Source organism: Micropterus salmoides, unplaced genomic scaffold, assembly GCF_014851395.1.
Source record: "Micropterus salmoides isolate LMB-PRFRI ecotype aquatic unplaced genomic scaffold, ASM1485139v1 Ms_hic_scaffold_9, whole genome shotgun sequence".
Taxonomy (NCBI): Eukaryota; Metazoa; Chordata; class Actinopteri; order Centrarchiformes; family Centrarchidae; genus Micropterus; species Micropterus salmoides.
Window position 1 is genome coordinate 6,480,413 of NW_024044681.1, and position 129,678 is coordinate 6,610,090.

Genomic DNA, 129,678 nt, shown 5'->3' on the forward strand with positions numbered 1-129,678 from the left:
ACTGCCCAGTTCTTCTTTCAGTAATCTGATGTCTGAAGTCACTCTACTGCGTATTTCTACTGCACTCTGTTGTGTTTCTTTACATATCTAACAATTAGGTGAATAGAAGTATCGGATCAGCAGATATTCCAAATCAAAGGACATCTATGAACACTATACTGTAGTTAAACACAGAAATAAACACATGTGTGTGTATATATATATATATATAGTGTGTGTGTATGTGTGGAGCCTCTAGATACGTGACAAGATCATTTAAAAAGGGTATTACTAATTAAAAGAATATGCTGAGAGGGCTCGCCGACAACGCCACCTAGGGAATGAGCCCTAGGACTCACAGACACAGGTTCTTAAAACAATTGGGGTTGGAGCAGAACAAACCACAGGAGCTAAAATAAAGGTTAACAATTTATTACAATTAAAAATGTTTATAGTTTAAAACAGCCTTGCTAAAACCCACGTGATAAAAAACAAAAGCTAAATGAAAGGGGAATATTCCGTGAGTTGGCAGCTCTCAGCACGGCAAACAGTCCCTCTAAGGATTCCTCCGTCCCACGGCCCAGCTTCTCCACGGGTCGCTCCGCCTGCTCTTCAGTCCGCGGCTGGCGTTGGTTCCTTATAAGTACTGGCGAGTAGTGCTCACGTCAGTCAACCCGCACCCTACGTCTCCGACCCCGACTCTGCAGCCCTCCCCTGCCTGGTCCCCTGTGCCGCCTAGTTGAAAATACGTAAAACTTTACTCACGGTTTCCCCGGGCGACAGTCGTACTGTTCACCCAGGCCTGAGTAAAAGCGCGTTGGCGGACACTGGCTGCTGCGTCGTCTCGGCTGCTGCGCCGGTTCCGTCCAAACAATTAGTTCCCCATAGGTCTCTCATAGCTGCCGTCCTCCTGCTCAGCGCCCAACGAGCTGGCCGACCTTCCCTACTGCTCTCTCTGCTCTTTCCTCTATCTCCTCCGGCCTCCCCGCCGTCACGCTCCTTACCGGCCTACATGCTTGTCCTCTCTCCGTCTCTCTTTTTTCTCCCGCCCTCTCTAATGGCGTTGATTCACTTAAAAAAGAGTCCTGTCCAATCTGTCGCTGGCATTCACACCTGTTGCTCATTATCACATTTGGTTGCCACAGACAGTCTTGCCAATTTCTAAAACTTAAAATCTCGTGTGGCCTTCGGATTAGCTCAAGAACAGGGCGTAGAGAGCTTCGCGGAACGGGTTTCCACGGCCGAGCAGCTGCATCCAAGCCGTACATCACCACGTGTAATGCAAAGCGTCGGATGCAGCGATGTAAAGCACGCCGGACACTAGAGCGGTGGAGACGTGTTCTCTGGAGTGACCAATCACGCTTCTCTGTCTGGCAATCCGATGGACGAGTCTGGGTTTGGCGGTTTCCAGGAGACGCTACTTGCCTGACTGCATTGTGCCAAGTGTAAAGTTTGGTGGAGGTGGGGTTATGGTGTGGTCTTGGCCCCTTAGGCCCCATCCACACTACTGCGTTTTATTTTGTCCGATCTCCGTCCACAGCAGCGTTTTAGCTGCGTATCAGAGTTGATCTCCGTCTGTACTTAAAAGACTGAAAACGCTCATCTAGTGGCCGTTCACGTACGCTGGGCGTGTGCGTGCCGGCGTAAACATGAAGCAGATGGTTCGTTCAGTAGTTACAGAAGATTTGGTGAAAGAACAAAGTACTGCAGACGAAGAACCAGATAGATAGAAAAGTAAATACGGCGACATGCACAGTACAAGTGAAGGCTGTAAGTGTTGTTTGCACGGTACAAAGTCTTTCAATAGAAATACCAAAAGTCCAAAACTCTGTCAGCAGCATCGTGTTTCTGCTTTGCAGCCAATCAGAGCGTCTGCGTCATCGTTTCTAAAGTCCTCCGTTTTTGTCCGTCCGCACTAAAACACCCTCCGGAGATTTCAAATGAAAAAACAAGATCAGCAGCGTTTTCAAACTTCTTCGTTTTAGGTCTTCGTTTTCGCCGTTTTTGTTTGGACGGGAGGAGCAAACGCAGGAAAAGGTCTCGGTTTTAAAACCAAAACGTAGCAGTAATGTAAATTTAAATGTAATGTAGTGTGGATGGGGCCTTAGTTCCAGTGAAAGGAACATTTCATTTCGACAATTTCATGCTCCCAATGTTGTGGAAACAGTTTGGGGACGGCCCCTTCCTGTTCCAACATGACTGCCAGAGTCCTGATCCCAACCCGATAGGACACTTTTGGGATGAATTAGAGCGGAGACTGTGAGCCAGGGCTTCTCGCCCAACATCTGTGCCTGACCTCACAGAAGAGTTGAAGCTGTTACAGCAGCAAAGGGTGGATCAACTCCATATTAAACCCTTACGGATTAAGAATGTGATGTCATTAACTGTCATGTGCATGTAAAGGCAGGTGACCAAAACTATGGCATTATAGTGTATCTCCTTGATGTAACATCAGTTCAAATGCTCGGAAAGACAAAAGAGTCACGTACAACAGACTTCCTGTGTATCCTGATTTCTTGCGTGCATGTTAACGCTCACACTGAACAGCTCACTACTGAAGAGGACGTTCTATTGAAAACTAATGACTAATCCTTACAAACAAAATTAAGATTGAGATGAAGAGATTAAGATGACTCTTTATTGAAACTGGCACAGCAGCACAGGTGAACGTGGTGTACCCTCTGTGACACATGGAGCAACGCTGTTTTGCAAATTCTAAAGAAAAAAAACAATGAAAATAACACGGAAGGGTGATATTTCTGACAGTAATTAGATTTTCTTCTTACCGTCGCTCGCTTTCATACCTAGTTGATTGGATTACTGAAACTCCTTGCTCTCTGGCATCAGTAAAATTATTCTTCTCTCGTCTCCAGCTCATCCAAAACTCAGGATTTTGACTCAGGCTAGGAAACGTGATCACATCCCGTCGATCCTGGCTTCCCTACATTAGCTGCCCGTTGCTTGTAGGATTGATTTTATTATTATATTATTTATAACTTGCAGAATCCTGAGAGGCAACTCTTCTGATAATCGTTTAAGTCACTTTTCTGTTTATGGTCCACAATCAAAATTCTATTTGAAAAGCAAAAGCAGACATGATTCACTCTGAAAGGACCGGAGCACCTCATGGTGTGACTGGAAGATCTGGTCTTGCTGGGATTCCTGAAGAGGTTTTCTACTGAGGGTTTGTCTCCATCTTGTGACGACTGAGGTGTGCTGGATGAACAGAAAACTGAGCGGTCTTCAATAAATGTAGCAATACTTAGAATACTCTAAATATACCCTGAAAGACTCTCTTAAATAAAAGACCTGCGTTCAAAACTGTACTAAACCCAAAGGTGATGGAAAGTATACACGGTGAAGATCACAGTGACGTTATACATTTATCAGAACGGTTGAGGAAACATAAGAAAGTTACAAACTTATCTCCATTGTGGTCCTCGTACATTTACTCTAGTACTGGACACAGTACTTGTAGTACTTTCTACTTCTACTCCACTACATCTTAGAAGGAAATGTTGTACTTTGTACTCTACATTTATCTGACAGCTTTAGTGCTGCTAGTTCTGCACTGGGTACTTTTACTTTTAACTTTAAGTACATTTTCCTGATTATACTTTTACTTCAGTAACATTTTTAATGCAGGACGTTTACTTGTATTACTGATAATGTTTAGTATTTTCCTAAAGGTCATTTGTTTTATTAGCAGTCATTTCTTAAATTACGTCCCCATAGTTCCTGTAGTACTCTCCGGTCCTTTAAGGGTTCCAGGGGGTCCCCAGCAAAAGGGGGAATCATTTATTTTCACTTTTATTCAGTCCATAAGTAACACAACGACAGAATGTGTGAATATTTTAGTCGTGGGTTTCATTCTTATCAGATGTGGGGGTCTAATAGTCTAATTTGAGCCGCTTTAGGGGTCCTTGACGTGAAAACGTTTGAGAGCTGCTGGTTTAAAGAAGCTGTTTCCCCTCTTCCTCTTCTTTGTCTCCCTTTTCCCACTTTGCTCTGGGCAGCGTTTCAGAAACCTCAGGAAACTGTCATTGTGTGGAAAATCCAGACCACATGTGAGCACCACACACACATACACACACAAACACACAAACACACACACACACACACACACACACACACACAGACCTTAGACATAAAGCTGAAAATCAGTTTCATAACTCCTGTGCAGCTACTGAACTGATTTCCTGATTTAAAGCCTCTGCTCTGCTTTACAGCTTTATTCTGTTTTGTATTCAGTGAACTCTGACGCATGTGAGCAGCTGTTATTTTGTGTGCTCTGCGTTCATACTCAGTAAAGGAAGTATGGAAAATCATTTTGGCGTCAGTGCAACACACATTGTTCTAAAATATTCTCCTGCAGAAAGGGTTTTAGGGAAGAGTCATGTGACCAGAGTTTCCCATGTGAAGAACTGATCAGAAACTGAGCGGCGCAGCTGCTCCTGCGTCTCCACAGTAAAGTCTGACAGAGTAATATCTCAGTAACCTGGATCAAGTGTAAGGTTGTGTTTACAGAAAACACACTACAGCTTAGTGTGTTTTCTGAAGGCTTCTTTAAAAACACACCAGCAGGATAGAAATAAGTTCTGTCTGCAGGACATAAAATGAATAAACATGCATAAAAACTAACTTTAAAATACTTTTTATTATTAAGCAAAGTGCCCTGCACATTAATCCATTTGTTACCTGCCCCCACTCCCTAAAACTACACTACAATGTAATATCAGAATAAGAAAACTTAAGAAATCTATTTTTTTGCATTCAAGCTATGCTTTAAATATTTTTTCTTCATAAAATGTTTGGACTATTTGAGTTAAAATACACATTTTAGTTGTGTCCCCGGGTCTTCACTCAGTCCTGTTACCCTAATTCCCCCACTAAAAAAACTAGAACTTTCCACAAGTCCCATGTTTAAAAGAAAGTTGCATCTTCTGAAGCTCATGGGAAGACCAAAAGTAAGTTCTCTAATTTTCTTTTCCTTATATTTAATGATATTGTAACTGTGACGGAGCAGGTCAGTTACAATATTCATTCCTTCCATCCATCGTCAGCCGCTTGTCCTGCGTACAGGATCGCGGCGGGCTGGAGCCAATCCAACGTGTTTTAAGCACAATAAACACAGCCTGCGGATACTACAGCTGTATGAACCCAAAATATAAACCCTTGGCTGTGATTTAATAGCAATAAACGGATCAAACTGATGCCGAAATAACGACAATATGATGCCGTTTTGTTAAACATATGAATTTGTCAGCAAGACGACAACTTTTAAAAATGTGTGTTTTCTGAGTGGAGTTCGGATTGATCAGGGCTATGCTGTGCTATGCTATGCTAGCCTGTTCACAGTAAAGTACGACAGCTGGAATAAAGTTACAGACACTCATGTTCTAAACGCACCAGGTAGTTCAACCTCCTCACTTTCTATTCTCCAAGTAATGTCCAGTTGTGTCCGGTTTTTATATAAAAATGAAGTCGTAGTCCGACAGAACTCCGCTTTGTTCTTTTCAAAAACAAGTTACAAAGTGCTTTAACAAGTGTAAAGACAAAATAAAACATAGGATAAAAGCAAGAAAACATTGAAAAGACTAAAAATACAGATTAATATAAAATTAGTAAAATAGAATAAAATAAAAGGGATAAAATAAAGTCAAATAAGATCGGGAAAGGCTCTCCTATAAAAGTCTGTTTTAAGAAGGGACTTAAAAGAGTTCACTGACTCAGCCGACCTGATTTCCTCAGGCAGGCTGTTCCAGAGCCTCGGGGCCCTGACAGCAAACGCTCTGTCCCCTTTAGTTTTCAGTCGAGACTCTGGAACAGACAACAGACCTCTGCCCGAGGATCTCAAGGTACGTGCTGGTGCGTATGGGACTAAAAGTTCAGAAATATAACAAGGCGAGAGGCCATGAAGGGCTTTAAAAGTGATCAATAGAATTTTAAAGTCAATTCTAAAACACACTGGGAGCCAGTGTAATGAAGCTAAAATAGGAGTAATGTGATCATATTTCTTTGTTCTGGTTAAAAGCCTGGCAGCTGAGTTCTGGACAGTCTGGAGTCGATCAATAGATTTTTGGGTTAAACAGGTGAAAAGGCTGTTGCAATAATCCAGACGTGATGAGATGAAGGCGTGTAAAATGGTCTCGGTGTCCTTAAAAGTTAACATAGATCGAATTTTAGCTATATTTCTAAGTTGAGCTGAGCACATACCTAAAGGGATCTAAACCAGGTTTCTTTAAAAGTGGGTTCACGCAAGCCGTTTTAAAATAATCAGGGACACAACCAGTAGATGTCACACTCTGCCGGACAGCCATTCTTTGTGTTGCACTTGTTAGTTAGTATCTTCCTTATAGTATGTTGGGTTTTGGGGGTCTGTCTTGTCTGTCGTCTAGTGTTTGGTAACCCTTGTCATGTCTGTTACCCCAGTGATCCCTCTGCATCTCTGTCTCTGTTTTCCCCTGCTCTCTCTCCCTGCCTGTGCCTCATTAGTCTCATGTCCCTCACCTGTGTTGCTCCCGCCCTGCTCGTTAGTCCCTGTGTCTATATATACCTGGTGTTTCTGTCTTGTCTTTGTTGGGTCATTGTATGTTGTCACCCTGTGTAGCAGCGTGTCTCTTGTCTCCAGCCTTACTCACCATGTCTCCCTGTAAACCTGCTCAGTTTTTGGATTCTGGTTTTCACCCTTTTGGATTTCTGTTGGACAGCCTTTGTTTTGGGACTCTGTCATCAGCCACTCAGTTTGTAAGTGTGCTCGCCTTTTGTTTGCTTATTAAAACCACTGAACCATACCTGCTCCGCTCTGTGTCCTGCGTTTGGGTCCTCCAACCTGCTCCACCCTGCCCTCACCACAAATTCCTGACAGTAGATAGGGAGCTGTTGAAAACAGAGATCAAATGGGGCCCAACAGAATCCATTACTTTCAGTAGAAACTTTGTAGGTATTACATCAAGCAGGCTGGAGGACAAATATATATATAAATATATATATCACAAATGAGAATTTGTGATACTGTTTTTAAAAGCTCAGACAAGTCGGTGGGATAAAACTGGTTAAAACTCTGTTGTTGCTGGTGAGGGACCTCTGAGTAAGAGGCCACGGGGGTAATAGAGGCTCTGATTGACACCACCTTATTGGTAAAATAAGATTAAAAACAATTCACAGTCCTCATTACTTCCAGCTGAGTCACAAGGAGGGGTTGGGTTTACCAGCTGATCCACAGTCTTAAACAGAAACCTGGGATTGTGTTTATGTGTAGTAATGAGTTCAGAAAAATAGTGTGTTCTCGCATCCTTAACCATGTTATTGTAGTTAATTAATAAATCCTTCAGACTGAGGTAATGGACTTGGAGACTGGATTTTTTCCATGCATTCCCTTTTGAGGCTGCGAATGCTGTCATTTATTCAGGGTTGCTTACTAGCTTTAGACGGAGGCCTAACCTAGAGGAGCAGTAATATTTAGTGACGACAAGCAGATATGATTGAAGTGATCGACCAGATTGTTGGTGTTGGAATCAGACAGGTGTTGGCTTTGGCTCTGAAACAATGCGCAAAACTTTGAAACACTTTGTTCATTAAAGATGCAAGAACACACGGAGCTTAGTGAGGCGGCATGAGTAACAGGAGAATCGCAGCTAAAAACAATACATCTGTGGTCAGATATGGTCATGTCCACTAATTCCACAGAGGAAAAGCTGACACCCAGGGTAAAAACCAAGTCCAGTGTATGACCACGGTTATGTGTTTGTCCTTTGACATGTTGTTTGAAGTTAAAAGAAGTGGCCATATTTAAAAAGTCAGTTGCATTAACATTGGTGGGGTCATCAACATGAATATTAAAATCACCACAAAGAACAGTTCAATTCAATTTTATTTATATAGCACCAAATCACAACAACAGTTATCTCACAGCGCTTTTCATAAAAGAGCAGGTCTAGACCGTACTCTATGATGATATTTACAGAAGCCCAACAGTTCCCACCAAGAGCAGCACTAGGAGACAGAGGCAAGGAAAAACTTCCTTTAAGAGGCAGAAACCTCGAGCAGAACCATGGCAACAGTTCTGTCCGTCTGTCTTAAAAAGAGACATTCTTTGCCAGAAAATATTAAAATTATCCACATAACACCCACGGTGAGCCCTGCAGGCGGACTAGAGCCAGTCGTGGAGGCCAAGTCTACTGAAGCATAGCGGTTGGAGAGGCCGATGTGCAGAGGAGAGGCAGCCCCGTCCGAGCCTCTCTTGCAGCCACGGACCACCACTTCAGCCCAGGTTGACTGATGCTTCGGAGTCGAGCAGCAGGAAAGCCTTGTGTGCTAGCAGCCCCTGCTGGCCAGAGTTCATTTCACTATAAAGGTGTGCAGTTATCTGTTGGCCAGAAGCACCCTGACCCCACAGAAGATTGATCTTTACACAACATGATTCTGCAAAAAAAAAAAGCTGCTCCCCCATCATTTCTACATCAACATTTATTTTTCACTCTGAAATGAGAGGTGAAGCTGAAACCCAGCCACCACCCTGACCTTTGCATCCTTCACACCCTTCACATTTAGGTGACACTATGTTTGGCATTTGCACAAAACTGTGACACTGAGCCCGAGTCGTGTCCTGCTGAATCATCCAGTATGAAGGTTCTTCCAAGGGACTCTTGGCTGGACAGAATTAAAATGAAACTAAAAATGTAAAGTTTGTTCAGAGGATGTCAAAATGAAAAGTGCATCCTGTGGAGCGCAGGAATAACCACAAGTCATGATTTAATGACATAGAATAAAAAGTAGAAGTTAAAAGTCAGTTACGTTTTGAACCAACTGAGATCACTGTGAAAAACCTGCAAGATCTGACGACACAACGAGGTAGACGTGTTTTGTTTCATTGTCGTGTTTATTTCGTTTTATACAAATGACAATATTTATTTACCAATCCCTCGGTGAGCTCAGAGTTTTGTCTGTGTGTTTGAGTTTCCTGTCAGATTAACATGTTTCAACGTGAAAAGTACAAAATCATGTGAAATCAAACATCCTCGCAAATATCTGCCTCCACAAACGCAGAGCAAACACCTGAAATCCCTCCTAGGACCTGCTAAGAGTGTGTGTGTGCGTGTTATATCGTCAGGGTCTTCGGGTTGACCACCCTGCCGATGAAGAGCAGCGCCCCCGACGCTTCGTCCCGGATCAGGTAGAGGAAGGGCCGGTCCACTCGGTAGGACAGGTGGGATGGCGTTGAAGTGGCGCTGGGGTACTGGTTCCCCTCAGGTGCCGTCTCCATGACGACCTTGTGATTGACGCTGCTGAGCTTGGAGGGCTGAACCGAGATCTTCTCCAGGTCTGGGTCCGCTAGCCAATCAGAGAGACCTGCAGGGAGGGAAGAGGAGGAAGATGCAGCAAGATGAGATGATCAAAGATCAATAATCATTCATAGACCATCAATAACATCACTTCCTGCCATAACAAGCCATTCCAGTGAACACGTGTTGCATCATATATAATCTTCTCTGTTTGACATAACTCTAAATGGAACATCTTTAGGTATCGGTTTGGTCGGACAAAAAGAAGACATTTGAACTTTGGTGTTATTCTATATTTTTCTTATTGTTAGCAAATATTCAGATTCAAACCAACAACCTGTCGGTCCTGTCTGACTTCCTGTCTGTGACTCTCAGCTCCAAGCCTATTGGTTCCTCCTGAAGATGTAAATCACCTCACAAATATATAGTTTCATGTTGTAAGAAACTGAGTAATTTCCTTAAACAGCTGCTCGCTGTGGTTTCTGTAGTGCTTTTGTTGGGGACTATTTTCAGCGGCGGATGAATCAGGATGTGATCTAATGAGTATTTGGCGCAGCAGGTGCATGTGGGACTACAGTGTGTGTGTGTGTGCTTGGTGAACACGTGACCCAGTGCAGCAGAGAGGCTCACTGATGGTTTAGTAGTTTCTTTGGTTCAGAGGACGAGGAGACATCAGGCTGTGAGACACAGGACTTGCTGGTAGATTTGTTCACTGCTGGTTTGAGGCTTTTTATGGGATTTCTTTAAACTAAGGACACCAGATGTATCCTTTAAAGTTGAAGTTTAAAGTTTATAATCAACCAAGCAGGTACGGTATCTCACAAAAATCTATCTTACGACTCTTACTTGGAATCTAAACAGATATCAATACAAACAACATATTTGTGCAATGTTGGTCCTTTATTTGAATCGGTACTTGTTGGAAATCCACGTTAAAGGCAGACGGCCTTTGCTTGTCAGACTTGGACTCACCCAGATCACTGAGCAGCGGCAGCAGGTCTGTGGAGTAGCTGAGCCTCAGCGTTGGCAGAGTGAGGGACACCTGAGCAGGAAGGAGCGTCATGGAGAGGTCCTGGACGAACTCGGCAGTCAGACTCTCCTCCAGCAGCGTCATGTTGGAGGTCACCTCATCGGGCAGGAAGATGAACATGCTGACGTCGTCCTGCATCTGGATCTGAGCGATCTGGAGGATGGGGACAAATGTACGTTTAGGACAAATCTTACATAAGAACTTTACTCAAGCATCACAGCCTGGGTAGTGGTGTCACCACACAGGGATTATGGGTAATGAAATTTTGGTGTCAGCCCTGTGACTGACTAGCGATCTGTCCATAGTGTCCATAGTGTCCATCGCCTCTCGCTCCATAGCAGATGGACGGATGAATGGATGGATGGGTGGATGGATGGGTGGATGGGTGGATGGATGGATGGATGGATGGGTGGATGAATGGACGGATGGGTGGATGGGTGGATGAATGGATGGGTGGATGGATGGATGGATGGAGTGAGGGATGGGTGGGTAGGTGGGTGAATGGATGTACTGTGCACTGTAGTACATTCAGTTGTAGTTTAAAGGGCACGTGTTGATGTTTCAGAGTAGAACAAACTCACCGTGCAGCTCAAATCGGAGTCGGCACCCATCTTCAGGGGGTAGTTATCCTGTTGCATCATGGGAATGAGAACAGGTGCCCCACCGTCCACTTGGAAGTTCTCCATTGCTCCACTCTGACCAAACCGTGTCACCCACTTCCCTGTTGACAACATGAGAATAAATCTGCATTAATCCAAGAAGCAGCGTTCAAACCAACCCAACAGGAGTGTTCGACAGTCAGAAGATTCTGCGGCGTTTGACTTACCTTTAAAGTAGGCAGCACTCACAGTGTTCACTCCAGAGTTTCGGGGGAGAGCTTTGGAAAGGAAACGCTGTACCTTCCCGCCCGTCTCCTGAGCCACCCAGTCGTTGATTTCGGTAAGATCTTTGGTTCCTCCCAGTAGTGGTTTGGGCCGAACTCCGTACTGCTGCTCCACCAGCGGAAAGAAGTCCTGCTTGAGACGAAGTCCTGAGAACAGACGGGTCAATCAGTCAGCTTAAAGGTCAGAACACAAGTGAACATTATAATCAATGATACAAACCTTTCTGTTGCCAAATCACTCTCTTAAGGCCGCAGTGTGCTTCTCAGCTCGCCCAGCAGCAGCTGAAACTTCCTTCGCCAACGCCTTTCCGGCGCCGGAATCAGGACGGTTGCAACTGACAATTTTTGTGTCTTTCCAACACAGAACATCTGACAACAATGCCCATGTCTCTGCTCGCCAACAGGAGCTCTGGAGGAAAGCCGAGGGTGGCGCCGGAGCTTTGGAAATTCTGCTCTGATAACTGAGCCGTTTAACGGCGGGAGGAGCTCAGAGGTAACTGCTTTTATTAAGTCAGAACTAAAGAAGTCCTTTGGATGAGGGACGAAACATCTTCTAGTATTAGTAGTCCAGTTGCCCTTGACTTTAACCTTCTCAGGATGCTTTTATTAAATTAACTTTTTACTTAAGTTTCTGGGATTAAAACTTTGATTCATTTTCACTCGCGCTTCTCAGCATCAAGCCATCGTGTTTCTGACCCCCGCTGTTGTTGGAAACCTCATATTTATACAGACCGGACAAACCAGAGATTGCTTGGAGAAAAGTGAGGAAGCTGAATTACTGGGTAAGTTCTGAAAAGATGTGTCTGTTACTTGATTCCTGTTATCTGTGTACTTTACCATAAAAGATGTTTGCATGGCGTACCCCTGATCGATCTGAACTCCATTTGGAAAAAACGTATTTTAAAAGTTGTTTGCTTGTCATCTTGCTGACAGACAAAACATGACTTAATATTTTTAACAAATCAGCATCATGATGTTGTTATTTCAGCATCAGTTTACTGCAACTACATCACTGCAAAATGTTTATTTTGGGTTCATAGAGCTGTAGTAATGGTCGGTTGTGTTTATTCACGTTATCGTGTGTGTACTCTCGGGCCAGTAGTCCAGTGGTTAAACTCACACGATAAACACAACACAACTTTAAAATTGAAACCAGGACCTCTTGACCTGTACGACATTTTCTCATTTTGCCAGACACATTGCGGCTAATATCTTCAGTGCTCCTGTTGACTGTGTGATTCATACAGTTTGTTGCACTTCTAAAAGTATTTCTTTGCAGAGAATTGAGCTTGCTCCTGTAGGTAAGCCATGTTTAGTTGTTGTCGTAGTTCAAAAGAGATAATTACACATGTTCACCTCCAGCTGCCCACCCCCCCCTACATGAACTCACGTCTTGCCAGGTAGATGCGTGCGGCAGTGCTCAGGCCCTTCCCGGGCGCCCTGACCGAGGCCAGCAGGGCTTTCAGGGTGTCGTGAAGCTGCGGGTCCTGCAGGGTGTGGTACCTCAGAGCCCTGAACAGCTGACTTTGAGCACGCTCAGACCCTCCTGGGGGACAGGAGGGATCATGTTAAGTGAGTTAAATGTTTCCTTCTTCCTGACTCAGGCATACTGAGGCACAGGGTCTAAACTGGAAATATCAGAGGCAAGTCACAAGTCAAGACGGACAAGTACCAAATGTACTGCCATTTTAGCAACCAAATAACAATATGTTCAATTAACGCGAATAAAGAATGATTTTTTTAAATTTGTATTTATTTGTTAAACATGTGAGACTGAACTTAATGGGTTTAGGGGAAGGAATACAGTATTTTAAAGTCAAAAGGCTCAAGTCCAAGTGAAGTTTCGAGTCGTTGGTGTTAAAGTCCAAGTCGAGCTGCATGTCTTGTCTTTGTTTTTGTTGAGTCTAAAGAATTTGTGACTGACTTTAGGATATTAAATGTTACTATTAAAGCTGCAGTTCTATTTTTGGCCACTTAAAGGTCGAGTGGAGAAACACAAACCTGTGTTACAGCTAACATGTTAGATGAACTGCTGCACATCCAGAAGACACAGAGCAACTCATCCCATTGACTTTTGTTACTTTAGGCCATGTGAAGACGTACGACTCTAACCTACAGTGTGTGTATATGAGACAGAGCTAAGAAAGTTAAAATATGGCCTCGAGTTGAACATTTTGCTAGCCATCAGGGCCAGATTAAGATCAGACAGAAATGATTAGCTTGTGCAGCAGTAAACGTTGTCTGTCTATAATCTGTGCACTTTCTCAGCTTAGACTGAGCAGATGAAAATAAGTCACATATGGACAAAGAAAAGAGAATTAACTCAACGCATGTGAGAAATAAATCTAATCATGTGTCACTGCCGACCAGCAGACGACGTTGTTTTTAGGGAGCAGCACATAAAAACTGAAATTACTTTACACCAGTTTGGCCAGCAGGCCCGTACACACCATGGCGGTCAAAACCAAAGCACCAGTTTGGATTGAGTTTGTGTGTTTGTGTCTTCACCCATGGAGAGCTGCGTGAGCGCCGCAGACACAGTGATTGGGGCCAGGAAGACGTTGCCTGCAGCTTCGCGGCTCGCCAGAGCGCGGAACAGGTTGTAGCCGAAGTCCGAGGTGGCGGCACCCATCTTAGTCGTCGGTGTGGTGAAGAGCTCCACATGTTCCTCCTCCCCACCCGCCTCCTCGCCTCCCGTCTCCGACTGGAACGGATCAATTAAGACAAGAGTCAGGAGATGGGAAACAGAAAGTGCCGTTGAGAGATGGACTAACGTCGTGTTGGTTGGGGTCAACACGTGAGATTTGGTGACAATAAGAAAAAGATAGAACAACAACAGACTTTAACTCTAACTCTGAAGTTAAACGGAATCAGGCGATGTGTGGATACCTGAGCCTGACAGAAGCTCAGCACGACTCCAAACACCAGCAGGAAAGTTGTTCGCTTCATCCTGGAAGACAAACACAAGAACAAGATGTACCTCCAAGACCTGTGAAGACTCAGGAATAGCTTATTCTAATGTTCAGTGAGGAGCTGACTATCACTGATACGACACCTGAGTTTCTGTTCCAAAAACAAAATATGCTAAATGCTCAGTGCCTAGCCATGTTTCCATCCAATTGTCATGCAAATTTTAAGCGTACTTTTGAAATGCCGCAAAAAAGAAAAAAAATAGAAACATGTTTCCATCAGCTGGTTTGGAGCGAATAAACCAGGCTACGGTGAGCGTCATTACGTCAGTAGTGACGTTACACATGGCTGTAATAAAGGAGACGTCTGGGTTCCAAACCAGAAACAAAACCAGTCGCATGAACCTGAGGACCACTGATCTTAGAAAAATGGAGCCAGCCATGTCTCCGCACGTTATGGGAATATCCGGTGTTGTGCAGAGTTCTGCACGCACCTCCAGATAATGCTTTTAAACGCTCTATTATCCTCTGTGGGGTTCATCAGCGGTGATAAATGATTCCATCTCCCATTTAGCACATTTACTCGTTGTTTTTATGCGCATTTTGAAGTAGACTATCACATTACAAAAGGTTGATGGAAGCAGCAAAATTCTAGAAAAAGAGTTTGTCGAAAAAGAGTAAATGTGCTAAACAGGAGACGGAAACACTTTTTCCAAATAAGTTCTAACGTAGCGAACTTCTAGTGTCGGCATCTTGCCGGATATTCCCGTAACGTGCAGAGAAACGGCTGGTAGCAACTTGGCCGCTTGAAACACATTCTTGAGGACCTCTCTACATTTTTTTAAGATCAGTGGTCCTCAGGTTCATGGGACTGGTTTTGTTTCTGGTTTGGAACCCAGACGTCTACTTTGTTTTTCTTTTTTGCAACATTTCAAAAGTACGCTTAAAATTCGCATGACAATTAGATGGAAACATGGCTACTGTTAAACCCGCAACAGCAGAAACAAACATATCGTCACATTTTAAGTTGACATGTTGAACTTCTGATGAAGGTGAGTCCGGTTCTCTCTCTGTTAGCTCTGTGTATGGTCTCCACCAGCTCCTGAGGGAAACACCTGCCTCTTTAATGCTCCACTGACTGAGTCTGTCTGCTGTTTGCAACGTATACAGCGGCTTTTTACAGTGTCTTCTCTGGAAACAACGCTCTGACAGCAAACCAGAACAGAAAAGCTGCAGCTTGGTATCACTACCAGAGACATCTTTCACCTCAGGAAGTAAGAAAGGTCATCTGATTCTCATCAGATAATCTGACCAGATGTTTGGATTGATTGAAAGTGTTTTTGTTACAGACACATTTCAGTCAGTACCAAATAAGTACTGGGGTTCAATACCCAGCGCTAGTAGTAATAAATTATTAAATATATAATAATAACTCACCTGCTGCAACAACCATTAAGTATATATTTCTCTTTAGGAGGCAAAGACAAACTAAATCAAATCTGACATGTGGGACAGAGTGCAAGATAAACTTTGGAGGAACAAAGGGAGAAAAAAGTTGATAAAAACAGAGGAAGAACAGAGAGATTCTCCAAAAGTCTTCCTCTGTTTTTCAGGCTCAGAGACAATGATGACGGTCAGAGCCACATCATTTCACAGCAGTGTTTTGTATAATTGCAGGGGAACGCCCCAAAATTATACAACCAGCTGAAACTTATATAGGACCACGACAAAGATCATCTCTGCAGCCCGAGCACACAAACATCCAGAACTTCATAGAGTGAATCCCCAAATCAACATTCCTCTTACAAACAGCTTCCCTTGTAATCATGTGAGAAAATGAACCTCTGTTCTCACTCAACTCCACGTCGTCAGTGTTGCTGCTTGTTGAAGTTAAAGGTAGCTGCTCACGCTGCTCCGGGGTTTAAACAAACAGTGTGTCTAAAAGGGTCAAACACACACACAATGTCTCTTTTGTTCTGCTACACACATCTGGACCTGGTTGTCGTGGTTTCACATAAACAAACAACACATCTGTCATCTGAACCACAGGCCAGCCACACACACACACACCATGCCTGATGGGAAATCCAGATGCTGTCGTCCAAAAAGCTCAGAGGCTGCAGTTTCTTCCTCCTGACTTTCACTGAGATGCTGATCTTTTCTTTCCACCACCTTCTTAGAAAATCTCAAGTCATTAAAAAAAGACATTTTAAAAGACAGTTAATGAAGACAGCGAGCTGAGAACACTGATTTAGGAGTGGAAGATAGAGATTAGTGTGTATTTTTATTTTCAAGGATCGATATATGTTGTAAAATTGTACGTTTTCTGAAAACTAGATTTGAGATAAACTGAGGAAGTAAAATAACTGGACAGAAGCGTGTGTTTTCGGTTAATCCAGTTAACACCTGTCATTTTAAATTACTTTTGTTTTAAAGTCAGTTATTTATATGAACAATAACAAATGTTGTTGATCATTGTTACTTGTATTGCCCTATGAATGTGTGTTGAACTGCACCTCTGAAATTGAACTACTTGCCTGTGAGGTTGTCCTGTGTGTGGACAGGGTAAACTGCAAACAGATCGAGATCAATAAAGTCTGATCTGAATCAAATCCACGAATTATATAAAAATAAAAGATTCCCCACAATGGTCTCATATAACAAGAGACATTAAAAGGAAAAACAATCATGAAATGTTGACTGCCTCCCTTCATCTTTGATGTGTGAACAGGTCTGGTGGAGACCTGCAGAGTCCTGCAGAGTCCTGCAGCAGGCAGGAGCCAAACAGCTGTCACAGCAGACGCCTCCTGCAGGGACTGCTCTCTGATCCTCGGAGGAATGTTTTCTCACTGGCTGCTCTTCAACTCTTTGCTATCACATCAGAGGTCACAGCAACGACATTATTCCACAGAATTGCGGAAATATTCTTGGCACCAAAGTCTTTACAGCCCCAAGTAACCTCAGAGCCGCAAACCCACATTCTGTTCTTTAAATGATTCTTCTTCGTTAAAAACAGTGTCAATAAGAAACGTTACATCTTTAATATATTTCAGACACAACCGCATCTAATGATTAAAGTTTGTTTAACTTGCGTAAATCCGTGTTGAGACAGAGGACTGACCTGCTGTGAAATCAGAACTATTATATAAACTGTTCTGTGGAAAAGTTCCAGCTGTGTTTTTGGCACAGCGACGCAGAGCAGAGATGGAAAACCTGAACTGAACTGGAGAAAGTTCGTTTGTTCACTGTCTGGAAACCCAATCAGCAGGCCAGACAAAACGTTTCTGCGAGTTCAAATCATTATAAAACAGATTTAACAGCTTTAATCGATCTTAGAGGAAAGTTCACCAAACACTATTTCACAGAAATTCTCTTTCGGTAAAAGTTCATCATGCCGCACTAAATTAGCAGCAAATAAATGTCCACTATTTGGAGAAAAGAGAGCAAACTGCTCCACTGAGGTTAAAAAGAAAAAGTCAAATGTGCGTAAAAGCGAAAAATGAGCAACAAGGCGCGGAACAGCGCACTCACCTCTCCTCTGCTCCCGGACGGTTCAAGTCGCTCAGTCTCTCTCGCTGCAGATGAGAAGAGTCTGCGTCCAGCTGACGCCTCCCGGCTCTGCGCGCCCCCGCTGCTGCCAACGGGGACGCGCAGGACAAACCGAAGCAGCTGGATTAAGGTGAAGGAGACTTACAGCCAAAGACAGAAGACAAGAAACCAAGGGGGCAGAGGAAAACTAAACATGGTTTGAGATGTAACCTGTAGGCCACTTGTTCTGCACCCACCAGTGCTTCCATGCCCCTCCTTTAAGCCCAGAACTTTTAAGCAAACACATGAACCAAGTTATGGCACCCAAAATGACCTCTCAAACCTCCTACATGATTCTCTTAGAATCCTGGAAACAACCTCCAGAACCCCTGAAACCCCTTAAAATCTTGAGTGATTTTAGGAGGTATCAGGGGTTCTGGGGTTCTTCACTAGGATCAACTTAAATATCACTGGAACCACAACAGAGGTCCCTGCAGATCTCTGCTGAAACCTTTGCTGGACCTCTGAAACCTCCAAAAGACAGCTGGGACCATCCTAAGTACCCCTATGTCAGTCTGCAAAAGAGCTGCGATTCTGGGAAAAGCCTCCAGGTGAATCTGGTCTGCATGTTGCTTTGTTTGTCCGTGTGTCTGCCTGTTCCTGTTTTATTTTGGTAACTGTCTGTGTCAGTGCGCGTCTCGTGCTTGTTTCCTGTCTGCCTGATTACCCTAATGTGATCTCCCCGTCTGCTTGGATGTTTGTCTGTCAGTACATATTGTTCAGGTGTTTCCTTCATTTTTGCTGGTCCGTTGTCATTTCTCTGTCCTGTCTGCTGTTTGTTGTATAGTCGTGTTTTTTCTGTCTCAGATCCCTGGCTGTATGATCATTGTGCACTACTGTGAAATTGCTTCTCTCCTGCATGTTCAACAGAAGATTACTTCTTTTGTTTGTGGATTTTGTATTTTGTTGCTGTTTTGGAATTACCTGGTTTTGTTGGACAGGATCGTGTGGGATTTGTTTGGACACTACCAGTAAGCAGCACCCAGAGTTTTGTTAAGAAATTCTTCTCATGAAGCCTACCTCGCTTGAGTGTCTTCCTGCCAGAGCACAGCACCTATTTTTACAGAATCCCTTCCTCCAAACAAACCCGAAAGTAAAAAAAAACTCCTTTCCCCATTGTAACGAAAATACACTTTTTGTGGCAATATTTTATTTTCTGAATATCAAATTAAAATCAACTCATTGTAGATAAAAAAATCTGCAAAGAAAAAACTGACTTTTGGACAGAATATTCTTTCTTGTATGAAACCGTTTCATCTCAGGGAAAGCTCTCATCAGCTGGAAATCTGTCTTGAAATGCATTGCCAGGTCTAATAAGTGTACACATTGCACGCTTGTCATTTTTGTCCCTGACAAGTTTGATAAAACTTAATGAGTCTGGTAAACTTGTGAAGTGAGATTACAAACGCATTAATCGGCTGTTGACTGCTCGTAAAACTCAGTGCTGATCACTATGATTGCAGTGCAAAAGCATATTTTTCCATGCTGAATCCCAAAGCCTTTTGAGCAGCACAAGACCAACGTGTTTGTCCTCTGCTGCATCTGAATCTAGTATGAAGGAACAGTTTGACAATTTGGAAAATATACTTATTTGCTTTCTTGCAGAGAATTATATGCGAAGATCGATACCACTGTCATGTCTGTCTCCAGGTAGCTGCTGCGCCCGACAAAAAATAGTCCCCCACATAAAAACACACTTTGGTTTTTATACGTTTAACAACCCAGATACATAGTGTTAATTTTTTAGACGTGCTGGAAGGCAGAGCCAGGCTAGCTGTTTTCCAGTTTCCAGTCTTTATGCTACGCTAAGCTAAGTTTCTGGCTGCAGCTTCATATTTACCTGACACACATGAGAGTGGTATCAATGTTCTGATCTAACTCTGGGCAAGAAAGCCATGAAGCATGTTTACAAAAGAGTTGAAACTCCAGGCAGGTACAGAGTTGTCTGGGTTGGAGCAGACAACATCTCGTTGTTATTTCTTCTTCCTGTCGCTGCCCTCCAGTTCATTCACATGCTGCAGCTGCCCCCTCCCACCAGCGGGGGCGCTACAGGACCGTATGCTGCTGCCCTCTGCTGGCTCTGTCTCGCTGCATGACCTGTTGCTGTGTTTTATATTCATGTCTCTTTTCCTGACATCCTCCGTCACAGGTTGGTCACCCATGGTGCTGTTGCTGTGGGGATCATCATTAAGCATGGGGTCGTTGGGGGCGGGGTTTGTGACGATGCCCATGAAGAGGGGGGCCAGGGAGGCATCGTCAACAAGGGCGAAGAGGAAGGGGGAGTTGACGGAGAAGAGGGAGACGGAGCGCATGGAGGTAACAGCAGTGGTGGCGGACGCCTCCGCGCCTTCCTCGTTAAGTTCAATGGTGCTGGCGTGGCGGACACCCGTCACCCTCAAAGGGTGGTCGGAAATGCCAGAAAGGTCAGGACCTGAAAACAGAGAGCCGAGGCCTGATAGAGAGAATCAGAGAGAGAGAGAGAGAGAGCAGAGTTAAAGACTAAGAGCCAGATATAATGCATTTCCCAGTGCATTGATGCACTGAAGTTTTATCACGTTCACGATGCTGACTGGCACATTAACACTTCTTATGCCTGTATCATCTGTCCAGGGTCATCTGACACTACACAGAATGACCAGTGTGTGTTGCTCTTTAGCTGTCTGGAAGTGAAATCACCACCCCAGTATCTATAGTGTTAGACATCCCTTATGTCTTGGTGAAGCTAGTTTTCTCACCCATGCTGGTCAGTGCTTCCTGGAGCTCCTGGCGGTACTGCAGCTTCACCTTGGGTAAGTTGACCTGCATTGTTTTCTCCTGAGGTAGACGTCTGTAAAGGTCGGAGATGTTCAGTTTGGGAAGCACCGATGACACGTTTCCTCTTCCCAGGAGGGGCATGACGATTAAGAAGCTGGTGTTTCTCTTGAAGGGAAAACTGGCAACCTGGACCAGAGAGAGGGATTTATTACAACGCTAAACATGTAGACTATAGGAACACATGGTAAAAGCTTCCCTTGAGGCATAATTTAGACACACAAGTTATTTAAAGCATGGTCACAGAAGACACTTGTTTATGATTGGCTGCATGGTCAAAGTTGTAAAACAAGACATAGTTCTGGTCAACAGTTTCATCACTGGCAGCAGGATGCTAAACACGGTAGGCCAAACATCCATCTCCCAAGCCACGACCTCCAGCTCTTTCTGGGAAATCCCAAGATGGGATCTAAAGTCAGGCTGAGGGAGGGAGATGAAACCAGTGCCCTGGTCTCTTCCATTTTAGAGTTGACAAGAAAACCACAAGAGCAAGGTGTCTAGGAGGAATCCGAATCAGATCCCACCTCCTCAAAAACTCCTTTCAATACATGGGAGCAAATGTTTAGCTCTGAATTCCTTTCATGTCTTTAGCTCCTTACCCTGTGAGACCAGCTACGCTAAAAACAAAACTAATTTCGGCTGATTGCATCATTCTTTTAGTGAATATCCAAAGCCTACAACCCCAGCTGACGGCAGGAACATCTGAAAGACAACTGAGAACCCTGCCACATCAGTTATTTTCATACATCAGGACACTTGGTTGTGTTTTAATTTTCAAAATCTCACAAAATCTTAAACAGTCTTCAGCCCAATTACTGCAATAGCAGCACTGTAAAGAGGTGTCCTGTTAGGGCACCAGGCTGAATGTCCAGACCATCCGGAACTCCATTGCTGATATACCCATGAAGGTACTGGTGTTACCTGTGCTTCCAGTTCTGGATCGTCCAGCAGGCGGAGAGGGTACTGGGCAGACTTCATCATGTCCACCGACACGGAGTTCTGGTTGTCCAGGTAGAAAACTCCTTTGGAAGTCACTAATGGGTCGAATCGTGTCTGCCATTCACCTGACAAAGACAGAGAAGGAATCTTTAGTAACTTAAGGAAAAATCTGTTTTTTGACAACCTGAATTCATGAACCACCTGGTCCTGAACCACGTCCTGATAAGCACTGGACTCTGCTAAAGGTGAGCCGTATCACCTGTTTGTAATGTTCAAGGACTGGATATTAAGAAGCTGCCCTGGTCTGAAAAGCGTCTGGTCTGGTTATATTGGGGTGGCATGTGTAGTGTTTGCAGATGATGGTCTCCTTTTGGCCCTGACCGTGATCTCCACCGTGCAATGAAGCAATTTGCAGCCACTATGAAGAGAAGTGTTGGGGCACTGCAATAATGTAATGGTTAAGGTGCATACCACATAACCCCAACAGTTTGTTTTCTGGCCAAGGACCCCTGTTGCATATTCCTTTTTCTTTCTTTCCATGTTTCTCATGTCTATCTACACTGTTATGTCAAAAAAAGATATAATGCCAAAACATTATCTTATTTTTAAGATTAAAAAGAGCCTCCAGCAGCTCCCCCGGGTGCCGGACTTCAGCAGACTTTGGGTCTCATTTGTGAGTGATGACCAAAAGCATTATAAGACTCACTGCTACCGTTGCAGTAATAGAGGCTTTGGAGACTGGTTTGGTTTTGGAGAGTGCTATGCTATAAAATAAGACCTCTAATTCGGCATTCTGTTTGTCTTCCAACCCTCAGATGTGGTCGTGAGTTTTTGCTATTGACAGATGGCGTGAAACATGGATCAAAGCAATTGACGTTAGGTTACTCTGTAGGTAAGCTGGGTTCACTGTACAAGAGACAAATGGGAGGTCAGTGCTTCAAAAAGACTTTGTTATTGAGCAGCTGCTCTACAACTAGAGTGGTGAAGGGGTTCAGACAACTGGTGAAGATACTCCTATGGTGCCTTCCTTTGGAGGCTCTGGATACACTGCACAGATTTCATATCCCAACTAGCCAGACAGCACATAGGGATCGCCTATGAAGAGCTGTTTTTGTGGGACATCTCGCTCCACTCTGATCTGATTAGGTTGTGGCAGGAAAGGAGCACTAATGTCAGCAGGCAAGTCAAGTACTCTAACGTTATTGTATTCTCAGAAGTAGAGATAAAGCTAGCTAATTGATTAAGAAGGTAGGCAGATTCCATTCAAATCCATCCCCCGTTTGAATTCTGGGCACTCACATTACTGAAGAGATTTCTGATTTGTTCTAAGCACTTGCAGAAGTACAGAAGTACATTTCTGTTTTGTTCCTGTCTTATCTATAACTATAGAAATGACCATACTGAGTGGTCTTTGGTGGAAGGGTTCACCTTTGAAGTACACAGCGTTCATGAGCATAAGCACCACGTCATGTGGTATACTTTCCAGGAAGTTGGGGATGTGACCATTGGTGGCATCCTCCACCCATTGGTTGACCCCCTCCACAGAGACCAGAGGGATGGGCTGTGACTGGTACCTGAAGAGGAAACAAATCGTTTTACTTCTGCAGCAAACATGGCGCATATCCATTTTAGACAACAAAACTGAAAGATCTATTAGTAGGTATCGATCACTGCAACTGTAAACTCCCATCACCTTAAAAATATGTTCTCCAATGTCTTACAGTGTGATAGGTTCTGGGCACAGAACAGTTGTAGTAGGCTGTTCAGGTTTGTAGGCCTTTTCCATGCATACCACTTGTCCTGTCTTTTCAGACCATGTAATTCTCCACATGACCAGCAGCTGTCACTAAGGAGCTTTCCCACATGAGCCATCACCTAACCACTGTCTTCCCACAGCTGTTCGCCATTTACCCATTAGCTCCCCAGTATGTGTAGCCCTCATTCAAAGCACGCCTCTTTGCTTATCAGTCTTCAAATTTCTCTGCCAGTTGACCAGTTTGCCAACTTTTGCTTCCCACCTGACTCAGTAAAGACGTTTTTAGAAATCCATCTCTGTCTCACTCTGAAGTCAGATGTGTTCAAAATGTGTGAGTCTTTTAGACTGCAACTAATGTAGGGAGCTCCCTGTTTTACATCTGTTTTAATCTATTTTCCAAACTCTGTCAACTGTTTTCAGGCAGGAGATCAATCCTCACCTTTGATTGCCATATTCAGCGTCCTAGGAGAGGATAGTCCTTTTAGAGGAACAAGATACACGATTCATAATGTTATTAGTAAGCAGCCTCCCAGTTATATTTCATGGTTAGGAGTTGTCATATAGAGAAACTCAGGTTTATACTTTGTGGTTCTGCTGATTAATGTGAGAAAATGTGAGAAAACGTGGCGCACCTTCCTGGACTATGCTGTACCTAAGCTTTAAATCCTTGCTTTCAGTCATTATTTTTGGACACGTTGCATCTCCGTCAATGATGTATTTATTATTTGGTGTGTGTGACCTTATTGTAGTTGATACCTGGCCAGAGACTCTTCAACAAAAGACAACTTCACTTCAAATCCTGAGAGATGAAAGAATAGAGAGAACATGGGAAAGGTGGATGAGACGAGTCTTAACAAGCTTCTAAAAAAACCATCACGAGTTCAACACTCATCCCCACACACCTGGCCTAAGGTACATGCGTGTTGCCACCTCCAGCGATGTGTTTCTGAAGTGAGGTAGCAGGCCTCCCAGTATATGGTGGTAACACGGCAGACTGTGGGCGTGAAGGCTCTTCAGCAGCAGTTTCTCTGTCTCGTGGCGAGCACCTGAGGGAAAACAATTTACAGTCTGAACAAATAGTTTCAAAAGAATGTACAGGATCAGTTGGTAGATCACATATGTAACAAACTGTGACATGTCAGCATGTGGCTTTGCATGTACAAAAATGTCTTGAGGCAAAGGGTGATACCCGAAAAATTGTCATGACATTAAAAAACACCTCTAAGCCCAAACCTCTACCATTCACGTCCTGTGCTCCCCTTTCTCCATCACCTTACAACTCACTTGTCTTCATTACACTATTTGTTCATTCTTATTGCTTCCACTAGGTATCTATCCCATTGATGAAGTAGGAGTTATCAGCAGTTTTGTTGCTCTAGTATCTATTGTTACTCGTAGATCTATTACTCTACTGATGCTTGTATGTTGTTTCTCAAAGGTAAGTCACTTTGGATAAAAGCAACTGCCATGTGAGTGAACGTAAATCAGAAGGTATTTTGACAACGTGATATCATGGAATGACGTATAAATAGTACGCCACTTTTAAGGACATTTCGGCAAGCCATGTCAGCGCATTTTAAGCTTAAGTAAGAGATCTAAAAGTGTCATTTCACGCCACTGTAGGGTTAACCGGTCGCCATGCATATATAATTCACGATTGTTAAGGTTAGCAGTAAAGTAGCCTACATTGGGGTGGGTCAAGGCTAGCATTGTTAGCTAGCTAGCTAGCTACATCTACTTTAACGTAGCTAACGTAACGTTAGCAATGATGTAGAATGGTAACTTCCATCCATCCATCGTCAACCGCTTGTCCTGCATACAGGGTCGCAGTTAGAATGGTAACTTACGTAATGTAAATAAAAAACAAAAACTAATCTTGTTATTATTGTTTCACTAGGGAACCGAACGCCAGTCTCCTGGGTCAGGGACCAACTTACTATCCACACGACCACCACCTTCGTGTCGGACTTTCATGGCTATTTAAATCCCACACATGCTGATTTTACCTGTAACAGTTCATTGCTGCACACAGCTGGCTAAATATTGAACTCTTGGTTCGCGTGAAAAAGCAAAATTAAACTCTGACTGACCTAAGGTCAGCTGAGCGAGGGCAAAGGCCAAGCTGAGAGGTGACAGCACAATGTTCGGCTGCTGCGGTCCAATAGGAAGCTCTTCCAGGAGCTGTAAACCCAGTCGCTCTATGGCACCACCTATTGCCCTGTGTTCCTCAGGACTGAACACCCGCCTTCCTCCACAGCTGTGGACTCCCTTCGTCTCGTCTTCATCTACAGGATCGGAGACATCAGGAGCTCCTGGCGTGGGCTCCTCCTGAAGACAGGAGGACAGACAGGGTTCACTTTCTGAAGAGTACAGCTACATACAGGATAAACGGTAAATTCTATTCAGTACTTAAAAAGGTAGTTAGCTGGTTGGGTTCTTACAGTCAGTCCCAGACAGCAGAGACAGAGCAAGAGAAGAAGAAGACACAGCTTCATTTCCAAACAACCAGCCTGAAAAACACAGAGGGACATCGTCAACCATGGGGAAGAAAGCTTTATAGCAGTGAGGCTGTGTGCAGTATCAGCCAAAAGACTTAACATGTAATACATTAACATGGATTATTACCTAAACACAGGGTGTTATCTAACGATGAGATCTATAAAATTAATCTCTTTTGTCCACTACATGGCATGTTATGGAAGTTGTCTTTGCAAACCAGGAACCAAAGAGAATATAATTAAGACTAGTGAATACCTACAGCAACAGACAATAATCATTGTCTGTAACGGTGTGCGATGAATATGTTCAGAGTGGAAGCAAGAAAAAAATAGAGTTTAATCAGGCTTGTAATATTTACATCCTTCTAAGTCTGAACACCCCTTTGAAAATGACATGGCTCAGTTCTTTCCCAGTGACTGGTGACCACCTGACGGTTAAGTCCTCCAACAAAGGCCAAATTTCTGCTTAAGCAACACTACCATACGTGCGCTTGAGAACATCCTAGCATGTTAGCATGTTAACATTAGCATGTTAGCATGTATGGTTGCATTTTTCTCAAAGTCCATATGAAGCTGATATGGAAAGGTATTTAGAGGTATCCCGTCATGTGAGATGAGATCGCTCTAGCAGTTTGTCCTGTCGTCAGTGCTGCTAGAGGAAATGTCAGGGATCACTTTTATTTATAGGATTCATCCTGCAGGGACCGAGAGTGTTTACGGCAAATTTCATGTCAAGTAATCCAATCGTTAAGATATTTTAGTCTGAACTCAAAGTGTTTGATCGACGGACCAACATTGCCATCCGTAAAGCTACGCTGCTGTGGGCCAAAGCTGTTGTTGTAAGGGTATCTATGAGTTTATCTGTCTGTCTGTCTGTCTGTGTGGTAGGTTTAGAGTCAGTTGAGGCTTCAGATATGGCGGCTGTGTTTACCAGAGGACTAAAGGTTACTGTCTCAGACCCTTTTTTGGCTGAGCTGCCATACACTGAATTCACGGAACACAAAATACAAAGAAGTACATGGACTATAGGAATCACCACTCTATACAAGATCTAAGGCTCTTATTCATGCCCATACACACAATCTGCATCTCTGCATCTATGGAGCTGCATCTTCTCTGTCTGAGAGCAATGCAAAGCACTCTTTAGTACTCACTGTGTCTTTGTAAACTATAGATTATTTTAGCAGCACTGAAACGGATTGGCAGAAACACAGCTAAAGAAGGTTTGGATGAAATCAGAGATGTTCCGAACTCACCTGGCCTGTATATGATGTGAGGCAGATGATGAGAAACCAAAGGGGTTAAAAGATTAGATGAATAAAATAAGAGTAAAAACAGATACGGCCAACCTTCTCAAGGCTGGACTGCTTAGTGGCTGGACTGCCGCCCCCCTGTTGGCTGGTTAATAATCAACCCTGGACTGATCATGGCTGGATCTGTGGTCACTTTACAATGTAAAAATAAAGAGACAGACTGCTGTAAAACTCTTTGTAGAGTTAACAAAGTCCTATACTAATAAATAACTTAGACAGAAACCCTTTGTATGTGATCATTACAAGCTAGAAAATCACAATTAACTTTCATAATGAGGCATCAATCTAGACTATAGTTATAACTGTGATACAGTATGGTAACGAGAGTGAGTGTTTTAATGAAGTGCCTCATACGCCTGATCGAGGTCATAATTATGACATAATAACTTAAAATGATTCATAGAAACCAAAATATTCATGCTCATTCCTCATTTTTCATCAGTGTTTTCCCAGTAGACATGGGCTCTCACAAAGTCTAAACTAAACTGCATTAAACTGAACCAAACAACAACGCTGTGCTAAAGTAAACGAAGCGAAACTGAACCTAAACTAAACCAAAGTAGCTTCAGTTTCACAGTGGACTCAGAGTGAGTGAGTGTCATTGTTTGCGATTGCTCTGTGTGCTGAATCGTCCTTCAGCTTTGGGCCTTCATGGCACACATACATTCAGAGTGGGCGGCCATTAGTCTCGTTCCAGCTTAACGCCCCCACAATGCAGCTCTGTAAGCAGCAGGGTCCTTCCTTCGCCTCTGTTCACCTGGAGTCTCCTGGTTTCACCGCAGAACCTGAACCTGAATCTGGCAAAGGCAGAGAGGTTTGTTTAATACCTCAGTCTCCATATTAAGAGGTAAATAAAATTCAAGATGATGTCCTTGTTCAAATGAACACAATGACACACATTCAGACATTTGGAATATCTGTATTTTCCATTCTTCAAGCCAAATTTCCACGGCAGGACAGTAGCTTTAAAGTTTTAGACTGCTGGACTAAACACTGCTCAACTTCTGGTTGGAAAGCTTTTCACACCCGATGATGAGATATTCATATTTGAGACACTACTGTTCTTCCAAGCTTGTGGCAACAGTTTGAGGAAAGTCTCTTCTTCAGGTCCAACATCTGGTGGAAAGTTTGAAACCAGACGAGTGGAGTGAGAGCAGCACATCGATGATCACGCTGTCACAAATGACTGGAATGTTCACCTTTGGTATTGTGGTGTACAGTGTTTCAGCGCTATGGGTTAGCTCAGGTTAAAGTCGGAGTTAAAGTAAGGCGGGGGCTTCTCAGACAGAAAGAACCACCACCCAGCTCCTCCCACACTCTTTGCTGCCGGACTTCCAGTAATATCAGATACATTTGCCAGCTGCGCACACACTTTCATGCACATACCCTCTTGAACCTGTAACCCAGTAGGCAAATTATGTTCAGCCACCAGTTGTCAGATGCAGCAAATGTCTGAAAGATTCGAATAAAGGCCTGATCACACCAGCATTTAAAAGAGCAAAATGTTGCTACTAACTCGTCATCGCCTCAGTTAGTGCATTCACTCATAGGGTCAAAGAGGATCTGGGATTTTCAATGATCGCCGTTGCTGATTACATTACATTTACTCTTTTAATTGATGCTTTAATCCAAATGGACTTAAATTGCTATATATGTCAGAGGTCGCACACCTCTGGAGCAACAAGGAGTTAAATACATTGGTGGATGTTTCACAGTGGGAATTGAGCCCAGGTCTCTCACACCAAAGGCATGTGTCTTATCCACTGTCCCATCGCCACCCCTGTAGCAAACCGTCTTGACTGTGCGGAACTTTGAGGGGACAGAGAGCCAGAGTCCAAAATAGAGGAAGTTAGCGTAGCTCATTAGCTGTGTTGAGCTTGACCCTTAACCCAAGCCGCTCTAGTGGAGCTGCTCAGAGGCCAGCAAGTCAGACTGTGCTTGTACTGGGCAGATTCTCCACTCATAGATTCTCTGCTTTTGACTGTATATAGTGTGTTTGTATTTTACTTAATTCCATTGTTTACTGATTCTAATTTATTGTTTTTGTTGATTACTGAATTTACTTTTGTTGTATTTTGTTGTTTGTTTTTGTTTTGCTGTTGTGAAAATAACATTTTGTCTTCTGGCAGTTTAGAGGTCGAATAAGCAGACTAACCTGGAGAAAAACCTGGTTTGAAGAAGAGCCGATGGCACACAAGTTGGTATCATCAGCATAAAAACAGACGGTGCTCAGTTGAAAACATTTCATCCAGCAGCTGGATTGACAGCTTGGATCACTGCCCGCCAGTTATCGGAGGACTTGATTGGAGCCGTCATTTTGAGTAATGTGTTTTATAGCGTCTGTTTCACCTGAAGTGGACTACTTATTGCAGTAGTCAGAGGAACAGCACCGAGCCACAGGGACAGGTATGTGGATGACACATGGGTCAAAATTAAAAGCCAGGAAGTGCAAGCCTTCACAGAACACATCAACTCTGTGGACATTAACATCAAGTTCACACGAGAAGATGTCCACAACAACAGTTTGGCCTTCCTTTGCTGTGCTGTTCACATTGAAGAGGATAGGAGCCTGCAGATTGGGGTTTACAGGAAACCCACACAGACGTAACAATACCTACTTTTTGACTCCCACCACCCACTGGAGCACAAGCCAGGGGTCATCAGAACCCTGCACCACAGAGCAGACCACATACCAAAAAGTGCAAAAGGCAGAGAGAAGAAACAGAACCACCTGAAGGGGGCACTTACAGCCTGGGGATACCCTAAATGGACCTTTGTGAATGACAGATGCTGGTAAACCCCAAAGACCGCACACCCAAACACAAGAAAAGCAATCTAGTGTTTGCGAGGTGCAGTGAGGAATGCACAGACCTGTACTTTGCGGAAACTAAAGCTCTACAGGAACACTCAACACAGAAGGGCTAACTACATCTGAAGAACAAAGGACACTCGTTTGAGGACCACCAGGTGCACATTTTAGACAGAGGGGGGCGTTTGAAAGAGGTGTTCACAGTCACTTAACAAGGAGAGGAGGTCTGCGGCGAACTAAACCAACGTTCACTGTAACGACTGTGGTTATACCATCCAGGAGCATGAACGAGCCAGCGGTATCAAACAACTCCACAGAGGTTAAATAGCTGAGTTTCCCTCCCAGTCAGTCAGAACTGAAGAAGTCTTGCCACTTACAGGCAAAAACTAAAGCTCTGTAAACCTGTAGTGAGGACATCAAAGAAGTGGACTAGTGAAGCTGTTGAGGACCTCCAGGCATGTTTGGACTGCATTGACTGGGATGTTTTCAAGAAGGCTACCAACAATCTGGATGAGTTTACAGAGGCTGTGACGTCCTACATCAGCTTCTGTGAGGACACATGTATACCAACACGCACCAGGGTGAGTTATAACAATGACAAACCCTGGTTCACAGTTCAGCTTAGACAGCTGAGGTTGGCAAAGGAGGAGGCGTTTAGGAGTGGTGACAGGTCCGGGTGAAGGGCGTTAAAGTACAGGTTTAGCAGGGAGGTGCGAGAATCTTAACGACTGTACTCAGAGAGACTAAAGAACGAGTTCTCTGCAAACGACGTCACTTCTGTCTGGAGGGGGTTCAGACAGATCACAAACCATAAACCCAAAGTCCCAAACAATTCTCGCCTGGCAAATGAGCTGAACCAGTTCTACTGCCACTTTGAGAGTCATTCGGACACCATCCCCCGTGACTCCTCCGCTCAGCTTCAGCCTTGGTCCACCACTTCTTCCCCTCCCTCCTCAGAGCTGGCCAGCTCCACCCCCTCCCCTCCTCTCTCCATCACAGAGAGGGAAGTCAACGGTCTTTTCAGGAGGCAGAAACCCCGCAAAGCAGCTGGGCCGGACTCTGTCTCCCCATCCACCCTGAAGCACTGTACTGATCAGCTGTCTCCGGTGTTCACAGACATTTTTAACACCTCACTGGAGACATGCCATGTGCCAGCCTGCTTCAAAGCCTCCACCATCATCCCTGTCCCCAAGAAACCAAGGACCACTAGACTAAACGACTACAGACCCGTCGCCCTGACCTCTGTGGTTATGAAGTCCTTTGAACGCCTTGTGTTGTCCCACCTTAAATCCATTACAGACCATCTCCTGGACCCCCTGCAGTTTGCCTACAGGCTCAAGGCTGCGTTCTTTCCCCCCTTCTCTTCTCCCTGTACACCAAAACCTGCACCTCTAGTCACCAGTCTGTCAAGCTCCTGAAGTTTGCACATGACACCACCCTCATTGGGCTCATCTCAGGTGGGGGCGAGTCCGCCTACAGGTGGGAGATCGACCATCTGGGGACCTGGTGCAGCCAGAACAGTCTGGAGCTCAACGCTCTGAAGACAGTGGAGATGGTCGTGGACTTCAGGAAGAGCCCAGCCCCACCCTCCCCCATCATCCTGTGTGACTCCCCAGTCACCACTGTGGACTCCTTCCGCTTCCTGGGCACCATCATCTCCCAGGACCTCAGGTGGGAGCTGAACATCACCCCCCTCACCAAGAAGGCCCAGCAGAGGATGAACTTCCTGCAGCAGCTGAAGACGTTCAGCCTGCCAAAGACAATGATGGTGCACTTCTACACCACCATCATTGACTCCATCCTCACCTCCTCCATCACCATCTGGTACGCTGCTGCCACTGCCAGGGACAAGGGCAGGCTGCAGCGCATCATTCGCTCTGCAGAGAAGCTGATTGGCTGCAATCTTCCTTCTCTTCTGGACCTGTACCCCTCCAGGACTCTGAGGCGAGCAGGAAAGATTGCAGCTGACTCCTCCCACCCCGGACACAAACTGTTTCAGACTCTCCCCTCTGGCAGGAGGCTGCGGTTCATCAGGACCAAAACCTCTCGCCACAAAAACAGTTTCTTCCCGTCTGCAAGTAGCCTCATCAACAAGGCCCGGGTCTCCTACTGACTCTCTCCCCTTGCAAATGATACAAATGTCTCTGCACATGTAAATACTGTTTCATCTCGTGTCGGGCTCAGACCTGGCACGTCGCACATATTTGTTGTTGATTGTTGATCTTTGTTGTTGTATATTTATGTTGTCAGTTTATATATATTTATATGTACACAATATTCTCTTCCGTTGCGTTACTTCTGCACGGCACAGACCCACAATAATGCACATGTATATATCTGTAACGTTGTTCTTCCATTCCATATTTATTATATTTCTACATTTATTTATGTTGACTGTATGTTTGTCTACGTGTAGCACCTTATCACCACAGCAAATTCCTCGTATGTGTAAAACACTACTTGGCAATAAAGCTCCTTCTGATTCTGATTCTGAAGAGAAAAATGTCTTCTAGTATCTTCAACCAAGTCCATTTGCCCCGATTTTAACCGTCTATGACCTGCATGACTGAGAACCTTCACAGACAATATAACGCAGTATCCATGGGGCGGTACTGTGGGACACCATTGTGTCCCTGAGCAAGACACTTAACCCCTTGTTGCCCCAGAGGCGTGCGACCTCTGACATGTATAGCAATTGTAAGTCGCTTTGGATAAAAGCGTTGCTTAAAGGAAATGAAATATAATCCACCTATCAGCCACCATGATAGAGGCCTTGTTTTGTCACAAAGTGTGTCTGCCGGGTTTTGTCCCAAAAATGGTGGTGAAATAAGAACAGTCAGACGTGTGAACGCTGCAGATACTCCTGTAAGGAGAGATGAAGTGGGCGGCGCGGTGGTACAGTGGTTAGCGCCGTCATGGCTACATGAATGTTGTTGTATCACTGTTTTGATTCTTCCTGATGCTTTGTACTGGTTTGCTGACGCCATACTGCGTTTGAATTTCATAAGCTGTCACACGTGGCCAGGTGACTGCACGTGAAAATCATGTGCTGTCCTTTAAATGAAACGCACTTCCATCTGTGTCCACTGGGCGACAGCAGAGGATAAACTGAGGTCTCACTCATTTCATGTTCGCTCCAGTCTGTTTTTTCATGTGAAGAAGGTATGTCTATGTTGTAAAGCGCTTTGAGCTGCGCTTCTTTGTATGCAAATAAAGTTTAGTGTTATTATAAGAAGAAGACATGTCACAGAGATATGACACAGATTAGTTTCCTGTCTCTCTCTCTGTCTATTCATTTCAGTTCATTGAAGCTTTATCTGCATGAAGTTTTGATCAGAAAACATGCTGTCAAGGCAGAGCATGAGCATATTCCAACTGTTTTATCCCTTTTCCTCATACTTGATATGTCTTTCCTTGTCATTTGTACCATTGTAACCACGTAAAGTATATTTATACCCTGTATTAATTTAACTATATACAGTATACCATGCATCTGTTGCACAAAAATGTCCTTTGAGAAGAATAAAGTGAAAAAGTTTTTTCTTATGGCTTCTTATTTTATCCGTTATAGTTAATAATATTGATAATAATGATAGTTAAGTGTTGAATGTTTTGTGCTTCTTCAGTAGTTATACTGGTAAACATCTGTTAATAGCCTGGCCTTTATTTGCTTTGCTGAACTCTCGCAGCCATGTATTTGGGACAGGCGTCTCTATCAACCCATTCTCATCTTAACTCCAATATGGACGCTTGGTCAGACCCCTTGGCGTTGCTTTTCAACGCCCTGGGTAGTCGTTATTGCATATGTAGGGCTCCGCTGTCAAGTTAGCAAGAATCAATGTGCAACATCTAGTTACACTTTCAAAATACAACTAGTGTTAGTTAATCTTATAAAAGCTTGCAGTTTGGTTTGGCTCAAAATAACTTGCGTGACTTAATTGAAAACTATCACTGTTGACTTTTTCTTTCACACAGGAAACAAACACCAGTCTCCTGGATGGAAATCTGGTTTCTGACCCACCCCTCCACCAAAACCACCTCCTTACTCACTCTTTTCTGTTCTTTATAATAGGTCTACCTTCAGCGTTGAGCAGTGACGCTAAACGGCGCCATGTGTATTGGTACCAGACGCCGAAAGACGTGACAAAGCGTAGGTCGATGACCTTCTGGGAATGAGAACGGATAGCATATCAATTACAAATCATTCATTTGATTTAGCTCGGAGAGACAGCCCATCCAGGCCAATGCCGAGCTCATAAAATGAACCGAAAGATTGAATTGTGGAGAATCTAACTGATCCAACAATACGAAGCATGTCCATACTGACAAGTTTGAACGTATAAATTTAGATGTGCAGTTTAAGCAGCTTAGAACTACCTAACCGCCAGCAGGGGGCGACTCCAGCGGCTGCAGAAAGAAGTGTGATTGTATAGAAGTCTCTGAGAAAATGTTTCTACTTGTCAGCTGATTTATTCCCTCAGTAAACACTTTCCTGATGAGTTTCTGGTCTCAGTCGCTAGTTTCAAGTCTTCTTCAACACAGCGTGATGTTCATTTAGTAAATTATGGTCCCATTTAGAGGAACAGAGACCAGGAAGCAGGGAAGGCTTTAGTTATTATGTTAGCCTCCTGTCCAAACATGGTCACGTCTGGTTCCAAAAAAACAAGAAGGATGACAGTCAAAATGCCAAATTTGAGATTTCAAAACTATAGTCCACAAACCAACGGGGGACGCCACAGCGGCTACGTCCACTTCTTTTATGTAGGAATGTGTAGCCGCACCAGACCAGTTAAAGGGACAGGCGTCTAATTGGGACTAACGTTTAAGTTTTACGGTATGTTCTTTTTCCGCAGAAGCAGTCGCAGCCTTGTGAAAATGTCCTGAAACACTGATTATTAGATCAAGGTGAGCGTTTTCAGCCATGAAGTCTACAGTAAATTACATCTTACGTCATCCTGTCTAAACACAGCAGGAAGACGACGGATCAAACATTCAGAACGGACAGAGAGACGGTGGATGGAGAAGAGAGTGAGCACAGGAAAGAGAGGAAGGGAAATATAATCAAGAGAGAAAATATGTACAAAGATGAAAAGAAAGGAGGAAGCAAAGGGGCTGTTAAACTTTCACTTCCAGCCTCTCGTTTCCTATCTAAGAGGAAAAAGACTAAAAGAAGCGTTGTTTTCTGCAGTGTGCAGCTTAGAGTTTATTATAAATACAGAATATATTGTGTGTACAGAGCTGGCAGAGAGTAAATCAGTCATTCACACAGGTGTGTGTTGTTCATTCATTACGGTCACTGTTGTTAAAGGCAAATGTTACGTTTGCTGAAAAGAACATTATGACTTCTACAGCGACGCAACCTTTTGATCCAAAAAGGAAAATAAAACTGTCAGTGTCCAGTCAGTGTTTTTAGAACACAAACATTCAGCCGAAAGAGAGAAACACAAACCAAAAGGCGGAACTGTAGTCTAACTAAGTATAATAATCTGAAATTTCGAGAATTAAGTCAAAAGATTATTAAAAACTTGTAATATTTGGAGAATAATGTCGCAGTAGAACAGGCTGCTGGGAGTCATATGTGCTTGTTTTAGTGTTATTTAGACTTGTAGAAAGTTTGGACTGCACTTTGCTGAAGTTCACATTTATTTGGTCTGTCAGACGGTCTGAAGGAGAAACTGCCTGGCTGCTGCACAGCAGAGTACCGGGCAGATGGACTTTTTATTTGAAATATTCTGACTCTTTTCTGCACCTGTCAGAGAACACAGATCTGTGGGAGAGAACATGAGCAGAAAAGCTGCTGAAACTCTATTAGAGTCCAGGAGTTTGTAACTGAATTCAAATGAAAAGGAGCCCTTTAGAAGAGGTTTCTTCCCCAAACAGAGACACAAAGAGGAGGGAAGACTGAATCATGACGCAGCAGGGTTGATGAGAAACAGATCTGAGAGCAGCGCTGACTTACATTCTGTTAGAGGGTTTGAATTAACCTGCCACTGACTTCAGCTACATGAATAAAAACATTTCCACAATAAAGTGGTTCAGAAAAATCCAGAGCAGTGTTTAAGGCTCCCGGAGCCCCGCCCTCTTTGTGGCCTGTTTAGGACTCGAAAATCAGGGGATTCAGGTTCACAGCTGCCGGTTGGTATTCATGACTGTCATCTCGCAGCTGCCTCGGGATTAACTGTGACCTGATTGGCTGAATTTGTGCAGAAAGCTGAAAGGTGAGTTCAGTCTGAGGGAAAACAGGAGATCTGGTTTCCTCTCCGGTGTTTGCTCTGCTGAGAGTTTAGATAAAGTCTGCAGGGACAGTGTGTGCGCGTGTGTGTAGTAACTCACATAAAGTTAATATTTATTTTGTCGACCGTGAAATGCATCACAAATGTGTTGGAGGTGGGGGGGGGCAGAGAGAGAGAGCGAGAGAGAGAGAGAGAGAGAAAAGGCCGGCAGACAGAGTGTGAGCAGTGAAGAGACAGGAGGCTCCTAGATGTTCTCTGATAGTCATTTAAACTTACTCATCATCACCTTCTTCATCATCATCCTCCATGGCGGTTCTTCCTCTGCGGGTGAAAATGCTGCGGCAGCTCTGGAGGTTGAAGGGCGCCGTCGTCCTGGTCTGCAGCCCGTTCATCCTGCTGCCGCTGGCTGTCAGCACCACGGTGAGACCAGTTCAGCTTTCATTTCCCAGTCTTACCAGTCTAAATAACCAGTCAGCTGAAACCTCACCAGTTTGTATATATGTTTATTATAACACTTTACAGTCTACTAACCAGTTTAAATGACCAGTTTACTGAACACTGACCAGTTAAACGTACCAATATTACAAATAGCTGATATTGTAAATGAAAACTATATACTGGAAGACTTTAAAATTAAAGGTTTGCTGAACAACAACCTGTTAAAGTTACCAGTTTATGGAGCACTAACACTGACCAGTTCATGTTACCAGTGCAGACCAGTTTAAATGTACCGACTGATATCATAAATTAACCAGTTACACAAACTTTCCTGCCATCTGTCCAGTCTGCTAAAGTCTAACCACTCAAATAAACCAGTTACTTATAAATACTCCAGGTAACAAAACCAGTTTATTGAAAACCAACCAGTGAAACTAACAGGCCTCAACCAGTGAACCAGTTCACCACTAACTGAGCACCAGCAGAGGGGACGGAGGACGAAGAAGGACTCTGAGTTACAAGTGAAAGTCCTGCGTTCAAAATCTAGGATACTTAAAGATAAATGCGTAATGAGTATAAGTACTTATAATAATAATAATAATAATAATATATGTTTCATTACTGTCTGATAATTATTGACGCATTCATGTGTTCATCACTTTAATGTTGCCGCTGACGAAGATGGAGCTGATTTTAATGAACTGCTGTCTGATTTCCATAATGATTTATGGTAATTTATTAGTTTGTATTAATATTCTGAATACGTATAAATTAGCTTAAAATGGAAAGACTTAGTTACATGGCTGACCAGTTAAATGAACCAGTTTACTGATGATTAAACTGGTTTAGAGCCTCTGGTTGCTGCTGGTTTGTTTGGGCGTTACGAGCACAGCTTCCCGTCACTGATTGACTAACAGAGTCTGGACGGGTTAAAAGTTCAGTTCATAAGTTACTCAGAAGAGAAATCTTCACAGAAAAACAACACGTCAGAGTTCAGAGCAACGTTCACCTCCTCCCCCCCCACATTACTGGATACATAAGTATCCTACAGACGGAGGAGGAGGAGGCGGAGGAGGAGGAGGAGGAGGCGGAGGAGGAGGAGGCGGAGGAGGAGGAGGAGGAGGAGGAGGAGGAGGAGGAGGAGGAGGAGGAGGAGGAGGAGGAGGAGGAGGAGGAGGAGGCGGAGGAGGAGGAGGAGGAGGCACTCTGACCGTCAGTCTTTCTCTATTTCCAGCACCAACATTTCTTCTGGCTGCCGCTCATCTCACTGAACTAAAAATTTCCTCTGTTTCATCACAATTCTTTTAAATTATTTGATAAACATTTAAAATAAGCTGTAATCTTTTTTTCAGTTTATATATATATATATATCTGTATATTTACATTAAAGGGAGCCTGAAGATAAGTTTGTTTATAGTTTTTGGTTAAAGTAGTAAAATGCTAGATTAGTATGTTTATGCCCTTTAGTTTTGCTCTATATAAGTTAGATGTTGGTTAGACTCTATCAGAAGCTCACATATGCTCACATGCATCTCACCCCATGTGGAAAATGACTTTTCCCTAAAAATACATTTGATTAAATACAAATTAATTTGTCAGCTGTAGCTGTATAATATGTTGCCCTGAGCATGGCCTTCTTAAAGAAACAAAAAATCAATAAAACTTTCTTTAATGTGTCAGAAAATAGACATTTAGCTGGGGGGGGGCGTTTTACCCCACTCTACCCAGAACGGCCCATTTCCAGCTTTTCCCGATTGCTAACACACAAAATGCAGAATTTGGCCGGTTGTGTCAAATCTGTACACCCAAGCCAAACACAACAACAGCAGGAGAGAAACGTCTGACCTCTGTGTCAGAATGAGCTCCTGCGATCAAAACCTCACGCTTGTTTTTCAGAAGGATCAATAAAAACACGTTTGCAGGATCGTTCAGTGAATCTACTCACATTTCAATAAACGCGCCAAGATTTAAATACCGTGTGGCGTGTCGCGTCCAGCCGTGGACCCCACCTGAGGGTCTGTGGTTGGCGGTGAAATGCCGTCCAACGCCACGCTGAAAAGCTCAATCAGACTGAGAAATGGGGAGTAAAGGGGCAGCTCACCTGAGGTGTGTGTGCGGCGCTACAGCTCTGACTGGTCGCTGTCTTACTGTTTTCTCCGTGTGCTCCCTCCTCACTGAACCATTACGTTAAGTCTATTCACACTTTACCCTTTCTGCCACATTTCTCTGGTCACACTTCTTTAAGTCTAAACACTTCAGTATTTGCGTGACTGTCACGTCGTATCAAACTCATGGAACACATCTGAAATTCTGGCCGATGTCGTAGTCATTGGTTCATGAAAACCTTTTTATAAAATTCCTCCCTGCAGGATTCAGAAGGTTGATAGTATTTGATGGTTTTTGTGTGTAATTGAAATGCAAACTTTGGTTTCTATGGTTTACTTTTGGGTCAGAAGTCAAGGGTTTAGAGAAAAAACAATTTGTGTTAGCAGTTTCAAGTGTCTTAATTTCAGTTCTTGAACAGAGTGTGTAATGTGCAAAGCTGATAATGTGTGTGTTCTTTCGGTGTGTGTGTGGAAGGCACGGCTGCTGTTTTCATGCTAAGCTGTGAGTGTGTTCGCCATCTGGAACAAAACCTGCATGTTGCAGCAACACATCATCATTTCTTATATAAAGTAGCAGAAAATGGAAAGTAAAAAGGTGTGTGTGTGTGTGTGTGTGTGAGACTCTGCGCAGGTTTCTTTGTCTTCACATAAATGAAAGTGTAAACAGAGTCAGAGTCCTCCCAGGAGCCTCTGGGGCCCTGCCAGGCGAGCTGCAGGGAGAAGAATCTCTTTCACAGGTCATTTCACCTCATTGTTATGCTCTCCCTGATCCTCGCTGCGTTCTCACGCTCACCCCGTGCAGCTCCACGTGTGTTCTCCTAAAAATCTGCCTTTAAGGACAAAAACATGGCTGTGGAGAAACGTGTAAATGCTTCATGGCTCCAGTCCGGGACGCCGCAGAGAAGTCGTCCATCTCCTCCCAGCAGTGGAAGAAGTACTCAGATCCTTTACTGAAGCAAAAGTATGTAGGTAGTTTTAGTTAAATGTACTTACAGCGAAGTAAAATAGTTTCACTATTATATCTTCGGAGGCAAGTTTGCGTTTGCAGAAATATTCAGTTAAAAAGTGTTTAAAAGAAATAAATCATGAGCTGAGCGGCGTTACGCTGCAGATTATAGATGGAGGCTGTGTTGCCTTCAAATGAGAGACTTTCTACAGTCCAGCTGTTTTTCACAGAGTGGATGTACAGTACGAGTTCATGCCTTTCATTTTTTCATCAAGCAACATTAAAATAACAACCGAAAACAAAGAACTTACTACTTTTACTTCACATAGTGGTGGTGTCGTCTCAAATCAAACACCTTCTCGCTGCACAGCGTCGTTTAATGGTGATTTATAACCAGCCGGGTCATTATCAGAAACATCTGACTGCGATCGCTGCCCGCCAAAGTATCTGCTGGCTTATTTGCTCCATCCATCTTATCCTGCGTACAGGGTCGCGGGGGGCTGGAGCCAATCCCAGCTGACATCGGGCGAAAGGCGGGGTACAACCTGGACAGGTCGCCAGTCCATCGCAGGGATTGTTTGCTCACTTGACTTTAATAAAATTTAATTTAAAATTAATAAAAATGAACGATCTTTTACTTTTTTACTCTTTCACAGGTTTTAAAACACGTCGGTGGCCCCTCCCCTTCCGCTACGTAGCCAAGATGGCGACCGTTGAGGGTGAGAACCTTTTTGACCGTTATCACCCTCCGAGTACCCATAATGCATTGCTGCCATACTAGTCAGTGTGAACGCACTGAAAATAGCAGGTGAGAGTTTGAACCGGCTCTGATGCTTCATGTGAAGTCTCTTGACACTGAAGTCACACACAGGGTCGCACATTCCTTCATTTTCCTTCCTAGGAAACGTCTGTAGTTTTGTCCATCGCTCGTGTTGGTCACGGGAACTTTCGCTCCCCGTCTTCACAGCAGATGACTGATCACCTCGAGACTGAAGCTCGGGGTTCTCAGCACGAGTCTGGATCAACACGTCTCTACTTCCCACAAAAACAGCTTTTTGTTTTTGCAGTTGAATGTGGTTTGAATGCAGAGACAGCGAGAGGAACCTGCTCCGTTTGTTTCAGACTGAATCAGATTATTAAATCAGCACTCTGAGAGCCCGACAAATTTAGGGAAACTTCTGGTCTTTATTTCTGAGATTGAAAAGAGTGTGTGGATATTATGGGATGGTTCCTGTCATCTGAGGTGTGAAAGGTGTTAACACCAAAACCCAGAAACGGATTTGATAAATACTGTAAAACTTCAGTGAAAGGCCCCCACCCTGCCTACATTAGGGAAACTCTTGCTCAGCAAAGATGGGAAATAGACTGCTGTCAAAATGTTTATTAACTGTTTATCGCTAACGTATCCATTATAAATCATTAATTTGATCTAGGCCGACCTCGTACAGAGAGAGAGAGAGAGAGAGACCCTAACGCTAAATCTGAATCGTTCCCATAAAATGAACTGAGCGACGTGTAGCAGGTCCACACTGACAAAACTTTCAGTCTTTAGGTTTGTATGTGTGGTCTAAGCAGCTCATGTGGGCGACCCGCTGGGTTTCAAGAACTTCTATAAAAACCAGATCAGGCGTCTAATTGAGACCTGTGCAGCTACACCAGGTCAGAATTAGGGGACAGGCATCTAAATGGGGCGCTGCTTTACGGTAAACGCTGCCGAACATGAAGCTTTACATTTTTACATTTTTCTGACACTTTTTTATCCAAAGCAACTTACAGATATCAGAGGTCACACGCCTCAGGAGCAACGAGGGGTTAAGTGTCTTGCTCAGGGACACAATGGTGGACGGGTCACAGTGGGGGATTGAACCCGGGTCTCTCACACCAAAGACAGGCGTCTTACCTCCAAGTGAAGACCTGGTGTGTGTGTGGAGTGAAGAGGAGGCTGTAACCTTCCTCACATCAACACAGGAAACTAAGTGATACGTCTGTCGTTGTCCAAGAATCTGCATCAACCTGAAATGTTAAGTGTGTGAGTGTGTAGGAAGCGGCCTGTGCTTATGTCATAGCCCTCATGGCGGTGTACTGGTGCACTGAGGTGTTGCCGCTGGCGGTGACGGCGCTGCTGCCGACCATCCTGTTTCCCGTCCTCGGCATCATGGAGTCCAAAGACGTAAGACTGGACACACACACACACACACACACTATACTACACTCTGTACTACAGCCAGTACTACAACTACTGCAGTATGATACAGTCTTAGTAACATTGCAGACACATTGTAGATATACATGTTATACTTCATTTATCCTCCTTTCTATTCAGTCACAAGTCCTTTTAGGCAAGTCATGCCACTCGGCCGCCATCTTGGCAACGCCTCCGGGCAGCTATTTCGACTAACAATACCAGGCTCCTGTCTGAATGAATGGGGAGAGCGCCAGAACCGCACTACATAAACAGAATCAGCATTAAAATCTGATAAAAATCGCTGAAAAAGTTTGACAACTTTGCCCCAAAATAAGGTTTAAAAAGCGTTTTTTCCCGATCAGTTCTACTTCTACTACGCATGCGTCACCACTTCCATGCGCAGTAGAAGTAAAACAGACCCTTACGTCAGTGGAGCCACATGATTGCCTGAAATGTTTCCCACTTTGGAAGTTTAAAGCAGACGATTGGCTTTCTAGCGGGAGGGGCGGGATAATCCCCCCGCGACGTGTTGCACTATCGGGGTTTGATCCATCCGGTCAGTAACATTTGGAAAGTCTAGAAAAGCCACACAATTGTTATTTCACCCCCATTCAAGTTAGTAGAGGGTTAAACAGGAAGTTAGCCGGCTCCACGGCAGAATACCCCCCCGCCAACCAGCGTTTTGGCGGTCTAACCGCAGAGCAACACGGATGCACACGTTCGCTGGCGACGCCATAGGTATCTGTGTCGAGCCCCTGCAGGAGTATAAATCCAGCGCCGCTTCTCTGCTTTTGATTCTACGAGTTAGTTTGGGGGCCGGTGAATAAAATTGTTCTGCGAAATCTTAGCTCCACCAGTGTCCCCGAAAACATTTAGTCACACTCGACAAATTGGTGTCACTCTGGAGCCCTGTGGACGTGGTGGCTGTCATGGTTCCTGGCAGGGACGCTGCTGTTTTATGCTTTTGGGTCTTGACATAAAAAAGATTTACTAAAATCTAAAGCTGCGTGCACGCTGCAGGCCTCGCCGCTCACTTCAGATCTAGTATGACGTCAGAGTCGCACTCCGATCTGTCCGTCCTGACTGAGGTCGCATTTCGAACAATCAGACCGGTATCTGATCTAAACGGATCAGACTTCAGAGCCGCGTTTCCACCAAAAGTACCCGGGACTTTTAAGCCCTCGGATCTGTTTCCGAGGAACTAAAAGGTTCCTTCAGGCCTCTGTTGTGCGTTTCCACCGCGGTCTAAAGACCTGCGAAGTTCAGGCAGATTAACCAGCTGGCGTAGGCTGTAGGCCTGCACGCCGTCACAGCGACGCACAGGCATCATTACTTGTAACCACGATCCATGAGCAACATTTACAAACGAACATCGGATTTGACTGAATATAATGAAAAACTACAGGCTGTGTTTGACCATTAAAGCAGCTTTTTGTGGGAGTAAAATGAAGAGACGCACGATAAAGTTTGAGCGTCGGAGGAACGAGCTTTATTACCTGCTGTAATCCGGAGAGGAGGAGACCGCCTTCAGCTCTGTGTAGAAACTTCAAACAACCACTCAGGACCCAGTATTTAGCTTCACTCCATCAGCTGTTCGCTGTAAACACACCGCTGCACGCCGGCTGCTGTTTCCCAGCAACACATTTAATACCGACGTTCGATCTCAGGCGACGTCGGCGAGACTCGTGCGGCTCTCTGACTGCTGGTTGTGATTTATTGGTTTGCAAACAACGGCGGAAAAGAAGAGCAGTCGTAGAAAAACAGCCGCCATCCTCCAGTTAAAGCCAGTAGCCTCTACTCGCACATTCAGAAGTTCACTGCAAGGCAAGCCCCGCCCCCCCCAAAGTACCAGTACTTTGGGAAAGTACTACCCCCCGAGCAGGGACTCTTTGGGGTCTTTATTGCACCCCCCAGAGCTAAATGTAGACCCTGGTCCCTCCGGTGGAAACGCAGCGCATGTGACCTGTTCACACTGCTCTGCAGTCTGAACGCAGCCTGTTGTCATGATTTGGCTCCGCCCTTGTAAACTGTTTCTGTTGTTGTTCAGGTGTGTATGCAGTACCTGAAGGACACCAACATGCTGTTCGTGGGGGGGCTGATGGTGGCCGTGGCCGTGGAGCACTGGAACCTGCACAAACGCATCGCGCTCAGAGTGCTGCTGCTGGTGGGGGTCCGACCCGCCCTGTGAGTCACCTGATCTCCTGCACAAGTACCCACACAGACTCTGAACAAAACTGTGTTTATTAACACAGAGGTGCGGTGGCGTTATTTAGAAAGCTCACCTGAAAATGACAAATTGTAACCAAATCTCAGGTCTCACAATGAGGTTTTCTTCGTTTGAGGGTGGCGCCGGAGAAAAGGTCACATTGTTACAAAAGCGTTAATTTCCTCTTCAGACTCTGAGTTTGTCAGGATCAGACCTGACTCAACTTTCCACCTGTCAAAAAATTAGGTTTGTACTAGAGTTGTAGTACTCGAGACCGGTCTTAAGACCACTTTCTGATGGTCTTGTCTCGGACATTGAGGACTCTGGATTTTATTTCAAGACTAGAACTCTTGGAATATCAATAATTTGCTTTTGCATCGTCTGATTTATTTGTTAACATCCGAACTTTGATTGGATGTAAAACTTATTGCTTCAAATGCAACCAGTAACCCTAAAACATGTGTTCTCCAAGGTTCAGCTGAAGTTAATATGAGGCTCAAAGATGGTCTTCCTGGCACTAGGCCCCCCCCCCCCCGATCCTGTTTCTGGTTCTCCGGTCTCTTTCGTTGACGAACATCGTGTAACATCATCACCTCTTCCTTTGTCTCCCAGGTTGATGCTGGGGTTCATGGGAGTTACAGCTTTCCTTTCCATGTGGATCAGCAACACGGCCACCACCGCCATGATGGTCCCCATCGTCCAGGCCATCCTGGACCAGCTCAACGGCAACGCAGACCCTGAACCCTCCTCCAAGACCCAGAAAAGCAATGTCGACCTACACCAGGAACATCGGGAGAAAAGCAGCAGCGTCGTGCAAACTGCTGCTCCGAACGTCCTGGAGAACGGTACAATTAAAGCACCAGACCCTCCTAGGTCAGACGTCCTGCTTTAGAAAACCATCCACCAGTGTCTCAAAATTACATCAACATTGGACAAATCTGTAGAGCACAAGTTATTCAGGACCAATGCAGAAAGTAGTAAGTCCTTGGAGGTGGAGGTAGGGGTGGCATGATCCAGGGCAGATCAGAGTTTTTGATCTAATAATGTTCACCTTTTTTAAAAAACTCACAATATCTCCCTAATCTTACCCGAGAGTCCCCCAAACCAGGGGCGGAGTGGCCATTAAGGCCGGTCCATTTCAGGCGGAACCGGCCGGGGGTCAGGAGTTTTAATATATGATCCACGGCAGCTGGCCGGTCAGCTGCAGCGAACGTTGTCTGTCAGTCTGGGCCAATCCGGCCCCTCCCAACTTGGACTGATCCTCGTTTTTGCTGAAATCTGATTGGCTCAACGGCGCCGATCAAAAGAGTTTAGGCCTACTTTCCATCTGGGGCGAGTTTAATCTCCAAGTTTTGTGGCGAAAAGAGAGAAAGGGGATAAAGAAAGTTGTGGTACCGAAAAAATAAGAATTAAGGAGAAATAAATGTAAGAGGCAGCTGAATGCGCCTAATCAACCAACTTCTTGGCAGAGAGGTTTCTGCAGCAGGTGAGGCAGGAACCTGCACAGGCAGAGACGGGTGCTGATTAGGAGGCTAATGCATTTATTATACACTGAAATGATTTATATATGCATTTATGTACAGACATATACATTAGGCTGTATATAAGCGAGGAAGCTCGGGATGTTTATATGTGTATTAGCTGTTAAGGTCAGTGCAGGTGATGCATATTATATTCATGTTTATTACTGATGTTCTTCTTGTGCATGAGTGTGCTGAGCCACGGAGAGGCCTACTCAGACCAGAACCTGAGGGATTAGATTTTTCTGCACACACACACGCACACTGCTGTATTTTATGGGAATGCATTGTAGTTTTTAATTATATTTAAGTATTTTAGCCCTCTGATGAGGAGGCAGCTGTCATCCTTAGCTGTATACAACAAAAACACAAATGTGTATTAAAATAACTACAAAAAAATATTGCGCCCCCAAAGGGAGCTCAGATAAAAGGCCTCTCCAGCTCAAAGCCCCGGGCTGAATTTCAGTCCCAGTACACCCCTGATCCAAACCTCCCTTTCCTGAGCCACGTCTACCAGCTCTGACTGGGGCATCCTGAGGTGTGGAGACATAACCTCTCCACCTAGTCCCGGGTCAATCAGTAATCGTGTTAAATTATCAATAACAATATTGACCAAAATATAATAATAATATAATAATGATTTCAGCCCAACTAGAAGATGAAGTGAAAAGCCTGCAGTCAAAGAAAGAGAGAGAGAGCAGAGATTAAATATGCACTTGAGAATCAGGAACAACTCTTTAGGACAGTCGTTCCTTCACTCAGCTGATAGGAATGTCATCAGTTTACCAAAAACAAGTATCGGACAAAACTTTGACCTGGAAAAGTCGGAGGATCACCAAAGTCTGTGTTCTCTGCAATCCATTTAGATTCATTCATTCAATCTGTAACAGTCCTCAGTGACTTTAAACACTGTGGATTTAGGATGCACTGAGAGTCTGACACTGAACTTCTGAACGTTTCCTTCCAGGTCTGCATGAGAAAACCAGCACCCTACAAGACAACGTGTCCCCTGAGGAGAAGGTTCAGATGGAGAGACAGGAGATGATCAAACCAACACCACAGGACAAGCCTCCATCAGACTACCGCGGGCCTGGTGAGTCCTCTGACTGGTCCTCTTCCATCAGCGCAGCCATCGGTTTCTGTTCAGTTCTGTCAAATATGAAGAGCAGCTTGTCCAGGGACTCCAGGCTACAGTAGAATAACACACCCACAGGCAGGTTCTTTCACCAGAAAGAAGTGTGGAAAAGCTGCATTGAGTTTCTTTGTGAGTTTGGTGGAGTATTCCTTTAAATTCAGATTGTGGTGGTGGATCTCCGTTTGTGCAGGAGACTAGAGTTCATGTTCCATCACAGAACTGCCATTTGCCTTTTTATTCACCATAACCACGATCTTTCCCCAACCTTAACCAAGTGTTATAGATTCCTATCTGTAACCTTACATTAACTATAGTTTATTTGCCCATCTTTCCTCAGCGATGACTGTGTGGTAGTTGTCGTGTGCAGTCACTGCAGGACTGTTCAGAGCTGGGAACTTTTCGCCTCTGGAAACTTTTGTTGGTGCCTTCATGGGTGCTTTGACACCTAACCTTTAGCAATGTGATAAGAGTGCCACAATTTGGTTCAAAAATCAAACTCCTTGAAGAAAAAAGACTTCAGAACGTATGCTTAATGTTTTTCTTCAGTGTCAAAGTAATGCAGTCATATTTATCTGTACATCAGTGGGAAAACTGCAAACAGGAACTGTTATTAGCTGAGTCAGCAGACTTTTTAATGCTGACAATTTGCCAAAATGTGAACAAATAAGGGTTAAAAAAGAGCACATGGTTTTCTAATGGAAGACACAGAATGATTCTGGGCGTTCGCTGTAATGAGATCACAGCCTGCAGGGCTCTAACTTCAGATAATGATGATGAAGGAGAGTCGTGGATGACTCGCACAGTCAGAACTGCGTTTTTTAAAAGTTCACAAAGTTTACAGAAATGAACAGAAATCAAAGGCGGCCTGGAAGAATTCTAAAAGCTGCTGCATGATTTGGAAAAAGTAAAATGACAACAGACTGTGTGGCAGTGGTCGTGTCCGTGGAGAGCGCCTGCTGCCAGATGGAGGTGGAGGAGCTGAGCGACGTGGAGGAGGAGAGGAGGAGGTTCAGTAAAGGGCTGCTGCTGTGTGTGTGCTACGCTGCCAGCATCGGGGGCATCGCTACTCTGACCGGAACCGGACCCAACCTGGTTCTGATCGGACAGATGAGCCAGTAAGAGCCAGTACACAAACACATGAACCGCTGCACAGACAAACTACCGCACCAAGTCACTGAACTTCAAAGTCCAGTACCTGAGTACTTAGTTACTTTCCAGCACTGGTCATCACGGGCTTCCGTGGTGGAAAGTACTGCACTTAGGTTCTGAGGTACAACTGCTTCTACTCCACTACATTAGAGATGAAATTTGCACTTTCTGACCTGCACGTTACTTTACATTTTACAAAACCCAACACATCGTTAAAGATTAAACCAGTGGCTCTCAACCTTTTTGGATTGTGACAAATAAAGTGTCTAGTTGTGATCATGTTTCAGATGTATTGTGTGAGTTGTTAGCAGTTCCACCCAAGAGACAGTTTCCTTCCAAACTCAAGGCCAGAGTCGTACAATGAAATGTGACCTGCAGCCCCCAACCGAAAACTACTTTTTATGGTGAAGCGCAGAGGATGATCCAACCTGAGAGAGTTCCAGGTGCACGGTGGTGCGTGACGACGAAAGAGAACGAAAAACGTGGCTGACTGTGACAAAGTGTGCGCACAGTTGCAGCCTCTGCTCTGCTCTTGGTGTTCATAAAACTTAGGGCTGTTTTTAATAAAAACAAATGTCAAAAGTCCCTAAATGTTGTAGAAGGCTAAACTTGCTAATGTTTTTGGCATTTTTTCCATTTTACTGAATAACGTTTGTGCAGAGAAGATGACTTAGAGATCGTTTACTGTAACCTAGCAACATATTTCTACATCAGTTTACATGCAGAACAGGTTTTACTATGTGATAGTGTGTATTTATTTAATATAAATGCGTGTAAAAAAAGACTTGGTTGCCTTTTTAGTTTACCATTTACAACGGGCGCTGCCATGGTTGTGCGACGTCATTCAGCCGCTACTCATGAAGCAGAGGTACATATAGTTCACAAGTAGGAAATCTGACTTCACGTGGCGTTCCATGATACTCTCTCTAGTTGGAGGTTGGAAATTTCCGAGTTGTCTGGAACGCAGCATTACAGCCTGAGGGAAGCAGCTGCTCTGGTTCAACACTTGGTTTGACACCGAGTCTTGTTTTCTGTTGGTGCAGAAAACCTTCAGCATGTCAGGAGCAAAAGCTTGATGTTGTGCAGCCAGGTTTCAAAAAAACAATGTAGGAACTGGATATCGCAGGAAAGGAGGCTGGGTAGTCGTATAGCTCTAGCTCTTATCCCGGTCTCTTCCCCTTCGCCCAGGGACGGTCGCACCGCTTGCTGGGACACTTGGTCTAAATGGATGTGGGCAGCGACAGCGCAAATATTTTCATTTACATAACTGTTCTAGGGAACGTCTAACACCACTGACCTTAAAATCCAGGTTTTCACGCATTTAGAAAGAATCAGTCCTTAAATTCTTGCATCAGATCGTCACTGTATTTGGAGTAAATTATAATCTTACGCTGATATTTAAGATTAAATTATATGATCTATGATGATGATTTTGCTGAAGAAATGGCTGTACAGCAATCGGGACCTTCAATGAGCAAAATCTCACTACTTAAACTTCTGTTGTGACTTCCTGTCGGGCTCTTCCTCGCAGACTCTTCCCTCAGAACGGAGACGTGATCAACTTTGCATCATGGTTTGTGTTCGCCTTCCCCATCATGGCGCTGATGCTGACGCTGGCCTGGTTCTGGCTGCAGTTCCTCTACGTCGGCTGCAAGTGAGTCTCTTCACCAAAACCCCCAAACACAACCCTTGATTCCATTTGACCTTCCAGTGTGGAAAAGTTACACATCTTCTCATGTTACTGCTTCATTGCACATTTACGATGACAATAAAGTTTCTATTCTGGATGCCTGCGTCCCGCAGACATGCTGCAGAATATCAGCCCGTGTTTTAATGAGCAGATCACTAAATTTACTTTGGCTTTCATTCGTTGCAGCCTGCGGAAGACGTGGGGTTGCGGCGCGGTCCAGTCGGAGAAGGAGCGAGCAGCGTACGAAGTTATCAGAGATGAGAATCGGCGTCTGGGGCCGATGAGTTACGGAGAGGTCAGCGTCCTGGGGCTCTTCATCCTCATGGTGGTGCTGTGGTTCACGCGAGACCCGGGCTTCATGGACGGCTGGGCCACCCACGTCTTCAACGCCAAAGCCGAGTGAGTACCATAAACATAGTATATGTTGCTGTTGTTGCTCAGCCCACACGGACCTGTGAGACACAGATAACTATATACATCCCGATAAAGGTCAATTTATATCCAAGTAACGAGATACCGATAAAGAATCATTTGAAATACTATTATCAATGAAATATTACGGGTTACCGTTGTAGTAACTCGTGATATTTCTCTGCATCATAAAGGTGGGGTAACTTTTGCAATTGTGGAGAAATACAACACCAGAACAAACGCCATGATGTAAAGTGAACAACGAAGCCGCAAGTAACCTAATGTAGCTAACGTTAGCTTGGTTGGGGGTTAGCAAACTGTGGCTAACTTACTTGCTGCTGCAAAGCTAACATGAGAGGACGAGACTGTCCCAGAGCAGCGATACAACTCTCCTGCTGCCATAGCCAACATCACAACCACAGCATGTCTGGTAAGCAGAAAGTCCGTGGGCGAGTTATTAAACGTTCCCTGACACACACATCATGGCTGGAACGGCTGACTCCTCTCTTTGGTATGAGCTCCTCGTTTTTGCTCGCGTGGTCTGAGTCCTCCTCTTCAGAATTATCCAGTTTTAGGTAAACTTCACCGCGGTGCAAACGGTGCAAATAAACGTTAGAGCAGAATTGTAAACGACAGACGTGTTTCTATCGTCAAACGACAGATATCGTCATATCGCACAGCCCTAGACCGTGCGCCGTAATCTCCCATGTTTCCAACCTTTTTGTTTTGCTAACTTTATATTCGTCTGTGACTCTGAGGAATAACTCCACTTCGCTGACAGTCCACACATTTCATTTCCCCCCTGGTCTCCCCTCCCTCGATGTGCCGGCAGCCTACCAGAAACTGGCCTCTGAAATAAATAAAGACAGAAGCTAAAGCCTACCGATCACAGAGTAAAAGTGAACCACCTATTACAGTATTATTGACTATTGAGACTAAAGACAACGACATTAAGGATCAGCAGTGTTCCTGTACAGCTGGTCGGCCTCTGTTCATTATTACAGTCATTAAAAAGCAGAACAGCAGGAAGTTAGCTAGCGTTAGCTAACTAACATCACATTAGGAACGATCCACAGCCGACATGTTTCTGGATTTATTTAGGTTTTGGAAAGAGAATAAATCGTCCTTCTCCTTTCAGCCTCTCTGGGTAGTGACTGTAATTATTACTCCAGGAACAGCGTTTGACCAGATCTTAGAAAAATCCAGCCAGAAAAAGCTCGAAAACGACTCTTTCTGCATTCGAGTCACTGGAGCGCAGCCATGAAAGTGTCGGACCTCAGTTAGAGCGAGTCCTATACTGCGCTGTGATTGGTTAGCTGTGTATTTGGGGCGTGGCTTAGCGAAGGGTCAGTTGGCCCTAAATAAACTGCATTACCCAGGGGGCACAGCAAGATGCTCACCTGTTCCTGCTCTCACCTGATCAGAAGATCGGCTGCCTCTTGTTTAGACATTATTACATGTTTATAAAGTTGCTCGTCAGTGTCAGTTTTGAACCCACCAATCACAGCCTGGAAGGGGCGGGACATTAAAAAAAGCTCAATACGCTAAAGCAAACTCAACGTTGACCTCATTGTTCTGCATGAAAGGTTGTGATTATTGACGAGTTAGCACTTAACAAATTAGAGACTGATCACCGTGCAGACCGTGAAACTGCTGTAACTGGAATAAATATTCTACTAGTGTTCAGCCGTACAGTAAGAAAAAATAATGAATACACTAACTGTAGCAGCCAGTACACACGCCATCACGTGAACTGGGAGTACTGGCACTGGACATCAATAACGCTTGTCGTGGATTAAGATTGTAATGGACTCTGGTAATCAGACCGCAGTTCATTCACTCGTGAATCAGTGCAGAAAAGTTTCCTTCTGATTGGACCTGAAAACATGTTTCCTCTGTGGATCTGGATCTGCACGGTCTGGGCTGTAGTTTGTAGTCACAGGGTGAATCATCCTGTAAACTGCAGTCTGGAGTTCTTTAATGCTGCCTTGTATAAATGTGTGATTTCTGTGTGTGTGTTCAGCGCTGGTCCTGCATTAATGTAAAGTTCAGTTCAGAGGAATGAATGAACCCAAACTGCTGTTTAACTGAGATCTTGCCTCGGGGCCAAAATCCATGAACACACAGGAATCAGAGGTGAAGAACAAACAGAGGAAACGGGGACAAACGGCGTCACATCACCAGCTGAGGGTCTGACCTTTGTAACTGCACGCTTCACCGGGCCGCAGGTCACCGAGGCTTTCCACTAGTGTGCCCCCTTTAAACATCAGCTCATTCTTTACACAAGTTATCTCTGAATTTTGACTGAAAATCAAGTGTTTGCATCACTGCAAAAAAACATGCACTGATTATTGGATCAGAAGTAGAAAGAAGTTTATTGCCATGTAGTATTTTATACATTTACTGTGGTGATTAGGTGACAGACACGAACATACAGCTGATACAAATAAATAAAAAAATATCCAAAGATAGAATAAACATATCTGCAAGTTATAAAAGAATTATAGGACTATGTGTAAAAGAAAAACAAAACAATGTGGCAGGGAGAGGATGTGCATGCGTCATTCCTGACCCTTTCAAACAGCGTGACTTAAGTGCAATTTATACTTCTGCGTCGAATCGACGGCGTAGCCTCTGCGTAGCCCCCTACCCTACGCCGTCGCCTGACGTGCACCTCCTCAAAAATTTAACTACACGTCGAGTCGACGCGGACCGTAAGCTCTGTGATTGGTCGGATGGGTAGCCTCGCAATGTCTCCGAGCTGACAGGAAGTGCCCGTGCTTTGTAGTAACATTTACTAGCGGCCAAAACGGTGGCTGTATGGATCGATATTTTGACCGTCGCAACCAGAGCGAAATGACTCGTTTATCTATCAGAATGTGATCCACTCGGTCAGTAACATTTGAAAAGGCTGCACCAGCCGCACGTTTACAATTTTACCCACATTCACGTTAGCGGAGCGCTAAACCGGAAGTTAGCCTGCTCAGCCAGCAAAAGTCACCACAGTGGACGCTGTAGCGCTGCTGCTGACTAGTGTTTGGGGATGTAATTGCAGAATGGCACGCACGCACCATAGCATAAATGCATGGCTACGTGCATCAGAAGATCAGAAGGAGCTTTATTGCCAAGTAGTGTTTTACACATACGAGGAATTTGCTGTGGTGATAAGGTGCTACATGTAGACAAACATGCAGTCAACATAAATAAATGTAGAAATATATAAATATGGAATGGAAGAACAACATTGCAGATATATACATGTGCAGTATTCTGGGTCTGTGCCGTGCAGAAGTAACGCAACAGAATATTGTGTACAAATATATAAACTGACAACATAAAAATATACAACAACAAAGATCAACAACAAATATGTGTTACGTGCCTGACACGATTTACAATTTACATGTGCAGAGACGACTGTATTATTTGAAAGGGGGAGTGTCAGTGGGGGCCCGGGCCTTGTTGATGATAGATCCTGCCCTCATAGACCCTACGCAGGAGTATAAATGGGCCATTAGGCTTAGGCACTCATAGAGGCGCACCTTCAGCTGAAGGGTACCTTGGGCGTCAAATAACTACGTTTTGTCACTTTTTCTGAAAGCGTTGGTATTGGACGCCCTGAGATGAGAACTAAAATAAATATTAGGGGTGGGAATCACCAGGGGCCCTCACGATACGATATATTACACTCTTAAACATATTGCCATGTTTTGCAAATGACCCACTTACGGTACACTAGATGGGGCTGTTGAGTTTTCTAGTGGACTGAAAAAGCAATAGATTTTATTATTCTAGTACCAAAAAGTTCAATTCTGATGTGCAATTTATATAATAGACTTCATGTGTATCGATACACTATTGCCACAGAAAACATAGCGATACTATGTGGTATCGATTAATTTCACCCCACCGCTAACAAATATATATATATAAAATTGATAAAATGTGAGACTATAAAAGAGGAACAGCCGCTGCAACACACAGAGAGCTAGTTCTAGTTAACGTCAAACATAACTTTGGTTCTGGTATCTCTGGTGGATGTCAGGTCACATGACCTCCTCCCACAGGTTCCCATCTTTGACAAACGTACAGCGGGCCGTGTGAACCAGCCAGGGCCGAGACTTTTTAGCTGCATTTCCTGTAGCGCCACCTGCACGCAAAAAGACAGAACAGGAAATGGCTGCATGAGGTCAGTAAATGAAACCAATAGAAATATGTTGATTTAAAAGTCATTTCTGAAGACGCCGCCCCCATACTGACACTGAAAAACTCGTCAGTAAGCGCGTCACCAGCGATCCGGAGACCTGGACGCAGACCTGTACAAGCTGGCGTGAGGTGAGGAAAGTTTACACTCTCCGGTCCTTATTTCACCTGGCTGGCTCCGCCCCCTCACCCATCACCTGCTTTCTTATCAATACGTGCTCATTCATAAAGTGCCAGCTGGGTCACGGGACCAGCGGAGGACACCGTCCATCGATCCGTTTGTCCTGACGGATGTTCTTGCCCTGTTGGCTGTCACGTTTTTTTCTTAAAAGCGAGAGGAAAACACATCGGCTCAACAGCAATCTGAGAACAAACACAGCCTGTTTCTCTGAAGAGAGCAAAATCAGTAAACAGTTTCTACATTCAAGCATTTCCTGTTTTTAAGTTCAGACAAAAGGTTGCAAAGGTGTCAACCTGAAGGTTTCTTTCAGTCAGAATCACTTTTATAATCCTGTCGTGTGTTCGTTGTTCTTAGATTTAGCCCTGAGATCAGAAGTCATGTCAGTCTTTCATCATGTTTAGTCAAATTAATTATTTTTTTATCATTTCTTAGTCGACAGAATCTCTGAACATTTTTTTTTGTTTTGTCTAAGTCACCAATAAATTAGTTTACATAAACATTTAGTTGAATTTTAGCCAGTTTTGTTGCTGCTTCCACCTGACGGAACACAGACAGTTTGATCTGCTGTAAAATTCAGACATGCACCTTGTTAGATAAATGTTCAGAAATTTTAACAGGATGGCAGCGGGACCAGGTCGGACTGTTACAGTGACACCACACAAAGACATCATGTTGGTCTCATCAGAGTGTTGTAGAACACTTCTCACTGCAGTATTATTCCCTCAGAGCAAAGAAAACACTGTGAATGAACCCGGAAGACAAGACTGATGGCAGCTCTGTGATGCTCTGAGCAAAGTGTTAAAACCAGCATGCTAACATTACAGCTGAGGCTGACGGGAACGTCTGTAGTTCTGCAGATTTGGTCGTGAACCACATTTCCATCCAGCAGCTGCTGAACCACGGCCTCGTACTTAAACGACAAAATAGGCCGATCGTCGAGTCTCAGAAACAACATATTAGACCGTTTTCCTAAAACGTTGGCTAGGACCTTTCCAGCAACAGGTGAGCAAAGTCACCACAACAGGTGGTAAAGGTTGTAAAAAAGGTGGTGGTTTGGGTTAAAATAAGTACATTAAGTCATCATTCGCCTCCCAGCAAGAAGGTTGGAAGCCGGTCGTCCTGGACCTTTCTGTGTTGCACGTTCCTCCGTGTCTGCGCGGTTTCTCTCTGGGTGCTTCGGCTTCCCTCCACAGTACGGTGAAAAGACTGTATACATGGAGTTATTTTTCATTAAAGAAATAAACACCGTTTTCTGCTGTCGTGAGCATCTGTGGACCTGCAACGGGGCTCACGGGTCAGTTCCCTTCTTTACTGATTCTGCAGCGCAGCTGAGTGGGATGCTTCGAACTTCTAAAGAAACAAGGGGTTAAAGGCGGCGGGCCCGGGCAGCAGCCTTGGACGAGCAAACAGAGGATTTCAACATGTTTCCTGATTACACAGGCTGATAGTGGAGCTCAAACAGCCGAACAACTGACTGAACCCCAACCCAAGCTGATGTCACTCATTGATGAAAAACAATGACGGGACATTTACAGGACTGTTTTAGGAGGGAGGGGGTGCTGTAAAGTAAGGATGCTTTCAAAAATAGATTATATGTATTAACAAAATGCAAAGTGAGTGAACAGAAGAAACATTTAAATCAACATCTGGTGTGACCACCTTTTGCCTTCAGTTTCTGAAGGACCTCTGCAGGTGGGTCGGCCCAAACCTCTTGGAGAACTCCCCACAGTGCTTCTCTCTCTAAAAATATTTTATTCCAAATATAGACTCATCAGTCCAGAGCACCTGCTGCCATTCTTTGTGCACCCCAGTTCCTGTGTTTCCATGTGTGAAAAGAGTGGAGTCGTGCGGCCCTGTTTGCAGACCTGACTCTCCTGACCAGTACAGTGTTTCCTGCAGGAAGCATCATGTGCTGCCATAAGTTTCTGTGTCGACGGTCCTCAGCGTTGCCCGTTTCTTTGTGCTTCTTCAAAAGAGCTTGGACAGCACATCTGGAAACCCCTGGCTGCCATCAAATCTCTGCCTGGGAGAGACCTTGCTGATGCAGAGTAACTGTCTTCTTGCTGTGCTCAGTCTGGTGAATGACTCTGACAGTAAACTGTCTTCGGCGACCTTTGCTGTGAAGTTTGTAATGATTGTGTTTCAACCTACGTATTGAATTTATGATCATTGGCGCCTGTTTGCTTCATACACCAGAAGACGTGCTTACAAAATCCCTGACTTTGTGCAAGTGTACCTAGAAGAAATGTTTTTTCTTCTGTATACTCATTTTGTTAATTGATAAATACAATTAATCAATTATCAAACTAACTATGACTATAAACTATGTCTATTTATAAAGATTCTTGCATTTTTCCACACGTGCCTAAACCCTTTGCACAGCACCGTACCTGCAACTGAACCACGGATAAATAAGGACATAAACCCGCCCTTCACAACGTGACAGCGTGTCCATGTCTCTGGTAGCGAATCATCAGCTGAACCTGCAGCTTCTCGGCTTTAAGCGGCTTTATAGTGACTCTCGGCTGGTTGTTCATCTGTCTGGCTGCAGCTTCCTGAAGAAGCTTTAAAGAGCGACCGTACAGCAAACACAGAGCTAACGGACAGAGAACACGGGACTGGATCATGTTGCTTCATTGATCCCAGAGGGGAAACTTCTTGTCACAGTTGCTCATGTTTCACAAAATATAAAGGAATAGGATAATAACTGAATGTTGGTAAATAAAATATAAAGAAAGATAATGGACAGTATTTACTTCAGGCTATATGGTAGAAGTGTAATATGAATAACAATAAATATTGGTAATAATAATGTGTACAGATAGTGTTCCTATCCTTAAAGACTTAAAGAGAATATAGCACCTTGTTTTTTTTGTTGCAGGTTAAAAAGAGAAAACAGAGGAAATCGCCTCTGAAAACTTCGTCTGGACTTTACTGGAGCTGCAGCTGATAATTATTCCACTTATCAGTAAATGGTTCACTCTACAAACTGTCAGACGTGATGTAATATTCTTGGTGTAGTTGTCAGAGTGAAGTCTAATGTGAGCCTCTAACTGTGTTTGTTCAGACGACAGCAGGGGAAATAAAATCCCTCCTGGACTGTTTTTGTTTTAATGAAAGTGCTGAAAAGGTTAAAAAACAAACAAACAAAAAAAAACCACACACACACAAAAAGCACAAGATTTGGAAATCTCTCCGTGCTTTTGGATGCTGGGTGTTTGCAACTCTTGGTGTTGAAATCCCCGTCTGTGAGCTGAGCGTCCGGTGTTGCACCGCGTGAAAACGATCAATAATGGCTGAATACTTACTGACAGCGCTCCCCTCTCCGCCCAGCGCTCTCCCCTATATTATTAGAGTAAAGAATTTTAAAATGATCGTAAGGTCAATGTGACGTGACGTGACAGGGCGAACCTCTACAGTCCCGCTCCGTCTGTCGGAGTAAGCAGACCTCCACATGAACAAACAAGATTCATTAAACGGTATTAGTGGACATAAAGTCAGCTGTGCTGGCTGATGATCCAGCATCTCTACTGACAAACTCAAGCAATAAATAACTAAACTAATTTTACTTTCATCAGCTGCATCGGACCCGTTCAGACCGTTTATACTCTGGCTTGGCTGAATATTTAATGGTTAGTATTAACTGAGAGGTGTGCATCCATATTACCCAGCATGCTCAGCTAGTCAACATTTTAAATTCAATATGTAATCGGTAGTAAAAGCCGGTGCTGTGCTTTCCATCTTGCATTAGTCCAGAGGTGTAACCTTGACTGTCAGGACCGGTCTGATGAGCACATGCAGTTTATAAACACAGCTAGCCGTCGGTGTTGAAATGTAAAAAAAAATCTAAATCTGTCAGAGAACGCGACGCTGTGCGACCAAGAGAGGCGCTGCCCAGCTAACGTTAGCAACACAGAGTAGAAATGCACTGCAAGCTAGCTCGTCAGCTGAGCTTCCGGAGGGAGTTGACGCCGGACAGAGGACGGAACAAAAGCGTGGCGCGACTCGTGGATTTTTTTTGGTTCTGATGCTGGAGACGCTCTGGATCCACTGACCCGATCCTGGACATTCAGCAGCAGTTTAAAGCGTGACCGGACACACAGTTAGAAATGACGTGTGCTGTCACTTTCCTGAGGGGTAGTGAGGTCACTGGTTTCAGAGAGGAGGCTTCAGGTCGTTTCGCTCTGCTGCTTCCTGCTGATTAAAGAACGTTTCTCTCTCCGCAGGTTCGTCACAGACGCCACCGTCTCTCTGTTTGTTGCTGTGTTGTTGTTTGTTCTTCCCTCCGAGCCGCCGCCCTTCCTCTGCTGCTGGAGGCGGAGCTCTGACACAGGTAACACACACACACGGGGACACGAACGAACACACGGGAACACAAACACATGTTTCTGTGCTACTAAATATTTTTTATCCAGAGTCCCAGGTGTCGCGAGGCCCCGCCCCTTCTCTGCTCACCTGGAAGGTGACTCAGAAGAAGATGCCCTGGAACATCGTCCTGCTGCTGGGAGGAGGCTTCGCTCTGGCCAAAGGCAGCGAGGTGTGTGTGTGTGTGTGTGTGTGTTTTATTACACTTGTGGGGTCTGACAGGTTTGTGAGGACCAAAATGTTGGACCCCAAAAGTTTAAAGAGCCGTCTGAGGGTTAAGACCTGGTTTAGGGTTCAGATTAGACATGTTGATGGTTAAGGGTTGAGTTAGGGAATGAATCATGTCTGTGAGGGTCACAGAAATGGTAACACAAGGCTGTGTGTGTGTGTGTGTGTGTGTGTGTGTGTGTGTGTGTTGCCAGGAGTCCGGTCTGTCCCGCTGGCTCGGCAGTCAGATGACGCCGCTCCACTCCGTCCCTCCCTGGGCCATCGCCGTCATCCTCTGCCTCCTCATCGCCACCTTCACAGAGTGTGCCAGCAACGTTGCCACGGCAACGCTCTTCCTGCCCATCCTGGCCTCCATGGTACCCAAAACACACGTTTCCACACATACATCCAGGATGTCGGAGTGAGGGAGGGCGGGGTCAGCTACTGCACTTCCTGTAGATGTTTCACATTAAAAGCCCAGCTTGAGTGTTTTGAAGCCAAGCTAGCTGGCTGCTAGAGAGGACGCAGGTTTAAGTCGCCCCCTGCTGGCTGCTAGAGAGGACGCAGGTTTAAGTCGCCCCCTGCTGGCTGCTAGAGAGGACGCAGGTTTAAGTCGCCCCCTGCTGGCTGCTAGAGAGGACGCAGGCTTAAGTCGCCCCCTGCTGGCTGCTAGAGAGGACGCAGGTTTAAGTCGCCCCCTGCTGGCTGCTAGAGAGGACGCAGGTTTAAGTCGCCCCCTGCTGGCTGCTAGAGAGGACGCAGGTTTAAGTCGCCCCCTGCTGGCTGCTAGAGAGGACGCAGGTTTAAGTTGCCCCCTGCTGGCTGCTAGAGAGGACGCAGGTTTAAGTTGCCCCCTGCTGGCTGCTAGAGAGGACGCAGGTTTAAGTTGCCCCCTGCTGGCTGCTAGAGAGGACGCAGGTTTAAGTCGCCCCCTGCTGGCTGCTAGAGAGGACGCAGGCTTAAGTTGCCCCCTGCTGGCTGCTGGAGAGGACGCAGGCTTAAGTCGCCCCCTGCCGGCCGCTGGAGAGGACGCAGGCTTAAGTCGCCCCCTGCCGGCCGCTGGAGAGGACGCAGGCTTAAGTCGCCCCCTGCCGGCCGCTGGAGAGGACGCAGGCTTAAGTCGCCCCCTGCCGGCCGCTGGAGAGGACGCAGGCTTAAGTCGCCCCCTGCCGGCCGCTGGAGAGGACGCAGGCTTAAGTCGCCCCCTGCCGGCCGCTGGAGAGGACGCAGGCTTAAGTTGCCCCCTGCTGGCTGCTAGAGAGGACGCAGGTTTAAGTTGCCCCCTGCTGGATGCTAGAGAGGACGCAGGTTTAAGTTGCCCCCTGCTGGCTGCTAGAGAGGACGCAGGTTTAAGTCGCCCCCTGCTGGCTGCTAGAGAGGACGCAGGCTTAAGTTGCCCCCTGCTGGCTGCTAGAGAGGACGCAGGCTTAAGTCGCCCCCTGCCGGCCGCTGGAGAGGACGCAGGCTTAAGTCGCCCCCTGCCGGCCGCTGGAGAGGACGCAGGCTTAAGTCGCCCCCTGCCGGCCGCTGGAGAGGACGCAGGCTTAAGTCGCCCCCTGCCGGCCGCTGGAGAGGACGCAGGCTTAAGTCGCCCCCTGCCGGCCGCTGGAGAGGACGCAGGCTTAAGTCGCCCCCTGCCGGATGCTGGAGAGGACGCAGGCTTAAGTTGCCCCCTGCCGGCTGCTAGAGAGGACGCAGGCTTAAGTCGCCCCCTGCCGGCCGCTGGAGAGGACGCAGGCTTAAGTCGCCCCCTGCCGGCCGCTGGAGAGGACGCAGGCTTAAGTCGCCCCCTGCCGGCCGCTGGAGAGGACGCAGGCTTAAGTCGCCCCCTGCCGGCCGCTGGAGAGGACGCAGGCTTAAGTCGCCCCCTGCCGGCCGCTGGAGAGGACGCAGGCTTAAGTCGCCCCCTGCCGGCCGCTGGAGAGGACGCAGGCTTAAGTCGCCCCCTGCCGGCCGCTGGAGAGGACGCAGGCTTAAGTCGCCCCCTGCCGGATGCTGGAGAGGACGCAGGTTTAAGTCGCCCCCTGCTGGCCGCTAGAGAGGACGCAGGTTTAAGTCGCCCCCTGCCGGCCGCTGGAGAGGACGCAGGTTTAAGTCGCCCCCTGCCGGCCGCTGGAGAGGACGCAGGTTTAAGTCGCCCCCTGCCGGCCGCTGGAGAGGACGCAGGTTTAAGTCGCCCCCTGCCGGCCGCTGGAGAGGACGCAGGTTTAAGTCGCCCCCTGCCGGCCGCTGGAGAGGACGCAGGTTTAAGTCGCCCCCTGCCGGCCGCTGGAGAGGACGCAGGTTTAAGTCGCCCCCTGCCGGCCGCTGGAGAGGACGCAGGTTTAAGTCGCCCCCTGCCGGCCGCTGGAGAGGACGCAGGTTTAAGTCGCCCCCTGCCGGCCGCTGGAGAGGACGTAGGTTTAAGTCGCCCCCTGCCGGCCGCTGGAGAGGACGCAGGTTTAAGTCGCCCCCTGCCGGCCGCTGGAGAGGACGCAGGTTTAAGTCGCCCCCTGCTGGCCGCTAGAGAGGACGCAGGTTTTGCCTCCTTGAGCTACTGGCAGACCTTTAATGTGAAACATTTTAGCAGGAAGTTGCATTTTATTGACTTTAACAGCTACAGAATAACATAAAAGACGAGGAAACTCAAGTGAATGAGGTTTTTAAGAAAAGTTAACTTTTGATTTCTTCTGTGAGTTTTTAGTTTGTCTGTATCTTATCTACCTTTACTGAAGGCTGTTTTCTGTGTCCTGACTCAGTCCCAGTCTATAAGCTTGAACCCTCTGTACGTGATGATCCCCTGCACCCTCAGCGCCTCCTTCGCCTTCATGCTGCCGGTAGCCACGCCCCCCAACGCCATCGTCTTCTCCTATGGTTACCTCAAAGTGTCCGACATGGTGAGTCCTGTTAGGACGTGTCTGTGGCGGGGCGGGGGGGTATTCAAACCTACCCATGAATTCAGAATAACCTCTTCCCACCTTTGCGCCCCTGCAGGCTAAAGCCGGGATGGTGATGAACATCATCGGGATCGGCTGCATCAGCCTCGCCATCAACAGTTGGGGTCGCCTCATGTTCGACCTGGACTCGTTCCCTTCGTGGGCCAACGCCACGGCACCTGTGTAGGAGAAACAACCTGCTGCCTCATCCTTATTCACCGTTTTCAGGCTTCGTCACTCAACGTCTGGGTGGATTTTTTTGTATTCATACCGCAGCTTGTGACTGCTGGTTCTGAACCACCAGAGACAACGTCTTGATGTTTGGACCATCTCACTACTCATGTAGAACATGTTTCCCAAAGGTTTTGTTGTCAAGCTCCGGCTGTACGTCTGGCCCCGCCGCTAATTGGTGGTATTGTAAATCTCCAGAGCTGCAGTCAGAGGCGTACAGTCACATCTTACATTAAATTTGGTATTCAGATAATACTGATACCATAATAATGGCCACCATGAACAAGTGAAGGTCTGTAAAATAGGCCAGTTAAAGTTAGGGTTGGGTGTCAAGAACCGGTTCCAAGTCGGAACTGGTATCAAATTTCCCGTGCGTTTGGATTCTGCTTCTCGGTTCCTAACTTCCTGCATATCTCAGCTCCTGACTGAACTACAGTGAGCATTTTACCGTCCATTAAAGAGTCTCTGATCTGCCAGCAGCCGCTACGCCGACCTAACGTCACCTTATGTGTTCCGTCAACAAAGCCTGAAGAAGAGAGTCCTTCTGGTTCCGGTCCTGGACCGTGGCGGACCGCAGCAAACGCTCCAAAGTTTGACTCAACTTCACTAACAAACTGCACCAGCTGCAGTCAGGAGGTTCGGTGCGAGGGAGGAAGCAGCTCCGACGTGACGAAGCGTTTCCTTCAACACGGCGTGAATTTGAAGGAACGCTTCACCGTGTTCAACGTGTCGCGCTCTCCCAGATCCAGCTAACGCTAACAGTAGCAACATCTCAGGTACAAAACACAGATGAGCTGACGTTCACTTTTTATACTTAAGGGAAACCGACGATGGCTACAGCTGAGACGAGTCCCAGAGACGCCGCTCTAGGACAGAGACTCCTTTCACTTTAGAGACATTAAGGGGAGGAGGAGCGAGGAGGAAGATCAACGAGCGTGACAAGGGCTGGGTTTGAAACGGGCTAAACTGCTGTCTCAGCAGGTGTCTGAAAGGACAGCGAGGCATCGAGTGTTAGCTAATGCTAAAGCTTGGTTTATACTCCTGCGTAGGGTCTGCAGCCATGCATTTATACTTGTGCGTCGGTGTCTTCGTCATTCTGCCATTACACCCCCAAACGCTAGTCGGCGGTAGCGCTACAGCGTCCACTGTGGTGACCTTTACTGGCCGAGCAGGCTAACTTGTGGTTTAGCGCTCCGCTGATGTAAATAGGGGGTAAATTGTAAATGTGCGGCTGGTGTAGCCTTTTCAAATGTTACCGACCGAATGGATCACATTCTGATGGTGAGGTGAGTCATTTCGCTCGGGTTGCGACGGTCAAATATATTGATCCACCTTATTACAGCTGCCATTTTGGCCGCTAGTAAAAGTTAATTCAAAGCACGGGCACTTCCTGTTGGCTCGGTCCGCGGCGACTTGACGTGTAGTTACATTTTTGAGGAGGTGCACGTCAGGCGACGGCGTAGCCTCTGCGTAGCCCCGTAGCCTACGCCGTCGATTCGACGCAAAAGAATAAATTACACTTAAGGCTAAATGGCTGTTTATTAAGTTAGCGAGGCAACTGCCTTCCGTTTCAAACACAGGCTCGATATGTGGTGAACCAGAACCGAGATTCAATAAGAACCAGGTTCTATAAGTAGAATCATAATCGGAATCAATCACATTTAAACGACACCCAACCCCCAGTAACGTCCAGGTGAAGGTAAAATGTCTTCCACTGTAAACTCAGTCCATTTTCACATCACAAATTCCATCAGTGTCAAACACTGATACTGTTTGTTTCCACTAATTGATTCCAGTCCCCTCGACTTTGCTTTTTTTTTTTTTCGTCAACACTTCCCACGCAAATGTTTCACATTAAAAGAAAACATAAAGTCAAAGTGGTTGAGATGTTCAAAATATACCAGCTGCCTTTGTTTGCTCTGTTTTCTATCATGAGTCACAGATTTTTCAGTGACTGGAAATGGACATTAAGCTGAATTTATCAGGGAAACATGGAGGAACTCCAGGTTAGTTTGCATCAACAGCAGATCAGAAAACAGGCTAACAGGCGAAGATATGATCAAATATAAATCAGTGAAAGTTATAAAGAAAGCCCCGTCTGCTGATTCAAAGAAATACTCTGAGAATTTGCCTTTAGTTCCTCCTTAAAACTGGAACCTTTCATCCCAAACATTCAGTTAAAACCTTATATAAATATATATAAGATATAAAATCAGAACCATAGTCAAACCACTGATTGTGTTTTTCTTTCATCGTTATTTGGTCTTTGCTGGAGACTTTACTCACACACGACGACTCTTATCTCTGTGAATTTGAATTGTTTAAAGTAGTTCTAGAAAATATACGGTACGTTTTGTATTGTTTTCTATTTAAACAGTTTTTATTTAGTAAGTAAGTGAGCAAATGCGACCTGTACATACGTAAAGTTTTGTACCATCTTGTTGTTAACAGTTTTATTTGATGTTAATAAAAGTTGAATCTTTAAAGAAACGTGTGACATTAAACCTTTTGATTGTAAAATGACTGTAAAGCAGTAAAACTGCAAGTTGCACACAGCTTTGTATATATGTGTAACGGTCTTATTTCTATAATATTAATTTAATTATGAAGGTTAAAGTCTCATTAATTGACCTCTGACTTGTGTCTTACTTAAACCACTTATTTCCACGTCCTGCAGTGATTAATAGTAATTGACCTTATTTATTGCATTGATTTGGGTTCAACTCCTGTGAGGCTTAACGATGTTTTCTTGGCTAATGTACATAAAAGTCACAGCTACTGTAGCCGCACACATGGAGGCACATCAATTAAGGGTCAGAAAGTTGATCTTATCCTACAATCTTGCAAATATCTCGGGACGATTAGGGCCTCAAAACTTAACTTTGAAGCAAACCAGAGTTTTTTTCTGTTTGAGGAAACTGTATTTCCACTTCGATATTCCTGGTTAGCGTGCTGCTGGACCCTGCATGCCACGTGCGCACACAGAATAAACGTGTAAGTAAGTACAAATATATTTAGTGAACAAAAAACAAAATATCAGGTCGGGAGATCTGATGCCCTCCCTCCGCTTCTCTGCATCAGACCAGCAGACAGCAGCCTCTCCGAGCGCCTCCAGTTTACAGATAATTGGCCAAAAGACAAAAAATACTCGTCTTGTGTCTTGCTAACATGCTTAACTCGTGAGCTGCCATCTAATGAAATTTTAGCTAAGGCAATATGTCATGGCCATACAGGCTAATGTACTGTACACACAGGGGAATCCAGTAAAATTTGTGTCTAATAACGTCATCACAATCGCCAAATTAATATGCAAATTAGGCTTTAAATTATTAGACTTAAAACGTGCCAATTTGCATACATATGACACTGCAGGTAAATAGGATAAACCAAATAACTAAAGCACATCACCACAGAACTTCCTCAGTAAATGATTTACAGCACGAGTCTTTCCCTGAAATGTTGTGTTTAAATATGCAGATTAGCTTTTTTTGGTTAATATAAAAGACAAACAGACGGAGGGCAGTACAGGCTTAAAACAAACTCCATCTAAATCTGTATTTAGGAAGTTTTCTTTCCATCAGAGTAATAGAACCAAAATCACAAAATTGACCACTTCATGAAATAAAGTGTCCTTCCTTAAACGGTAACTTTAAATTTTCACATCGTAGGCTCCTCATCTAATAACTATCCATTCTGTAAGTTTGTTTTATGCTGATCTGTACGTGAAACAGACAGCCGTCCCTCAAATGTGAAACTGAGTATGAAACAATTGTGTGAGTGTGAGGAAATTAAAATAAACTGGTAAGGAAGTCGGAGTTGTGTTAATATATTTTGTTTAAAAAACATTTTTAATGAATAATTATGAGAAGTGCCCTTTTTTTGTATTTGAGCTCCTGACCTCTAAAATGTCCGTGCACATCCCTGCAGCAGGATGAACCACATTATTCACTTGCACTCAGCCAGAGACTGTGATCAGGCTAATTTTTGTTTTAAAAATAAAATTTATTTGAAGTATTTCACATTCACAACGCTTAACAGAAAAACCACATGTGAAACGTAATGTGTGAAAACGTGTTAAAATTACACATATGTTAAATATGTACTTTGCACATAGGAAACATGAGGTTTTGGAATATTTTCATGTTTTAATGTGGGATTACATGCTGCAACATGTTTCTTTCTCGTGATCACGTGTGGAAAAACATGGGAAATTCATGTGTTTTTTTCTGTTAGGGAATTAAAGCTCTTACAGCATTTTGTTACAGCAAAACACAAAGTACAGAATACTCCGAACTAGATGGAGAGATTATATCGGGATCCCCCAGTCAGATCTGGTTTATGTGGCTCGGGAGGTTTGGGGTCCCCTGCCGGAGCTGCTGCCACATGACTTAATACATCTTTTAAATACATTTAATTGAAATACTGACCGCTCTGAATACATTTTGATTAGACATGGAGGATGCAATTTATTTATGATATTTTATTTAATATGTTAACATGTTTTAATACACACTTAATTATATGTTATATATTAATGATCTAAGTTTGTAGAGGTTAAGTTCTGAGTGTGTAAATGTCTCCCTCCAGCGCTCAGAATTGGTTTTAAAATAAATTCTTTATTGTAAATCTAAACATAGTAAAAACACAGACCCGGGGTTGATATATAAACAAAATAAAATTAAAGTAAAATAATAAAAAAATAAAATAATCAGCAGTTTGGGGTTTGAAGGGTGCTGAACGGTTTCCGTAAATCAGCGTAAACGGCCGGAAAGAGAGTTGATTTCCGGCAAACATGGCTTCGCACTTTTGACGGCGGTGATTAAAAAGCAACAAAGACGAAACGCTCTCAGGTTTATTTGTGCGTGTTTCAGTTAAACAGCCAACATTATCATCTAAACAGCGTCAGTCTGCTCTTCTCAGGCCGCATCTGTCCCACAGCAGGCGCCATGGAAACAGGTTTGTGGCCGATGTTGTAGCTACCGGCTAATATTAGCTTGTGTGTGGAGAGGGAGAAACTCCATCAATAAAGAAGCGTCATTTAAGTTAAAATATCACCATATGAGCAGTAAATACCTGTTTAGAGAGGGCTGAAGACATTTTCTGTGTAGATTAGACTGACTTTTGAATTCGGCTAACATGACACCCAGACTGGCGTTACAACAGTATATAAATTATTCAATTCAATTGGTGTAACGTTAAGTTAACATGAAGTCACTGCAGACATCTTGCATCATCTGAAGGTGAACATTTAACTTTTCCGTCTCACTGAAGTGAAGTGCAGCTTGGTGAATCACCCGGCTGTTCAGCTGAGTGCCCACTTGTAATTAAGTGTTGAACAAAAGCAGCGTTAAATTGTTGGTTATTTGCATAGAGTCTGGTGCGTTCCATGTCGCAGTGTTTGTTTGTTCCATGCATTAACTTACACATTGTAAGTGTTTATGTACTCGTACGATTCAGCATGTTGATGGAGACATTGTTACACTGATATTTAGGTATTGTAATGGACTGGTTAGGTATTTGCCTCTTAGCGTGTACAGAGTGCCTGTTTCGAACTACATCGGAAATTGTGCATTGACGAACAGCCTTATTTATCAACAAAAATATGTGCGTTTGAACATGAGCTAAGACACTTTCTGAATAGCCGAGACTGATTCTTTAATTCGGCATACATTACATTTAATTAGTTGTTTAACTTCCAGTAGTCAGCTGATAAACAATAAAGCGCTAAAATGGCTATATATTTGAATAGAGTCTGGTGTGGTAACTTTATTTAAAAGACAGTTTCTCAGGGCTTATAAATGGAAAACTAGCAGTGCAGTGTTTCCATTCTAATGCATTTATTACATTAAACCTTTCAGTTGTTTATTCTGTATAAATACATAATGCAACTAATATTTATTCTAAGCGGTTTAAGACGACATGTCCACATTAAGAAGGTGAAAATGCAAACAAACATTTCACATCTGGAATGGAACCAGAGTGTTTTGTAAAAATCTGCATCACCGAAAATGTTGTCCGTTCTCTCCACAGCATCACGTTTATCGTCCTGTTGTTGCTGAATATTATTTTTACTGTTTGTGTTTTCTGGTGCAGAGGAGCAGGCCAGGAACCGTTTCCAGTCGGAGCTGGAGTTCGTCCAGTGTTTGGCCAACCCAAACTACCTGAACTGTGAGTGACAGCAGTCAACTGTTATATGTGTGTGTTTGCGCAGTGTGACTGTTAACAACTGTTGTCCACATACTTTTGGCCGTGTAGTGTATAGTTTCATAAGGTGTCCATGCAGCGCAGCTTTACCTGAATACTCAGAAATCCTGACTTCCTGTTTCTCTAGTTTTGGCTCAGAGAGGCGTCCTGAGGGAGCGACCCTTCATCAACTACCTGAAGTACCTGCTGTACTGGAAGGAGCCAGAGTACGCCAAGTTCCTCAAGTAAGACACCCTGCTGCGTATAGAACTGTTTGTGTCCAGAAACTATTAAAACCCGTCAGTGACTCTCTGCTGCGCTGGGTCACATGTTCCTTCATCACCATGAGAGCACACACTGTAGTTTATTCTGACTCAGTGCCACATGCACCGTCCTGCTGCCCCAAATACTCTCTACAGCGCCACATGTGGATTCATCCGCTGCTGAAAATAGTCCCCAAGAAATGCACTACTTCCTCCTGCTTGCTTGTTTGTTTGTTTGTCTGAGAGAAACCACTTTTAAAAACATGAACCAATGGGCTAAGAGCCACAGACAGGAAGTCAGACTCACATGATGTTGGTTTGAGTTTGAACAGCAGGCTGAGCCTTTAAGCTGCGGTCACTCTGTGCTGAAGTTTGACACAGACCTTCCAGATCAAACACCTTGATCGCTGCTGTGCTTTGTGATGGTCTTTCTTCATTCCCAGATATGACTCCCCCCGTTCAGCGTCTGTAGAAACCCGCCTCCTGTCTCTCCTCCCCCCTGCAGGTATCCTCACTGCCTGCACATGCTGGAGCTGCTGCAGTACGAACACTTCAGGAAGGAGCTGGTCAACGCTCAGTGCGCCAAGTTCATCGACGAGCAGCAGCTGCTGCACTGGCAGCACTACTCCAGGAAACGCACCCGGCTGCAGCAGGCGCTGGCCGAGCAGCAGCAGCCGCAGCAGCAGGCGCCGCCGCACGGCAACGCCACCGCCAAGTGATGTGGTCACTGGAGGTGGGAGGAGGACTGTCCATAGCTCGACTGACGCCAATATCGACGTTTGAGAGTTTAAAAACACGTCAGACAATATTTTCTTTTTGTTTCACAAACATTTTTGAGGAGGATCCCTGACATGTGGTGTGTAGAAGAAGAGCTGTGGTCAGGATGTTACTGAGTGGAACATTTACAGTGTCAAAATAAACAGGTCTGTGCTCTGTGGTGGACAAACCTGAAACAGAGCGACACTGATCCATCAGTGTCTACGCCGATGCTGATAAACCTCCAGCTTTTGGATCCAGTTAATGACAGAACAGGTGCTGATTGTGAGAAACCTGCACGTTTTGAACATCCTGTTGGGAATTAGAGAATGTTTTTTTGTTGTTGTTGTTGTTTTTTTTCCTGAAACAGAGTGACACTGGCGAGGAAAAGCGTCTGGTTGTCTTCAGTCACAGGTCGGCTCATGAAATTAGATACGGGGAAGAAAGCTGAGAATACAAACCCAGTAACGTAACCTCAAACATATCGATACAGAAAAGTCTCTTTTATGTAAGTCGATATAAAGTATGTGCACCGTGACCGTTTTATTTCTTATCTGTTGTTTTACAGCTGACAGACGTTGCTTTTTCCAAGCGGTTAGGATTTCTTGCCCTCTAGTGAGTTCTTATATTCCACGTTCTTCTTTCAAGTGTGTGGATCTGATAAAGGATTAAAGGTCTATTAAAACAACAAGAACATTATTCATTTTTATTCACATTTCTTCCTCTTGACCAATTCTACTACTGTCCCATTCTCTTTAACAAAAGATTTGACATTTGAAGCTTTAATATCTCCTTTGATTTTCACTGATGTGATGACAAAATTAATATTCGCTGCAAGTTAAACTCCTCATGGTCGGTGTAAACAGTTGTTGTTCACGAAAGTACAGACTAATAATGATTCATTCTAATTTTCTTTACACAATATGCAAGGGGACACGCATCTGTGACGGAGAATCGGGCCACTTTTTGTTTTGAGAATAGTCAGATGTGATGAGAAAACTCGATCCCTGGTCAACCGCTTATCCTGCGTACAGGATCGTGGGGTGCTGGAGCCAATCCCAGCTGACATCAGGCGACAGGCGGGGTACACCCTGGACAGGTCGCCAGTCCATCGCAGGGCATGAGAAAACTCTGTAGTTTGTATTTACACAGAATGCAGAAATAAATAATAAACATTTATTATGTTTATACACTTCATTATGCATTTACTTTTATTATGCATGTATTTATTTCAGCCTTATGTATTTTAATTATTTTTTTCAGCATTTTTGTTTATTTACGAATAATTTCTTGTCCCCTGCAGATTTTATTTTGAAAAAACAAATCGTACAAAACGCCTGTTTTAGTAGAAATAACAACACAAAGTGTAGTTTTTCTCTTTAACCACCACATCAAGTTAAATATTAGTGTACGGATAAAGTACAGGCCAACAGAGGTGCTCTGACGAAGTTTATATTTTACTTATTGAAAGTTTTGAAGCGAAATCGCTTTTATCCTGAAGGGCTCATGTCGGAAGTTACTTTTGCTGCATTTACCGGAAGAATCTGGACCAGGTACTATTCTGCTCAATACACCTGTGCCGCTGTGTGTAAGTGTAGCGGTGTTGTAACGTGAATCGTCCCCCCACCTAGCAGAAGAATGGCCGCACTGCGCCTCCCAGCGATGTTTCATTGAATCCCGCAGCGAACCAACGGTCGGTTCGTTACACCGGGACGCAGAACGTCGGCGGGTCTTAACTACGGTAACACTTCACTTATTGCTGTCGCTGTTTAATTCCAGTATTTTGTATAAAAGTGTCTCTTTTTCATCGGGCCGCGTAGAAAGCTACATAGCTAACTTGGCTAGAGTTTGTAGTCACACTCTGCGGACATGCGCAGTTTGACCTCAGGGCACGAATCCCAACTGTCACCGCAGCAGTGATGATTAGTGAGTTTTAATCAGACCGTAGTTAGCGTGTTAGTTAGCCGATTAACGAGATCAATAAAACAGTTTCGTTTTGTCCTTGGACGCTCAGAGCAAACCCGTTCGTTACTTAGCTTTAGTGTTTGTTGATTTTAATTTGTCGATTGATTGTTCTCCTTTTAAACAACACAGAAACGTTTACTTAATTTTTAAATGATCCTCTTTGTAAATGAGGTTTCGCCATCAGTCTCCTGCTGGCTCAAAGTCCAGACTGAAACTTGTAGGTAAAGTTATTTAACTGCTGGGTTGCACCAGCTTCTCCTCATTTAAAGGGTGTGAAGTCCACAGGAGAACTACCAGCTAGTTTGTAAGCTACTAAACTGGTTGGCACAATTACAATTAACTAACTGTGGTGCAAAAACAAATTAAGTTAATGTAAAATGTTACAGTTTCACCCTTACTGTGTTTAGTTCTGTGACATTTTCTAATTCACGGCTACCCTGGGGCATGTGTAACTACCTTGTTTAATTTTAGAATGGAAATATGGTAATATTTTACTTTTATAACTAGGCCGTGTTTTGAAGTTGCACACAGGCTGCTGCTGGTGTTAAGTTCAGGGTACAAAAGGTAGATTTATTTATCAGTTTACAACACAGGGTTGAAGTTAAAGAAGTCTTCCGGTGTCGTCCCCGAACTATACAATATAGTTCTCTACAGCTGTCCCTGAAGAAATCTAAAGTATTTGATACACTGCTGATTTTGCAGGTGTTCCTACTTACAAAGCACGTCTGTAATTTTTATCATAGGAACACTTCAACTGTGAGAGACGGAATCTAAAACAAAAAAAACAGAAAATCACGTATGATTTTTAAATAATTAATTTACATCAGAAAAGCAGAATTAATATTTGGTACAGAAACCTTTGTTTGCGATTACAGAGATCAGACGTTTCCTGTAGTTCTTGACGAGGTTTGCACACACTGCAGCAGGGATTTTGGCCCACACCTCCATACAGACCTTCTCCAGATCCTTCAGGTTTCGGGGCTGTCGCTGGGCAATACGGACTTTCAGCTCCCTCCAAAGATTTTCTATTGGGTTCAGGTCTGGAGACTGGTAAGGCCACTCCAGGACCTTGAGATGCTTCTTACGGAGCCACTCCTTAGTTGCCCTGACTGTGTGTTTCCTGACTGATCGTTGTCATGCTGGAAGACCCAGCCACGACCCATCTTCAATGCTCTTATTGAGGGAAGGAGGTTGTTGGCCTTGGATCGTCCAAGCCCCTTTGCAGAAAAGCATCCCCAAAGAATGATGTTTCCACCTCCATGCTTCACGGTTGGGATGGTGTTCTTGGGGTTGTACTCATCCTTCTTCTTCCTCCAAACACGGCGAGTGGAGTTTAGACCATAAAGCTCTATTTTGGTCTCATCAGACCACATGACCTTCTCCCATTCCTCCTCTGGATCATCCAGATGGTCACTGGCAAACTTCAGACCTGGAGATGCGCTGGCTTGAGCAGGGGGACCTTTTAATCCATGACGGCGTAGTGTGCTACTAATGGTTTTCTTTGAGACTGTGGTCCCAGCTCTCTTCAGGTCATTGACCAGGTCCTGCCGTGTAGTTCTGGGCTGATTCCTCACCTTCCTCATGATCATTGATGCCCCATGAGGTGAGATCTTGCATGGAGCCCCAGACCGAGGGAGATTGACCATCATATTGAACTTCTTCCATTTTCTAATAATTGCACCAACAGTTGTTGCCTTCTCACCGAGCTGCTTGCCTATTGTCCTGTAGCCCATCCCAGCCTTGTGCAGGTCTACAATTCTATCCCTGAAGTCCTTACACAGCTCTCTGGTCTTGGCCATTGTGGAGAGGTTGGAGTTAATACAGGTAATGAGTGGAGAACAGGAAGGCTTCTTAAAGAAGAACTAACAGGTCTGTGAGAGACGGAATTCTTACTGGTTGGTATGTTATCAAATACTTATGCAATAAAATGCAAATTAATTATTTAAAAATCATACAATGTGATTTTCTGTTTTTTTGTTTTAGATTCCGTCTCTCACAGTTGAAGTGTTCCTATGATAAAAATTACAGACCTCTACATGCTTTGTAAGTAGGAAAACCTGCGAAATCAGCAGTGTATCAAATACTTCTCCCCACTGTAGATGCATGACATTTGGCATGTGTTGCACATGTGAACATCACATCCTGTTTTCAGAGAGGTTTTGAGAAACCTGAATCTGCTACCTTTCTGACATAAACACCTGATCCTGGTTTGTGAACGTCCTTTGCTGGTTCAGAACTTGGTGGTGAATCAAGACACAGCTGACACAGATGATCAGGATACTGCTGGACTGATGTGTACAGGGACAGGACTTTTGGTTTCTGAGTAAGATGAAAACCTGGATACAAACAGCAGCTCGCTCTCTCTCTGTCAGTATCTGGATGATGTCGCAGCGTGTGGCGGTGGTCGGCGCCGGGGCCGCGGGACTCTGTGCAGCCAGACACATCCTGTCCCGCCCGAACAGCTTCACCCCCCCGGTGGTGTTCGAGCTCACGGACAACGTCGGCGGCACCTGGTGCTACGATGAACGCGTCGGGTCGTACGACAACGGACGGCCGATTCACAGCAGCATGTACAAAAACCTGAGGTATGTAAGTACATTTACTCAAGTACTGTACTTGTACAAATTTGAAGTACTTTTACTTTACTTGAGTCTTTTCTTTTCATGACACGTTCTACTTCTACTGCACCACATCAGATTACTACACAAATCTTATAAAATATAAATTTTTTGTTATAAATTAAACTTTCAACAGTTTATACAGTTAAAGATCAACGTTAAGTCTATTAATCACTTTTGGTCATTTCTCCTGTAAATCAGCAGATGTTTCAGATTTGCTGCTCTTCCTCTGAACGATTGTAATAACTGTGATGTTTGTTAATAACGTTGAGCTTTGGGCTCAAATAATCAGCAGGTTGATCCAGTATGAAAATAATCATTAGCTGCAGTCCAATATTAAACAGTTTAGGATGAACTCCAGCCACAGACTGTATAAAAGAAGTGGACCTAGCCGCCATGACGTCCCCCGTTGGTTTGTGGACTATCGTTTTGAAGCCTCAAGTTTGGCATTTCGCCACCATCTTGTTTTTTTGGCACCAGATCGAGCTAGCTAGCTTGGTGCATCTGTAATTCACGCTAACTGTGATATTAGCTGGGATGCTAATTTTGGCTAGTGACAAACAGGGTTAAAGGTCCACTTGTAATAATTCTGAGGATCTATTGACAGAAATGCAATATAAAATCCATAACTATGTTTTCAGTGGTGTACAAAGACCTTATATAATGAACCGTAATGTTTTTATTACCTTATAATGAGTCTTTTCTATCTACATGTATCGCAGGTCCTCTTACATGGAAGGACTCATGTTGCGGCGCCATGTTTCTACAGTAGCCCGAATGGACAAACTGCTCTACAGAGCGAGTTTTGTCAACTGGGTTAAATACGTAGAAGTAGGAGAAGTCGTCTGGTTTGTTAAAAGTAAGAAGAGAAGTGAACAGAGAAGTGAACAGAGTGTGTCGGCCACCTTAGCTTCTCCCATGTGCTTGGAAAGGGAGTGGTGAGTGAGACGTTGGTTGCAATTCACAACGCTCACCACTAGTTGTCACCAAAAATTTGACACTGAACCTTTAAAACTCAAAATGTACTTACTAGGAAAAAAAACAGCCGACTCCTGAGTGGGTCTTTTAGTACGGCCGAACGCTGAACAAGACATTTTTAGGACAAAATGTTGAAATGAAGTGAAAACACTGTGAAAGGATCAAAGCTCTGAGACGAAAACACTAACAGCACCAGGGCTGTGCCCATAAATCAGTACACCTATATATACATTTTTCCATGAAACTGTATCGATACTCCAGTCCATCGAATCAATACATAAAATTAATAAAAAATAACGCTTCAACAGTTAGCTCAATGCTAACATATAATGGGAATCACCATTAATGTGCTAACGGACATTAGCATTGTGATTGCGACAATATAAACTACACATTTTGCTTCACACGCTGAACATCCTGAGTGACACACTGTGCAAATACTTAAAGTCCACATATTTCCTGAGCTCTGTGTGAAATAAAAAAAAGCTGCTAACGTCGCTGGCTTGATCTGCTGCTTCTGCGCTCCACACTGACCAGCTACAGCAACCCCAAAGGGTCAGAACTCAAACCCAATATTCCCAGTGGCCTGAAAATACAGCCATCAGCAGGAAGAAAAAGAGCAGCACAACACTGTGTCACTGAACAGTTATTAACATAATGTGATGTACAGATTAGACTCAGGTGGTGAACAGCAATTTTTGTTAGCAGAAAAAAAATGAGTGAATTTGCCATTTTATAAACAAGTGTTTTGATACTACATTTTCGTAGTTGCTCTGTAGTTTTATTTATAGACTGACTGTGCAGCAGAATCATGTTGTTTTCCAACAGTTTGGATTTTCAGCAAATAAATAGAGAGAACTTTTTTACATTTTGTATTCATAGTTACAACAAGCACACTTCTTTTTGCAGCCAGTGGAGTCGCCCCCTGCTGGCTGTTGGAGAGGACGCAGGTTTGAGGCGTTTCACTTTTCAGACCCGGAGGTTCCTGCTTGGCTCCAGCTCAACAACTACAGCAGCAATATCACTGATGAGGAATAATAACCGGATGAGAGGAGATATAATAGTACAACAGACACAGGGACATCAGTTAGATATTTCTACCTTTCAGGTGATAAGTGTGTTTTCTGGGCCTCGTGTAAGAACCACTTGTAAAAACAGATCGTATTTGTAGATACGAACGAGTGCCTCAAACGAGTCCTGTACACAGTTTGACCTCAGCGTTAAAATGCCTTCATCTGAGTGAGTTTGATTCCCTGACCTTGTCCCGACAGGACCAACCTGCCCAAGGAGGTGATGATGTTCCCTGATTTCCCCTTCGACCCCCAGCTGAACAGCTTCCTGCCCCATCAGGAAGTTCAGAGGTACCTGGAGGGATACTGCCAGAGTCATGACATCCGGCCCCACATCAGGGTGAGGCTAATGACCGATTTACATTCAGCAGGTTGGAAATATGTTTTTATCTCAACAACCTGATCAACTCTATGTGAAGGAGACGTGTTGCACTGCGTGAGGCAAATGGTGGTCACACCAGATACTGGCTGGTTGCCCCCCCCCCCCCCCCCCCCCCCCCCCGATACAGTGAAACTGCACATTTTAGAGTGGCCTTTTATTGTGGCCAGCCTAGGGCCTTTTATTGTGGCCAGCCTAAGGTCTTTTATTGTGGCCAGCCCAGGGCCTTTTATTGTGGCCAGCCTAAGGTCTTTTATTGTGGCCAGCCTAGGGTCTTTTGTTGTGGCCAGCCTAAGGTCTTTTATTGTGGCCAGCCTAGGGTCTTTTATTGTGGCCAGCCTAAGGCACACCTGTGCAATCCCCATGCTGTCTGATCAGCATCTTGATATGCCACACCTGTGAGGTGGATGGATGATCTCGGCAAAGAAGAAGTGCTCACTGACACAGATTTTGACTGATTTGTGAACAATGTTTGAGAGAAATAAGCCTTTTGTGTACATAGAGAAAGTCTTAGATCTTTGAGCTCATGATGAATGGGGGCAAAAACAAACTGTTGCGTTTAAAATTTTGTTTGTAGTATATTTTGTATTTGTGTCTATAGGACCTGAAATCAGGTGCTACATCTTCCAATAAATTCAAAAACTATGCATGCAGATTTTTTGAATCGATTAATAAGTTGTCAAGCAAAGATACCAAACCCTCAAATCTGGTCCCAGTATCTCAGTATTTCCACCTCGTGCCGTAACGGGCTGGACAATTAATCAGTAATGAAAGTAATGCTTATCTTCAGCCCTGTTTCCTCACTGTGACTCTTCTTCTGTCTCAGTTCAGCACGCCGGTGGATAGCGTGAAGCCCGTTGTCGTGACATCGGAGGGCGAGGAGTCAAGGACAACGTGGGAAGTAACGTCATCTGATTCATCGGGTTGTCAGAAAACTGAGACCTTCGACGCGGTGTTCGTCTGCTCGGGGTAAGACGTGACGGTTTTGTAAAATATGCCTCAAACTAAATGTGTTAAGTCACAAAAATGCTGCATTTGCCGTTTTTTGTTTGGATGTTCTGACGTTAGCTTGTTGTCTTTAAGGCACTTCTCTGACCCGCACATCCCAGACATCCCGGGGATACAGAACTTTAAAGGTAAATATGTATGTTTTAATTGGCATTCGACATCCTCACAGACGGTATAAAAGAAGTGGACGTAGCTGCCATGATGTCACCCGTTGTGAAGCCTCGAGTTTGGCAATTTGGCCGTCACCATCTTGTTTTTTTGGCGAACCAGACGTGACCATATTTGGATGAGAGGGTGAATCAAGCTAGCTTGGTTAGCAAGGTGCATCTTAAATTTACGTTAACTGTGATATTAGCTGGGATGCTAATTTTGGCTAGCGACAAACAGTCAGAGCAGCGGATACAGGTCACCTTTATCCTGATTAACAGATCGTGACTTGTCAATCAGCTTGTAGCCCCGCCCTAAAGCCTCCCCTGCTTCCTGGTCTCTGTTCCTCTAAATGGGACCATAATTTACTAAATGAACATCATGCAGTGTTGAAGAAGACTTGAAACTAGCGACTGAGACCAGAAACTCATCAGGAAAGTGTTTACTGAGGGAATAAATCAGCTGACAAGTAGAAACATTTTCTCACAGACTTCTATACAATCACACTTCTTTCTGCAGCCGCTGGAGTCGCCCCCTGCTGGCTGCTAGAGAGGAAGCAGGTTTAAGTCGCCCCCTGCTGGCTGCTAGAGAGGACGCAGATTTAAGTCGCCCCCTGCTGGCTGCTAGAGAGGACGCAGGTTTAAGTCGCCCCCTGCTGGCTGCTGGAGAGGACGCAGGTTTAAGTCGCCCCCTGCTGGCTGCTGGAGAGGACGCAGGTTTAAGTCGCCCCCTGCTGGCTGCTGGAGAGGACGCAGGTTTAAGTCGCCCCCTGCTGGCTGCTAGAGAGGACGCAGGTTTAAGTCGCCCCCTGCTGGCTGTTAGAGAGGACGCAGGTTTAAGTCGCCCCCCTGCTGGCTGCTGGAGAGGACGCAGGTTTAAGTCGCCCCCTGCTGGCTGCTAGAGAGGACGCAGGTTTAAGTCGCCCCCTGCTGGCTGCTAGAGAGGACGCAGGTTTAAGGCGCCCCCTGCTGGCTGCTAGAGAGGACGCAGGTTTAAGGCGCCCCCTGCTGGCTGCTAGAGAGGACGCAGGTTTAAGGCGCCCCCTGCTGGCTGCTAGAGAGGACGCAGGTTTAAGGCGCCCCCTGCTGGCTGCTGGAGAGGACGCAGGTTTAAGTCGCCCCCTGCTGGCTGTTAGAGAGGACGCAGGTTTAAGTCGCCCCCTGCTGGCTGCTGGAGAGGACGCAGGTTTAAGGCGCCCCCTGCTGGCCGCTAGAGAGGACGCAGGTTTAAGTCGCCCCCTGCTGGCTGCTAGAGAGGACGCAGGTTTAAGTCGCCCCCTGCTGGCTGCTAGAGAGGACGCAGGTTTAAGTCGCCCCCTGCTGGCTGCTAGAGAGGACGCAGGTTTAAGTCGCCCCCTGCTGGCTGCTAGAGAGGACGCAGGTTTAAGTCGCCCCCTGCTGGCTGCTAGAGAGGACGCAGGTTTAAGTCGCCCCCTGCTGGCCGCTAGAGAGGACGCAGGTTTAAGTCGCCCCCTGCTGGCTGCTAGAGAGGACGCAGGTTTAAGGCGCCCCCTGCTGGCTGTTAGAGAGGACGCAGGTTTAAGTCGCCCCCTGCTGGCTGCTAGAGAGGACGCAGGTTTAAGTCGCCCCCTGCTGGCTGCTAGAGAGGACGCAGGTTTAAGTCGCCCCCTGCTGGCTGCTGGAGAGGACGCAGGTTTAAGTCGCCCCCTGCTGGCTGCTAGAGAGGACGCAGGTTTAAGTCGCCCCCTGCTGGCTGCTAGAGAGGACGCAGGTTTAAATTGCCCCCTGCTGGCTGCTAGAGAGGACGCAGGTTTAAGTCGCCCCCTGCTGGCTGCTAGAGAGGACGCAGGTTTAAGTCGCCCCCTGCTGGCTGCTAGAGAGGACGCAGGTTTAAGGCGCCCCCTGCTGGCTGCTAGAGAGGACGCAGGTTTAAGTCGCCCCCTGCTGGCTGCTAGAGAGGACGCAGGTTTAAGTCGCCCCCTGCTGGCTGCTAGAGAGGACGCAGGTTTAAGTCGCCCCCTGCTGGCTGCTAGAGAGGACGCAGCTTTAAGGCTTCACTTTTCAGACCCAGAGGTTCCTGCTTGTATAGACCATGAACTCAAACAGAAAATATAGAATTAATAACAAATAGCTGGCAAGTTATTTAATGTTAGAGGATCAGTTTACATCATTTGAAAATGCAGGAAACAGCACACTGTCAACCACCTGTATTCACTTTGTTTCAACAAAAACACCTTCATCAGGTGTCGCCGAGCTTAGCAAACCTTTTTTTCTACACGTTAATTAAAAATACTGTTTTTGTTTGTTGTTTTTTTTGATGGAGCTAGGCTAGCAGATTCCCCCTGCTTCCTGTCTTTGTGCTAAGCTAGGCTTGCCACCTCCTGGACTTGTCTCTGTACTCGAGGTGAAACTGACGTCCATCCTCTCTCTGTTCGCAGGAAAAGTTCTCCACAGTCATGCGTACAGGTATGCAGAACCGTTCTCTGGTCAGTCAGTGGTGATTCTGGGAGCCAAAGCTTCAGGACTGGATATTTCCATTGAACTGGCCAAAGCTGGAGCTCAAGTAACAAACCACACACTCTGCTCTGCCTGATGATACAATGCTTTACAGCTGCGTTTTATGCTTTTAAACAACAACACCATCAAATCAAAGCTATCAGTGTTTATGCAGAAAACAAGGCTCACTACAGTGGTGGCGTTTCTTTTGACACCCCTAAGTGAAATTGTCCAAATTGGCCCACAGTGTCAATATTTTGTGTTCCACTCCTCCATGACGACATCACGGAGCTGGTGGATGTTAGAGACCTTGCGCTCCTCCACCTTCTGTTTGAGGAGCCCCACAGATGCTCAGTAGGGTTCAGGTCTGGAGACATGCTCGGCCAGTCCGTCACCTTTACCCTCAGCGTCTTTAGCGAGGCAGCGGTTGTCATGGAGGCGTGTTTGGGTATCATGTTGGAATACTGTCCTGCAGCCCAGTCTCTGAAGGGAGGGGCTCTGCTTCAGTATGTCACAGTACATGTTGGCATTCATGGTTCCCTCAGTGAGCCGGAGCTCCAACCCGCCAACCTGCTCTCATGCAGCCCCAGACCAGGACACTCCCACCACCATGCTGGACTGTAGGCAAGACGCACTTGTCTTTGTGCTCCTCACCTGGTTGCCGCCACACACGCTTGACACCATCTGAACAAAATAAGTTTATCTTGGTCTCATCAGACCACAGGACATGGTTCCAGTAATCCATGTCCTTAGTCTGCTTGTCTTCAGCAAACTGTTTGTGCATCATGTTTAGAAGAGGCTTCCTTCTGGGACGACAGCCACGCAGACCAGTTTGATGCAGTGTGCGGCGTATAGGCTGAGCCCTGACAGGCTGACCCCCCACCCCTTCAACCTCTGCAGCAATGCTGGCAGCACTCATATGTCTATTTCCCAAAGACAAGCTCTGGATATGACGCTGAGCACGTGCACTCAACTTCTTTGTCGACCATGACGAGGCCTGTTGTGAGTGGAACCTGTCCTGGTGAACCGCTGTGTGGTCTTGGCCGCCGTGCTGCAGCTCAGTTTCAGGGTCTTACGGCCTCGGCCATCTTTATGTAGAGCAACCGTTCTTTTTTTCAGATCCTCAGAGTTCTTTGCCATGAGGTGCCATGTTGAACTTCCAGTGAGCAGTATGAGGGAGTGTGAGAGCGATAACACCAAATTTAACACACCTGCTCCCCATTCACACCTGAGACCTTGTAACACTAACGAGTCACATGACAGCGGGGAGGGAAAATGGCTAATTGGGCCCAGTTTGGACATTTTCACTTAGGGGTGTCCTCACTTTTGTTGCCAGCGGTTTAGACATTAATGGCTGTGTGATGTGTTATTTTGAGGGGACAGCAGATTTACACTGTTATACAAGCTGCACACTCACAACTTTACACTGGAGAAAAGTGTCATTTCTTCAGTGTCGTCACATGAAAAGTTATAATCAAATATTTACAAAAATGTGAGGGGTGTCCTTACTTTAGTGAAATACTGTACATGTATCATTGCTGTAGCGCCACCTGCATGAGAGCCACCATCACACTTCTTTTTTCTCAGTGTTTTTAAGAATTTATGTCAGTCTGGAAATCTCTCTCTCTCTCGCTCTCTCTCTCTCGCTCTCGCTCTCTCGCTCTCGCTCTCGCTCTCGCTCTCGCTCTCTCTCTCTCTCTCCCCCTCCCTCCCCAGGTGACTCTGAGTCACGGTCGTCCGCGGTTCACCTTTCCTCTGCCGCCTGAGATTCGGCAGGCCAGTCCGGTGGCGGCGGTCGAGGAGGACGGCAGCATTCGCTTCCAGGTTACTGAAGTCTACCTGTTGTGTGTTCGCACTCACAGATGTCAGGGTGCACACTGATTTCTCTTGCTCTGACTATCTCTCTGACTAAGCATAACTTATTATAAATATGTAGTTATTTACATACACCACCTGTTCCAGGACGGCTCAGTGGGCGGGGCCAACGCCCTGATGTTCTGCACCGGGTACAACTTCAGGTATCCGTTCCTGGACGCGGCTCAGCTGGGTCTGGAGATCCAGGACCACGTGGTGTCTCCGCTGTACCGCTTCCTGATGCCCCCGGCCTTCCCCTCGCTCTTCTTCATCGGCATCTGCAAGATGATCTGCCCCTTCCCCAACTTCAACTGCCAGGTGAGCTGAAGCGTCAGCAGGTGGGCGGAGTTAAAATAAAACAGGGTTGAACAATAGGACAATTTAAATGAGATGAAAGTGAAATTTTTGTGAAAAGTTTTGTAAGATTCAGTAAAAGCTAAACTCCAGGACTGAAAAGCGAGATTAGGAAGGCGTTTCCGGCAGCGGCGTGGTGGACGTGTACGGACAGATGATCTCAGAGGAACTGAAGGTTAAACCCAGTCGTGTCTCCGTAGGTCCAGTTTGCTCTGGCCGTGTTGGAGGGATCCGTCACTTTACCGTCTCCGGCCCAGATGGACGATGAAGTCCGGGGAGAGCTGCAGGGCAAGATGGAGCGCGGCGTCCAGCGGCGCCACCTGCTAATGATGGACCGCGAGCAGTGGGAGTACTGCCAGATGCTGGCTCACACCGCCGGCTTCCCGCCGCTGCCGCCGGTCGTACGCAGCCTGTACGAGGAGGTGTGGCGACAGCGACAAGTTCACCCCGAAAACTACCGGAGGCTCAACTACCGGCTGATCAGCGACACCCAGTGGGAGCTGATCGACTGATTGATGAAACAGTTGGTGTTAAACAGAAGGTGTACGAATCAAAATCATCATGGGACACAATCAAGTGTTTAAACTGTTTCCAGCGAATAGGAGCTTTATGAAGCGCATCACGAGGTGCTCGTTTTATAAACTAAACCTTTATTGATTGTTGATGATGCCTCGCCAGCAGCTGCGCTCCAGAGAAACTGACGCCGAGCTCCGTTAACATGAATGAAGAAGCGGGCATCAGATGGAGTCGTGTTTTTTAGCTCGGTCGGTCCAGACTCAAACATCTCTGCAGCTGTTGGATGGATGGTGATGACATGTGCTTCAGACCTTCGTGTTCAGGATGAACTGTAATAACTTTTCATCCAGCGCCACCATCAGGTCAACATTTCACTTTGGTTTGGGACCAAATACCTTCAGAGCTAAAGACATTCCCATCAGCCTCAGCTGTACGCTGTGTTTATTACCGTGGCGCCTTAAACAGCAGAATGTTTATTCTTTTTCACTGTTGCTAGCATGCTGACGTTAATGTGCCTAAATACAGCTCAGGGGCGCCACGTGCTCCTCCACAAAAATGTGAGTACATGTTGAGGCTACGGCGGCTACGTGGGGGGCAGCGGTGACTGTGATTGGTCGGCCTTGTGTTTCTGATGGTGGTGGTGGTTGTTGTTGAGTGAAGACCACATGAAGAATAAAGACACAATAATAGTGTGTCTCAATCCGGATACGTCCTTTACTGCACTTAACTGCAGTACACTGCGTACACTATGTACTGACTCGCTTAGTGCGTCAGTTTCGACAGGGTAGTGTCGTCGTATCATTACAGTTACTAATCCAAGTAACGGTGCGCTACTGAACGCACCATCCCTGACGTGAATGCACGACCGCGCTGCAGCTCAGCGGCACCGGATCTTATGTTGTTAAAGTCAGCTGTTAGCCAGGAAGCTAAAGGACACCTGGAGAACAGGGAGAGAGAGGTATTTTCAACAGCTGTAAGTAACGTTATTGCCATTACTGTGTCACAGTCAAAGATGCAAAGAACATTGTCGTCCGTTGTAAACTTTGTGCGACCAGCAAAAAGTTTACAACCGCGAACAGTTCTACATTTATACTGAAGCATCAGCTAAAGCAACACAGCAACGTGAAACTCGTGAACTGGTGAAACTAATAGGCCATCACCCAGTAGTAGAGTATTATTTCTGAGTAACTTGCCCAACACTGAGTTGACAATAAGGATCAGAAAAATTGGGAATGTTTTGATTATTGCTTGTTAGAGGCTTTGTCTAATGTTTACTTTGACTTTGTTGTCTTTTGATCACTCATGTAGCCTAAATATACACTTGTGCTGTTTGAACGGTTGCTTTTTAAGTCATCCTTATGTTAAAGGTTTTGGCACGTTATTAATTAATTTCTTGTGAATGGTTGTGACAGGGTTTAGGCCGTATAAGGCCTTTTCACACGGGTCGCTCTGCGCTCCTCATCAACAGACAGGCAAACAAACAAGCGCTCCGCGAGGTAACCATGGCAAAAACTGTCGCGGTCGTTCTCGTCTCACGCACACGCTGCCAGAGCTGAAATGTCAAACTTTTTCCTACAGTTTCCAACAGATAGAGACTGATCAGCTGTTTGAGTTTCCTGAAGTGTTTCTTTAGCAGTCAGGCCACCAGGTCTTAAACAGGCTGCGACCTTTGCTGCTGTTTCTTATTCATTAAAAATCATCTATTAACTTCTACTGAACTAATTTGAAAGTTATTAGTTACATTATTTAGTTATAGACTCAATTATTTCATGTTGCACATTTAGCTGTTGAAGTTTGGTAAAAATGAACACAAATTAATAATTATTATAGAGAGGTTGCGATGGCGCAGTGGATTAGACCCTTGTCTTTGATTCCCACTGCAACACATCCATTAAATAACTTATTGTCATGGGTTCTGCTTTACCTTCCACGTTAGAGCCGCCGCCAGTTTAATCGGGGTGTCGGGTGGTCTCAGTATATTTTGATATACATTGATCTGATTGATCAACATCGGTAGGTGTGTTTTTTCTATCAGCGCAGTGCATGATGGTATACAGTGGGTACGGAAAGTATTCAGACCCCTTTAAATTTTTCACTCTTTGTTTCATTGCAGCCATTTTCCAAAAATCAAAAAAGTTCATTTTATTTCTCAGTAATGTACACTCAGCACCCCATCTTGACAGAAAAAAACAGAAATGTAGAAATTTTTGCAAATGTATTAAAAAAGAAAAACTGAAATATCACATGGTCATAAGTATTCAGACCCTTTGCCGTGACACTCATATTTAACTCAGGTGCTGTCTATTTCTTCTGATCATCCTTGAGATGGTTCTACACCTTCATTTGAGTCCAGCTGTGTTTGATTATACTGATTGGACTTGATTAGGAAAGCCACACATCTGTCTATATAAGACCTTACAGCTCAGAGCAAATGAGAATCATGAGGTCAAAGGAACTGCCTGAAGAGCTCAGAGACAGAATTGTGGCAAGGCACAGATCTGGCCAAGGTTACAAAAACATTTCTGCTGCACTTAAGGTTCCTAAGAGCACAGTGGCCTCCATAATCCTCAAATGGAAGACGTTTGGGACGACCAGAACCCTTCCTAGAGCTGGCCATCCGGCCAAACTGAGCTATCGGGGGAGAAGAGCCTTGGTGAGAGAGGTAAAGTAGAACCCAAAGGTCACTGTGGCTGAGCTCCAGAGATGCAGTCGGGAGATGGGAGAAAGTTGTAGTAAGTCAACCATCACTGCAGCAATCCACCAGTTGGGGCTTTATGGCAGAGTGGCCCGACGGAAGCCTCTCCTCAGTGCAAGACACATGAAAGCCCGCATGGAGTTTGCTAAAAAACACCTGAAGGACTCCAAGATGGTGATAAATAAGATCCTCTGGTCTGATGAGACCAAGATAGAACTTTTTGGCCTTAATTCTAAGCGGTATGTGTGGAGAAAACCAGGCACTGCTCATCACCTGTCCAATACAGTCTCAACAGTGAAGCATGGTGGTGGCAGCATCATGCTGTGGGGGTGTTTTTCAGCTGCAGGGACAGGACGACTGGTTGCAATCGAGGGAAAGATGAATGCGGCCAAGTACAGGGATATCCTGGACGAAAACCTTTTCCAGAGTGCTCTGGACCTCAGACTGGGCCGAAGGTTTACCTTCCAACAAGACAATGAGCCTAAGCGCACCGCTAAAATAACGAAGGAGTGGCTTCACAACAACTCCGTGGCTGTTCTTGAATGGCCCAGCCAGAGCCCTGACTTAAACCCAATTGAGCATCTCTGGAGAGACCTGAAAATGGCTGTCCACCAACGTTTACCATCCAACCTGACAGAACTGGAGAGGATCTGCAAGGAGGAATGGCAGAGGATACCCAAATCCAGATGTGAAAAACTTGTTGCATCTTTCCCAAAACGACTCATGGCTGTATTAGATCAAAAGGGTGCTTCTACTAAATACTGAGCAAAGGGTCTGAATACTTATGACCATGTGATATTTCAGTTTTTCTTTTTTAATAAATTTGCAAAAATTTCTACATTTCTGTTTTTTTCTGTCAAGATGGGGTGCTGAGTGTACTTTACTGAGAAATAAAATGAAATTTTTTGATTTTTGGAAAATGGCTGCAATGAAACAAAGAGTGAAAAATTTAAAGGGGTCTGAATACTTTCCGTACCCACTGTATATGGCTTGGTTAGTGACCATCGGTTGTCCACTACTTTTTTTAGGATGCATCCCGTAGAGTCTCAAATTAACGTTGTACATTCTGAAACTTCATCACTTCACAAATCCTTTTCTGACCAGTTGTGCAGCGTTATGTTCTCATCACCGTCGATCGCCTGTAGTTACATTTAGTGTCATGGAGGACGACATGAAAGGACTGAAGTAAGACCAGTTTTTGAAAAGATATTCCTTCTCACAAAGTCTCCACTGGGGACGCTGAGGCTTTGTCACGATCGTTGGTTCAGACGTTCATGTTCCCCTCAGCACGAACTGTAACAACTTCTCCTGTAGCGCCACCATCAGGTCAACATGTGAACGTGTCCAACACTTTGGAAAACCTGGTCCCATCAGCCTCAGCTGTGTTTACTGCTCATTATCATAGGTGTCATTTACACAGGGGACGCTGCCGGCACGCCAGAACCAGAATGTCTCTTTAAAAGCATTTGTTAAAAATGCTCTGAAAAATAGCAACAAGAGATGTTGGATAACAAATGAAAATACTTTAGGGAGGGTTGAGAAAGGTTTATTTGCACAATAAGAAAACGTGCAATTTAAATTTAGAAGAAACAAATGTGCTTTATCCAAAAAACAAGCTGCATTATATTCTTACCTTCCCTTTATATAAATAAGGACATTTCCAAATTTCCTAAAGTGGTGCGTTCAGCAGAATGCAGGAAATTAAGTACTGGGTTAACTTTATGACTGCGGTCAAAGTCTTTTTTGCTTTGGATTCTAACTGAGTGAAGTATTTAACCTCTTGGTCAAAACCATGAAAAACATCTAAAATAACGATAACTCAAAATGAATCAGTAATATCTCCTCAACCATTTGGCCTAGATGCAAAATTCTGGTCTCCTTTGAAAGGTCAGAAGCTAAATTAACATATTTATTTTACCGTTACAGACTAAATGGAGAAAAATATATCTTTTTCAGCCTCCCCTGGTTAACAAGCTATATTTTAATGCAATAAACCATCAAAAGATAGTTTATGATGCAACTGAATATCTTCTAATACACCTGGAACACAACTGTAACTGTAGATTTGATTCAATTTTATTTATATAGCGCCAAATCACAACAACAGTTATCTCACAGTGCTTTTCATAAAGAGCAGGTCTAGAACGTACTCTGTGATGATATTTACAGAAGCCCAACAGTTCCCACCAAGAGCAGCACTAGGAGACAGAGGCAAGGAAAAACTTCCTTGAAAATAAACTAAAATACAACAGTTATTACACAATGTTTTTTAAAAATATACCAGGCGAATGTCCATCCATCGTCAACCCCTTATCCTGCGTTCAGTCCCAGCTGACGGGGTACACCCTGGACAGGTCGCCAGTCCATCGCAGGGTGTTTTGGCCATATTTACTGTTTAAATTTTGACTTTTATTGGGAGTTATCTTTTAAACACTGTTTATGTCCAAACAACCACGTTACAAATAACACAAAGCTCCCAAAACATTGAAATATTGATAAAAACAGTGAATACTGAGATATATATATATATATATTCCTGTGACCAAAAGCACTCCGAGGCTTGCCAGGCGTATAACTTGAGAATGAGAATATGGAAGTTCTAGTTAACAGTATCGTCGTCATAACAAAATACCAAACACAAAAATGAATTCTCTCTATTTAACAAATGTATAAAATAACAGGAAACTCACTGACGATTCAACATAATTTATTCTAGCCCCTGAATCAATTCCTTATTTTAATGTAACTATTATTTTAATGGCTCAACTTTCTATCCTTGTTTATTGCCCCCCCCCAATCATATTATTAATTTTAACATTTCAATGCCATTTGTTGTGCTTTTATTTTGAAGAACCATGTGTTTTGTTTTTATTTTCCTGCAGTGATTGATGGTTAAAAATTCCCTGTGCATACATTAAAAACACCTTTCTGTTACTCTTATGAATTAACTTTCAGATCTGTCCTTGACCTTGTGACGTTTTCTAAACGTCTGCATGGCAGCAGACACTCAGTGACACATTTGACTAGTTTTAGATGAAGTACAAATGGAGGTATTTCCCAGACATGTATTCTTGGCAGTGTGCGTGAGGCCAACAGAGGCCTTGTGACAGTGAATAGAATCTAACTGAACACTAACATCAACAGTGAGACCGAGGACAAATGTTACTGGGTAGAAGAATGAATTAGATCCGTATGAGATAAAAATGTGTGGTTTCTTTTAGTGGTTTGGTTCAGCGGGCTGCTCATTAAAGTTTCCTCAGCGGATCCACATGAACGAGGCCGGGGACGCAGACGGCTGATGTCAACAACGGGCTTTAATCCAGACGTCAAAATACACGAGTCAACAAAAAGGAGGTCTGACATCACAGGTAGACCTGAGCTCAGAAACAGCAACATCACATGAAGCAGACTTTTAAAGGGGAGTGTCGCCTTCCAGCATTGATTCAGTGAAGGTTCGTCTTTACTGCCATCAGAACAACGACGTCAGCAGCAGGGTCAAAGGTCAGAAGTGAGCATTCATTTTCAGCAGTTTACAGAGTCTGTAATGTGGAAATTTAACAAGTGACCCTGAAAATAATCATTTGTGCCCTCAAAAACATGTAATTTTCCTCCTGCTGTCTTCTAGAGGGTAGCAAGGGAGCCGTAAAAAAAGTAGTACTGAAAGGATTAGGCAATTAATTAGCAAGTTAACAGGCTAATCATTTAAATTATCCTCTAAATTTACTGCTTTTATATTTTATATCCCTGTAAACTGAATCTCTTTTGGTTTTGGACTGTCGGTCGGACAAAACAAGACATCTGAGCTTATTCATCACTCACTCGTTTATTTCATTTTAGATTAAGAATATAATTAAAATGTTGATTAATTTAAGCCTTAATATGGAACACAACAAATGTTTACTTTTTAACAGTTAGTATACCGAAACCTTTTGCAGCCAATTAAACTTCACAGAGACAGGAAAAACTTTCTTTAGATTTAATATTAACTTTTTTCCAAGATATCTAAGATTCTGTTTCCAGCAGTGAGCAGCTCCTCTATTTCTTTCGCACTGCATAGTTCACATCAAAAGGACGTGTGAACATACTCAAAACCTGCTTGTTTGTGTGTACATATCCACAAACCTCAATCCAAAAATCTAAATAAAGCCACGTTGAGTCCTTTCTGGGAGTGTTGAGGGAACAAATGAATTAATTCAAGAGCACAGTCTGGATATTTTGAGGACATGAAGTGAGTAATTCAAGGTACAAATTATTACGATAAGATAACAAAGAACATAATTTGAGGGCAGTAGATTTTAAATAAACATCGTCACCGTCAGGCTGCACAGTTGTGATTCAGGACCTGGGTAATATTCACAGCAGGAGATATCAGCACGTCTGTGGTACAGAGTAGTTTCTTATTGATAGTTAATAAGAGACGGTCAAATGTCAGTAGTGCTGAGTATTAAACACTTTTGAGGATCGAAATGCGGCATCAAATGTTCAGATTCAAAAAGTTCTTGCTTATTTGTTTGATCAAATAGTTCCTGATGTAAAGTTTTGCCGAATTAAAAATTATTTTATTTTGTTAAAGTTGTAAAGACATTTATCGAGTGTCAGATCTGGTGTTTTTTTATTTTCACTGGTCTCTTTAGTGGAAACTTCATTGGACGCCATCAGGTGCGCGCAGCGATGAGGAGGATTCAACCTTCCTCACTTTAACCGAAACGTCTTGTAATGACGTCACCGCGTTGTGTCTTCTTCTATTGCGACAACACACTCACTCCCAACTCGTCACATACGGTCGCTTGGTCAAGACCCCTTGGCGTCTCTTTTTTAACGCCTGCTGTGTACCCTTTTGTGTCGTTTTTGGACGTTAGCAACAATAAATACGCAACGTGCGGAAAATAAAATAATCAAAATAAAACTGCTAGTTAATGTTGTGAAACTGAACGTTGTTTACGTTCCAAAACATTTTGTTCAGGTTTAGAAAAACATCATGGTTTAACATTACTTAACATTACTTACGTCACTTAACTTACATAAGTTAAGTAACGTTACTTGCACAACCTACATAACGAATAAAAACACTGTTGACTTTTTCTTTCACACGGGAAACTAACACCGGGCTCCTGGTTGAAAGTCCGGTTCCTGGCCCACCCCAACACCCCAACTCCGTCCTTTTCTGTTACATATTATACACAGTTAGCGTTAAAAAATGACACTACAGGGCTTCTCCCAGCCGGACGGACTTGACCATGCTCCATACGTGACGGTTAGGGAGTGAGAACGGGTTGTCGACAGGAGAAGTAGCATCCACTATAAATATGCTCAGAACAGTAGTGGGTGGAAATCTGCATTAATTTTCTTTGCAGATTCTGGAAATTCGTTTAAAATTTGCTCTAAATTTTGAATGAAACTTGAACAGCATCCCAGAGCGCTAATATGGACTTCAGTTTCAAACGATACCCAGCGCTACTGAGCAGTTTCTGTTCAAGTGCTGGTCTAGAAGATGACCCTTGAAGACTTGGACTCATTTTCGATGTGCACCTCCCTTTCAACCTTCTCGGTGGCCTCCTGGTCTTCTTCTCCCACTCCCTCTTTCTTCAGGATCTTCAGCGGCCACCAGATGGAGCCGCTCCGGTGGTCTCGGCGGACAGCGTGTTCTGCCGGCCAGCAGCAGGGGGGGCCCTTATCCCCTGTCAGGAAGTAGAGGAGGGCGTTGAGCCAGGCGTTGCAGGACGCCAGCGGCCGGGTGACCTTGTAGCAGATGGAGACGGTCTTCATGACGTTGCAGCCGCCGAGCTTCCCCCACCGCAGGAGCATGAACAGCGTCCGGGTCACGTGGAAGGGCAGGAAGCAGAGCGCAAACAGCAGGGTGATGGTTAGGATGGTTTTAATGGATTTCCGTCGCCGCCGGATGTAGTGCGAATACTGCGATCCGGAGATGGAGATGGACGTTCTCTCCCGCTCTCTGACTCCTTCTGTCCCCCCGTCTGCCACCGGACCGTCCTCCCCTCCCTCTATCGAACTGGGAGGGGAGCGCAGGGTCTGAAATATCGTCCTGACCACATGCGAGTAGCACCAGGCGATGATGACGAAGGGCACAAAGAAGCCCAGCAGGTGGAGGACGATGCCGTACGGGACGTAGTCGGGAAACTCCTGATCGATGGCGTCGTCCCAGCAGTTCAAGTATCCCTCCTTGTCCTCCACCTGAGATCCAGTACTGTTCCCGCCTTCCCACCCCCCTCCAGGCTTCATAACCCCACCCCCTCCTCGCTGGACGTATCCTGTCTGGGCGAACCTGAAGATGGGGCAGGTGAGGATGAAGACCACCACCCACACCAACGCACAGATCCCCTTCACCACCCGCTTGCTCTCCAGAGTGATGGTCTTCATCGGATGGCAGATCCCCAGGTACCTGCGGACAGACAACCAGGGGTGAGTTCGAATCCATCACTTTATTCTTGTTTTAGCTTTAAAAAGTCTGTTTAATAATTAGTTCTAGCTCAACACACGGACTAATGTCTAAACTACGATCAGAGGTTTTTCATTCTTTAAACAACAAACTGAATTTTCTTCACCTTTTTGGAGATCGTCTCTGTAAAGTGCAAAGGACCAAAGAGTCTCCTAAAATATTAATGGCTGCACTCCTAAAACCGTGCAGGTGCACGAATGTTTGATGAGGTTGAACTCAAAATTAATTTTTAAAGACACCAAAAGACACTTTTTCTTGTCAAGACTTTCTGACTCTAGATTTTCACTATTTTTCACTGCGGATGGTTTTCCAGCTTTTATCACAAGCCGTGTTTCCATCAACGTTTTTTTAATGCGCATTTTGAAGTATCGCGTTAGAAAAGGTCGATGGAAACGGCAAAATTCGCAAAAACGTTTTTGCGCTCGCTTGAGGTGTTTTTTATCGAAAAAGATAAAAAGGCACTAAACGGGAGATGGAAACACTTTTTCCGAGTAAGCTCTGACGTAGCGAACTTGTAACTCACGTCTGATCAGCTGTTTCTGCTGTCGGCGTCTCGCCCCAGTTGTGCAGAGTTCTGCACGCCAGTCAAGAATTTCCTGCAGCTCGCGGCCGGTGACGCTCATTTGTGCAGAGAAAAGAGGTGGATGCAGATCTGGGCAGGAAGCCTTCATCATCTGTTCTGCTGAATGATGCATTCACCTCTTAAAGGTCCTTCTCAGACACTTTGCTCTGCACGCTGATCAAACAGGTTCTCACCGCATGTTGAATCTCAATGAATAAAATATTAACGACTCTAAACGTTCATAAAATAAATACTTTGGATCATTTATCACCGCTGATGAACCCCACAGAGGATATTAGAGCGTTTAAAAGCGTTATCTGGAGGTGCGTGCAGAACTCCGCACAACACCGGATATTCCCATAACGTGGCTGGCTCCATTTTTCTAAGATCAGTGGTTCTCAGGTTCATGCGACTGGTTTTGTTTCTGGTTTGGAACCCAGACGTCTTCTGTATTACAGCCATGTGTAACGTCACTACTGACGTAACGACGCTCGCCGTAGCCTGGTTTATTCGCTCCAAACCAGCTGATGGAAACATTTTTCTATTTTGTTTCTTTTTTGCAACATTTCAAAAGTGCGCTTAAAATTCGCCTAACAATTGGATGGAAACACGGCTAGAGATTCAGTATCTTCAAGAGTTTATTTTTAAAACCTGTGTAATACGTTTGCATTGGAAACAACAGCTCATAACGGTGTCTTTAAAAAACTGAACTGAGTGGACCGACAGTGAGGTCACACAACGGACGCTGCTTCTGCGAACGCCAGCTGGCTGCTTCTGCGAACGCCAGCTGGCTTTTGTCACTCGAGCGTTCCTATTGGCAACCTGTGTATCCCCCTCATTTCACATTGCCTAGCGTGAATGTGTCTGTTCACACCTACATGTCTTTCCCTGGACTTTTTATGCAACTGTGCCGCCTGTAAAAGGTTTTTCAGATGAATGAAAACCCTGATGGAGCAAACCAAAGTCCTTATAGGCAGGTCCCGCCACTCGGCAGCCATCTTGGTAACGCCTTAGGCCGGTTAGGTCGGATCAGGCCCTTCTCTAAATGAATGGGGAGGAAGCCATAACTGCACTTTGACTGCTCACATAAAACCTGCATGTATAGAAAAAAACCCTGGAAAGGTTTGATGACTTTGACCCAAAATAAGGTTTTAGTGTTTCCCCCTCCGGTTAAACTTCTACTACATGGTAGTATTGATGCGTGCACAGTAGGCGTTTACGTCGGTGGAACGTCACGATTGGCTTAATATGTTTTCCGGCTCAGCTGTTAGAAGCAGATGATTGGCTCTCTAGCAGGAGGGGTGGGATATGTGCTTACAACCGGTATCTTTGGCGTTACGGGCATTCCTCTATAAAACGCCTCTGAGCAAACTCAGAAGCAGCCTGGCGCACTACGGATGTGTTCTTCACTTCACTGAGTCTTGACTTTCAGATTGATTACTGATTCGTCCCTAACGAGCTTCCGTACCCATTGTATGTTTGTGTGAGCTCGTGATACTCGTCCCTGCCTTGGCCCTTTCCCAAACGTTTCACCAGGCTTCTGATTGGCTCAAAGGTCAGGAGAATAAGCTAGCTGGCTAGGTTAGCCTCAGTAGCATGTGCTGTAGTAATGCTTTCCTGTAAGCAAGGCAAAGTTCAATTAGCACACTCCCGGAGCCGTCAAAAATTAACGTTGCCAGGAAAAATATATATGAGCAGCAACTTTTTTTTTAAGGGCACAGAGACGCTGACCCTAAAAGTTCTGCTGCTGCAGCCGATAGAAGACCGTCTTTATGCACTCGACTCACATAGTGGATGGATTCTTGTTGTAAACTGCATTGCTGCAAATTTAAAGTCAATTTACCCAACAAAGTAAAGCATGACCTTATTCCTGCGTCGTACCTGTGCACGGAGATGCAGGTGAGGAAGAAGATGGAGCAGTAGAGGTTGAAGTAGAAGAGGAAGCGGACGAGGCGGCACATGAAGTCCCCGAACACCCAGTGGTCCCTCAGCACGTAGCTCGCCACCAGGAAGGGCAGCGACAGCCCGTACATCAGGTCGGTGGTGGCCAGGTTCACCATGTAGATCAGCGAGGTGTTCCAGCGTCGGCCGCTGCCGCCCCCGCCGTGGTGGCAACATGAACGCAGCAGCACCACCGAGTTGAGGGTGAGGCTGAAGAGGAAGGTGAGCGAGTAGCAGACGGGCAGGAAAACGTACTTGTAGGATTCGTCAATGCTGCAGGACGACGGAGGGAGGGACGAAGGGGTGCCAGAGGTGTTGGGATGGTTGCTCGCCGCAGCCGCCAAACCGATGCCTGGATCGACGTTGGAGGCTTGGCTCAATCCCATCATGAAGGTTATTTCTGGCAGAGCTGGTTGGGTTCAGGTTGCTCTGGCATCATCTCAGCTCCTTCACCCGACTCAAGTCCTCTCACCCTCCGAGGTTTCCTTCATTTGTCCTTCCTCTGATCGATCTAATATAATCTAATCTCTGTCTCGAGTCATCGCCGACTGACCCACGTCCCTGGCCTGTAGAAGAGGCTTCTGTGACAAAGGGGGGCGAAAGAAAACACACCGTCATTAGTTTGGAAAAGCTTGTTCAGAATGTACCGCCGGCGTTTTGCTGATGAAGACCATGTCTCGCTCAATTAGCCCTTCAATCATTAACGGAAACCTCCCTCCCTCTCTGCAGGCTCTCTGTGCGGCAGGCAGGTTTGTCTGTTCCAGCTGTTGAAGCGTTTGGTTCAGGGTTTAAATTCAAGCCCGTGTTTTGGAACAACCGGTGTCCAATAATGTCACAACAACTGGTGCAGTTTGGTGCAGCTCAAGACCTACTTTACGCTTTCCACTGATTAAACACACATTTATTTCTGTACTTATTTGATTTTAAACCCTTTTTCACTTTTAATTCCTGTGTTTTGTGCATGTGCCGAATATGCGCTTTATTTATTGTTACTCGTTTAGGTGCTCTTGAATCTGAAGCACTTTGATGAAACGCGCTACACAAACAAAGACTATCATTATTATACTTTGGTTGTGGATTTTGGGGAGTGTTACGATTTAACCCATCCCAGCAGAACTTTCCTGTAACTGACCAGAACCTCTGAGGCTCTATAGATGTCAGTCTGACGTCCACATTCCTCAGCTGTACTTTGTGTTCACTGCTGATTAATGTCCGCATGCTAACACAATAAACGAATATGAACACGGTGGATATTGTACCTGCTGAACATCCTTAGCAAACTACATTCTCTGCTCACTAAATTTCCAGCGTTTCCGTTTATCCACAATAATAATCTTACATTTGTCTGCACTCCAGCTCCACCGGACAGCGGTATGGAGAGTCCAAAAATATATCCTCATTTGGGGATTTGCGCTATAGGTCTTGATTAATCATTTGGTCCGTAGAACATGACAGAAGTGTGAATAATGTGCGTTCGTTTCCTGTAGTTCCCTTGTTGTGTCCAACCAGCAGATATTCAGTTTCCTGACGTAGAAAAGGGAGAAAACCTGGAGCCAGAGAATGATTTCTGTTTCTGCTTTAAGGAAATGACTCAAATTGATTATTGTAAACGTTGTCAGTTCAGTTGTTTCAGCACTTCTATGACCGTGCATCAAAGAGGACATCACAGCATCACAGCAGATTTGTGCCATTGTCTCCAGTTAGACCAGTTTGAAGCATTTTGGTCTGAATTAAATCCCAGTGATAATGAGAGGGAGTTGGGACCTACCTTCAGCCGTCGTCCCCGTCCCGATTGTCCTCTCGGTCTCGTCTCGTCGGGTTTCTTCGGTGGAGTTGTGAACACAGACGTGTCTGTTTCGGGCCTACGGGTCTCTCTGGGGGTTCTCTCCTGACCTTCAGCTTCCCTGTAAATAATTGATCAGCGTTCATTCAGTCAGAACTGCAGGAATGAAACCCAATACAGGGACTGCAGAGGAGGAGGCGGCGCTCACAGTGCAGCTCCGAGCCGCTTTTATTAGGACATCTGTTAGATTTAAATTTCATTACTGCTAAATATTTCTCAAATTAAACTTTCCATTTATTCACATTTGTATTGATTTGTACGTAGAGGGCGTCACTTTATGTTGAAAAGTGATGTTTGGACTTAAGGGCTCAGATTAGAGGTGTGTCGATACACAGCATTTTCATTTGTTAGTTAACATTTCTTGTTGCAAGCTGTTTGTCAGAACATTTTTAACAGATTATGTCTTCAAAAAGTGAGTCTGAAGTACACCTGTGCTCTGCTGTAATTGTGTTGAATTGTCACACCTGCACACAGCAAACAAAACACAAAAGGTCATTGATAATATGATACAACATTTTTGATTTTGAACCAATAAGTAGGTTTATGTTCCTGAGCTACATTGAAATAAATCAGCTGAGCAAGAACAACCAAATATGAGAAGGTTGTAATTAAATATATGATTTACTCCACTCTGACACGGACAGACCGTTAATCAGTAAGTAATAAATCACTCACCTTTTCTTCCAGAGAAGCTTCTAAATGTTTCCTCTTTGATTAGACAGCAAAGTCTCGCCGCCCCTCCGCCTCTGTTCCCTCCATCACCGTCTTCTGCTCTGATTCATACGGTAAATACGGAGTGTGTCAGCGAGCACACACTCTGCTCGTGTGTTTGAACGTGTGATGGTGTCTGAGTGTAATCAAACACGCCAACACAATTGGCGGTCAAACAGCGCGACGGGTAGCAGAGGAATGAATAAATACAGCGAAGGTTTATGTGACTGCTGCAACTCAGAAGTGATTCAACTTTTACTTGTTGAGGAAATCATACGTCTGTTAGCAAAGATGAGCTCGATACGTTAGCTAACACCAAATCTGTTCCACATTTATAGTGTTTTCTCATGAGAAGATAGCCGCTAACAGGTTAGCTAACGCCAAAAGCTACCTAAGATGTCACCAACCCCAAGAAGCTAGCTTTAGCGTTAACCTACTGCTTACAAACGTTGTCAAAGTAGGGTCCGGGGACCCCCAGGGGTCCTTGAGGGGGTCCCCAGCAAAAAGGGGAATTTCATTTTTCACTATAATTTCATTCACAATGACCGAATGTATTTCTGTTTTGGTCATGGGTTCCATACTCTTTCTGTAAAAAAAAATCAAAAAGCTAAAATCGTATTAGACTGGCGATTCTGGGACAAAAGCCTATCACATGGGGGGTCTGTGGTCTTATTTGTACCGGTTTAGGGGTCCTTGACGTGAAAAAGTTTGAGAACCACTGTTTTAGAACAATGAAGGGCTTTTTATAAACCTTAGCAGCGGCTTTTACATAATATAATATTAAAAGTGAAAGGTTGGGCTGCTACTACAGTCTATGCTACTCAGCCATTGCCTGCAAGGTGCTCCCCTATTATATTATTAGTATTATTATTATTATTGTTATTATTATGTAGGGGATAACCGGTGTGGGAGGAAAACCCTCAGACCGGGCTTGAGGCCTAATGGGCCCTCACTCTCACAGTCTTCTTGTAAACAGTATTTGTTTCAATGAGACAAACATTTCAGTAAAGTTCAAATTAAGTGATAATTTTAAGGAAATAAAATCCTCAGCATAGGCGTCGATACACTCTTTTCACTGGGGCACGTGCCCTTGTATCCATGTCAAGACCACTGGGCGGCAGTTTTTTGGACGTGTAGGGCTCATGTTAGCAACAATTGGCAACATCTGCAACGTCTGGTCAAGTTACCAATAATATATATACAACGTACGATAACACTTTCAAAATAAAACTACCGATTGATGTGATGTTGTTATGAAATGTTGCAAAAGATGACTCAATGTTGAAAGCGAGTGTTTACATCGTTGATGAGAGGACAAAGAGGGACTATCCTTCTGTACACATGAAGATAACTTAACCCAAAGCATGATCATTTCCTAAATGTAAACGTGTAACCAAATATAGTTTGGTGCCTCACTGTGTGTTCACACTGAATGCGAAGCAAGCGTTTTGCACGGCTTGATTATATGCAAAGATGCAAATAGATGCAAGTTTGCTCCGGGCGGAGAGGGAGATACGGTTGTCGTGACCCTTTGCTTGTTTGTGCCAGGTCATAACTAGAGCGGGAAATTTACTTGACGCTACATTGCCAAAGTGTATCAGTGCTGAGATTGTTTGTATGTCACCAACGTAAGAAGTGACGTACGCAGACGAACGTGTATCAGGTGAAGTCAAACTAGAGAAAAGACCAGAATAAAACTAACCAAGCTGTGATGTTTCACAGCGTTAACCACTAGTTTTATTTTGAAAGTCTTACCAGACGTTGCATATTCTTGCTAACTTGACCGCAGAGCCCTACACATACAAAAACGACACTACACTACAGGTCGTTAAAAAGTGAAATGCATCCATATGTGACACCCTGGGATGAGAACGGGTTGGTTGATAATAGTACTTCTTAAGGAATGAGACCTCAAAACAATGAAGCAATAAAGGGGACAACAAAACATAACAGACCATCAAAATATATTTCAGAATTATTGTTTTACATTTACATTTGTAATTAATTTTATTTACATTTTAAAATACATCTCTAAATACTCTTAAAGTCACAATGAAATGCAAAACAATCTGTTCACTCTGTTATAGTTATTTTTTAGGACCATAATAACCACAAAATTATTTTAAAAATGACTATTCTACACTTTTGAATGTGTTGCGTCCTGCTGCGCTACGCTGACACTCCTAAAATGCCATTTCAGTGTGACTTTAATTATATATGCGAATAAAAAAGTAATTGGAGACATTTCTTTTACAGTACATTGCCTTCCATTACTGACTTTCAGTATCTTATCACAGATCCATGAGAGAAAATGTGGAAATAATCAAAATGTAATTTCTTCGTAAGGCACTAGAGGACCATCACTAGTGGTGGTTTAAAATAAAACACACGTTACATTATGTAAATATCCTCAGCTAGCATTAAACCAAAGGTCAATTACTGCCATTAGAATAAAACTACACATCCCTAAAAAAAAAAAAAAGTTCAGGAAAATAGAAAAACAGCATGATGGCAACAGAAACATCGACTTAAGAGGAAAAATCTAAATAATGGCAGCGGTATTTCATGTGCGTCATCACATAGACTTATATTAAGAGCTTTATTCCCTTTCATTTATTACCAGTAAACAATAATAATACCACCGACTGTACCTGAAGTGTTTAGCATCAGTTGAAGAGGGACACCACCGAAAACTAAAATAACATTTCAAAACTGTTTTTGTTTTTATATTACAAATCAATCATTATATATTATAAATTGTAAAGTTATTTTTAAAAATGCTACTCTCACTGACTGTAATTGCTTTGAAAATTCTAAAACAAATGGACGACCATGTTCCTGCACCTAACAGAGGCTAAGCCCCTCCCCTTCCGGTGGACCGCCATGGAACCTTATTTCGGAAAAAATACGTACAGTAGTCAACAAAGAGAGACAACTAATGTTTAGATCCCGTTTGAATTGTGCCCTGAAGTACACACGATGTTTATCAGTTTAAAAGATAATTTAAGTCAAGAAAGTAGTTTGTCATAAAACTATTGAAGTGTAAGACTGTGAAATGAAAGTGAAAAACTGTTTCTCTCAATGACTAAAGCTAACGTCACTGAAGCTAACCTTACTAAAGCTACGTTACTGAAGCAAACATAATAAATGCAATATAGCCCGTTTGAATTGTGCCCTGAATTACACACAAAATGTTTGTCAGTTTAAAAGATAATTTAAGTCAAAGTCAGTTTGTTGTAAAACTTCAACAGAAATTTGTAATACGAATGAACCAAAAAGGCGTGTATGTGACATGATGACTTTTCCTCTCAATGACTGAAGCTAACTTCACTGAGGCCAAAGCCATTATAGCTAACGTTACTGAAGCTAATGTTATGGAAGCTAATGTCACAGAAGCTAACGTTACTGAAGCTAATGTCACTGAAGCTAACAATACTGAAGCTAATGTCCCTGAAACTAATGTTACTGAAGCTAACAATACTGAAGCTAATGTCCCTGAAACTAATGTTACTGAAGCTAACAATACTGAAACTAATGTCCCTGAAGCTAATGTCAGTGAAGCTAACAATACTGAAACTAATGTTACTGAAGCTAATGTCACTGAAGCTAACGTTACTAAAACTAATGTTACTGAAGCTAACAATACTGAAGCTAATGTCCCTGAAACTAATGTTACTGAAGCTAACAATACTGAAACTAATGTTACTGAAGCTAATGTCCCTGAAGCTAATGTCACTGAAGCTAACGTTACTAAAACTAATGTTACTGAAGCTAATGTCCCTGAAGCTAATGTCACTGAAGCTAACAATACTGAAACTAATGTTACTGAAGCTAATGTCCCTGAAGCTAATGTCACTGAAGCTAACGTTACTAAAACTAATGTTACTGAAGCTAACAATACTGAAGCTAATGTCCCTGAAACTAATGTTACTGAAGCTAACAATACTGAAACTAATGTTACTGAAGCTAATGTCCCTGAAGCTAATGTCAGTGAAGCTAACAATACTGAAACTAATGTTACTGAAGCTAATGTCACTGAAACTAATGTTACTGAAGCTAACAATACTGAAACTAATGTTACTGAAGCTAATGTCACTGAAACTAATGTCACAGAAGCTAACAATACTGAAACTAATGTTACTGAAGCTAATGTCACTGAAACTAATGTTACTGAAGCTAACAATACTGAAACTAATGTTACTGAAGCTAATGTCACTGAAACTAATGTCACAGAAGCTAACAATACTGAAACTAATGTTACTGAAGCTAATGTCACTGAAGCCAAAGCCATTATAGCTAACATTAATGAAGCTAATGTTTGATTTATTTTATGACAAACTGCGACTTTCTTGACTTAAATTAGATTTTAAACTGACAAACATCATGTGTGTAATTCAGGGCACAATTCAAACGGGATCTAAACATTAGTTGTCTCGTCATTGTACTACCGTACATATCTTTGTTGAAGTAAGGTCCCATGGGGAGGAAGGGAGGGAGGGAGGTTCTCTATTTCAAGGTACTGTCTGAGAAATGTGCATTTGCTCAGTAACAATGATGCTACACACTTTTGTGAAATTCTTTTTGTTTTTTCAGAAAAATATCAAAATATAACAACCAAAATATCAATATATCAGTAATCTTGCTACACATGCTGGACTAGTGTCATGTTCCCTTGTTATTACAACAGGCAAAAGTAACAAACAATAGAACTTAAATAAGATAAGTTAGAATCCCTCATTTGCATATACATGTGTGGATTAGCAGTCCAGAAGAAGCCAAATCCTTCTTTTGTCTTGTGGATTTCTGAATATGAACTTAAAGAAAATTTGATCCCAAAAACTGTTTTGATTTCCACTAGTTAACCTGCTTCTGGTCCTCCTACCTGAGAAAAATCACACTCATCTTTTCTATCAGCAAACTCTCTCTCAATGAATTTCCAAAGCACAAACTTCACCCCCTACATTTGTTTCTTGTCTTGACTTTCGCCGGCCGAGCCGGTTAACTTCCGGTTTAGCCCTCCACTAATTTGAATGGGGGTAAAATGATCGTGCGGCTCTTCTAGACTTTCCAAATGTTATCGGACGAAATGGATCAAACTGTGATAACAAAACCAATCTTAAAATTAAACTCATGTCGCGGAGTTGTGAGGCTCAAAAAAAATTATCCACCATTTTACAGCCGCTTGTTAGTTTACGGGGAAATGTCTAGTTTGGCTAAAACTTGCTTCAAAGCACAGGGCACTTTCTTGTGGGCTAGGAGGAAATGCAATGCTACCAGGCCGACCAATCACAGTTTTTGTGGTCTGCGTCACCGCAACGTGTAATTAAATTGTTGGGGAGGTGCGCGGCAGGCTACAATGCAGAAGTATAATGTGCTCATAAAGACCTGCCAACATTGTTTTCTGTCTACTGAACAATACATTTAAATTTATCCAGGGCGACTTACAATACATATCAGAGGCTGAAAACCTGGTTTGAAAATGTATTTCTTCCATCACATTAAATATTTATGGCTAAATAAGCAGCAATTAAGTTTAACAAAAAACTGTGTGGGTGTAGCCATCGGATTCTGATTCAAATATTGCTAAAAGTCATATCCTGACAAAAATCTTGTGAAAGACGCAAGATCCAGGAGGATCCTGATCCGATGCCTGACCCACCTCAACTGGCTCCTTTCAATGCGAAGGAGCAGCAGCTCTACTACGAGCTAGCTCCGGATGTCTGAACTCTGATCTCGTTCTTTCGGTCACTACTCGCAGCTCATGACCACAGGTGAGGGCGTAGATCAACTGGTAAACTGCCTGTCCATCTCACGTTCCATTTTACCCTCATTCGGGGACAACACACCAAGATACTTTACTTTGGGCAGCAACTCACTCGCAAGCTGGAGGGGAGCAGTCTACCACTTTCTGACGAAGAACCATGGCCTCCAAGTCATGCTGAACCAGCGTTGCCATCTATGTTTGACGCTGCGTCTCAACTAACACAAACTCATTCACGTCTGATGCATCTTGGGCAGATTGAACAGCAATCTGCATGTCTCAAAGAGGCTTCTGTGAAATAAACTCTCCCCGTTATTCACAATTCACAAATTAAATGCCACCTGCTAATGATTCATGCATGAAAAGTGACCATAGGAACTAGACACCCAATCTTTACTATCCCATCATGTTTACTATACGTAAATTTCTCAGGAGACTGCTGTCAAAAGCCTGGTGACATAAGAGAGAGAATGGTTTAATTTCTGAGGAAGAAGGTTTCCCTCCTGACCGTCCACCGCCTCTTCTTCTTTTCTTCTGGGCCTCGACCTTCACTCACAGGTACAATACAACTGACACTGGACCCAAACTTGACAATAAAGATCCTGAGTAGCTTAATAGTTGGACCAAAGCACTAACACTATGTGAATTAAATGGCCGAGTGCAGTTTAGAAGTAAATATGGCAAAATCCAAGTGCTGTTTGTCTTTGGCTAGTTCTATATGATGTCCTCGCCAGCCAAAAGCTGATTGGAGATGTTGCAGATTTAGCTTCCCAATAATCCAGAGAAAGACTTTGTTGATTTAAAACTTTGTCTGTTTGAAATTACTACTTCTTGTCATTTCACATCAACCTGCTGTCATGTACCAACTTGTATCTGAACTTTCCTTTGGACGTGCGTTTAAGTCTCATCCTGTCTGCGTCATAACTGCTGTTATCTTCAGGTTTCGCCATTAATCTGAAATTCAGAGCGATGCGATAGTGATTTAACTTCCAGTCGTGTCTCCCTCTTTGTTGCCTCGAATGCTTGTCAGTTTTCTATAAATTAGCAGGTCAGCTAACATTTTGGTGAAGTGAGAGACTCCTGGGCTGACTGGGACGAGCAGCCCAACCTGGTCCCACAGTGGTCAAATGTTTACATTTATGCGGAGGAAACTTGTTCGTGAGGACTGTCCTGGTGCTAGGTCAGGTCCTGAACGTCGAGCAGCATGGCGTCCTGCTTCGTCCTCAGCTGGTCTCGTACCAACAGGTGGGCCACCAGCTCGGAGCTCAGAGCTGGAAGAAAAGCAAAGAGTCAAAGAGTAAACCATGTGTCACTACTATGGTTCTTTACGTTGGTAGCAAATGACATACATACATAGCTCGCCACCTCGGGACTGACATTATGGTCCCTTTCACACCTACCTCGTTTAGTCCGGACTTTTCAGTTTGATCTGAACCAAAATTACAGATGTGAACCCTCCCCCGGACCAAACAGACGAAAGTAGGTCAGATGAAAAGAGGTAGTCTCGGTCTGGATAAAACTGAACCATGGTTCAGTTGGTTACGAGTGTGAAAGCACTTTTTGATGGTTCTGGTTTTGGTGGTTCCCGGGAAAACCGGAGACAAACAAATGCATGGAGAAATGCACTGAAATAAACAATTATAAATCTCACGTTTCAGCTGATCTTTTAAAACAGACGGCCTCCATGGAAGCAAACTGCCACTCGGCTCTTTGGTCTCCTTGTCCTTTCCTGGTTGCAGTGACGGATTCATTAAATAGGACTTGTAGTTACAATCTCTGAAGACTCAGTACTGTAGCAGCATGGAGTCGGTCTTGAATATGACCACCAGGTAGAGTCACCATTACGACCCATCATCAGTTGTGAACCCCAATGTCATGGGGTCTTTCCTCCTCGCCACAGCCAGTGACTGCTCCTTTCTGCTGTGTTGGCCAGGGCTTTAATTGCTAACCTTTCACTCTTTCTTCTGACCCCTACTTCTCTCAGCAGCCTTACGGTAGAACTGGCGAGAAATCCTCTGCACCCCACCTCCACTTGCCGTACTTCCACCTTCCAACCGCCAAGTCTGCATAGCGCAGCATCTTGCGTTCTGAGGCCTCTTCCACGACATCCTTCCAAGGGACAGTCACTTCAAAAAGGAAGGCGCGCTGACCTTTTGACAAAAGGTAGTTTTGGTAGTTGGTAGAACTGAGTTACATTGATGCTGTAATGTCATAATAAAAATAATATAGTGGAAACGATATCGGTTCTGTTCATTCTTGTCAAGGCCAAAGAGTTTTGCCAAAGCTACCAGCTGAACTGACGTCAGATGCACGTCCGTTTACTAACCAATCAATGCACGCATAGATGACGACGACAGGACGCAAGTATGTCATGTAAAGTTCTTTAGTTCGCTCGCATACTTGCAATGGGAAACCCAAACTAACCGAATATATCAAAACTTCCAGGTGTGAAAGGGCCCTATATTTAGCCACATTGGAACATATGATCTGGTTTAAATATCCAGGAGACTCTTGTGTTTCTGTGATTAACATGAAGGAGATTATTTAAAGAAAAGCAGCTGCTCACGCTCCACATGAAGTTTCTATGGACATTTTGATGTGTTGTTCTCGCAGAGGGTGTGTCTGATAAAAAACGTGTGTGTTTACCGTGCACGTCCTGTTGAAGAGATGCTCTCAAGCTGCTGAGCTGCTGCACTGAACACTCGTGCAGCTCCCAAAGCTCCAGATGTTTCCGCTTGGCAACAACGCTGCTGCCGACCAGATGCTGCAACACACACGCACACACACACTGAGCAGGCTTGCTGTTTCTTTGTTGATAACATTTCTCTCTCTCTCCTTGTTGTTTCTACAGCTCTTGCAAACGTTCTCCTCTCTTCCCTTTACCTCCTTCTCCTTCTGTTCGGCCAGCAGTTTGTCTCTCAGCGTCCTCAGAGCGGTGGCCACTTCCTGTTTCAGCCCCGCGGCATGGCAACCGTTGCCCCCTGTTCCCGTGGAAACCTGATGGAGATGTAAGGTTCAAAGGTCAGATCCCCGGAAAGAAGACGTTTGTATTTGTCTGGATGGAGGTGAACTAAAATCTAAATGAAATGATCACAAAGACGTTTAAGTACTCTGTACATTTAGAATTAATTCTGAAGACATTTCCAAACTACTTTAGAGTTTCTTTGCTCAGAATAAAAGTGAATTAGTGAGTATCAAACCTCGATATATTTTTGGTACTGATGGAAATGTTTGCATCCGGCACTGAAAGGTGACTTTGGAATCGTTGAAATCTTTTGGCTGGCCTCGGCTTTATTTTAATGTAATACACTTTTTGTGCACTGGTAGTAGGGTTGGGTATCATTTAACATTTTACGATACCAGAACCAAAACCAGTACCCTTAAAGTGATACCGAGACCAACAGAGTACTTCATTCGATACCTGGCATAAAATTCCACCTGTTGAAGCCACAGTAGTTATTTTTATTGTTGTTATGGACAAGCAGGGTGATCTGTTTTATTTTTCTTGTTTCCAATAACTGCTACATAAAAGTTTTGGGAAACTGGATCAGATCCTGCTCGTCCTGATTAGTTCATCCTCACGGGGAAAGACTGCAGCTTGGGAGTTTATTATATTTGAATGAAGGTTGAGGAGTGAAAAAGTTTAGTGACCAAATAAGTTGTGGGAAACGAATTTAAAGTAATTTTTTGATTGATGATTTTTTGACACAGAGTAAAGAGAAGCTGCACGTCCAGCCGATCAAACCAGCTGCACCTGAAGCAGCCGGAGGCTCCGTCAGTAAAATCAGCTGATCGCTGCAGCGCCACAAAAGCTAGTCAGAGACAAGTGAACAGCAAATAAAAATGTACAGAGACGTGTTAAATGATGCCAGAAGAAACCAACGGAAAGCCGAGCTTGTGCTGATAAACAGTGACGAACGTGTCTGAGACGCAGTCGAAGGTGAACAGCTGTTAAAATCAGCGTGGAAAAAAAGGCTGCTCTTCTCTTTCTTTCGGTGTGTTGCTTGCATGTTTGGCTGCAAGCAAAACCAGACAAATAGTCATTTTGTGCCGTGATCTGGTTACAAAACGCATCGAGTGAAGTTCTGGTTTTGTCAAATAACATGTTTATATTTTTGTTTATATTAACGCGCTGAAACTCAGTATGAAAGCAGAGCTGGTCAGCTGTTAACTTGTAACAGAGAGAAAGTGACCTTTTTGTTGGTTCCTTCCTCCTCGTCTTCGCTGTCGCTGTTGTTGATGAAGCACAGCTGCAGGTTTCTGTGGTTGTGAAATCTGGTAAGAGATAATAAACATACTGAAGAGAAGGACTTGTCCTGCTGTTGTGTTGTCTCCCAGTGCTGAAACCTTTTACATGACGTCATTGTTTATTCTCAATAAATCGTTTACATGTTTCACAACTTGAAAACTTGGAGCTGATTCTACTTTTCCTTTTTTGGCCATCTGACTTCTGTGCTGTTAAACAAACTTTCCAAATTGAGCTTAAAAGATATGAAATTCCTGATCTTAGTATCAGAGTCTGACAGTGATTTTATGACTGCTGAAATAATTTTCTTATTAGTCTGTCCAGCTTCCGGCCTAAACTTGACCACGTGGTTTTGGTGCCTAAACCTGACCACGTGGTTTTGGTGCCTAAACCTGACCAAGAGGTTTTGGGGCCTAAACCTGACCAAGAGGTTTTGGGGCCTAAACCTGACCAAGTGGTTTTGGGGCCTAAACCTGACCAAGAGGTTTTGGGGCCTAAACCTGACCAAGAGGTTTTGGGGCCTAAACCTGACCAAGAGGTTTTGGGGCCTAAACCTGACCAAGAGGTTTTGGGGCCTAAACCTGACCAAGTGGTTTTGGGGCCTAAACCTGACCAAGTGGTTTTGGGGCCTAAACCTGACCAAGTGGTTTTGGGGCCTAAACCTGACCAAGAGGTTTTGGGGCCTAAACCTGACCAAGTGGTTTTGGGGCCTAAACCTGACCAAGTGGTTTTGGGGCCTAAACCTGACCAAGTGGTTTTGGGGCCTAAACCTGACCAAGAGGTTTTGGGGCCTAAACCTGACCACGTGGTTTTGGGGCCTAAACCTGACCGAGTGGTTTTGGGGCCTAAACCTGACCAGTCATTTAAATTAATACCCAAATGTCGCCCAACATTTGACTTCTAGAGTCTCTAAACAGCAAACAGACGACAGAGTTGATACAAAATAAATGAAAGTTTATGAGCCAAACTTGTGCTACCGTGATGTGACGACAGCAACCCGACACCTCCTGAAGTCTTCCTCCTCTTCCTCCCAGACGTCTCTCCACACTCCCCCCTGACTCTCCGGCACCCTCACCCCGGCCCCCCTCTGCTGGAAGACAGGAAGACACAGTTGATCCCAGGCAGATCACCTGACCACATATGACCAATTAAATTAGTTTTATTATTTCTGAAAGCATCTGTAGAGAAAGAAAAAGCACTTGCACAGCAGCCAGATACATCAAAAGTCAGAGCAACAAAAGGTTTGCATGAAGTCACAGATCTGAGGCCTTCTACTGAAGCAAAGAGGAAATTAGTGTTTGGTTATAGTTAAAATTATGTACAAATATGCAGCCGTGGCCTATACAGAGTGTCTCTGTAATGTCAGGGTGGCTCTGTTCAATATAGCTCCTTCCTCAGTGTGAATTACATACCGGGTTTGGTGAATTTACAGCCACAACAAACATGTTCTCATCCCTTCAGGAATGTAATCAGACTGAAACAGAAATAATAGCAAGGAGGGCAAACGGCGAGAACAAGTAAGAACTCATTTAAAGGAGTTCTCCAGAAATATGAGTTGTGAGAGACCAGTTTAAAAAAGGAAGGTCAAAGGGATATGGTTCAAGCTCCAAACACTCAGGATCCTGCATTTCCCATAATACAACAGCAGCAAACTGAAATGATATAGACTTGTGAAATGCGAAGGCTGTTTTTCTCTCTTCGGATTTTTTTTTTCAACATGCAAGAACTGATTTTTATTTTTACACGGTAACTGTGTTGAAGAAGACCTGGAACTGAAACTAGCGACTGAGACCATAAACTCATCAGGAAAGTGTTTACAGAGGGAATAAATCAGCTGACAAGTAGAAACATTTTCTCAGACTTTTATACAATCAATACTTCTTTCTGCAGCCAGTGGAGTCGCCCCCTGCTGGCTGCTGGAGAGGACGCAGGTTTAAGGGGCTTCAGACCCGGAGGTTCCCGCTTGGTCAGAAACAAAACCTTGCATACGCTGGAGAATACCAATGTTGTTTCCAGTTTTTGACAAAATAAGTACACGAATCAAAACTTAAACCACTTTAACGCCGAGCTCGACTTCCTGCGTCAAAAATACAAACGCACAACTTGCATTAAGTTGAATGTGAGGCGCCGACTTGTGAAAACCGGAAAAGTTGGCGTTCCAGTTAGCACTCATTGGTAGCACTCTCTAGAGAGGAGGACACTGAGCCTTCTGGGAAGAAATGTAGTTTTCTAAGAAATATTACCACTAACAGCTGACGGATAACAGAACGAAGATTGTCCAGGAAATACCGACACGCTTTATGTCTGACCTTTGACCTTTCCCTCCTCTCCTGCTCCTGTTTCTCCAACTCAGCGATCCGCTGGCTCAAGTCCTCCCAGTGCATGATGGGAAGGTCCGGGTAGTCCACAGAGGACGTCGCTGCGATGTGATGATGAAGCTCTTTCTTCTCCTCCTCCTCTTCCTCCTTCTCCTCGGCCACTTCTTTCTCTCCCTCCATCCTCCTCTCTGTGAATAAACAAGATCAAGAAAAAGTATAATGATAAAAACTCTGTCCAGGCCAAAATAACCCTCTCACAGAACGTTTTTGAGAATTAGACTCGAATAGGTTGTGTTTTAACATCCTCTGTGACTCCCGTCAGGAGGATACAAAGACAACGCAAAGAGGTGGAAGAAGTATTTAGGCTTTTAAAAGTTTAAATATGTAACAAGTAAAAGTAGAAGTATGTTCATAAGTACAACTTATTTATAGAGAGCCTCAGTCACTCGCTTCCCCTTCCGGCAGATGGGACCTTATTTCGGAAAAAAATACGTACGGTAGTCAACGGCGAGAGACAACTTATCTTTTTATCCTGTCTGAACTGAGTCCTGAATTACACATGTGATGTTTGTCAAATTAAAAAATCATTTTGTCCGTCAAGAAAGTTAACGTTTGTTGTAAAAAAGTAAAGTTACATGTCATTTAGTGTGAAAACCGTTCAGTGACCTAAATCTCTCGTCTCGCACAATATACAACATGTTAGCGCGGTAATGCTAGCTAATGTTCACTGCTTGGTTGCTAATGTTCGACGCCGAAATATATCTCACCTGATGTGTTTAATCCAGCGACTCTCTGATCTTTTATCACATCATCCTCACATGGAAGGTAACGTTAGCTTCAGTTGAGAGAAAAAGTTACGACGTCACGTACGGGACTTTTGTGTTTGTGGTCTTTGTAATTAAGTATTTGTAACAGTTTTACATCAAACTGCGACTTTCTTGACTTTGAAATGTATATTTTAAATTGACAATCATCATATGTGTAATTCAGAGCACAATTCAAACAGGATCAAAAAATTTGTTGTCTCTTGCCGCTGAATACCGTACATATTTTTTCTAAAGTAAGGTCCCATGGTGGTCCCCCAGAAGGGGCGGGGCTTAGGCTCTCTATATAGTATAACATTTAACCCATACTTCCTTCCATAGGTATTTACCCCATTGATGCCATACGTGCTATTAGCTCTTACTAGTATTTATTGTCAGTTGTAGATCTCGTGCTGTATTGATGCTTGTATGCTGTTCCTCAAATGCAAGTTGCTTTGGATAAAAGCATCTGCCAAATGAGTAAATGTAAACATGGTGAAGACATATTGACTATTGTCAAAGGCGAGCTGCAGTGTTTTGATTTTTCAATCTTGGTTTCAGTTGATTTTTTATTAAACTTGTTGCAGGTAGATGACAGTTCAGCAACACCATAAATAAATATAGATGCTTTTTATGACATTAATAACCCGTCAGTAAGCTTGTAAACCTGCACAAATGACTAAATCTTGCATGAACCAACCTAGTATCATGACTGTTTTATTGACTTCTTACTAAATGCAACCTGTAGTTAGTTTTTTTTGTTTGTTTGTTTTTTACATCTTGTCAATTTCATATTTTTATATTTATCTATTATCATGTTTATTGTTATGCACAAAGTCACCAAAGCAAATTCCGGGAAAGGATTTAAGGAAGACATTCAGGACAATTTGTCAACTAATCGACGAGCAGATCAACAGAAATCTGATCCGTGTCAATATTGATAATGAATCGTAAAGTCGTTTGAAAAAATGCTATGAAAATACACTAGTTCCGGATTTTGTGACAATTTGCGGTCTATCGATCTATCTGTGTATTGATATCTGACTTACTGTAACATTAATAATCATTTATAGGTTGAGGTCCTCCGTTCAGTGACGTTAAAGTAAAGACAGTTTGCCCCGTCACAAACTTCTTTAACGTTTGACAAAATATTCTTAATGTCGTTTAAAGTTGTTTAAACTTTCTCTCCGGGCTGAGCCGAAGTGTCCCCGAAGCAGTCAGCCTGCTGTGCCCGCAGTTGTTTACCAGCAGTGGGGAGACCACGGAGGGTTTTTACCCACCTTCCTGTCACATCCAGTCGGTTGCGGATCCCCCCGACATGTCGCCGTCCGTCACCCCGCGGGTCCTGGCCGCCCGCTGGCTTCGCTGTGTCGGCTGACCTCGGCGAGAAGCTACGGACTAATTACTGGAACATTAAAGAAAAGTTGGTAAAAGTGTCCTCCAAGTAGTTTGACTCCTTCTGAAGGAGGGCAGGGCCTTCCCTTTTCCTCCTTCCTCCCTCTTTCCTCCCCCTTTCCGCTCTTCCCACTTTAACCTCTTGGCTACGGCGGTTCAAACGGTTAAAACAACGAGCAGCACCGCTACCGGCAGATATCAACACTAAGGAGTATTACCAGCTAGGCACACTTAAACTAATAGTACTTTTGGTACTAGTAGTTGTTTTGCTTGTACTTGTCTCAGTAGTTTAAGTCGACCTTGTTCTGTTAGTAATACTCATTGTACAGTAACCCTGTTATGATGTGAAGGTGACAAGATGAACGCCCTTTCCCGCCACTCAAATACAATGAAAATAAAAGAATATGGACGATTCATAAAGGCCAAATCCAGCGTGAGACCAAGACCCCCCCAGATTTATCAATTATATTGTACTTGTGTTTATTAGTACTTGCACTACTAGTTAGTACTTGTCTCTGTAGCTGAGTCTTGTGTTAATACTTGTTGTGGTTTTACAGTTAGTTTTGTGACTTTAAAGTGACAAGATGGCGTCTATGAACGCCCTTTTACCGCCACTCAAAAATTACCTAAAACATATACACAAATACATAAAAGTTATGGAAGATTCAGAGGCCAAATCCGGCATTAGACCAAGACCCCCTCAGATTTATCAACTATATACTTGTGGTTAATAATGCTAGCACTACTAGTTAGTACTTGTATCAGTAGTTTAACTGGGCCTTGTGTTAGTAATACTTGTGGTTGTACAGTCACAGTTTTGTGACTTGAAGGTGCCAAGATGAACGCCCTTTCCCGCCACACAAAAAAATTTAAATAATAAATTATAAACGATAGAAGATTCAGAGGCCAAATCCAGTGTGAGACCTAAGATATATCAATTATATTCCGCTTGTAGTTATTAATACTAGCACTACTAGTTGGTACTTGGCTGGGTAGCTTAACTGGGCAAAGTGTTTGTAATACTTGTTGTGGTTCTACAGTTACAGACTTGAAGGTGACAAGAGGAAGAACGCTCTTACCCGCCACACAAAAAAATTTAAATAATAAATTATAAACGATAGAAGATTCAGAGGCCAAATACAGCTCGAGACCATGCCCCCCTCAGATTTATCAATTATATTTTATCGGTGGTTACTAATACTGGCTGTACTAGTTGTCACAGTAGTTTAATCCTTGTTGTGTTAGTAATACTCGTATAACAGTAACATTAGACATTTTTCCATCAGTGTTTTTTTTAATGCACATTTTTAAATATTGCATTAGAAAAGGCTGATGGAAACAGGAAAATTAAAAAAAAGGTTTGTAGCCTGGTTTATTCACTCCAAACCAGCTGACAGAAATGCACCTAATTAGCATTTACTTTTTATTTCTTTTCTGCGACATTTCAAAAGTACGCTTAAAATTAATTTAGACCAAAATGGACTCCAATAGGATCCAGTTGCAGTAGTTAGTAGAATTATAACAATATTATTAACTGTAGTACATGTAATACTGGTGGTGGCCAACACAAGTATTATATCAGATGTTATATATCTTTTTAGACCAGTTATTTCCAACGGTCTTAAAACCAAATTACTTAAGTAGAAAATGTCACTAATAACCTGGCTTCTTAATAATAACAGGATAAAAAGAGTGGGGACTGGAAACTTACTCCAGTATCACTGGCATCGCACTCTGCTGGCTCCTCACCAACAGACAACAGTTCATCAACATCAATAACTGCACCTCCTCCACTGCTCCTCTGTCACAAGGCGTCCCCCAAGGTTCGGTGCTTGGTCCTCTCCTGTTCATCATCTACATCCTGCCACTCGGTAACATCATACGTAGATATGGTCTCCACTTCCGCTGCTACGCCGATGACGTCCAGATCTACATCTCCACCAAATCCGTCACCACAGTTACCTCTGCAACTCTGACATCCAAACCTGGGTGCAAACCAACTTCTTACAACTCAATTACACTGAATCTGACATGATCATCATCGGCCCCAAGAAACACCAACAACTTCAGCCTTTCCATCAACAGCTCCACCTTGTCTCCAGGCATCTTTGACAGCAACCTCACTTTTGAAAACCACATCAACCATGTCACCAAGTTTAGACTAGCTTTTCACATCAAATAATGTTATAAAGCACCTGCTTCTGTTTATTTTGTTATTTAGATGGTCGCCCCTTTGCTCTTATGTATTTCCACACCACGTTTTTATCTACTGTTCATATATTTTATATTTTGCTATTGTACATAACTTCTGCTTTTACTGTAAAGTGTAGAAATAAAATGTATTATTGTTAAAAACAGGAGTTTTGAAACAGTTGTTATATACTAATATAAATGTATGTACATGTTTTATATATTTCTATGCTTAACTGCAGTCATGGTCAGTGGTGGAAGAAGTAGGAAGTAAAACTAACAATAACACTGAAAATACTGCATTTCAAGCAAAAGTCAGTCAAATAAAAATGATAAAAATGTTATTTGTTAACGTGTAAGCAGCACTTTAAGGTTGTAGCTAGCTTGAACTGTTTAAAGTACTGTTGGGTCATTTAATTTATAACAACATGTAACATTTTTACATGTAAAATCTTAATATACAAATAAATAAAGCCGTCAGATAAATGTAGTGCAGTAAAAAGTTCAGTATTTGCCTCTGAAAAGTAGCATAAAATGGAAGAAAAGTACAAATTCCTCTGATAAAAGTAGAGTACTTGAGTAAATGTACTTAAATGTACAAAAAGAAATAGCTTTCTGAAAGTAAAATCTGTTTATAAAATTCATATCTGACTGTTTGTTTGTGTTGTGGTTCAGGTCTCCGGTCTGTCCCGGAGGCAGTGAAAGGGTTATTAAAGGCCGAGCCTCCCGGTGTCCTGTTTCACCATTTTTTGGAGATGACGACTCAAAGCAGATGGAGGTTTTTAGGATTCTGGGAGGACAGCATAATATCCATGATTATACTCCCCTCGCGTCTGTGGTACTTGTACTTTCTCTGCTCAGGTATCACGTGACATTAAATGTATTTACGTTGATGTTATTGTACTTCATCGTGAGTTTGTTCCCCCAAAATTTCTCTGGTTTGATTCCAACAAAACTTTTATATCATTTCTCAGTTTGGCATTTTCAGGATGATGCTGTTCATTAGTCATTTATTTGTACTAAACGCTGCAACGGTTGCCGATTAATTCATTAGTCAATCAACAGAAAATTAATTGCAGCTATTTCTGATAAGCATAGGTCAACATTTTATTCAAGCATAAGTAGTAAATATGAGCTGCATCTCTCTGTTTTATATAACTTTAGAATCCTTTGGTCTGACATTTTATAGACTAAGTGATTAATTGACAATGAATATAATTATTGTACTCCTATTTGTGCCAATTCCTGTTAATAACTTCCACACAAGGAATAAAGTTATTTTAGCTAAATATAGGCTACTGAGCACATTATTGCTTCATTTCCATTCAACATTAATTGCTATTTTTCCCCCCGTAAGAGGTTTCAATGTGAATAACACTCTTTACACAAAATATTTCAAATTATTTGACTGTATTTATGTAGCACTTTACTTTTCAAAAAGCAGTGTTGCAGTGAAAGAATAACAGTCACACAAGGTTTACAACATTTTAATAGATCAACATGTGATCATTTAACAACTTAATAAAACTATTTATATCGGCCCTGTAACAGCTCCTAATAAAATCCCTTTAATAAACTATTGATCATCTGTGAAAGGAACCTGATGTCTCGTGTCCCTCGTGCTGCACTTCTCCAGACGGCGGCGCTGTTTTCACAGTTGGTGAACTACCTCTATTTGGTCAAGGACTATGTTGTAAAAAAAATCTTTCAAACTCTTAATTTTCTGTGGTTCTTTGCTTCTCCTGGAGGTCTGCTCGGTGTTGTGGGGGACCGTGTGACCGCCTCTCCCCGGGGACTGTGTGGCCGGCCCGGGGTTGACTGTTTCGGGCAGCTGCTTAGCGGTTTTGTGATCTCTTGACTGGAGGGGTTTTTTCTTCTTACTGCAAACCAAGTTAGCTCAACAGCTAATCCTAAAAGTCACGTCACCTGTGCGGACCCGAATAAAAAGTTTCGCCGTAGATCCGGGACCAGCCGGGTGAGTTTTAACTATCTGCCCTCACAAAACTTTGTCCGGAGTGTTTTTGCGCGGGGTTCGTGTTTTATCTCGCTTTAACGCAGCCATTAAATTTGCGTTGGCAGACAGCAGCAAGTGGAGCGGAGCTGCGGGTCATAAATGACGGTAAGACCCGCAGTCACACACGGATACGGTGTTTTTCTGAGGGAAATGCGGTAGAGAGAAGCCAGCGTCGGTGTTCAGCCCGCTGACTTGGCGGCTCTGGGTTTGCTGCTCGTGAGGCCTGCGGGTCGGGCTTCCACCGGGCTCGAGTAAAGCTCCACGCCGCCGTCGAGAGGTCGAAGGCCGGCAGTTGGCGCTGCCACCGCCGGGCCTGCGGACCGAAGTATGGAACGGATGGAAGTGGATCAGTGCGCAGGCGCAGGAGGCGGGGCACTCCGTAGGTCAAACAGCGCCCCCATGATCACCAGTGTCAGGTCAGTGGTATTACACCTGATGTGCCCCGGCGATTTCTTATTTTACAATATGCAAATTATCATTAAATATGCACTAATTTGCATATCACACGAATCCATTTTCCAGCACAATGACGAGTCGGATGGATTTTTGGGTTTTTGATTGTGATAATAATATACCAAATGGCCAGACATTTACAGAACAGTTTATCAAATTATTGTTTTTTCATGGATTTATTAAAAGTGTACCAGTCATATTTACAGATAAAATACCACATAAAATAAGAATGATTTAAGATATTTAAATAACCCTCTGTAGACATCTCACTATATGACCAGTGAAACTGTAAAATTATGATGATGACTTAGCTTACAGGAAACATGTCATTTAGAGAAAACGGCTGTTAAATATTAGCTAACGCAATAACTACACACTAAGCACAAACTAGACTAGATATATGATATATGGACTAGCTAACATTGTGCTCTAGAAAACAAGCTTTTAAATGTTAAATCAGCGGCACTTCATGTCAGCTTGGAAGCATTGCGAGGCTACCCAACCAACCAATCACAGTGCTTACGGTCCACGTCGCCTCGACATGTAGTTACATTTTTGAGGAGGTGCACTTCAGGCTATGCTGTCGATTTGGTGCTTTTCAATTCAGGTTTTTATTTCATTAAAAATTCCACAAAAAATAATTGTTGTAGTAATTACACTACTACACCACCATTACATTTTTCTTGTTGCGCACCACACTTTGGGAATCGCTGCGTTAAATGATTCATTATGGAGAAGAAGAAGAAGAAGTCGAACTTTTACATGTAAAATGCTAACAGCGATGAAAATAACCTGTGGGTTACAGACTTAATGTTTATATACTGTTAATTATTCAAGATTGTTTTGTACATTTTATTAAAGTACGGTAATAATAGTTGCAAAATAACTTGAAATCTTAAAATTTACAGGTTGAAGAGAGATCATCATTTTGGACTGTGGAGTCTCACATTAAAAAAAACAAAGTTTTATTTGCCTTGTTTACAGAGAGCCATACACATCTCATTAACATGATTAAATACATTGTCTTAATTCTTGAGAGCCACTTTTTAATTTGGCAATACAGCAAGCGGTACTAAACTTTAGAAATAATTTGGCCTCCTTGTTCCATGGTCTTTACTTGCACACAGGGATGATGATGGCAAGAATTCAGAGATTTTATTGAAATTGTGTATTGATTAATAATTGTAATGTTGAATTAGTCAAATAGTAAAGTTACGGAAGACCAAGTTAAATAAAAGCAGGCGTGTGTGACTATTTCCATTTTTTAAATTACATTTCAAAGGTAAATATAAACCTTTTGACTCCATGACTTTAACAACTGTAGTTAATTTACCAATTCTATGTACAGACAATGTGATTAGTTTATTAAATGTGATGATTTGTTATAGATTGAACTACCTAACATTTAATAAAGTAGTTAATCCTGTACGTTCTCTTACTGTATTTCTATAAATGTTAATGTCTCTCTCTCAGCGATGGGATGACAGTCTTCAGTCCCGTGTCCTTGGCTCGGTACAGGCGCAGCAGTGTGTCCATCAACCCCAGCTGCCCTTCACAGGTCAGCCTGGAACACATTTACTGGTTCTCATCAGCCCCCATTTACTGACTTTCATCCACTATTTCTTTTTCTTGTCCTCCTTCAGCTGGTCCCTCTCTCCCCCTTCTCTCTGACCGGAGACAGACTCGACCAGAAGAGGCAGGTGAGGACAGACACGAGGTCAGACGTTCTGACTCTGGTTTGGGGTGAATCCAGATCAGACGGATTGGGGTGAATCTAGATTAGAGGGTTTAGACTGAATTCAGGTCGGGAGGTTTTTAAATTAATCCAGATTAGAGGATTCAGACTGAATTCAGGTCGGGAGGTTTTTAAATTAATCCAGATTAGAGGATTCAGACTGAATTCAGGTCGGGAGGTTTTTAAATTAATCCAGATTAGAGGATTCAGACTGAATTCAGGTCGGGAGGTTTTTAAATTAATCCAGATTAGAGGATTCAGACTGAATTCAGGTCGGGAGGTTTTAAGTGAATCCAGATTAGAGGGTTTAGACTGAATTCAGGTCAGAGGTTCATACAGAATCCAGATTAGAGGGTTTAGACTGAATTCAGGTCAGAGGTTCATACAGAATCCAGATCAGATGTTTTTAAGTGAATCCAGTGAATTTAAGTGAATTAGAGGGTTCAAACTGAATTCAGGTCAGACGTTTTAATCCGGATTAGAAGGTTGACACTGAATTCAGATCAGGAGGTTTTTAGTGAATCCAGATTAGACGGCTCAGACTGAATTCAGGTTAGGAGGTTTGAGTGAACCCAGGTCAGAGGTTCAGACTGTGTCTAGATCAGACTGATTAAAGGTAATCCAGATTAGAGGGTACAGACTGTTTTTTCTTCTTCAGTGGTTCCACTCACAGGACAGCGGCGTCACGCCCAACTCCTCCCCAAGTCCCACCAGGAGGTTCAGGTACATAACCAAACCTTTTCATGGTTTTATTCTCTGTTTGGTGGAAGTCAGTCTACTAACATATCTGCTCATCGTCCAACAGACCAGCAGTCAGTGCCTCGGTGAGATGGCCTGCGTTAACTCCACTCAAGAGGAAAGGTAATTAATGTTTGTCGGGGGGAGTTCTAGTCGAAATTTCCGACTGGGAACTCGGAAATTAAAATGTTGTATTCTGCTGCGTTCTATTTGACATTTTAACAAACAATTATTTTCGATTATTTATTGTTTTTACTGAATGATTTTTTATAATTGTTTATACATTTAACAACCTCCTTGTCTTTCAGGAGGGGTGGAGTGTGATGGACCCCCGAAGAAGCTCTTTGTTGCTGGGGTAACAGATCCCGCCCACCGCAGCAGCTACACAGTCAGGTGTGGATCACCTTGAACACACATCAGTATTATCAGCATCAAATTACTAAAGAAGGATCATGACTAAAGCTTCTTTTCTCCCTCTTGTTTCCCCCCCTCCTGCCCTTCAGCGTCTCACAGTCAGCGGCAGATTCTCCTCCCGCAGGAGGCGTCAGTCTTCAGCCCAGCACTCTGTCTCTCTCCCCTCCCCCTTCCTTCACCTCCTTCACCTCCCACCAGCAACCCGGACACTAAATCCCACCTCTCCCCCTCTTCCTCACAACGAGTCCCGACCCTGTCACTGTGGGCGCCGGGCCACCAGCAGCGCTAAAAACCTCGAAGAACATAGACGCAATCACATCTTATTTCTGTTCTAATCATCACTTTAAGTCTCGTTTGTTTCTGTAACCGCATTGGACGAAAGAATTGCAAGACATGAAGACCTGAAGACTGAAGCGTATCCAAAAGTGAAATTCTTTCTATTCAGCTTTTCTGCTCTTTAGGGTTATTGTCACGTGTCGGATCCCCGGTTTCAGACAGAAACCTTTCTTATCTGCTCACCGACAGTCTTATTATTGGGTTCAACCAACTCGGCCTATTAACAATCAATCAGAATCCATGTCGGCTGCGTCACATTCATGGACCTGCATGGCCTATAAGGAGGGGTTCATCCTATGACTTGACAGCTCATAGAATGAACCTAATCCCCGCCCCAACCCTTAAAATTGGTTTACAGAGGATTCATCATCAGCATCATCGCAAGATCACGAAAAACGCGAGGACACACTGGTTGTGTCGTCGGGCATAAGGCTGGAATTATATGTCCGTGCACATAAACATCTGTGTGGACTTACAGAGAACGGTGTTCTGGGTAACTGAAGCTAGCAGGTGAGCAGCAGGTAAACCTCCCAAATCTCAGTGTGTCTTGCAGACCTGAGCATCCAAATAGCTGGCTGATAACGGAGAGGAATGAATTGGCATAATTCTTGTGCAGGTCGTTCTGATGCAGCGTACGAGCATAGAAGCACAGAAATGTCTCTAAAACAACTCGTCTGCAGCCCAGAGAAGCCTGAAGACTGCCTCGTTCCACGGCTGTGTTTCATGGAGAAGGTGGCACGTGATGAACTGTTCTGCCAATTTGTGTTCAGCGGACGTCGAAGGAGTCTACAATGGCACACAGCTCATTTAGTTGCTTTTTGGATGGATAAATTCTTTGGGCTGCAGGTCCATCATCAATCTCCATCATCATCCAATGCTGTTTATGGCCTCTGACCAATAATTTGGAGGTTCTGAAGAAGTTCTAATAAGGTCTTGAGTTGTAATCGAAGACACAATCTTCTCTCTAAAGGAGTCAAGGCGCTTCGGGAACATCTGGTTCCACCCTCAGTGATCCAAGTCGACACCGACTCCGAACTAAACCAAACAGAGAAACTGAAGGTGGAGAAATTTTCTGATTTATTTAGACACAGAAGTCGGGAGCGTTCATGACCGATGGATCTGTAAAGCACATCTGGACTCTGCTGGCACTTAATCAAATCAGTGAACCAGGGTTACGCACTTCTTGTGCATCATATAATTTCCAACATACTTAGAATATATTTAGAACATCAGCTAAAGATGATGAATTTTGCATCTTTAGTAAATACATAAAAACCTGTAAAACAATCCAAACCCAAAAGCCCTGTGAAGAGGGTGTAACTTTAATTAGTTAAATATTTTTTAATTGTCGAGCAATTTTGAGTCCAAACCAGCTCAACCTGACAAACAATGAAATTAAGCCACTGAACAAAGTTGAAGTCATTGACGCCTAAGATTTTTGTGTTTTAATGAGAAGGTGTAGTTGTCTGTTACGTCAGAGTCACCACGACTGAAGCCTCGACAGTTTGTTAAACTTTGAACGGAAGTGTGAAGAACTTGTGGTCTTTAGCACCACCTGTTTGTTAATAGTGTATCTATATGTGAATATTGACAGTCGGAGCAGCTGATATGTGCTCAGTTTTCTTCAGCCTGCGGGCTTTGATTGTACATATTGAATCTGCAGGAAGCTCTTCCCTCCTGAAGGTGCATTTATACTTTTACATTTTCCCAGTGAGTTTTTTCTCTGGCCGACTGTAGTCTTTTTTTGCTTGAAGTCAGCCACATGAACGTCATCTGGTTTGTTAAACACACAGTTTGATTGTGGTAGAAATCCCCATAAAACGTGACAGAACCTTTCTGACATATCTATTACATTTGTTTTGGAAAAAGTTTTCAGACAAACGTGTTTTATACAAGAGTTACAACAGTTGATATTTTACGACCAGGACTGACAGCTTTTTTATTCTTTCTTTTCTAAACTTCAAAAAAATCTCCTTAATTTAAGAATTCACCAGTAAATGGTAATAGTAGGGCTGGGCAGTAATTCAAAATGATCATTTATTGAATTTTATGATATGACATTTGAGAGCTTAAGTCCCTCGATTCCACCCCATGGGACCTTAATTCGGAAAAAAATTTAAATTTTTTAATAATATGATAAAAAAAAAATTATCCTGTTTGAACTGTACCCTGAATTACAAACGTGTTGTTTGTCAATTTAAAAGATAATTTAAGTCCAGGAAGTCGCATTTTGTTGTAAAACTGTTTAAGTATAAGACTTAAAATACATAATTACAAAGACCATAAACCCAAAAGTCGTGTAGGTGACGTCATAACTGTTTCTCTCAATGACTGAAGCTAACGTCACTGAAGCTAACGTCACTGAACTTTATCACATCTACAGAAGTAACAATATACACTTTGTAGAGTGACTTTATCGCACGAGTTATGAAAGATGACTGAAGTCAAGAAAGTAACAGTTTGTCATAAAACTGTAAAGTAACATTTAGTTTTCTGTGAAACTTGCTTGCTACTAGCTAGGTAACTTAGCTATGTTCCACACACAGCTGTATCTCACACGATGCGTTCAATCCAACAACTCCTGGTCCTTTCATCACATCATCTATACATGGAACTTCTTTGACGTTAGCGTCATTAACTTTAGCTGATGCCACGTTAGCTTCAGTGACGTTAGCTTCAAAGTCATGGCGTCACACATGTATCTTTTGGGTTTGTGGTTTCTAATTCAAAATTTTTATATTAGATTTACTACATTGACTTGCAAACTTGTCTTTTAAACTATCAAATATCGTGTGTGTAATTCAGGGCACAATTCAAACGGGATAAAAACGTTAGTTATCTCTCTCACCAAAAAATATGTACGCAAGTCAACGTAACGTACATTCGGTCCCGTGGTGGTCCACGGAGGAGGGGGGGATATAGGCTTTCTATGAAGTTGTGTTATTGTTTTGATCTGCACATATTTGCTGCTATCAGAAAATATCTGTATAAATATTGAGTGTCATACTAATGTCAACCATATTGCCCAGCCCTAGGTGGTTCTGTCTAACTTTTAATAGTTTCATAAAAATCTATGGAGGCCCGAAAAGGACATGATCAACTTTCTGGCTCACATCCGACTAGAGGTTGTTAGTCTCCAGGTTCAACATAATCCATTCTTCAGAAATATCACTTTAATAAGCAGCAATGTGGATTTTGATCCCGTTCTCATCTCAGGGCGTCCAATACCGACGTTTTCAGAAAAAGTGACAAAGCGTAGTTATTTGACGCTAAAGGTACCCTTCAGCGTCTTATTGAGACGCTCCGGGTCGTCTGTACGAGCTAGCTAGCTAGCTAACTACGTTTGTGTTAAAGGTGTTGACAGCCCCCCAAAGCCCCCTTATCCTTACCATAACCATCAGGAATGTTAATGCCTAAACTTAAGTCACTGACTTTATGCATGTCGACCGCCTAACCCTACCTGCTAGCACATTGCGGTGACATAGCAAACGGTGGCGTTTCATACGGACGCTGAAGGATACCTTTAGCGTAAAATAATTATGCTTTGTCACGCTGTCTGAAAGCGTCGGTAATGACAGACTGAGATGAGAACGCGTTGGGATTTTTGTCTTTCTCGAAAACTATAGTAATGGTTTGAGTGCACAAAACTGACTTCGCAGAGTCACAGATGCACGTAGGAGAGGCGGCGATGACAAGAGGGCGCCATTTTCAGAAATGAGCTGCAGTTCTGCTTCCAGCTTTTGCACTTTCACAGTATTGTACAGTTTTGTATTATCACTCATCATTGTGCCTAAACATGTCGTCATATTTTGGAGGCGCGATGGTCAGGTCTCGATTTAAGCATCAGTCTGAGAGATTTTACTTCCCACGCTGACAGGAAGCACTTTTTTTTTTGAAGAACGACCTTTTTTAATCACCTGACCTGTCACCTGTGAGATATGTTTGTATATAGAGTCTCTATAAGCTGTTTTTATAGAAGTGTCTTTAACCCCCACGCCCCCCAGAAAACTAATGATTGGATGTGAATGGAGTATGGTCGCTGCTCCAACACTGCGGCGTTCAGTTACAGATTTGAGATTGTATTTTTCCTTTGTCACGAATTTGCACAGTTCTAGTTCCTCTTCATTACAGTTACATGATCAGTAAGACGTCGTCATGTAAGAAATGCTGTTAAGTTTTTCTGCTTTCTTTCTGTTTTTCTTGCTGTATTGACTTGTTGCCGTCTCTCTGAGTCTATCCTGTTTCGGAGGGTTTTGGGGTGAAAATCAAAACTTTAAAATCTCCAATAACGACACAAAGCTTCTTTCAGATGGAGGTTTATTGCATGTTTTTTTGAGTGACCAGATCATTTGTACATTATGAGCACAGTATCATCTGAAATGTTTAGATACTGGTGCCAACAGGAGTTTTGATATCAATGCCAGAACAATTTTTTGATACCTGTTAAGGAGAAAAATACATTTTTATTGTTTCTTTTTTTTTTTTTACTAAACCCTTTTTTTCAATTTACAAAGGAAGCCGAAAGTTGTCAAAAGTTTAAATAGTCTAAATACAAGCAGCCATAACATGTATTTATCTCCAACATCAAGTCAATCAGATTATGAATCTGACCGGACGTTTATAATCTTGATAGTTTTCAGTATTCAGTGTTACAGACACGTTTAAACCAATGTTTAAAGCCACGTTTACGTTATATTGAATTCATTTTTAACGTGCTTCCTTTGGAAATGTATATATCTGATACAACTTTTTATGATTTGGCGCTATATGAATAAATTCTAATTGAATATTGACAAGTGATCAAAATTAAAATATTACCATGAGGTACTTAATTTATAGGATTTTGACCACACTAATAACTACTCGACCCCTTTATTCAGCTTATATCTCACTTTGAACAACATTGAGAATCTCCAATGAAGAATTAGTTTTATCTTTTTCGTATCTGCACAAAAAACTTAATGTTGTATTTTTAGAAGCTGGAAAACATGCAGAGAGAGATTAAACCCCACAAGTACCATTTGTGTCCAGACTCTGTCACGAAGCAGGATAGACTTTTCTCAGAGGTAACAACACGCTGCCAAATCCACATAGCTGTACGGACACAAACTGTAGCTTTAAGACAATTTTCCGTTTATTATTTTTAACGTTGCACACTCACCATCACAAAAAGTTGGTAGGTGTGAAGAGACAAACAGTTGTTATGTAGCTGAAAATGTGATGTGGACTCCGGTGATCGGTAACGTTCTGCGTCAGAGAATGTTTTTTTTTTTAAGCCAAAAATTCTTCCTCAGCAGTTTTGTAACAAAAATGGACACTAGCTGAAATATTAAGGACAGTATTGATCAGTGTGTTTGATGTCCTTACTGGATTTCCCTCTTTTGGTTTTCTTGTCCTTTAAATGTTAGAAGTGTCTCGTCGTGCCGCATATTCCCACACAGTGTCTCACGGCCAAGTCCAGTTTCCTTTTCTTTTAATTTAACGTACACTTCCAGCGTGATTGGAGAATTTCCTTCTCCTCCATCCCCTCGCATCTCTTTAAGCCATATGTGCGAGTTTTCCTTTGTTTCTTTAGATTAAAGATCTCTTACTTAACATTTACCGGTAGGGACATTTTTAAATGAAATATTAAACCTGTCGGCGCCCCCTGGAGGACAAAGTGTGAAACATGCCATTTTCAGGCATTTCAAAATGTCCCCTTAACAGATTTAAGGATTAATCCAACTAATCATTAGTGGCGGGGCTAAATAAGATAAAATCAGATGATGATATCTGGAACATGTATATAACATCTGTATCCGTTGGGCTTTAGTAATAGCATTTCAAATCTGCTGAAAACTGCTTTAAAAGAATTACAAAAAAATCCTCAACTCACGCTGGAAATGTATTTTTATTACATCCTTCAACAGATTTGGGCCTGTTGACGCTTTCTGCTAAACGACAACTTCACCCCAAAAATATAATCCTTTCAGGAATTTCAGTGGCCTGTTTAATTTTGAGGACTGAAGATTATACAAGTTTGTTTTATTTTACGCTTTACCTTTTTGTTTTTTTTCACATGATGCCAGCCATAATTATTCTGAGTGTTTCTGTTTGTAGTGACGGAGACAGAAATTTGAGCGAGTTCAGTATTAAAGCGATATTTCACTCTGAGCAACATGCAGCCGTTTCTCAGCACAAACAGTCAAAACGCCCAAACTGACCCTTCCTGTGAACCATAGTTCCCCTGCATCACATGGTTTAGTTCAACAATTTTATTTTTACGGAAGGCCAGAGAGGACCAGGACTGAAAGTCCAGTTTGTAACCATTTCCAGTGCTTTCAACTGCATCTTACAGTCTTCATCAGCCGTGTTCGTGAGACCAGACTTTCACACTGAAGTCACATGGTCACAGGATACGAGCGAAGAAAGTTACCCTCGTCTCTGGCGTGAGCAAAGTTACGTACGGTACGTCGGCCATGTGATGACAACTGATCTCCATCTGGTCGTTAAAGGATCATTTCTGGGTTTTTATGTCATGAGAGTTCAGAGTGAGAACTGTCCTTGAGCGAGACTCAAGTTTCTCAGTTTGAAGCTGCCAGCTGAAGCCATCACTGCCATTCAAAAGTTTTTGTACCCACTAGTCATTTCCACACCAAAGTATGTGGAAACAGCGTTTAAAGACACAGAAAGTGTCTGTAAAGAGTTGAGATATGGTTGAAAGCTCCGGGGGGAAAAATGCTTAAAATGTTAAGTCAGAGATGAACGTTGATGCTCAAAAACATTTTGACCCCCCCCCCCCCCCCCAAAAAACTTTCAATGATTCGATTCAATGTAAAATTTTACTTTTGCACAAAATCTGTTCAATTCTATTTTTTATTAACCAATTAAAGTATCTGTTTCAGGAGGTCTTAATAACGTTGTAACGTTTCAACCGTCAGGATCACTGAAAACCCAGAAAACTAAAAAGAGACAATAACTACATGTAGTCTGGCTGTGGAGCTTGAAACGCGCCATATTTGTTAAACTCCTAAGAATTGAAATTTATAATTACACCAAAAAAAAAAGTGAGAAAAGTTCTTTATGCTAAGCTCCGCTAAACCCAGATAGCGGTTTCTAACTTCTCATCTGACAAGTGAAAACTTTTGCGTTAAAGTTAAAATGTGTGATATTCATATGTTTTTAAACTTTTTTGCGTTGGCTTCATCTGCCCCAATAAGTATTTTTAGTTTTTAGATGACAACTTTAAGCGCTTTAAATGAATGTTTGTTAAACAACAATCCACATTTTTTCCTTAAAAAAAGGAGAAAATAATTAAAATCCTTCGACCTGACGTGTAAACCGAAAAATCTATAATTATTAATAATAAAACAAAGCAACACCAGCAGGTTTATTTTCAGGGTCAAAACGTTAAAGTGCTGAGAAACGACGCTGATGTGCCCGAGTGGGATACGACTTTAAAAAAAAGGGCTGCTAGAGTTTTATCGGAGATGTTAAAGGGAACTAAAAGCACATCTACAAAAACATTCAGTATTTTCAAACTGTAAATACTTTTCTTTTCAGTTTCTCTACACGAGACAAATGAGATGATGTATTTTTATGCAACTGTAAAATAGAAGTCTATATTCACGTGTTCGTTCCCTCCTGATGACCTCACGGCGGTGAAAGTGACGCAGAGTGGAAACGATTCATCTACACACTATAAATATATATTATATTGTAAATGAAAACTATCAATAAAAGAAAAGCTGTAACATAAAAGAAAATGTGTTGTTTTTTTTGCATTATTGAACAATATTTCTTGAAATATTATTCTGGTTTATCACAACTTGGGTCTTATTTTTTCTGTCAATTACAAACTCATCTCGGATTTCTTACTTCGTCTTTAGCCTGAAACAAACTGCTTTCTCTTTTGTGCTGCAAAAATCAGTTGATTAAATGTTTCCCAGAAAAAAAATCACCAACTATTGTGATAATTGATTAAATAGTCCTTAATATATACTGTTTACACTTCCTTAGAGTTTTATGACTTAAGAAAAATTGAGGGTGAAGATATTTTAGTTATTTTGCATGTAGGCTGCTTAAATTTTATTCTGGGAGTTTCTGCTTTATTCTTGAAAATGCATTAAAAATCTTCCTCTTCAATGTTCTTTTTCTTTACTGTGGCCCTAACACTTGTAGATGTCTGACGCGCTGGTTTTCTGTTTTCCATCTTTGTAAACGCTGTCAAAACTGTTGAAATCAGCAATAAGACGACGTCATCTTGGACTCTGTGGTGAGTATTTTTCATAGTTTTTGGACTTTTTAATAAACCAAACAATTTATCTGTTATTAGGGGAAAAAAAGAAAATAACTGTCATCGGGTCGCACTAACCAACAATTAGTGACAGAAAATCAGCACATTTTAAGCAATAATATACAACTTTTCTTGGTTCTTATAACTTCTCATGTTTGAATGTTTGCTTGTTTTATGTTTTTGTATGAAAGTAAAGAGAACGTTTTTTGGATTTGGGATTATGGGATGATGATTATATTATTTCCCACAGACGCTCAAATGTTTTAAAATCCTTTTATTTTTTTTTTAGGTGCGCAGCAGATGTAAAATAGCCTTTTGGCTAATTCTGGCACGCTATACATTTATTTATTTATTTATTTAGTTATTATTAATGTGCATTATTCCTGTTAAATAAAGCTGAAATAAATAAATACATTCTGAGCCAAAATAGTGTAATATTGCTCTTTGACATAACTTCTGACTGCACCAAATAGTTTAAAAGCTCTGTCCTAACACTTATTACTTTCTGACTGATGGGGGGAAATCGGGTCCCAAAAACTTCTGTATCTCTGAACTCTCACACATGTAGTCTGTTATATGTGATCTCCTTTTGATGACTAATGCAATAAGTAATGTCATATTGGTTCACTTCCATTTAGTGACGGCCTCACGAAGCTTCACGAAGCTTCACGAAGCCTCGATTGAAGCTTTTCATCCAACTGGTTCACTCGTGGGCCGAAGCTTCACGGTGCTTCATTTGCTGTAGTGAGCCATCAAGTGGACAATAAAGGCAGAGTGATTATAACGGCACTGGGGTTTTGGTGCGTGAAGCTCAGAACTGAATAAATTATTTGATGTTTGTGATGCCGATTCATAACTGATTAACTTATTAATATGGTGTCTGTCTTTATGATGCAGTGACGGGGTCAAAAGTGGAAACAAAGCAGAGCGTTCTCTTTGTGTTACTTGGTTTGTGACTTTAGATAATAGAGACAACATTTTATTCATTTCTATTTAAAATAACTTTAACACAGTGCTGGGCTTCAGGCGGTTTCTTTTTTTTGGAGATGACTTTACCTGCTTTAGAAAATTATTAGGGGTAATATGGGGTAAGAGCCCCCAGTTTAATTCTTACAAAAAAAAAAAAACACAAAATGTCAACAAAAAAAAAATTCAAAACTTTCTTGTTGCTGCTAGTTTTACTCAGCTAAAATCTATTTCATCACTAATTATTTGATCAAAGCAAGTCTGACATAAGTTGATAAAATATTTTAGTCGTTTAAAATAAGCTGTAGATACAATCTGTGTTCAATTCAAATCAAAAGTCCGGGTCCGTTGCATTTTGCTGTTCCTTTCAAATCGCACGCCAAACCCACCAATCATTTCCTGAATCGGTCACGTGGTACGGCTGGCTCGCGAGGCTTCGAAAGTCACCACATACGTCACCGACACAAGCCTCGGTAACACGCTTCACAAAAATCATCCTGGATAACTCGACACACGCTTCAACAGACACATCACTACTTCCATTCACCGATCCTCCCCTGAAACTGTTTGGAGCCTCACACTTTGAAAACCCCTGACCTGGAGGATAATTGGGCCGATTTTGGGTCTGATTCGCCCTCCCAACAGTCGCGGGGACATTCCTGAGCCGAGGTCGGACGCCTCTGGAGCAACTAGGGGTTCAGTGTCTTGCTCTAGGGGTTCGAACCCGGGTCTCTCACACCAGAGGGGTGTGCCTTATCCACTGCTCCATCACCTCCCCGTCATGTTGTGATTACAGACAGAATTAGTCGGTCTCCGGCTGGATCAGAGCGGGGACCCTCCGATCAGAAACCCTCAGCAGCCAATGAGAGCGAGCTGAGCAGGAGCGTTGTGTATCTGCTCTATAAAATGTATAAACCTGCTGGTTCCCTCTTCTCAGCCTCAAGTTCATCCACAGTTTGATTCTCTTCTCGTTTTTCTGTGCAAAACACAGCAACACACGAGGTCAACCAGCTGACGACGACAGTCTGCCTCCACGTTTGTTTCTGTCTGAAGTCACGTTTGACACGAGATTCTGTGAGATCCCAAATCCGCGGAACACAGTTTCTTCTAACTTTTCATACGAATGTTTGCTTGTTTCTTATTTTTCTCTGACAGTAAAGTGAACATCTTTGGACTTTGGACTCTTTGTTGGAGAAAAACAAGACATCTGAATACGTAATGTTGGGCTTTGGGAAACTTTTCAATGAAAACTGGAATTGTTTGGAATTGAAATATTAGGGGAAATAATCGTGAGCTGCAGCCTTAATTACTTTCAGCAGAAAATGTCCAAAAGATATTCAACTATCACAAGAAGCTTTT

The 129,678-nt window shown here is 43.6% G+C and overlaps 8 protein-coding genes across 15 annotated transcripts; 4 read left to right on the plus strand and 4 right to left on the minus strand.

The window, feature by feature from the left end:
• Positions 1-8,839: 8,839 nt before the first annotated feature.
• serpinf1 (serpin peptidase inhibitor, clade F (alpha-2 antiplasmin, pigment epithelium derived factor), member 1) lies at positions 8,840-17,715 on the minus strand. Of its 4 annotated transcripts, none has more exons than XM_038708877.1 (8): positions 17,617-17,715; positions 14,066-14,126; positions 13,685-13,880; positions 12,567-12,722; positions 11,120-11,323; positions 10,875-11,014; positions 10,236-10,446; positions 8,840-9,330 (listed from the first exon to the last, which is right to left on the minus strand). In XM_038708877.1, exons 2-8 carry the CDS (start codon positions 14,123-14,125, stop codon positions 9,080-9,082), a joined length of 1,218 nt encoding a protein of 405 aa, XP_038564805.1. In that variant the 5' UTR covers position 14,126; positions 17,617-17,715; the 3' UTR covers positions 8,840-9,079. The 4 variants fall into 4 exon arrangements, with proteins under 4 accessions (XP_038564805.1, XP_038564807.1, XP_038564808.1 ...); XM_038708879.1 differs by having other exon boundaries at positions 13,627-13,880; positions 17,617-17,711; XM_038708880.1 differs by lacking the exon at positions 17,617-17,715 and adding an exon at positions 16,156-17,589 and having other exon boundaries at positions 13,627-13,880.
• A 1,086-nt stretch (positions 17,716-18,801) lies between these two features.
• Positions 18,802-27,068, minus strand: serpinf2a (serpin peptidase inhibitor, clade F (alpha-2 antiplasmin, pigment epithelium derived factor), member 2a). Its single transcript, XM_038708857.1, has 9 exons — positions 26,934-27,068; positions 25,621-25,689; positions 25,270-25,507; positions 24,082-24,225; positions 23,936-23,978; positions 22,852-22,997; positions 21,406-21,548; positions 20,409-20,613; positions 18,802-20,125 (listed from the first exon to the last, which is right to left on the minus strand). The coding sequence occupies exons 2-9, from the start codon at positions 25,672-25,674 to the stop codon at positions 19,647-19,649; spliced, it is 1,452 nt and encodes a 483-aa protein (XP_038564785.1). The 5' UTR covers positions 25,675-25,689; positions 26,934-27,068; the 3' UTR covers positions 18,802-19,646.
• A 9,150-nt stretch (positions 27,069-36,218) lies between these two features.
• Positions 36,219-63,270, plus strand: LOC119895616 (solute carrier family 13 member 5-like). Its single transcript, XM_038708854.1, has 13 exons — positions 36,219-36,452; positions 41,563-41,691; positions 43,754-43,890; positions 44,525-44,757; positions 46,400-46,525; positions 47,499-47,682; positions 49,248-49,370; positions 49,593-49,805; positions 58,428-58,534; positions 58,617-58,738; positions 58,989-59,150; positions 61,512-61,649; positions 61,747-63,270. Exons 1-13 carry the CDS (start codon positions 36,339-36,341, stop codon positions 61,873-61,875), a joined length of 1,917 nt encoding a protein of 638 aa, XP_038564782.1. The 5' UTR covers positions 36,219-36,338; the 3' UTR covers positions 61,876-63,270.
• A 3,423-nt stretch (positions 63,271-66,693) lies between these two features.
• med31 (mediator complex subunit 31) lies at positions 66,694-69,820 on the plus strand. The gene is made up of 4 exons (XM_038708904.1): positions 66,694-66,875; positions 68,013-68,087; positions 68,251-68,347; positions 68,871-69,820. The coding sequence occupies exons 1-4, from the start codon at positions 66,866-66,868 to the stop codon at positions 69,082-69,084; spliced, it is 396 nt and encodes a 131-aa protein (XP_038564832.1). The 5' UTR covers positions 66,694-66,865; the 3' UTR covers positions 69,085-69,820.
• An 840-nt stretch (positions 69,821-70,660) lies between these two features.
• On the plus strand, positions 70,661-83,391 carry LOC119895626 (flavin-containing monooxygenase FMO GS-OX4). Of its 2 annotated transcripts, XM_038708870.1 has the most exons (10): positions 70,661-70,862; positions 73,070-73,129; positions 73,459-73,671; positions 75,954-76,092; positions 76,958-77,100; positions 77,215-77,267; positions 79,685-79,809; positions 81,459-81,566; positions 81,705-81,914; positions 82,151-83,391. In XM_038708870.1, the coding sequence occupies exons 3-10, from the start codon at positions 73,466-73,468 to the stop codon at positions 82,460-82,462; spliced, it is 1,296 nt and encodes a 431-aa protein (XP_038564798.1). In that variant the 5' UTR covers positions 70,661-70,862; positions 73,070-73,129; positions 73,459-73,465; the 3' UTR covers positions 82,463-83,391. The 2 variants fall into 2 exon arrangements, with proteins under 2 accessions (XP_038564798.1, XP_038564797.1); XM_038708869.1 differs by lacking the exon at positions 73,070-73,129 and having other exon boundaries at positions 70,662-70,862.
• A 6,435-nt stretch (positions 83,392-89,826) lies between these two features.
• Positions 89,827-97,581, minus strand: LOC119895620 (P2Y purinoceptor 3-like). 2 transcript variants are annotated; one of them, XM_038708858.1, is made up of 3 exons: positions 95,890-97,581; positions 94,062-94,702; positions 89,827-91,561 (listed from the first exon to the last, which is right to left on the minus strand). In XM_038708858.1, the coding sequence occupies exons 2-3, from the start codon at positions 94,508-94,510 to the stop codon at positions 90,646-90,648; spliced, it is 1,365 nt and encodes a 454-aa protein (XP_038564786.1). In that variant the 5' UTR covers positions 94,511-94,702; positions 95,890-97,581; the 3' UTR covers positions 89,827-90,645. The 2 variants fall into 2 exon arrangements, with proteins under 2 accessions (XP_038564786.1, XP_038564787.1); XM_038708859.1 differs by having other exon boundaries at positions 94,062-97,581.
• Positions 97,582-101,528: 3,947 nt separating this feature from the next.
• im:7136398 (schwannomin-interacting protein 1) lies at positions 101,529-112,479 on the minus strand. 2 transcript variants are annotated; one of them, XM_038708899.1, is made up of 7 exons: positions 111,084-112,479; positions 108,992-109,188; positions 107,660-107,769; positions 106,630-106,711; positions 105,320-105,433; positions 105,083-105,200; positions 101,529-103,707 (listed from the first exon to the last, which is right to left on the minus strand). In XM_038708899.1, exons 2-7 carry the CDS (start codon positions 109,178-109,180, stop codon positions 103,613-103,615), a joined length of 708 nt encoding a protein of 235 aa, XP_038564827.1. In that variant the 5' UTR covers positions 109,181-109,188; positions 111,084-112,479; the 3' UTR covers positions 101,529-103,612. The 2 variants fall into 2 exon arrangements, with proteins under 2 accessions (XP_038564827.1, XP_038564826.1); XM_038708898.1 differs by having other exon boundaries at positions 107,660-107,772.
• A 2,561-nt stretch (positions 112,480-115,040) lies between these two features.
• On the plus strand, positions 115,041-126,818 carry LOC119895650 (protein FAM122A). 2 transcript variants are annotated; one of them, XM_038708903.1, is made up of 8 exons: positions 115,041-115,363; positions 115,468-115,818; positions 117,329-117,413; positions 117,499-117,555; positions 118,249-118,313; positions 118,396-118,451; positions 118,637-118,721; positions 118,832-126,818. In XM_038708903.1, the coding sequence occupies exons 2-8, from the start codon at positions 115,730-115,732 to the stop codon at positions 118,953-118,955; spliced, it is 561 nt and encodes a 186-aa protein (XP_038564831.1). In that variant the 5' UTR covers positions 115,041-115,363; positions 115,468-115,729; the 3' UTR covers positions 118,956-126,818. The 2 variants fall into 2 exon arrangements, with proteins under 2 accessions (XP_038564831.1, XP_038564830.1); XM_038708902.1 differs by having other exon boundaries at positions 115,041-115,818.
• The last annotated feature ends 2,860 nt before the right edge of the window (positions 126,819-129,678 follow it).

Bases quoted from the DNA above. Each gene is read 5' to 3' on its own strand.
- serpinf1 (XM_038708877.1), bottom strand. From the start codon at position 14,125: ATGAAGCGAACAACTTTCCTGCTGGTGTTTGGAGTCGTGCTGAGCTTC. The intron at 13,881-14,065 runs GTATCCACACAT...GATCCGTTCCAG, and splicing joins TGAGCTTCTGTCAGGCTCAG to TCGGAGACGGGAGGCGAGGA. The intron at 11,015-11,119 runs GTAAGTCAAACG...TGTTGTCAACAG, and splicing joins GAGTGCTGCCTACTTTAAAG to GGAAGTGGGTGACACGGTTT.
- serpinf2a (XM_038708857.1), bottom strand. From the start codon at position 25,674: ATGAAGCTGTGTCTTCTTCTTCTCTTGCTCTGTCTCTGCTGTCTGGGA. The intron at 23,979-24,081 runs GTGTGTGGGGAT...TTCATCTCTCAG, and splicing joins ACGCATGTACCTTAGGCCAG to GATTTGAAGTGAAGTTGTCT. The intron at 20,614-21,405 runs GTAACACCAGTA...TCTCTGGTCCAG, and splicing joins ATCCAGAACTGGAAGCACAG to GTTGCCAGTTTTCCCTTCAA.
- LOC119895616 (XM_038708854.1), top strand. From the start codon at position 36,339: ATGGCGGTTCTTCCTCTGCGGGTGAAAATGCTGCGGCAGCTCTGGAGG. The intron at 49,371-49,592 runs GTGAGTCTCTTC...CATTCGTTGCAG, and splicing joins TTCCTCTACGTCGGCTGCAA to CCTGCGGAAGACGTGGGGTT. The intron at 61,650-61,746 runs GTGAGTCCTGTT...GCGCCCCTGCAG, and splicing joins ACCTCAAAGTGTCCGACATG to GCTAAAGCCGGGATGGTGAT.
- med31 (XM_038708904.1), top strand. The intron at 68,088-68,250 runs GTGAGTGACAGC...CTGTTTCTCTAG, and splicing joins CAACCCAAACTACCTGAACT to TTTTGGCTCAGAGAGGCGTC. The intron at 68,348-68,870 runs GTAAGACACCCT...TCCCCCCTGCAG, and splicing joins GAGTACGCCAAGTTCCTCAA to GTATCCTCACTGCCTGCACA.
- LOC119895626 (XM_038708870.1), top strand. From the start codon at position 73,466: ATGATGTCGCAGCGTGTGGCGGTGGTCGGCGCCGGGGCCGCGGGACTC. The intron at 77,268-79,684 runs GTAAATATGTAT...CTCTGTTCGCAG, and splicing joins GGGGATACAGAACTTTAAAG to GAAAAGTTCTCCACAGTCAT. The intron at 81,567-81,704 runs GTTACTGAAGTC...CACCTGTTCCAG, and splicing joins ACGGCAGCATTCGCTTCCAG to GACGGCTCAGTGGGCGGGGC.
- LOC119895620 (XM_038708858.1), bottom strand. From the start codon at position 94,510: ATGATGGGATTGAGCCAAGCCTCCAACGTCGATCCAGGCATCGGTTTG. The intron at 91,562-94,061 runs GTACGACGCAGG...GTCTGTCCGCAG, and splicing joins ACCTGCATCTCCGTGCACAG to GTACCTGGGGATCTGCCATC.
- im:7136398 (XM_038708898.1), bottom strand. From the start codon at position 109,180: ATGGAGGGAGAGAAAGAAGTGGCCGAGGAGAAGGAGGAAGAGGAGGAG. The intron at 106,712-107,659 runs GTAGCACAAGTT...ATCTCTTACCAG, and splicing joins GTTGCTGTCGTCACATCACG to ATTTCACAACCACAGAAACC. The intron at 103,708-105,082 runs GTAAACACACAC...CTTTTCTTCCAG, and splicing joins TCTTCAACAGGACGTGCACG to CTCTGAGCTCCGAGCTGGTG.
- LOC119895650 (XM_038708902.1), top strand. From the start codon at position 115,730: ATGGAACGGATGGAAGTGGATCAGTGCGCAGGCGCAGGAGGCGGGGCA. The intron at 115,819-117,328 runs GTCAGTGGTATT...TCTCTCTCTCAG, and splicing joins CCCATGATCACCAGTGTCAG to CGATGGGATGACAGTCTTCA. The intron at 118,452-118,636 runs GTAATTAATGTT...CTTGTCTTTCAG, and splicing joins AACTCCACTCAAGAGGAAAG to GAGGGGTGGAGTGTGATGGA.